General features: G+C 39.1%; 2 protein-coding genes, 2 long non-coding RNA genes and 2 other non-coding genes across 17 annotated transcripts in view; 1 reads left to right on the top strand and 5 right to left on the bottom strand.

The window, feature by feature from the left end:
• The window catches only part of tnnt2e (troponin T2e, cardiac), a 9,736-nt gene extending 5,205 nt beyond the window's left edge, over positions 1–4,531 (bottom strand). Inside the window, exons 1-8 of one of the 2 annotated variants that reach the window (XM_055006369.1) lie at positions 4,419–4,531; positions 4,252–4,312; positions 3,576–3,692; positions 3,407–3,484; positions 2,675–2,788; positions 2,431–2,543; positions 2,206–2,296; positions 1,687–1,727 (exon numbers count right to left, since the gene is read on the bottom strand). In XM_055006369.1, coding sequence (XP_054862344.1) covers positions 1,687–1,727; positions 2,206–2,296; positions 2,431–2,543; positions 2,675–2,788; positions 3,407–3,484; positions 3,576–3,692; positions 4,252–4,312; positions 4,419–4,516 — 713 coding nt within the window. In that variant the 5' untranslated portion in view covers positions 4,517–4,531. The remainder of the gene's footprint in view (positions 1–1,686; positions 1,728–2,205; positions 2,297–2,430; positions 2,544–2,674; positions 2,789–3,406; positions 3,485–3,575; positions 3,693–4,251; positions 4,313–4,418) is intronic. The other variant, XM_055006370.1, reaches the window with a different exon arrangement.
• A 1,124-nt stretch (positions 4,532–5,655) lies between these two features.
• LOC129347868 (uncharacterized) lies at positions 5,656–21,190 on the bottom strand. Of its 2 annotated transcripts, XR_008600178.1 has the most exons (4): positions 21,042–21,190; positions 17,102–17,152; positions 6,289–9,065; positions 5,656–5,679 (listed from the first exon to the last, which is right to left on the bottom strand). It is a non-coding gene; the product is annotated as an uncharacterized LOC129347868 (long non-coding RNA). The 2 variants fall into 2 exon arrangements; XR_008600177.1 differs by lacking the exon at positions 5,656–5,679 and having other exon boundaries at positions 5,687–9,065.
• A 6,239-nt stretch (positions 21,191–27,429) lies between these two features.
• Positions 27,430–124,112, bottom strand: cald1a (caldesmon 1a). Of its 9 annotated transcripts, XR_008600201.1 has the most exons (17): positions 88,168–88,324; positions 85,678–85,763; positions 75,584–75,721; positions 70,663–71,071; positions 70,535–70,567; positions 70,225–70,449; positions 67,517–67,620; positions 65,464–65,731; positions 61,179–61,316; positions 43,559–43,602; positions 43,239–43,314; positions 42,424–42,567; positions 42,072–42,167; positions 39,018–39,086; positions 38,669–38,721; positions 37,455–37,491; positions 27,430–29,049 (listed from the first exon to the last, which is right to left on the bottom strand). XR_008600201.1 is itself a non-coding variant. In XM_055006475.1 (16 exons), the coding sequence occupies exons 2-16, from the start codon at positions 85,752–85,754 to the stop codon at positions 29,036–29,038; spliced, it is 1,872 nt and encodes a 623-aa protein (XP_054862450.1). In that variant the 5' UTR covers positions 85,755–85,763; positions 123,958–124,112; the 3' UTR covers positions 27,430–29,035. The 9 variants fall into 9 exon arrangements, 8 of the variants coding, with proteins under 8 accessions (XP_054862450.1, XP_054862449.1, XP_054862451.1 ...); XM_055006475.1 differs by lacking the exons at positions 38,669–38,721; positions 88,168–88,324 and adding an exon at positions 123,958–124,112; XM_055006474.1 differs by lacking the exon at positions 38,669–38,721.
• Positions 42,447–50,563, top strand: LOC129347881 (uncharacterized). 2 transcript variants are annotated; one of them, XR_008600203.1, is made up of 3 exons: positions 42,458–48,473; positions 48,997–49,155; positions 50,077–50,563. It is a non-coding gene; the product is annotated as an uncharacterized LOC129347881 (long non-coding RNA). The 2 variants fall into 2 exon arrangements; XR_008600202.1 differs by having other exon boundaries at positions 42,447–49,155.
• trnak-cuu (transfer RNA lysine (anticodon CUU)) lies at positions 58,615–58,687 on the bottom strand. The gene has a single exon. It is a non-coding gene; the product is annotated as a tRNA-Lys (tRNA).
• On the bottom strand, positions 59,448–59,520 carry trnak-cuu (transfer RNA lysine (anticodon CUU)). The gene has a single exon. It is a non-coding gene; the product is annotated as a tRNA-Lys (tRNA).
• Positions 124,113–144,179: the final 20,067 nt, after the last annotated feature.

Genomic DNA, 144,179 nt, shown 5'->3' with positions numbered 1-144,179 from the left:
GAAACAGAGGAAACTAATGTAGTGTTCAGATTTTAAGAAAACAAGTTGGAAAAAAAAAAGATTTCCTCACAAATTTCTGACTGCTAATGTATGCACTTGGTGAAAAGAACTATAGGAAATGTCCAGAAACAGCTGCTGATAGTTGGTTTCTATATCTAGTTCTACATATTAAGAAATCCCTTAATAAAAAAAGACTGCAAAGATGCAACATCAACAAGATAAATATATTTAGTCAAGACAATGTTTTTTAGATACAAAAGTATACTACGACTAAATATTGCAGTGAAGACGCTGTAGTGTGATTTAAGGTGTAACTATACCTGAGTGATTTAAATATTTCAATACAAAAATGATAATTTTTAATTATAATATATACTATGGGTGAGAACCCACAGAGTTATGTCATAGTTTAGTATGTCGTCCAAAATGTGGTGAAAACGTCATAGTTTAGTATGGTGTCCAAAGTGTCAAAAAAATGTCATAGTTTAGTATGTCGTCCAAAATGTGGAAAAAACGTCATAGTTTAGTATGTCGTCCAAAATGTGGAAAAAAAAGGTCATGGTTTAGTATGTCATCCAAAATGTAACAAAAAATCGTCATAGTTTAGTGTGTCGTCCAAAATGTCATTAAAACATCAAAATTTAGTATGTCGTCCAAAATGTGACAAGAATGCATATTATACAGAGTAATTATATCTCATGACTCAGGAGAATAACCAGCAGTGATATAGCGAAACACTACAGGATTATAAATTAGTAAGAACTCATCCTAAGTAATATAAACATTGTAGCTAAAACCCTACGGTGTTCTTAATTATGGGGATTAACCTGACTGACTTATAGCTTTTTTCTGTTATTGTCATATTTATGCATGAACGTTCTTTAGTTGAAAAAATAAAGGTTTTTCTGTTTGTTCTATTGTCAAAATTGTGAGACATGAAATGCTGCATATAGACGTTAAATTAATGTGCATTTTGTTACATTTTCAGACTTTATGCTAAGAGGCACCTAATTCTCTACATGAAAGGACTATGAATGGTGTATAGCTAGACACTACTACTACTAAATTATTGAACTTAATCTAATTAATATAAATATTGTGGCTAGAACACTACAATTATAATGCTTATGGAGACTAACCTGAGAGATTTAGTGCTTTTTTTTAAATTAGAAAATGTATACTTTTTAAAAGATGCGCTAAAGTTGAAATAATAATGTTTTTCTGTTCTTTCTATTGCATAAAAATAATGAGAAATGAAACGCCGGATACACATGTTGGTTTCTTATGGATTTTGTTCCCTCTGTTGCTAATTTCCAGCCTTTATGCTAAGCTAACAGGCACCTAACTCTCTACATAACAGCAAATCAGTTCCCAAAACACTGAGCTATTCCTTTGCTTCATGTTTCCAGGTTCTTTAAATGAGACATCAAATACTGAGTAAGTATAGGAACATAATGCCTGACTGTTGAGATGTCGCTCGAGTTCCTGGATTAAACAACCACATGCCTGCTTCTGCATGGGGAGACGCACCACCTGTTTCACCTCCTGTCTTCACCTCACTCCTCTCAGCAGCGATCCGGCTTCGGTCCAACGCTCCGAGACTCGCTTTGTGACCCATCGACACACGGACAGAAAAAACTACACAACAACCCAAGAGGCTCACGCTCCTCTTTAACAGTTACTCACAACTTCTGCTGCTCATTGATTCGAGTCTGGAGTACATTTATCTGGAAGTCAAGCCACATTCATTTAAATAGGTGCTTTCAGGACAGCCTTGCATTAGAAACAGTACATTAGAAGAAGCTTATCCTGCGGCTGTGAGCCATCAACCTGCATCATTGGTGCATAAATCAGCTTCAGGAGTGTATCTAGTATAACACAGTTAGAAACACTTAAGATAACAACAAACCACAAATCTACTGTAGTGTAAGCAAAGGCTGTAAAGGACATTTGACATTTGGGAGATATATTCTTCTCCTTGTTTACAGTTCAACGATATGAACACTTTATCAGCACAGCTTTGTAATAACATCTTCTCTCTACTCTGGGCATGAAGACATATAAACAAACTTGCCAAAACGTCAAACTATTTCATTAAAAACATTTCCTAAGTTTCATAATTAGCTTGAATGAACTTTTACACTGACAATGTTGCACTACAGGTGCGTATAAAGTCTGTGATAATTCAGAGTAATAAGTACTTACATCATATTTCTGTCTCTTCAGTCTCTCGCTGAGGTCGAACTTCTCAGCCTCCAGCGTCATCAGCCACTGCCACAGCTCGTTGGCCTTCTCCCTTTAAAGCAAAAACAAGAAGGAGTTTAGAAACCATAAAATTCTCTGGCATAGGAGGCAGATTTGCATAAACTAAATGCTCCAGACTAGAAATGTGGATGCTGGTACGCCTGCAGAACTGTTAACAGTCCTTACTTGACTTTGTCCTCGCCCAGGTGGTCGATGTTGAGAGGTTTCCTCCTCTCCGCCAGGATCTTCTTTTTCTTCTCTCTCTCCGTCTGCTTCTTCGCTCCTCGCTTTCCATCTTGCTGTATAGCAGAATTAAAACATGAGGGAACAACGGCGTAGAACAAAAAGAGACGGAAAGAAACCGCACTCACGTTATAAACAGACAAACCAACAAATACGTGACCAAATGTGTGTGTGTGTGATGTCTGACCCTCTGCTGGACGCCACAATACTGCTGAGTCATGTTTGTGAGAGCCTTCTTCTTCTTGGCGTCCTCATCCTGCTTCTTACGCGCCTCCTCCTGCTCCTTCCTCTCCTTTTCTTCCTGTAACGCGGATTGTAAAACACACATCTTTACACCTTGTGAACCAACACCGAAGGCTTCTAAAGATGGAGAAGTAAGAACAATAAAGTCACAAAAACCAAAACAATGAGCTGAAAGGTGCTATAACGCTCCGCAGAACTGCACAGTCAGGAGGTTTTGTCTTTAGGTTCATCACTACCAGTTGCTGCTCTTATTCTACACAGCCATATGACGGATTGTTATTATAAAATACAGAGGACACCTTTACAGTAATAAAAAAAATGCTTACACAGCACACCTATTAGACTGAATAATGTGCGACGGATAACGTAAAGACAGCAAACCTCCAAGTTCATCGCCATCTATGTCGTCTGATTTAAGATTAAAGCTACGGGGGAAAATAAGCAGTGTCATATTTTAAAGACTGGCCTTTTACAGTACATCAAAGCAGAAATAATAAAGACAGAACAGCTAAAGGATGGAGAGTTTGTATTCATTACAGCCTGCAGCCAGAGATTCTCCCACATTATTTTTAATCGTATTTGGGTGTCAGTTATTAGGGATAGGACACTCTTTATTTATCGAATCCGGGGTCACGTCCTGGAAAGGTTGAGACAACTGCAATTAGAAGGAACTCACAGCGAGACGAGCCTGCCTCTCCTTCTCCTGCTCAGTTCGGATCCTCTGCTGTTCAGCCCTCTCAGCACGACGCTTCTCCTAATCATCCGCACACACACAAACACAGTGTAATTGTTTGCTGGGTGGTGCATCACTCTGGCGATCTGGCAGGCCTTCCTGGAAGACTTACAATCCTGTTAACGAGAGCGATGAGCTCCTCCTCGTCCTTCTTTCTCTGAATGAAGTGGGCCTCAATCAGGGCTTGCAGCTCAGACAGATCTTTCTCGTGACGCTTCCTGTTGATGTCCTGCAGTCACAGACGCACCGTAGTTGTACAATAACATCCATCCCAAAAATCCTGAATCAAAACCTAGGCTTAGACATCAATAGCACCAAAGAAAAAAATAGCACCAAAAATCTAAAAGCACACAAGAAAAGCAGCTGTAGATACATTCCAAACACAGAAAAAACTGCACATATTCTCAAGGAAATTTAGAGCACTGAAACGCAGAATTATTCACACATACAATTAAAACATGTGCACTCACTGTTTGCTGCTGCACCTTTGTTAAGAAGCTCAAATAGGCTAAAATGAAGCCTATTAGATTAACTTAGTATAAAGATTGGAAATAGGGAACAAGCTATAACAAAAATCCTCCAATCAGCATCCCAAAAGCTCATAACTTACATGTTATATTTACTTTGTTCAATTTTTTACAAAATTAAAGCCTATAAATGTAAATGTATGGTTTTTGCTGATGCTCACTTCATGTTTACCTGTATGGGATTTATCTTCTCACCTAACTGTTACTAAGAAATGTTGGAAAATATAAATCTTTTTCTTTAAAATGGCATCAACCACTTACATCAAAGTCAACTTTATCTCCCTCGGGTATCTTTGGCACTGTCATCGGTGCAGCAAATGACCTGAAATACAACATTTCTGGTTTAGAAAAAAAGAACTTTAATCATTTTATTATCAGCTGAATGACGTGAATTGATTTCAATTCAAATGACAAAGAAACAAACTTACTTTGGTTTGGGTTTGGATTCATCTGTCACAAAGAAAAGAGCACAAAAGCACAATTTTAGATGAATAGCTTCATTCTGATTTATATTTTTCATCTTCATTACAATTTAATGCCTACTTTATCTATTTATACTAAAGTATGAAACTTGAAAACACATTTCTACTTCATAAATTACAATTTATATGTCAAACTGGGCGGCCGCGCACTCTCACAACTGAATAATATACCATACAAGAACACTCTGCTGGATTCTGTACAACAGACTCAGTGTTTTCTGCCAGTAAAACCCTATCTGGCACTTTCTGCAGCCATTTTAACATGATTACAGCCATTACAGTCATTTTAAAATAAGCAGAATGTGTACCAGCATGCTGAAATTCAGTGCACCCGACATAAAAGGGGGATTTCTTCACAGTCTCCTCAAAGCTGTTTTTGAAATACAACATAGCCTTTATTTTGGCAGCAGTTTGGAACGTGTGTACAGCATTTAATTGTTGTTTTTTTTTGAGTTGTTGTTTGCAATTTGGACAGTTGAAGACACCAGATGTGCATGTTAATCTACATCAGAGATCTCGAAGTGTTTTCATGAGGCCTCATCAGCATGTTGGAGCACCTTCATCTGCAGCTGGAAATGTTAATGCATCCGCATGCAGACTACAAAATGAATTCCTTTATCATTTCCAAAACCATTGTTCCCTCAGGTCTGATATTTACTTTATATATTTTAATATGAAAACCTTTCTTGCATGTCAGAAGGAGAAATAAAAAGTCTAAACAGCTTGCGTGTATTCTGTCATACTGCGATGGTCTCAGTACACTGAAGGTTTCAAACCATGAAATCTTGGTTTACCTTCACACAGTTGAGGCATTTCTTTTATTAAAGTGTGTTATCAGAATAAATATTAAGCCAAGAGGCAAAAATTAATTCATCCACAAGGAACTGAAGCCATTTCTGACAAATATCCCAGCACTAATGTCCTCCTGTCCCATCTAAATGACAGTAAAATAGAGCAGGGTGAACAAACCAGACTGATATAGTCTTATTTAGTCACACCGTGCACACAAGCTTTAAAAGACAAACTGTACATTACCGTCTTCTGCAGTTTTTATGTGAAGGTAATGCGACGAGGCAGATGAACAGAGCAAGAAAAGAACAACAGCTCATTAGTAAATGTTGCTCGTAGTAACAAAACAGTTGGGCTGAACATGGTGAAATTAAAGCAAAATAAAAGTCATTACCTTCAGCCATGGAGGCAGGAGTTTCTGAGGGGGTGAGAAAGAATGAAAATATGATTAGATTTCATGCTACAGGATAACAATCTCTCTTTTAAAATAAGAAATGCATATTTGCAGTCAAATAAACATGAAATAATAATGAAAAATGGTCAGACAGATTACAAAATATCTCACATGTCGATATTTTCTCAGCAAAAGGTGAAACTAAATCTCAACAATTATCAGTACTGAGTTTTTTATGGTGCATAAACAGTAATTTTTGTCTGAATAGATGGTCCTATTTTCACAAAATAGATCTCTCATTCTGGCATAAATTCATCCAACTCTAACTCAGCAGGCGGCTCCTTGGCAGCCAACCACAGCAGTGATTAGCAAATACTGAACATGAGAAAGCTAATAATGATTTAATTTCACTGTAACATGCAGGTGGAGACTGTGTTTGAAAAGCATTTTCACTGAATCTGTGTTACTAATATATAACAGGTGTTCATGTAACATTTGTAATGGCATTGACAACGACTACACATGAAACTATTTTAATAACAAATACATTTGTGTATAAATATTATCATGTTCTATAAAAACACAGATGGAATTATAATGGCACATGGAAATATGTTCAAACAGGACAATTACCGTCTACTTCAGGTGCAGCGTCTTCTATTTCTAACGAGAATTAAAGAAGCCAAGTTGTGTTACTGTTTGCCAAAAACACGACAAAAGAAGAACACACATGCACACAACAATATGCCACAGGAGTGTAAGTAAAACAACAAAAAAAAACACAAGAAGAAAGGGGTATTATTTACAGACAAAAAAAGTCATACAAACCTTTTCTCTTTCAGTGTTTCCATGACTGAGTGAACAAAATATGGATTAGTGGATCAATGCGACTCTGGCAAACAGCTTGCAGGAGGGATTTGGTCACACTCTGAGCACTGTGATATTGTCTCTTGGGATGCACTGAAAAACAGCGCTGGTGTTTGACATTCATTCTGAACAAAGCTACAAACGGGGAATGATCTTGGATGACAAACTGAGCCTGTGAGCGGTTTGTAGCATGTCAGATATCAAAGCAGCGTCTCGGCACAAAGGAGAAAAGTTGGGGGAAAATAATCGTGTTTATTGTGTGTGTTTGTCCTATATGTGACTTTTTAATCAGTCTTTAAGTACAGTGTAACAATATGCCATTGCAACTGAAATCCTGCAATTAAAATCCTATTAAAGTGTAAAATTAGGAGGACAAATTCTGGAGAAAAATGTACAATATGACCAATGTTCCCTCTAAATTTTCATGAGTCTGAACAAACACACAAACTCCCTGAGCGTCCCTTGGACCACTGTGAGCAACATAAGACGTGTGCACTGTGGTCACACCAGCATCACATCCATTCAAGTTACATGGTTCATTAAAAGAATCAAATTACAGCATTTACATTTCTGTTAAAACACTTTGTCAACAGGAGCCAGTTGAAGGCTGCAGTGATTTTAGTGACACTACAATGTATAAGAGTGAAGTTATTGAATATTTGTCTCTCTTTACTGTTGCAGCGGTTTTGCTAATTGCAGACGGACCCTGTTCACTCCATAGACACCAATGTTATTCCTGTAGCTTGAAAGACAGCTACTTTTGATAAAACTGGGCTTGTAGCACATTGTCTGCCTTGCAACAATGGGAAAGAGGCACCGTTTATGTTTTGACAACCTATATCTAATGAGTTATTGATGCTGGAAGTCCGAATCTGTGAATATCTTTCCAACTTTACTGAACTTGGGGCCACTACCACCTAAGGAGTGATATATTTAATTTTGAAAAAAGCATTTAGCCATACTTAAAGCTTTAAGTGCTTTATTAACACGGAACTAAAAATTTTGTATTGCTTTATTATCACAGGTTCTGTCTGAAAAGAGGTGGCATCATTTTAAACAGTGAAATCAAACTAACAAAATGTAATGACCAACCAGTGAGTAATACTGGATTCTGCAAAAACATAAACAACTTTTTTTTAAAAATCTAAATCTTATCTTAACACAGTTAATGTATTAACTTATTTCTGTGTGTATGCATGTATTTATTGATTTATTTAGTACTGTTAATATATCAGAGTTCTGAGTGAATTTTTCTTAAGATAGGCAAAGGCCATTTATTGATCACATATAGGCCCTTAAATGTTGATTAAAAACTAAAAAGCATTTTTAAAAAAACAACTTAGGCATTTATTGAGTCACTAAAATACTGTAGAGTACAGACCACATCAGCATGATTATAAGCATCCTCTGGTAAATTAACAACCAGATACTGATGTCTCTCACCATATGGACTTCGGGAGATGACTGGGGGATGATAAACTGTGACCTACTGGTTGGGTTCTCTCTGTTCTCATGTTTCTTACATGTTTGTCCCCTGACAGCCGGGTCCTAATGTTTTTTGAGCAACACACCATACTATGACGTTTTTACAATGATGGTTCTACTATGGAACCAGTTTGACATGTTCAGGTGTTCTTTGTGTGAAAACTCAGAGATTTCAGGTATCAGAAGGTGGTTTTCAACTTTCTTTGTTAACTTTCTGCTTCAACTTTAAATTAAATTTCCTTCACTAAGCCAGCCCTCTGGACTTCCAGTAAGCTGTGTTCCTATTGGCTGTCCAGGTGGCTGATTGGTGTTATCAGGAACACCTGAGCAGCTCAGTGTCTTCCTGCTTTATTTAGCTGCAGACAAACATTTCCTCTGCTTCTCTTCACCACTGAACTGGGTTTGGCTCCATTGCGTTAGTTTGTTCTTTAGGCGTTGGCTTGCAGCTTCCAGCAGTAAAATCATCTTTAATGTGTTTCTTGGTGTGTTTTAGGGCTTTGTACTGGATAGTTGTCTTGGTAAATGTGGTTCTTTAGCCACAGTTAGCACATGGTGCTAATGTATGCAGTGATTAGTGGATTTGGTGCAGCTGAGTTGTGTCTTTATCTTGGCTGTAGTGAGTCTTCAGAGGTTTTTGGTCAGACACATTCTGTATTCTTGTTTGAGAACTAACGTTGGTTGTCCAGAAGGTAAGAGTTCCTGTCCTGATTCTCTGTTCTCAGAGGTTCTCTGGTAGGCTGCAGGAGACTTTAGTGTTTGGGTTGTGCTAGTTTGGTTTTTGTACAGTTTCATTTGGACGACTATCTTGAGGCCTTTCCATGTAGTTTAGTGAGGTTTTCTGGAACAGTTCTACAAAGCAACCTGCAGCAGAAGAGACTTTGAGAGTTTTTAGGAAGTTCTGGAGACCAGACTTTAGAGCAGCAGAAACATTTGTCAGCAGTTTGAGCAGGAGAAGGTGAGCTTCAGAGTAGAAATGAGACGGAAACCTTCTTGACCCGTGTGGTGAGGTCCTGTACCAAGAGTTTGAGCAGGTTGTGAAGAGTCTGTAGTTCTTTGGTCTGAAAGCACAAGAAGAGTCGACTCATTAAAGGAGAAAACAGGAGATTTTGTTGGTTCTTCTGTCGCTCTGCAGTTTCCTTAGACTGAATATCAAGTTTATATTTTAAATGATTTCCCATGTGAGCCCAAGAAGACTTCAATAAACTCCCTCCATCCCCTGGACACAACATATTTTATTACCATGTTAAATCTTTTTTTAAAAAATATGTTTTTGAGTTTTAATCATAGTTTTAGTGTAGTTTTTTCTCTTTGCTTGTTTAGTTTTGTCATCTGTGTGAAAGATGCAAAACAAATAAAGTTGAATTGATAAAGTGAATAATTGACTAACTCATGATTGTGACAACAGAAGTATTTTCATTGTGATTTAAGGGTTTATTTCATTTTTAAGGTCGGGGTTAAAATCTTGACAAAAAAAGATTAAAGATATAAATTGCATTTAAAAAAGCAATTAAATCAAAAGAAAAAACATTTAATACAATAAAACTTTTAACAAGAAAATTAAACATTAAATACAATTAAATTATATTAAAGAGACAAACTATGTAATTAGATAATTAAATGGAAGATACAAAACATGTTATTATGAAATTAAATGTTTTGAAACAAAAATATTAAACATTAAAGATGAAATATTATAGATCATGAAACATTTAAAAAATACAATTAAACAAGAAGAATATTAAACATTTTTTAAAAATATGAAACATTTAATTAAATTATTAAACCTTTAAAAAGACAAAACATTTAATAAAAAAATTAAATGTTTAATTTGAAAATTAAATCTTAAAGATGATAAAACTTTAAATAGGAATTAAACAGAAAATACAAAGAAGCATTTAAAAAGAAAATTAAACATTAAAAGGTGGTAAAACATTTAAAAAGAAAAACCTTACAGATTTAATCAGAAAATTAAACATTGGGAAAGAAAAAGGAATTTTTCAAACAAGCCAATAAAACATTTGAAAAAACAACAAACTTTAGAAGATCAAATTAAGCAGAAGAGACAATAAAAGGATGAAAAAGAGAAATAACAGATAAAGGTCTTAAAGCGTTTTCTAGTCTGAAATGAAAACATCAAGTTGTTTCTTCAAACATTTCCTTTTTCTATGTTCTTGGTTTGATTGTGGACAGATTTACTAAGAACTCATTTAAGAAAACTGCTTTCCAGATAAAGTCTACTAGTAGTTGAAGGCATTTATCAAACTAATGTTACCTTCTGATCTCCACAAACTTTACTGTTCAGTGAAGAGAATCAAAGTTTGTTAAGGATTTCTAAAAAACCCACAGGTGAAGGTCTGAGAAGAACTCAGATGGATGGTCTAAATGTGAAATCAAGACTCATGGTCACAAGTTTTAAGGCTTCTATTAACCAGAAAGTTCAAACTAACAGAGAAGTACTGAGAAACTTTTAAAACTTCAGTCCTCAGACTGTCTGAAGGTTCAAACTAACAGAGAAGTACTGAGAAACTTTTAAGATTTCAGTCCTTGGACTGTCTAAAGGTTCAAACTAACAGAGAACTACTCAGGAACTTAGAGGATTTCAGTCCTTGGACTGTCTGAAGGTTCAAACTAACAGAGAACTACTGTGGGACTTAGAAAATTTCAGTCCTCATGCTGTCTGAAGGTTCAAACTAACAGAACTACTGTGGGACTGAGAAAATTTCAGTCCTCAGACTGTCTGAAGGTTCAAACTAACAGAGAACTACTGTGGGACTTAGAAAATTTCAGCCCTCAGACTGTGTGAAAGCTCAGGTCCTGAGGACTCGGGAGGTGTGGAGGCTTTGGAAAGTCTTGGAACTGAGGGTTCCACCCTCCAGCACAAAGGCTGAAGTCCAACCTCCTGAGAAAAACGGTCGAGTCGAGACTCGACTTAAAAAAAAACTCGAAAACGACAAAAAATAGATGATAAATGCGCAAAAAAAAGAAGAATTAGTATCTGAGCGGATAGCTCAGGGAGTAAGAAGACAGACTCCCAAGTGGAAGGTCGCAGGTTCAAGTCCCACCACCGGCCTTTTTCTTTCTTTGTCTTTGTCAGGATTTTCAATAAATTTAAGAAGGGACTGGTCTTGAACCAGCGACCTGCAGCTCCACAGGCAAGTCCTTAACTCACTGAGCTACAGATCAGATGAAAAGAAATAAATTCGTCGTCCCTTTGGCATCGTAGTTCCTGAAGTGACCACATGGGCGGAGCCAAGGCGGAGTCTGGGTGGAGTCAGGGCGGAGAGTAGGCGGGGGGGTGGGTGGGGAGTAGAGGGGCGAGGCCACCACCCACCTCCCCGCCTACTCTCCGCCCTGACTCCTCCCACCGCCCACCACACCTTCCCCCGCCCGACGAGTTTTTCGAGTCTCCACGAGTTCTTCGAGTCTCCACGGGTTTTCCCGAGTTTCTGGAGTTTCCACCAGGTCGGAGGCAGAACAAGTTGTCATGAAGAGGTGTTGAAGTCGGCCAGGATGGACTGACTTTTTACAGCGACTAGAAGGAAGACCACGAGAAGAGCAGGTCTTTAACCACCATCCATAAAATCCATGGAGTCGCTCCAGAGAAGTGAAGGGAGGTCAACTTTTATCAACCTCCATCCACATGTTCAACTTCATATCTTTACTTGGACATTTTTAGCACCACAAACCTTTAGCATCACACTTTATTATCATTTATTCGGACTTTAATGGAATCCACCAGCAGATTTACTTTTTGTTGACAAACTTTATTCTTGTCGTCGTGGGACTGCAGTATTTAAAACTCTTCCTTCTATTTGACCTCATGTTTATTAGTTTTAGTGGAGAAAGTTATTTTAATTGTCAATTAATCTCTTAAAAACCAAACAATAAATTGGGTTAGTCAAGAGCTTTAAATTTCTCACTTTGTCATATTTTAAGTATGAAAAAAAAATATAAAAATAAAGTGTCTTGAGACAATTTGACCTGTAACTGGTGTTATATGAATAAAATAGAATTTAAACTGTATGTATCTTGTAATGTTGGAGTAATTCAGCCATGTATGTTGGAAAACACATTTTCTTTGTCCATTAATCTGTCGTTTTCTCCAGTAATTCATTTCTTGTTTTGGTTTATAAAATGTCAAACCCAAATATATTCAGTTTACTGTCATAAAAACCAAAAAGATTTACATTCATGATGCAGGAATCAGGCAGCTTTTCACTTTTTATCTTAGTTTAGTCAGAAAGATAGTTGATAATATGTGAATTGTTGCAGCTTGTGAGCCGTAGAAGGTTTTAATCTTTGGGGCTGAGTGTCAAAAAACATTTAGAAACCAACATCAACAAAGCACTCAACAAAGGGAAATCCAACTTTTGCATGACAATGTCTAATTAAAGGACATTTATTTCCAATGTAAATGTGTGATATTCATCCTCTGGAGCTTTCTCTTCACATCGTCTTCCACCTGGACTGGTTTGGTCGGGAGCATGTGCAACAAACATTTGAAAAACTGCACTTTAACATCAATGATTGACACTGAAGTTTAATCTCTACATAAATGAGACTGAATCTGGATGTGCTGCTCTGTCATTAACTCCTAAGTTTAGGGAAAGTTAAAACAAAAGAGGACAGTTCAGAGAAGACTTGAGAATGAGCTTATTTTGAACAAATATCTCAGACTTTCTGAGCTTCAGCACCTCTAGCAAGATATTTTAACAACAAGCAACTCAAGAGATCCAGAAGTTGGAGAGAGTTAGCTTTAGCTGAGCCAAAGAACATGTGGGACGCTAACCTAGCAAACATTTCAGACTTTTCTCTGTGAATTCTGACAAATAATTTACTATTTAATGACAGAGCTACACATCTTAACTCAGTCTCATTAAAACAGACTCTAATTCAGTGTCATCCATCCATATTAAAGTGCAGTTACCCAAAATGTTTGTTGCATGAGCTCCAACAAAACCTGTCCAGGTAGAAGGCCACTTTGACAAACAGGAAGTGGAAGATTCCAAGCAGATTTATAGAAGGGGGAACCGGACTGTACTAAGTGTGGTCGAGTATAGAGGGGTGTTTTGTGGGTTTTTAAGGCTGATAATGATTATTAGTGAGACATTTGGAGTAGATATTCATTTGCAGTAAATGAGAGAATTTAAAATCCAGGAGTTAAACTTAGAAGAACACAAACTCTAACAAAAAATTTTGTTGATACGTTTTTGTTTTGTTTACAGATGTTAAGTTAAAGGAGTTTTATTCATTACGTATAACCAACCAAATCACTCCAGAAGACAGAGCGACCACAGGTAGATAAAGGTTCAGAGTCAAAGTAGCACCATTTTTAAATGTATTCCAAGCAGATTTATAGAAGGGGGAACCACACTGTACTAAGTGTTGTCACGTATAGAGGGATGTTTTGTGGGATTTTAAACCTTAAAAATGAAATAAACCCTTAAATCACAATGAAAACACTTCTGTTGTCACAATCATGAGTTAGTCAATTATTCACTTTATCAATTCAACTTTATTTGTTTAGCATCTTTCACACAGATGACAAAACTAAACAAGCAAAGAGAAAAAAAAAACTATGCTAAAACTATGATTAAAACTCAAAAACATATTTTTAAAAAAAAAAAGATTTAACATGGTAATAAAATATGTTGTGTCCAGGCAATGGAGGGAGATTATTGAAGTCTTCTTGGGCTCACATGGGAAATCATTTAAAATATAAACTTGATATTCAGTCTCAGGAAACTGCAGAGCGACAGAAGAACCAACAATATCTCCTGTTTTCTCCTTTAATGAGTCGACTCTTCTTGTGCTTTTAGACCAAAGAAGTACAGACTCTTCACAACCTGCTCAAACTCTTGGTACAGGACCTCACCACACGGGTCAAGAAGGTTTCCGTCTCATTTCTACTCTGAAGCTCACCTTCTCCTGCTCAAACTGCTGACAAATGTTTCTGCTGCTCTAAAGTCTGGTCTCCAGAACTTCCTAAAAACTCTCAAAGTCTCTTCTGCTGCAGGTTGCTTTGTAGAACTGTTCCAGAAAACCTCACTAAACCACATGGAGGGGCCTCAAGATAGTCGTCCAAATGAAACTGTACAAAAACCAAACTAGCACAACCCAAACACTAAAGTCTCCTGCAGCCTACCAGAGAACCTCTGAGAACAGAGAATCAGGACAGGAACTCTTACCTTCTGGACAACCAACATTGGTTCACAAACAAGAATACAGAATGTGTCTGACCAAAAACCTCTGAAGACTCACTACAGCCAAGATAAAGACACAACTCAGCTGTACCAAATCCACTAATCACTGCACACATTAGCACCATGTGCTAACTGTGACTAAAGAACCACATTTACCAAGACAACTATCTGGTACAAAGCCCTAAACACACCAAGAAACACATTAAAGATGATTTTACTGCTGGAAGCTGCAAGCCAACGCCTAAAGAACAAACTAAAGCAATGGAGCCAAACCCGGTTCAGTGGTGAAGAGAAGCAGAGGAAACGTTTGTCTGCAGCTAAATAAAGCAGGAAGACACTGAGCTGCTCAGGTGTTCCTGATAACACCAAGCAGCCACCTGGACAGCCAATAGGAACACAGCTTACTGGAAGTCCAGAGGGCTGGCTTAGTCAAGTAAATTTAATTTAAAGTTGAAGCAGAAAGTTAACAAAGAAAGTTGAAAACCACCTTCTGATACCTGAAATCTCTGAGTTTTCACACAAAGAACACCTGAACATGTCAAACTGGTTTCATAGTAGAACCATCATTGTAAAAACGTCATAGTATGGTGTGTTGCTCAAAAAACATTAGGACCTGGCTGTCAGGGGACAAACATGTAAGAAACATGAGAACAGAGAGAACCCAACCAGTAGGTCACAGTTTATCATCCCCCAGTCATCTCCTGAAGTCCATATGGTGAGAGACATCAGTATCTGGTTGTTAATTTACCAGAGGATGCTTATAATCATGCTGATGTGGTCTGTACTCTACAGTATTTTAGTGACTCAATAAATGCCTAAGTTGTTTTTTTAAAAATGCTTTTTAGTTTTTAATCAACATTTAAGAGCCTATATGTAATCAATAAATGGCCTTTGCCTATCTTAAGAAAAATTCACTCAGAACTCTGATATGTTAACAGTACTAAATAAATCAATAAATACATGCATACACACATAAATAAGTTAATACATTAACTGTGTTAAGATTTAGATTTTTTTTTAAAAGTTGTTTATGTTTTTGTAGAATCCAGTATTGCTCACTGGTTGGTCATTACATTTTGTTAGTTTGATTTCACTGTTTAAAATGATGCCACCTCTTTTCAGACAGAACCTGTGATAATAAAACAATACAAAATTTTTAGTTCTGTGTTAATAAAGCACTTAAAGCTTTAAGTATGGCTAAATGCTTTTTTCAAAATTAAATATATCACTCCTTAGGTGGTAGTGGCCCCAAGTTCAGTAAAGTTGGAAAGATATTCACAGATTCGGACTTCCAGCATCAATAACTCATTAGATATAGGTTGTCAAAACATAAACGGTGCCTCTTTCCCATTGTTGCAAGGCAGACAATGTGCTACAAGCCCAGTTTTATCAAAAGTAGCTGTCTTTCAAGCTACAGGAATAACATTGGTGTCTATGGAGTGAACAGGGTCCGTCTGCAATTTGCAAAACCGCTGCAACAGTAAAGAGAGACAAATATTCAATAACTTCACTCTTATACATTGTAGTGTCACTAAAATCACTGCAGCCTTCAACTGGCTCCTGTTGACAAAGTGTTTTAACAGAAATGTAAATGCTGTAATTTGATTCTTTTAATAAACCATGTAACTTGAATGGATGCGATGCTGGTGTGACCACAGTGCACACGTCTGATGTTGCTCACAGTGGTCCAAGGGACGCTCAGGGAGTTTGTGTGTTTGCTCAGACTCATGAAAAATTAGAGGGAACATTGCTTGCAGCTAGTTTGAACAAAAAAAGCGTAAAAATATAATATTTTAATCTATTTGTCAAGCATTTAATCCTACTTTTTTGCTTCTGTGCTTTGTCTTTTTAATGTATTTTACCTTACACTTTGCCGTCTTTATCTACTTTACCAATTCTTTGTTCTCTCTTATTATCAGTCATCTCTATAGGACTTCAAACTGCACTGACCTCCGTGAAAAGGGATATACAAATCAAGTTTGGTTGTTTGACTGGTCTTTAGGGGACTGCACAGTACTCATTTAAGTAACAAACTAGCAAAAACAAAAGTTAGTTCCCTTTTTGACATTTCTTCAGCTAAATTATTAGATTTTGAAGCCATCTTATCTGAGAGGTTCACAGCAGAAATGCCTCTTAGGTGGAGTATTAAATTACAAATTCACAAAAAAAGACTAGAGGATATTTAAAGTAGTTATATGATTGACTAAGGCCCAACGTAACTCCACCAAATGCTATATGCTAGCACCATAAAAGGTAGAAAACTGCTTAAGTTACATACGCATATACTATAGTACCTGTTCTACCAAACCCACTCAAACTCTACAATATACATTCTTTTCCACAGAGCCAACTGAGTCAAATTTGATCATAAACAAATCAAATCTTCAGAGCATGACAGGATCTTGAGGAAAACCTAACCTTCTGTCAGAACAGGCTCTGCAGTGCTAAAAATGGTACCGAGATAATTCCAATAAAACCTGACAGTTAAACATGAGCTGACAGATCAGTGCTGACAAATGAAGTGTTAACACTCAAAAGGAAAACACGCTGCTAGCTTGCTACGGCTTTTTTATCATTGACAGCAGACACTGTAACGGCGGCAGACACGCCGGAAACAAGACGGCGAAGCACACGTGAAGCCAAGCAGAAGCCTTTACCTTCCTCTGGCTGCGTTTCTGCCTCTGAGCAGACATAATCAGGTCAGCTACATCCAGCAAACGGAAGCCAGAAGTGACATTTTGCTTTCGAAAAAACATCGAATGATCAGAAAGTCTTTACTTACCTTCCTCCCTGAAAAGAAAAGAAGTGAAACATGTGAACTTTTAGAGGCATCAGTCAAAAGTGGCTCTGCTTTACAAACAACGCTTCAAAGATGTAGTGACAGTACTCACTGTTCCACCTCCACGACTTCTTCTTCATCAGCCATCTTGGATTTCAGTTACCTGCATCACAGATGGAAGAAGCAAAAATCACCACTTCGATTCAGCACATGATGCATTTTAATCAATTTCTTATTTATCTGGGACAATAAAGCAACTGTTTATATGACAAACTCACACACTTAACCAAACTCCTTTCTCTCAAGCTCAACAGGATTGTTCACTTTCATTTTTATATTTTAATGCTTTTCTTGTGATTGTTTGTCTTCCTTTTTATCTTATTGACTGTAATGTTTGTACAAGCCCCTGAGATTACTTCTCTTCAGACAGATGGTTTGTATCTCCATTCTTTCAGTGCTTTTATTATTTGTGCAAACAACTAAAAAAAAAAAACCCACAAAGAAACTTGGCTACATGCTGTGAGATTGGGGGAATTGCAGAATCTGAAATGATTCCACCATGGGCACTGCAGGCGGAGGCCCAGGGCTTTAAACAGCTCCAGGCCTAATCCTCAGCCATTTCCTCTTGGCACTGATCAAGGCTGCAGGCAGCCGACTGGAGTCGGAACAGCAGTGAAACCACCCCGCTCCGCTCGAATTCTTTACGGATGCGCTGATGCATCTGAAGCCACGCATGTCGTATTGGCTTTGATATGTACACTCGTAAACAATTTTCCAGGTGCTGAGGAGGCTCTGAAGTGGTTCGCTGCAAGAAATATCCGTCATAACAAATCTGATTTACTCTGATGTTCATGCTTAACTTTTCATGTTTTCTTTTAAAGGCAGTTCCATTTAATTTCAGTGCAATCTCATCAAGTGTTTACTTGATTCGCTAAAGGGACATTCATGTTTGTTTTTGCACTGTCGTCACAAGAAGTACTTCATTTATTGTCCTCTAAAGCTCTCTAAAGTCTGAGAAAATAAACCTGATGAAGTCATGCTGATGCTGTCAGTGTCATCTCTGATGCAACACTTTTTTTTCAGTCTTATTTTCATAGGCGCCGTGAGAGAGAGACACAAAACAGGGGAGAAGAGTTGGGAGAAGACATGCAGCAAATGGCCGCGAGCGGGAATCGAACCCGGGCCACTGCATCAGAGACCAGCCCCTCTAGATGGGTCACCCTCTTAAAGCATTGAGCTATACGGGCGCCCTGATGTAACACTTTTAACAGAAAGACTTCTTTTTTTTTTTAACTGGACTTAAGAGTTGAAAACAAAGTGTGTGTTTACCAGGCAGGGAAAGTCTAGGGATGCATTATGGGAAATGCCAGATGCAGTGTTTTGAAGTTTGATGCGATCAAAAGTCAAGACATCGCTGGATCTGCTCTTGCAATTTTCATCATTCCTTCCTCAAACAAAGAGCCCTTCTGTTACACTTAGTTCCTTTCTTGCTTAAAGTTAAATGAGGATACCTCCGTTATATCTGAAGTCAAGGCCAAGAAATATTTCCTTACAACTACTGATACTTTCTCATTCTTGCATTGATTAACCCAAAATTACAGCATTTATTAGAAACAGAAACCATAAAAAAAGAAAGAATTGCTGGATTTCCAACTTTCTGACACCGGTTGAACAAATCATCTGTGACACGATGTTGTATTGACAAAATGATAGTAATCTAAGCTTAATATTGTGATATTTCATCTCAGTCACATTATTCTACATGTCTCAATTAAAAAAATGTTTGTTGTAACCACATACAAGCTTGGCCCTAATAGAGAGCTTTCAAAATAACATGGACCTTTTTAGAAATAGATGAATGTTTAACTCTTAGATGCAAATTCAGGAAAGCTATTGATAATTTACGCTCATTGTGGTATTGAAAATGTCTCTCTGTTGCATTGAATTAGAGTAATGTTATTGTGCACAGTTATGCTTTAATTCTCTGAACCCTCACAAAACATGTACGCCATCTTTAAAAAACTGCCAAAATGACACCATTTATCAGAGCAAGAACTTGAAAATTTAACCGAATCTAATCTTAAAATCCAGAGTTTTCATCAAAATAATTTTACTTCACTTGATACATTTAAAAATTTCTCAAAAAAATCCTTGCTTTAACCAAAATCTGTAAAAAATAAAACCATTTTTACACTCCTCAGCACAACAATGCAGCCATTAGTGACTCATCTGCAACCAAAGAGTCATGTGCGTGTTTACGGAAACTAAATAAAAATGTACAGTATGTAGAGTAACCAGTATTGGTAACACCTGCAGGCAACTGTTGATTAGTTTTCTCTATACTTGCAAAAAAAGATTTTCTTATGATTTATGGCATTAGAACTATGTTCTACCGCAAAGACGACATTTTTGAGTTCTCTCTACCTCTAGTCATGATTCTTCTTTTTCCATAGAGGTTATTGCTGTGAAAAATGAGCTCACAATGAGCTCAGGCGGCCAGAAACTGGTTCAGAGGGTTAAACAAATTAGATAGGAAGAGTTAATTAGTGAGCATCAAAGGCTAAGTGTCCTCCTTGTGTTTCACCTTTATGCTCAGCTAAGCTAATGGCGGCGCTATAATTCATTTCATCTAACTGAAGAAAATGAATTAAGCACATTTCCAAAAACATCTGTTCCAACATCCTGTCCTCACTTGTCCTCAACTCTATATCATTCGAGTACACTTTTATGATCAGAAAGAGATAAAAGAAGCAAAAAATGAACTATTACGGTAGAGATGCTGGTTTAGTTTTTTGTCTTTTTGGGTCAAGGTCACGCTTAGAGGAGAGGCTTCGACAAAGGAGTGGCGTCATTAGGTTTCTTAGATATATATATCTGCTCCGTGTCAGGATGTGATTGTGCACAACAGTTCCTCCGACCACGTTTTTTTCCACAGGCTTGTAAATCACCGCACCATAAAAACCAGTGTCAGTAGGTTCTGAGCAGTGGGAGGGAGGGCGAGGGCCTATTTTTAAGAATAATATAAGCGTGCTTTTGAACAGGTGTGGAGCGACTCCTCCAAACAATGGGTTTGTCTCACTTTGCCCGGACTCACTGTAAATCAACGAGCCAGTTTCAGATGAGCTATTTTGGCCGTTGCAGCTTGGTTCGCGGCTGGTTTAGGGATCATTTTTACAACAATAACTTTCAGGAGAACATATACTCCTCATCAAAGTTTACTCCCGGTGTTTATAATAAGTTAATAAGAGGAGTTTTAGTTGGATATTCGCGCTGAATGGATGATGACATAAAATTAGAGTTCCACTTCTTTCCAAGCTGTTTTAAAAGACTCCAGCTGCACATTAAATCCCTGCATTCCATATTTACACCTTCCCCATATGTGGTTACTGCCCCAAATTCATGCTCCTGTTCAAACTCTGCTACATATCGCGGTGCGGTCGTTACCCCCGTGCCATCAGATTCTGATGTCAAAAAAGGCGAACGCGAGGAAGTAGAAAGTGAGCAAGATGGAGTGAGATAGGAAAGCAGAAATAAAAGAATTCCATCTGGTTGAAGGAAAAGCACTGAGTGGAAAACCCAGAAAGAATTCAGGGCGTATGAGGCGGGGGCTGTCATGGCTCGGGTATTAAATGTGTATTTGCTTTAATGAATGCGGTCAGTCCCCGTCTGGCTGAAGCTGTGGAACAACACACAGTCTTGACAGTGGCAGGAATGTTGCGGGTGCTGGTTTCGGCATTAGGCGGCATTAAGTCAAAGCCCAAAGCATGCTACCAACACGACAGTCTCAGGGGCGAGCTTAGCACCTTCATCACCAGCATATGCACCCATCAGAACGCATAAAACACCCGGCGTAAAAGCTTTAAGGGTCCACCGTGCAGCCTCGGCATTTCTGACTTTGTGTGAGCTGGTTATTGGAGCATGCTGATGGGTTTTATGCATTAAATTCAGCAAAGCATCTCATAAACTGGCATTAATTTTCAGTCAAAGTTGATCATTTTGCTAATGATAATGGTGTTTTTTACGCTTTCATGCACCCTCGGGTCAACTCTTACCTCCTATATATGCCCTGAAGAGGAGACGGGATTAGCAGCGAGTGTCGGTCTTATTCTTCGACATCCACCCAAAGACAAGTTCAATCATCCCCCCTACTCAACCAAAACGCTCACTTAATACAGCCCTGTCCGTCATGTGACCGCATATCTTTCCCATGACTGGTCAGGACGGTCGCTTCTATTGTTGGAGGCACAGAGATGAGTTATACCTGCAGAGAAATGCCGCCTTCAAGTGCTCATCATTATCGGGCAACACGTGAGGCCAGAAGTTGGAAATATGACTTCTTACATATCAAAGTACTTGCAAAGATAGTTGGTTGGTGTTATGTCTTTAGAGAGAGAACACATTTTGCTGCAATGGGAGTATGTATATTAGAAAAGGCAAAAATATTAGCTTAAGCACAGCTGTTACCACAAAACTGTTGTATACTCAACAATACTATCGAGAAGCAACATTTTGACCTGTTGATTAGGACAAAATCCTTATCTTAACATCACATAGCTCATAATTGGATCAGTCCGTGTCAATTTAACTAGAATTCAGGAAATAAGTTGCTCCACCGTCTCAGATTTAGTTAACTGAGATTCAAAACTTAGTTCTGTAAAAATATTTAGGCTGAATTTGGAGGATTTCATCTGTTTGCTGATCTGGATTTTTTTTGTTTTTTCACCCTCAGAAAGACATCATACCTGGGAAACCAACTTAAGGGTTCAGTATCCCCAGAAATATGACTCCAGCAGCCATGAGATGCAGTGAGGACACACACAAAATCGTTTACAGCAGCTCCAAGGTCAGGTGTGCTGATGTGGACGAACATGCAAACAATATCAAGTCTAAAATAACTTAGGAAATTCTCAAAATTCAACTTAAATATTTCGCAGAAATTTAGTTTTGGGTCCCAAATAACCAATAGGTAAACTCAGTGAACCAACAATACACATGAAAGCCTGTTAAGACAGCAGAGGACAACTGGGATGTTAAGACCTAATTAAATATCTTTCTATATTCAATTGACACTTACAATACAGAATATCAACATGTTTGACTATTTGCTCAAAAATGACCTATTGTCTATCAATTTTATGGAGCTTTAAACCATATTTAACTAATTTTAGTTGAACGTTTCAAGAAGAACAAAACATGCATCAATTAATATTAATGGAATTGAATATGTAGTTAAAATAGAAGGTAAAGCAGAAAATGTAATGTAATGTTTTATACTTTTCTTTTTACCTTACAGTTAGCTGATAAAAAACTAATTCTAACAGCCATTAAAGGGGAAAACAACAGTGATTCTAACAGCGTAAAGAGCACCATTTCAATTGTAGCGCTGTAAAAAGCATCATTTGATTGATTTCTGATGGCATAAAAAGCTGCATTTTACACTATGTTGCCAAATTACAGCATTTTGGCAACGTTTGATGGCATGACAAGTGGCATTTTAATTAGAGTGCCGTAACAAGCGCCGTTATAGAAGCTTATGATGGCGTACAAAATGGTGTTTTACTATAAATCACTAAAGCACCATAAAAAACAGCATATTATTGGATTTTGATGGTATAAAAAGCTGTGTATTACAGTAAGTCACTGGAACACTGTAAAAATGGCATTTTTGTAGTTATTGGTGTAAAACATATTTTATTCATTTGGTTTTCTCTAGACACAAAAATAACACCATTTAAATCAGCTCCACAAAACTTTCCTTTTTCTCGATGACATAAAAAGCTGCTTTTCATATTAAGTCACAAGAGCACTGTAAAAAAACAACATTTTGGCTACTTTTGGTGGCATAAAAAGTGGTGTTTTAATTATAGCACAATAAAATCCATGTTGTTTTGGCTTTTAACAAGATAAAAAGCACCGTTTTAATTAGCGCACCATGAAAATAATTTTTTTGGGGGTTTGACGGTTTAGTGCTTTTATGAGTTTTGACAACATTAAACTACACTTGTAATTCGAGTGCCATAAAATGCAGTTTTTAAAGGCTTTTGGCAATGTAGAATTCACTTTTATAATTACAGTGCTGTTGAAAAAAAATATATTTTTACATCCTTAGCAAAAAATTTCAATTTAGAGCATTTTCCAACTTATCACAGCGAAAAAAGAGGTGTGTCAATGGCACAAAGTGTCATTTTTGGATTTTTAAGTGGTAAAAAACTGCTTTTTACTGAAAGACACCACCATAAAAAGCAGTATTTTATCAAGTTCTGACAAGCCTTAAAGTGGCATTGTTTAAGTCTAACTATACAAAGCAATGTTTTTGCAACTTTTGACAGTGTATAAAGTAGAAATATTAACTAAGGCTCAGTCAGAAGGTGCATTGTGGCACATTTTGACAGCGTGAAAAGCACTGCGTTCATTTTACTGAGAAGCTGACAGGTGACTTATGGCACTTTGGATTTCCCATAGACCAACACAGAAACAACCTGACCGCTCCGTGTCACCCTCTGTCAGTATTAATTCAATTTCAATTCAATTCAATTCAATTTTATTTATATAGTGCCAATTACAGTCAAATTGTCTCGAGACGCTTTACAGAACCCATATGCCTGACCCCCAGAGCAAGCCAAAAGGCGACAGTGGCAAGGAAAACACCCTTTTAACAGGGAAAAAAACCTCGAGCAGAACCCGGCTCTAATGTGGGGGGACCCATCTGCCTGCTGGCCGGGCGGGTTGAGAGGGACAGAAGAGGTAGAAAGGTAGAGATAGAGGGGTAGAGGTAGAGATAGAGGGATACAGATAGAGGGGTAGAGATAGAGAGGTGGGGGGTGGGACACAAGGACCATAAAACACAGCCACACATCTGAAGCATCCAGCATCCAGCTCTGGGACCAGGGACACTCGGAGAAAGGACACAGAAAGAAACAGAGTGAATGTAATGCAATAATGGTATATATAGTAAATACATAGGTAGTTAGAGAAGGGCTCAGTGTATCAAGAGAGGTTCCCCAGCAGCCTAGGCCTATAGCAGCATAACTAGGGGCAGACTAAAGGGACGTCAAGAGGGGAAGTCAGTTTTGCAAATGAAAACACCAGCTCACACCGTCAGGGTCCCCCAGTCAGCCCTAACTATAAGCTTTGTCAAAAAGGAAGGTTTTAAGCCTGGTCTTAAAAATAGAGAGGGTGTCCGCCTCCCGAACCCAAACTGGGAGCTGGTTCCACAGGAGAGGTGCCTGAAAACTGAAGGCTCTGCCTCCCATTCTACTTTTAGAGATTCTAGGAACAACAAGTAAGCCTGCCGTCTGAGAGCGAAGAGTTCTGCTAGGATAATATGGTACTATCAGGTCTTTAAGATATGATGGAGATTGGTTGTTAAGAGCTTTATATGTCAGAAGAAGGATTTTGAATTCTATTCTAGATTTAACAGGAAGCCAGTGAAGAGAAACCAATATAGGAGAAATATGATCTCTCTTGCTAACTCCCGTCAGTACTCTGGCTGCAGCATTTTGGATCAGCTGTAGATGTTTCAGAGAGCTACTGGGACAACCTGATAATAAGGAATTACAGTAGTCAAGCCTAGAAGTAACAAATGCATGGACTAGTTTTTCTGCATCACTCTGAGATAGGATGTTCCTGATTTTCACAATATTTCTCAGGTGGAAAAAGGAAGTCCTACAGATTTGTTTTATGTGCGAGTTAAAGGACATGTCCTGGTCAAAGATAACACCGAGGTTCCTCACAGTAGTACTGGAGGCCAATGTAATGCCATCCAGAGTAACTATATGCTTTGAAAGCAATTCTCTAAGATGTTTGGGGCCAAATACAATGACTTCAGTCTTGTCTGAATTTAGTAGTAAGAAATTATAGGTCATCCAGGTCTTTATGTCCTTAAGACAATCTTGCAGTCTAGCTAGCTGATTAGTTTCATTTGGCTTCATAGATAAATACAATTGAGTGCCGTCAGCATAACAATGGAAATGAATACAGTGCTTTCTAATAATATTGCCCAAGGGAAGCATGTATAATGTGAACAGTATTGGTCCTAAGACAGAACCCTGAGGAACTCCATGATTAATCCTAGTATGCTCAGAAGAGTCATTGTTGACATGCACAAACTGGAACCTGTCTGATAAGTAGGATTTAAACCAGTCCAGTGCTGTCCCTTTAATGCCAATAGAATGTTCTAGTCGCTGTAATAAAAGTTTGTGGTCGATTGTATCGAATGCTGCACTAAGGTCCAATAAAATAAGTATAGAGACCAGTCCATTATCTGACGCTATGAGAAGGTCATTAGTAACTTTCACCAGAGCTGTTTCTGTGCTATGATGCACTCTGAAGCCTGACTGAAACTCTTCAAACAAGCTATTCCTTTGTAAATGTTCACATAATTGATTTGCAACTGTTCTTTCCAGAATTTTGGAGAGAAATGGGAGGTTGGAAATTGGTCTATAGTTGGCTAAAACATCTGGATCTAGAGTGGGCTTTTTAAGTAAAGGTTTGATTCCAGCAACCTTAAAAGCCTGTGGTACATAGCATGTTACTAGAGAGAGATTAATCAGATCTAACATTGAGGAATTAATTAAAGGTAAAGCCTCCTTGAACAGTCTAGTTGGGATAGGATCTAAAAGACATGTTGATGGTTTGGATGTAGAAACTATTGAAATTAGTTCAGAGAGATGTATGGGAGTGAAAAATTCTAAATATCCATCTGGTCTTATAGCCAATTCTAAAGCATCCATACTCGATGATACATCTGTGACATTTGCAGGAAGGGCCAGATTAATTTTTTCTCTAATCGTAATAATTTTATTTGTAAAGAAGCTCATGAAGTTGTACTGCTCAAAGCTAAAGGAATACAAGGTTCAACAGAGCTCTGACTCTTTGTCAGCCTGGCTACAGTGCTGAAGAGAAACCTGGGGTTGTTCTTGTTTTCCTCTATTAAAGATGAATAATATGTTGTCCTGGCATTACGAAGAGCTTTTTTATAAATTACTAGACTATTTTTCCAAGCTACATAAACTTCCTCTAAATTAGTGGAGTACCACTTCCTTTCCAGCTTTCGAGACGCCTGCTTTAAAGTCCACAGCTGGGAATTATACCAAGGAGCAGGTCCTCTCTGAGATAGAACTTTCTTTTTTACAGGTGCAACACTATCAAGTGTTGTACGCAGTGAGGCTGCAGCATTATTAACAATATAGTCCACTTCTGTGGGGGTAAAATTATAATATTTCCCTTCCATTATATCAGTAAGTGGTGCTGGACTAAATAGAGAGGGTATTATTTCCTTAAATTTAGTCACCGAATTGTGAGACAGACATCTACTGTAATGATATTTATTCTTAACTCCTATACAATCTATTGTTGTAAATTGAAATGTTATCATAAAATGGTCAGAAAGAAGAGGGTTCCGGGGAAATACTGTACTACTTAAAACACCTTAACCGTGATTTCCAGAATCGGGGAACACATTTGAGTTGTCTGCCACGAAAACCAACATACAGAATTTCACATTTTCCCACAAAGTCCCCTCAGAAAACTGTAGGCTATACAGGCAGCTTAAGCTAACTACCGAGCTAGCTTAGCCAGCTACGTCAGCAACACAACTGACACACCTTTACTCAACATTATTTATCACTGATATTAATAATAATTATGAACTGCTAAAGGTAGCAGAATTAATCCATCTTACCTCACGTTAGACCGACTCTTCGTCTCCTCTGCTCCTTCAGTTTCTCCTCGAATCTCTAAATTAATCTCCAAATGTTTAATAGCTTGTAGCTACCGTTAGCTAGCTAACTGTGCTAATGTTTGCTCTTCGCCACGTTAATAGCTTTGTACATTAGTGTTTTAGCTGACTTGCAGTGAAATAACTGACATTATTAACCGTAATTGTGCTTGTTGTGGCACGTTAATAAACAAAGAATAACCAAAGAAACTGCTCAGTGTGTTTAACTACCTGCATGTTCGCTCAGGTAAATATTTATACGTTTATCGTGACAGCACCGCCTACCGACGTGGATAAATTAACCTGACAGTTAAAAAAAAAAAAAAAAAGGTTATTTATGATGTTGAATCCAACCCTTCAAAATAAATAAAATATAAATTCACCCCATTAATCAAACGTATAAAATTGCCTTAATATTAATTATCAATATTTACATGACTAATTGGAAAAAAAGAGACAAATCGACCAACACGCAACAGTAAATAAATGATTAAAACAATGTAATATTGTGGGTGGAAAAAACCTTTAAAACTCTAACCTCATGGACTAAGTGCTTGTAAAGTGTCGCATTTTGGTCCATTTTAATAACTTAGCTAACATAATTCTGCTATTTTGCCTTAATCTTACAACCTTTTACAACTTTCAGAGCATGAACTCGTGCATACAGTACATAATGTGGTCAATAATAGAGTAGCAGAGGTACAAAAGGAAACTTTGCGACATGGAATACCTCAATGTCTTTATTGCTGTTGTTGAATCAAAGGTATAATGTTCAAAACATTCATCCACTTGGAAACTGCCCACTTGTTTGACATTGGGAGAGAGAGAGAGACTAAAGAAAATGTGTTTTGCATAGGCTTAGCGCTACACAAATGACAAGTGTCTGGTTAAACATGGAAATAAAAGAATTTTTAAAAAACATAAAATGGACACAAAGTTGTAAAAAAAAAAAAACAATACAGCATTATGAAACCACTGTATTAGGAAAAAAAACCCATATATAAATGTCACATTAAATCACGCGTAGAAATGTTTTGGTCCAGCTCCCCTGCTCATTTTTCAGGAGCCATGGAATGTGATTGTCAGACTCTTGAGCAGTTGCATCGATCAATTTAATGCCCTGACAAACGGTTCATCATCTTATCGAAGGGAATGTGCTACTTAAGAACAAGTCAGTGAAAAATAAACATGAAAATCACAAGTCTCAAAAAAAAGAAACTGAGTCGCGATGAGGCGTTCAAGTACTGTACCTCAGCTGTCGTAAATGTTGTCATTGCAATCATAAGGCCAGAAGTTTTACATAGTGGTAAATATCCTTGTACTACTATCTTGTTATATGCGTAGGCACCCTGATTTTAATTTGCCCTCAGTTAGAAAAGCATTGCTGAGCGTAAGAGTGTGCATAGAGGCAATAAAGAAGTTAAAGGTAGATTAAAAACAAAATGAAAAAGATCCTACATTATAAAACCTACAGCTTTTAAGCAGCGAAGGCACCACGTGCGGCTGCTTTTAGGAGGAATGTCTGAAGATTTTAAATTGATCGAACAGGTACAAAAGCTAGAAAAAGAAAAAAAACACATTAAAATATAAATAAAAAGATAATAAAATGGCCTTCTGGATATTCAACACTCCGAATTAACTAACTGCCTGTTGGTGAATAGTTTTTGGATACGAAAAAGAAGCAAAAATACCTTTTTGTTATGATTATACAGATGTTATAAGTGATACAGTATGATATTCAAAACATCACATGTGCTAACATATATTACTCAGACCGTTGCTGCACTATTGGTAAGACATAATAAAAGTGAAATCCGCTAAATTCTAGAAGTGCTTATATTTCTATCCTGAACAGGTGAACGTTGAATAAAATAGCAAATGTGTGAAGCTTTTGCTTTAAATATAAATAAAAAAAGAGATGGAAAATAATCGGTAGGAGTGAGATTTCACCCATCTCTTTGGAATGTGGAAACTACTCTGTCTCGAGTACAAAAGATACATCTAAATTTAATTAGTTTTGTTTTCCTGGCAGGATTTTTAGATAAAGAAATAACAAATGTCCAAATTTCACAGCATTTTTTGTTGTTTTTCTCTTCTTTTTTTTTTCAGAAAGCAAAAATCATTGTGCAAAGGCACTATACGTGGCAACCTTACAAAATTACGCTGATGTTGTTTCGGTACAGTGCTCGGACAGCGTCTCTCCTGTCCCTCCATGGTCTTAAGGGTCCCCTCTCGGGATGTGTGGTCACTATTTGGTTCTTAAGAAAAAGTCAAAAGGAAGAGTCTTGGATTGTCGTGGTCCCCAGCTTTAGTGGCTCCTTCGAGACATTAGTGTCCCATACCTGGTGAAAGACACAGAACGAGTCTATTAGCGGTTTATATACAAGTCTGCAGACAGGTGTGGGTTAATGAGGCTGATCTCCTGACACAGAAGGTCAAACTAAGCAGCAAACACCTCAGTGAAGTTTCGAACTAGTGCAAGTTAACTGCAGTCAGTTTAAAGGCTACTTGATGCTGGCGCCGTAAAAACTCTATTGAACTTACTTCTAACACAAAAGTTACCCCACTAACTTTTATAAAGCCTATTTTTGATCAGTCCCTTAAGTTTTCATCAGAAATGTTGGCATGGTGTCTTAGCATTTAGCTCAAAAGGTTAAGTATAGCCTCACAAAGCCCCAAGTGAAGACATTTAGGATATATTTCATTTTCCAAACACACACATAAAAGCAGGCCACTAAATATTATTGTCAAGAAGGGATGAACAATTTGGGGATATTTCTGATGGATATTGATGATTCAGTTCAATGTTCACGGTTTAACAGATTAAAAACTGGTGATAAAGCACTAACTCCATGAGATGCTATAATATATGTGGCTGTCGATAGTTTAAACTCTTTAAAATTTCAATTTTAACTCCTTTAGTCCTTCAGTTTTGTTAGCAAATGTTCTAAAAATATTCAGAATACTTGATTGGTTCTTCTAATTTAATACAAAAGTAGAATAACACAGTTACAGTTATTCTCTGACATTTTTGCATTTTTACCATGTTAAGTGGGGCAAGCTTGGGGCAGATTAACCCTCTGAATCCACTGAAGTTTCTGGCCGTTTTTTGCTCCAGTCACATTTTTACTCACTATGGTTTTATTTTTCACTGCAATGTAAAGTCCTGCACCTCTATCAAAACAGTACAACTGTTGCTACAAGTAAAGACAATTCAATACTGTCCTCTGTCCAATTCAACGAAAAATAGGGGAAAAAAATCAATTGAACTGATTATTTATTACACAGAAATTGAAAAATCGGTGTATCAAGAGGTACATGTGGCCACAGATGTTACTAATACTGTAAAAAAGCTGATTTTACATGTTATAAATATTTTCTGAAACACATTTAGTCTTTTGTCTACTTGTCTCCTATCTGCTCTGTATAAAACATTACCTGCAGTTCAGCCAAAAAGCCTATTTTAATTTTTGTCATGTGACTATTGCTCATAGCTAAATCAGTAATGACTTCACAGTTGTGCCAAAGAGGGCAGAATATTTTGATTTCTACAGAACCATTTTAGTGCAAAAGTTGTGTTGTTGGCAAATTTTTAAATGAGACATGTGGAATAAAGTGTTTTTAATGAATTATCACAGTTTTAAGCTTAGATTTGGTTCCATTTTCTGACAGAACAGCTCAGACGTAGACAATCTGTACAGATTCTTGCTCTGATAAGTGGTGTATTTTTGGCATTTTTTTGAAACATAACATGCCTTTCAAACCCACAAGACAGGCTTGAAGTTCAGAAGGTTAAAGTTTAATTGAACACAACAACATTACTCTATTGCATCCTGCAGAGAAACATTGTCTGATGAGCATAAATTGTCAGTAGTTTTCCAAAAAGCTAAAATTGACTTTAAAACCATAAAGTTCCAGGTACAGTACAGTGTCTGCGAGTTAAATATAAGCCTACTGCATTTCCAAAATGGCCTGTGTTATTTTGGAAGCTCTCTATTAGAGTCAGGCATGTGGACAGTGTGTGGCTGCTACTTGTATTCGGCCCACTGTAGTGTCAAATGTCTATAAGGTCTTGCAGCCAACTCCTAGCCAGAAATCCAAAATGTGTAGAAATCCTCTGTCATCCCCTGAGTCACACTGCGATGGTGTGCTAATCTCCAACATACCAGCTATTAATGCGACAAACCAGCCTGGCAGGACGGCCGCTTGCTAGACCCCCCCAGCTCTGAGCAGCACAAGTGGAAGGGTTTGAGTGGCGTCGAGATGGCTGTTGAGAGCACGTTTATAGAGGTGAAATTGGTGTGTGATCCTGAGCACTGAACAAGGAACATATTACACCGGCATGTACAGAATCCCTCAAGGCCGAAACCCCTCTTCTGACCCGCTGGCGAGGGCGGAGGGGGATTTTCAAAATAGCACACAATGTTTAAGTGGCATCCTGAAATGCCGTGGAGCCAAACAAAAGGCCAGACAGCGAACTGGAAAAGGCTGAAGGGGAGGCTGCTGTAGGGCCGGTTACTGGTTTTGAAACACATGGCGCTGTATAAATCAAAGACAACTGACAACATGGCACACTTAACGAGAAGGTCACACCTCCAATCTGTGAAAAAACTGCCGTCCTGTTAAAGGGCCTGGACATTTGTCCAAATAAACACGATTGGAGTGAAGAATCACGTGCACGACCTTCATGACCTACTTCTACTGGATGGATGTTGGTGTGAATTTGAACTTCTGTGCTCTCTGTTTGCCCTCCAACAGACTCCTGGTTGTACACAATGAGACAACCTCTGTCCTTGTTGTTTTCTAAACTGTCTAGTGGGTATTGGCCATAAAATGGTAGTTCAGAAAATTGTTCAATAAGGTGTTTAATAGTTTCTCTGAAATGCATTTGATGTAAAGCTCCATGAAGACATATAAAGAAACTAGCTGGCCGATTATTTAGCCTAATATCCGACATTTTTCCCATTATCGGTACTGTTATTTTTATTCACAGATTACCTATAAAATTAATTAAATGCACTACTTTAGCTCTCTCGGTTTGTAATCGCTCTGTGGTCTGAACAATGTCCAGCCCACAGCTCTATCAAGCTACTGTTTACATACAGGTAGGCTTGCCACCTTTCAGAAATGAAAATAAAGGATGCCCACCACGGTCCTCGGGGCCACAGTTCAGTAAAGTTGCAAAGATATTCACAGATTCAGACTTCCAGCATCAATAACTCATTAGATATAGGTTGTCAAAACATAAACAATGCCTCTTTTCCATCATTGTAAGGTACACAATGTGCTACAAGCCCAGTTTTATCAACAGTAGATAAGATAAGATAAGATAAAGTTCTCTATTTCTCCCCACTCCAGGGGAAATTTACATTGTTACAGCAGCTTTATTTACAATATATACACGGGTGGCAAAATTTTTTAACAGAAAAAATAAAAATAAAGTTTAAAAGTGCAGAGATGTGCAGTGCAAGAATGTCAGTGCAAATTTTATGGTTTGGGGTGGTAATGATATAGTCCAGTTTATGTTAACATCAGCCAGTGATGCTGATGTTGTAAAGTCTTATAGCAGATGGGATGAAGGACCTGCGATAGCGCTCTTTCTTGCAGGGTGGATGTCGTAGCTGTCTTTCAAGCTGCAGGAATAACATTGGTGTCAACAGGAGCCAGTTGAAGGCTGCAGTGATTTTGGTGACACTACAGAGTACAAGATTTAGGTTATTGAATTTTTGTGTCTCTCTTCGCTGTTGCAGCGGTTTTGCAGACAGTGCATTCGTCACACAGCCGGCTGCATATAGACATCAATGCTATTTCTGCAGCTTGAAAGACAGCTACTTTTGATAAAACTGGGCTTGTAGCACATTGTCTGCCTTGCAACAATGGGAAAGAGGCATCGTTTATGTTTTGACAACCTATATCTAATGAGTTATTGATGCTGGAAGTCTGAATCTGTGAATATCTTTCCAACTTTACTGAACTCGGGGCCACTACCACCTAAGGAGTGATATATTTAATTTTGAAAAAAGCATTTAGCCATACTTAAAGCTTTAAGTGCTTTATTAACATGGAACTAAGAGTTTTGTATTGTTTTATGATCACAGGTTCTGTCTGAACAGACGTGGCATCATTTTAAACTGTGAAACCAGACTAATGAAATAAAATGTAATGACCAACCAGTGAGCAATACTGGATTCTGCAAAAACATAAACAACTGAATGCAGAATACTGGACAAAGAAATTCTCTACAGACATTTTTTTCATCTAAATGTAAATCTTAAAACAGTTAATGTATTAACTTATTTTTGTGTGTATGCATGTATTTATTGATTTATTTAGTGCTGTTAGCATATCAGAGTTCTGAGTTTTTCTTTAGATAGGCAAAGGCCATCTATTGATTACATATAGGCTATTATATAAATGTTTATTAAAAACTAAAAGGCATTAAAAAATACTAAACAACTTAGGCATTTATTGAGTCACTAAAATACTGTAGAGTCTAAGACCACATCAGCATGATTATAAGCATCCTCTGGTAAATTAACAACCAGATACTGATGTCTCTCACCATATGGACTTCAGGAGATGATTAGATGATGATAAACTGTGACCTGCTGGTTGGGTTCTCTCTGTTCTCATGTTTCTTACATGTTGGTCTCCTGATGCTGCCTTACTTCAGCTAATCCTTGAGCAACACAGAACACAGTTTGCCTTTTACCCATTGCCAGGGGTTCGAGTCTTCCCACTCACGTCTGTACATTTGCAAACGTTTTTGCTTCTGTGGACGTGGTGGAGTTTCGGGTGTAAACATTTTTAAACACGCGGGTGCAGCGTGATCTGCTGGACCTGGCATCGGGTCCTCGCTACGTGGGTCCTACGATGTTTAAATTGGCTGCCCTTAATATTTCCTGTGTTTTATTTTGTTCCTTATGCAGTTTTGATGAGTGTCTGACAGACGTATACGGGGCGTTTATGAAAATACGGAACAGTTTGCGTCCCGTATTGATTCAGCACCCTACTTGGGTTGCCACCCGTCCCTTAAAATACGGAATCGTCCTTTATTTGACAATTAATTGTTGCGTCCTGTATTGAATCAATACGGGACGCAAATTGTTCCGTATTTTCATAAACGCCCCGTACACGTCTGTCACACACTCATCCAAAATGCATAAGGAACAAAATAAAACACAGGAAATATTAAGGGCAGCCAATTTAAACATCGTAGGACCCACGTAGCGAGGACCCGATGCCAGGTCCAGCAGATCACGCTGCACCTGCGTGTTTAAAAATGTTTACACCCGAAACTCCACCACGTCCACAGAAGCAAAAACGTTTGCAAATGTACAGACGTGAGTGGGAAGACTCGAACCCCTGGCAGTGGGTACAAGGCAAACTGTGTTTTCTGTTGCTCATGGACTGGCTGAAGTAAGGCAGCATCAGGAGACCAACATGTAAGAAACACGGGAACAGAGAGAACCCAACCAGCAGGTCACAGTTTATCATCCTCTAATCCAGGGGTCCCCAACCACCGGGCCCCGGACCGGTACCGGGCCGCAAAGAATGAATAATCGTGATTAAAAAATATATATAAAAATATGTTTTTGCTTCCGGGTGTCTTATTTTGAAAGACAACCACTTCCGCCCACGCCTAACTTCCGCGCTTGACTCTGGCGCGTATTTATCCTGCGTCAGCAATGCAAGCTAGCCCTCGCAAAATGAGCCAGAAACAGAGTTCACTGGAGAGTTTCTTTGGAAAGAGTAAACGAGACAACGATGAGACAGCAGAAGGGTCACAGACTGCCTGCAAAAAGAAAGCTGCATTTAAAAGAAAATACCAAGATTCCTACCTGAGTTACGGGTTCATCGCAACAGGTGATTCACAAGCCCCACACCCACTCTGTGTAATATGCGGTGACAGACTTGCTAATGAAGCCATGAAACCATCAAAACTACGCCGCCACATGGAGACAAAACACCCAGCATTGAAAGAAAAGCCCTTAGAATATTTTGAAAGAAAAAAAACGGGAACATGAAGGACAGAAACAGTTATTGAAGGCCACTACTTCAACAAATGTGTCCGCGCTAAAAGCATCATTCCTGGTCGCGGACCGCATTGCTAAAGCTAAGACGCCTTTTACTATTGGGGAAGAATTGATTTGGCCTGCTACAAAGGACATTTGCTGCGAACTTTTCGGAGAGGCTGCAGTAAAAAAGGTCGAAAACATACCCCTTTCGGCGAGCATCGTAATGCACCGTGTTTGCACGGACGGAGAGGCTGCGATGACTGGGCGGCTTTCAGGTTTCAAGAGATGGATGCAGAACATAGACGCCTTCTCTTGTACACAGAAGTGAGATGGCTTTCAAGAGGTAAATCGCTGGCAAGAGTTTTTGAGTTGAGAGTCACTGCAGAGATTTTTCTTGGAAAAACAGTCACCACTGGCAGCATACTTCAGTGACGCTGATTAGATCTCGAAACTTGCTTACCTGTGTGGCATTTTTAACCTGCTCAATGAACTCAATCTCTCACTTCAGGGGAAAATGACAACCATTTTCAGGTTGGCAGATAAGGTTGCAGCATTCAAAGCCAAACTGGAGTTATGGAGACGGAGAGTGAACACAGGGATATTTGACGTTTCACATATAGCAGGGATTATGGAAGAGACTGAGTTTGGACCTTCATTCACCCAGTTAGTGCATGATCACCTGTTGCAGCTTTCAAAAGAGTTTGAGCATTATTTCCCCATCGCAAAAGACCCCAGGCTGGGGAAGGAATGGATCCAGAACCCATTTGTGAACAAGCCAGGGGAATCAACTTTAACCCTACAAGAAGAGGAACAACTAGTTGAGGTTGCAAATGATGGTGGCCTTCAATCCATGTTTGAAACAACTTCAAATCTCTTTGCATTCTGGAGTAAAGTCAAAGCAGAACATCCTGACATTGCCACAAAAGCACTGAAAGTCCTGCTTCCATTTTCAACCTCTTTGTGAGGCGGGGTTTTCTCCAGTGACAGCAACAAAAACAAGACTACGGAGTAGACTGGATATAAGGAATACAATTCGAGTGTCATTGTCTCCCATCACCCCCAGATGGGACCGTCCAGTTGCAGGAAAACAAGCCCAGAGCTCCCACTGATTCTACATTTTGGTGAGTTGATATTATAGTGTAATAGTTCGTGAAAGTGCCTAATATAAAATGTAATTGTTGCATTCAGATTACATACTAAATATAATGATTAAGGTTTTTGTTATTGGAACCTTCACGCCCCTACCTGGTCCTTGAAAAAGTGTTTCTGCGTGAAACTGGTCCCTGGTACAAAAAAGGTTGGGGACCCCTGATCTAATCATCTCCTGAAGTCCATATGGTGAGAGACATCAGTATCTGGTTGTTAATTTACCAGAGGATGCTTATAATCATGCTGATGTGGTCTTAGACTCTACAGTATTTTAGTGACTCAATAAATGGCTAAGTTGTTTTTTTTTAAAAATGCATTTTAGTTTTTAATAAACATTTATATAATAGCCTATATGTAATCAAAAGATGGCCTTTGTCTATCTAAAGAAAAACTCACTCAACTCTGATATGCTAACAGCACTAAATAAAACAATAAATACATGCATACACACATAAATAAGCTAATACATTAACTGTTTTAAGATAAGATTTAGATGGGAAAAAATGTCTGTAGAGAATTTCTTTGTCCAGTATTCTACATTCAGTTGTTTATGTTTTTGCAGAATCCAGTATTGCTCATTACATTTTATTTCATTAGTCTAGTTTCACTGTTTAAAATGATGCCACGTCTGTTCAGGCAGAACCTGTGATCATAAAACAATACAAAACTCTTAGTTTCGTGTTAATAAAGCACTTAAAGCTTTAAGTATGGCAAAATGTTTTTTTCAAAATTAAATATATCACTCCTTAGGTGGTAGTGGCCCCAAGTTCAGTAAAGTTGGAAAGATATTCACAGATTCAGACTTCCAGCATCAATAACTCATTAGATATAGGTTGTCAAAACATAAACAATGCCTCTTTCCCATCGTTGTAAGGTAGACAATGTGCTACAAGCCCAGTTTTATCAACAGTAGCTGTCTTTCAAGCTACAGGAATAACATTGATGTCTATGTGCAGCTGGCTGTGTGACGAATGCACAGGAACTGTCTGCAAAACCACTGCAACAGTAAAGAGAGACACAAATATTCAATAACTTCAGTCTTGTTCTCTGTAGGTACACAATATGCTACAAGCCCAGTTTTATCAAGTAGCACATTGTGTACCTTATAATGATGGAAAAGAGGCATCGTTTATGTTTTGACAACCTATATCTAATGAGTTATTGATGCTGGAAGTCTGAATCTGTGAATATCTTTCCAACTTAACTGAACTGTGGTCCCGAGGAGCCGTGGTGGGCGTCCTTTATTTTCATTTCTGGAAGGTGGCAACCCTACCTGCAACTGTCACTGCAACTCATTTTGGTCATTACAATGCTTCTAACTGAAGGATTTAAGGCACCTCTGCAGACTGAGAAAACCACCACTCTCATGGTTTCTGAAACTAATTAGAAAAATGAAAAAAAACAACAAAACAAAACAACAAAAACACTGTGGCCAAGCTAAGAACAAGGCAGTATTTAAGAGGTTGTGAAACGCTGACATTCTGTAAGCCACGAGTTAATTCAACAACTGCAGCACGCACGCCCACATGACTGGCTGCACATTTGTCAGTTTTCACATGCGGTGTCTCGTAAAAACTCACCGTTGGCGACTGATTTGGTCTCCCCTCTGCCTGCCACCTGGAAGACATGGAAACAGGAAAGTAAAACAGCAGCAGAGATGTGGAGATTTGGCAAAAACACGCGCAAAACATCAGCTCAAACACCTATGCAGACTGCTGAACCTATCCAGATCTCATCATCCTGCTCATTCTGTTCCTCCCTGACATCACAGCATAGCACGGTTAGCTAATGACAAGGTGGCTAACCGCTATCTTTCCTGTCCAGGGCCCTTTTTACGTCAGCTGCAGACCACCACTCACTGGCGGACCACAGCCTCCGGCCTGCACAGCAGCTGTTGGCTGCAGAAAAATGCTGCTACCAGACTAGGAAGGAATGAAGGAAGGAAGGTAAGTTTATATAAAATGAGTGACTAAGTAGGATATCCTCATCATGCTGTTCCTTTAACTCACTCAGCTCTGTATATACACAGTTTTATTTATCTAAATAAATTAAGATAAGACAGCTCATTCGTGTCAGACTTGTTTGAAAATGGGAGGCGATAACGGTGATTTGAAGCCGTCAAAGTGCCGCTGCAGAACCCAGCAAGGCGTCCTCCCTGTAAAAAACGCTGTAAACAGTTTCTCCATTAGGGCAATAAAAAGTTAAGTGAAGTTGGACGGCGAGCAGTGATTTGTGGTTGTCAGAAGAAGGAGCGGTGATGTGATACAGCCATTTGTGAAAAGCGTTCAGCCTGCAGTTGGACAACAGGCGCGCTGTTAAAACGTTTTTTTTTACGATGCAGAATTTATACTGAACTGTAATCTTCTGGATTCTGTTGAGTCGGCTTTAACAAGTTATGGGTGTTAATGGAGTCAACAGCTTAACCCTTCTTTAAATCGCCTTTACTGGGGCTTTATTGATATGTTCACTTTGTGCCGTTTTATTTTACGGCACTTTAAAATATTTGGCAAAAATCTTCAATTCCAAAAGCTCTGTGCGTTTTTTGGGAGGCAACTGATGTTTATTGCTCGTAATCTACACAATCAAAGCCTCGTAAAGGAGCTATGAGAGTTGATACGTTTAACAATGCGAAAGGTGACGCAGTTGTCAAAGCATAAATGTCCACTTTTAGACAATTCTGATCATTAGAGCTAAAAGAAGCAGCGGTGTCCAACCACAGCAGAACAGAGAACAGCTAAAACAGCGTGACAGCATAGTGAGGCCATTCTGTGCACTGAAACAATTATTCTTTTACCTCTCCAGGCTTTTTTCCAGATTTAGCGGTGAGGTCAACTAGCTATGAGAGTTCTTTAAAACAAAAGCAAACAGAAGTTATTGGTACTCCACTCAGACATATTGTGAGATTATTCCCAATATCTCCCCTCCATGTCTTTAACACAACGTTCTCTTGATTGACAACAACTGGAAAACCACGGAAGGCCTTCCAAGACCACAAACCAGCTTGGCACAGTTAAAATTTCATCTGGATTCGCTCCAGGATGCGTAATGCTCGCTTGAATTTTCCCCCCGATGGGTAAAAGACTCCTGCAAATCTTTCTTCATGCGACCAAGAGAGTGAACACGCTGAATTTAAGAATAGCTACCTTGGTTGGAGAGGCGCCTTTGTTTTCCCATAGACTCCTCTTGTTGGTGACGTCAACCGGCTTCAGGTCCTGTCAGAGAAAATCAGAAAACAGGAGGCGTTTTATCGGCAGTCCTCTGCGTTTTGGAGGTCTATTTGAAAACAGTCATCGTGTGGAGGCAATAGCAGAGATGGAGAAGGAAAGGAGTGACAGAGGAGGACTGACAGACGCTATCAGGCTGAGAGTGTTTGCCTGGATGAAGTGGAAAATAACACTGAGAGTCTGAGGCAATCCACTTTCAAGAGATGCCATCGGAGAGCAAAGCAGAACTCAGGGAAGATGTATTAATAGAACAACGGGTAACAGCATTTTAGTGCAAATAAGCTTGAACTCTACTCCCTTGTTGTTGCATTTAAAGTTTCCTCCAGCTCCACTGCTCAGTGTTTCCTATTTTAGCACGAGCCATAATCTACCACATGGAGAGCTCCAGCATAAATATTTAGGTAAAATACAGGCATAATACTCAAGAGCAGGAGAGGAAAGAAAAAGTTTGCTCTCAGGCTGCTAGCAAAGATTACAATAAGCTTAAGATAAAATGCTTGAGTGACACTTTATTCCAAACTACTGCCAAGTCTACAATATCCACATGCACTGTATCTGGATACTATTACAGCTACAGGAGGAGACTGGAACAAGTTCATCTCTATTTGCGGCCACCAGGTGGTGCCAGACAGATAATGTGTCAGTGAGTCGCTTCACTGCATTATTTGAAAATGACCAGAAAACATGTCCTGGATAGAGCAGAGCCAGCAGTGATTATGACATAATGATAACAACAATAACACTATATTGAGGCTGTTGTAACAGTCAGGAAATGAATCTTTTTTTTTTATAAATCAGACCAGTGTGGAGTGAATACAGCGTAGGATCACTACTGAATCCTTAACACAAATATTCATGAAAGTGGACGTTTGAAAAGAGTCAGACTAAAGCAAATGTTGATTTAACCCTCCTAATCTCAACACGTCGGTGGGTTCGAAAAGCATGTTATCTTTATCTCAATTTATAATAACTACAAACGACAAAAACATGCCCTGAAACTACTCCTCAGTGATGTGTTGTTCTGTCAGGCTTAAAATTGGGATATTTCATCAAAATCACTTTGTTCCGCATGCTTAAACGAAATCTTCACCAAATTTGCAATAACCACATTCTGTAAAATCAAAATGAAATAACACTCCTTGACACAACTGTGAAGCCATTAGTGATTCAGCTGTGACCAATAGTATGGATAGAAATATTCTGAAGCTTTTGGGCTGAACTGCAGGCTGTATGTAGGAAGAGCAAAATGGAAACGAATTTAAACAGAAATACTGAAGTATCTACATATGTAGAGTCACCAACTTGCTTCTATTCATTTCTTTATATTGTATGATTTATTGCATTATAACTATATCATACTGCACATAACACATTTTCCCTTCTATTTCTGGCCACGGTTGTGCTGTTTCAATAGAGATGCAGGATTTTCTATTGCAGGGGGAAAAATTATCTTACAACTTTCATTCATTTGCTCATTTTTCACTGCAACATAGTGGAATACTATGGAAACAGCACAACCATGGCTAGAAGCAGAGACAACTGTGTGCAGGATGAGGCAGTTATCCCACAAATCTTTTAAAAAGAAAAAAAGGAAATTAAATTTATTTGATTATTTATTTTTACAAAAATGGAAAAGACCTCAAATTGACCGTAGAATATTTTCCAACTGCCCACAGGAGTTGCCAATACTGGAAAAAAAAAGATGGCGCAACTCTATATGGATATTTTAGTAACTACAGTTTTAATTTGTTTCCATACTTTTCTACTACCTGCTTGGTTTAAACACAGCCTGTAGTTCAACCGAATAATCCATGACCTACACCTCACACCAGCTGCTTTGGCTTCAAACAAAAAAAAAGAAGAATTTTTAAAAATTGAATGTTAGTGAATCTGCATTTCTGTATTTTTGTGTTCTTGCATTGTGCATAATAAATGTATCCATTGGCTTTCATCAGTGCAGGTTTAGAACAAAGGTTAGGTGCTGTACATGATCCAGATCTGGAATGAAGGTAGGGTTGTAAATGCTCACCGGGTCTAAGAATCAGACTAATTCCTGGGTAGGTTTTCTCTGGGTCAGACAAGGAAGAATCTGGGTTGCCAATGAAATCACTTTGTGAGGGATAACCTCCATAAACAACATAAATTTTTGACAGTTTGGTCAATATTTGTACAATACTTCTGTCACGGAAATACTCTTAATCTCAGGGTCGTGGGTTCGAGCCCCACGTTGGGCGAACAGTTTTAGACTGTGGCCACATTACCTAACACTATATCACGTTCCATGAAAGCTGTTAAACTGCACAGTCTAAAGTTCACAGGCAATAACTGTAGCAGAAAAGGAGCTCAAACCTGACAGAGATGCTACATTTGCTATTAGTTGTTAGACAGGTCGGATCGCTTCGCTTCCTAAAATTAGATACTGGATGGTTGTGCGACTCGGCAGTGTATAATACAGCTTCTCTTCAACAGAAATAAACACAGAATACACCCCCTACTGGACAACAATCCACACACAGACCGCCCTCTTCTTGGTTGCGACAGGAAACTCAGAATTTTGGATTTTTTACAGAATCTGATTCATGCAAAAGGGCCATTTTTTTGGGCAGATTTCTAAAAGAGACGTAGAATAAAGTGATTTTGCTGAATAATAAATTCTGGCTGAAACAACACATCACACATGTTTAGTTCAAGGACCATTGGAAACTTGAAAATGTGCCCATTCTGACTGTTTTTAGTTCATGAGTTCAATAAGTTTTACAATTTTGGTGATTTTTGAAGATAGCGAGACTTTTAAACCTGCTGGCAAGTTGTAGGGATCATAAGGTTAAGAAAAAAGTAAATAACTAGATCCAGAGATTTAAAGAAGAAACGGTTGAAGAGGATGCCAGCGGTTTTTAAGCATCTCTCTGAGCTGTGCAGTAAATGTGTGTTTCCTAGCAGCAGCAGCGACAGGTTGCCACGGCGGCGACCTACCGCTGGCCTTCCTCCTGGAGTCTTGCCGCTCTCTGGGGTTTTATTCAGCCAGTCGTTGATGCGGCCCGCCACGCCTGTCTTCATCACAGCTGCTTCCTGTGTGGACAGGGTCAAAGGTCAGTCAAGCGTGGTCGTCACCGGCAACGGGACCAAGCAGGAAGCACCAGTGAATTGGGCTCTTTCCTCTTTCTCTCTCTGTTCTGACTTTCCTACATTCTCCACTGCATCATTTTTATATATATATATATATATATATATATATATATATATATATATATATATATATATATATATATATATATAAAAAAATAAATAATTTATTATTATTATTTTTTATTTATTTTTTTTTTACCTTGAATGGGCTTCCGCCGCTTCCAGGCGAGCTGAACACATTGCCTTTCTCCCACATGCTCTTGATGTTTCGTATGCTGTCGGTGACCATGGGCAGATCCACGGCTCCGGAGCGAGGGGATCGAGACTCCTTGTTCTCTCTCTGCTGGGACAAAACAGTGGGTTTGAACTGCCGAATAGTTCTTTCAAGCTTCTTTTAAAAAAAAAAAAAAAAAAAAAAACCTCATGAGCTTGCTAATGCTTTGGTCTGCCTTCAAAGTGGAATGAGAACTATTACCGATGAAGCCCTGGGTGTTCAAATCAACAGAGAAACATGTTGGACGTGACTTTAAAAAAAAGTATAAGCATGAGGGAGCAAAGTGCTGTTTCCAACTGGGCAACTTATAGACCCAAAGTGACAAGAAGATTGGAATCAGATCTGGAAGTTCTTTATGTGGCCTAATTAAAGTTATTCTCTGGCTTTGGTCCTGCTATCTGATTAGTCGGACCAAAACAAATAAATGTGCAAAGGCATTTAAGTTAATCAGTAACTCTGAAAAAAGCCCGATAAAGGGACAGAAAAGCTCTTTATCAGGGTAAACTTTATACATGTAGCCTTCTTTATTCCTTGTAGTTGACCATTAGCACATAAATGCATGTTATTTTAAAGCATGTCGAGGTAGATAGAGGTAAAAACAGCATCTTCTTTTGTTTTTTATGTGTTACGGCCAGGGTTTTTTAAATACTGCACAGCATTGGGCCAAATGCTTAAATATAAACTAATTACAAACCACTTTATTGCTTATATTGTGCCACAGATGTTGATCTTTTGCTAACCTGAGCAGCTGAGGTGTACTGCTCCAGCCTGTTGTCTATCTTGGACACCACCGGAGAATGAGACGTCTTCACTGTGCTGCTGGGCAGAAGCAAGTAATTAGCAAACAGTACATGAAAAATGAGACCGCTTTGAATATTATACTGCACATACATTATATACAATTTGGTCTTTAGTTCCTAGACTGCAGACGCTCAAGAGGGAATTAAAGCTTCGGCTCTGGATTAACTTTCTTCCTATTCAGCAAAACAGCAGTGCTGAAAAAGCTTTGTTAGTGGGACACAAAATGACTAAAATGATGATGCTTAAGTTGTATTTTTACCTTTTCTGCGCCGATTTGTTCAGGAACTCTGCTCTCTCTCCAATCTGTGGAGAAAAGGTTCGAAAGGCAGCGGGTTATAAATATTGCAGCAGCGTTCCACTAGCGCATAAATCACTGCAACACTTTTAACAGATGTTAAATGCAGCTTTTCTTTTGATTTCTGTACATCTATTTCTTTGTTATTGTGCGCACGAACCCATCTCTGACTTCAGCCACTATTCAGACACACATATGATTCAAAGTAATTACTGGGTTTTCATGATTTATAGCTGAAATAGCAATTATGCTCTAACTCTCTGTGCAATAATCCATTTGACCAAACAAAACTGAATTTTTATAATAGTCAATATGTCATTTTGTCTCATTTTTTTAATATGCTTAACAATTTCTCTTTACCACAACTGTGTTCACAATGCTATGAAAGACATGCACACACACATAGAAAGAGGAAAAAAAACACAGCAAGCTTTTTCCTATCTCTGCCTTTGGACTGTGGGAATCTCAGAGGATTGTTTATGATATACGACTTAAAGGCTAAAAGAGGGGGCAGCACATGCGTTCCTTATATGCACACGCACACACAAATAAAACCTTTAAATGGACTAACTAAAGAAGAAGCGGAAGAAAAAAGCTCCCTGTGAAAAAAGGACCATGTGTTCAGCTGCTACCGAATGTGGGAGTTCCCAAAAATACTCCTCGACAGGAAATTCCCCATTCTCAGACGCGTTTTAAAGAGCTGTAGCCATCCGAACGCAGTTACAGTAATCCTGTTAACCCTAATCGCTTTCCTGCATATCCCTGCCGCCTGTCCTTCATTTCGTCCCTCTGTCCTCCTCTGCCAGACAACACAGCGCTTTATCTACACCACAGAGCCGGGTTATGCTGGTATAGTGCTGATAACATGAAGGCGAGCTCTTGGGACCATGTGTTCCACTGGGAGCTGATTCCTGATAGCGAGGCATATCTTTCTGTGTTTTAGTGTAACCGGAGCCACAAAATGGCAGTTTTCAGTAGTAAAAAAAAAACAAAAACATAACACACAACGGCAAAAAGGAAAGAGCGAAGAAAAAATGTTCTCAAATGGCGTGCATGTAATTTTGAAATCTGAAATAGGCTTTTGACAGGTTGAAGGGGCATGAAATTCACTCAGCACATAAATTGAGCAAGAAATTGTTCAATTTATGTGAGAAGTACAAGAAAACACATCTATTTGCTCTTGTGCAGTTTTTATGTGTAGCTACAAGAAACAGATTTGAGTCGCTTGTTATATGTTCTTTACACTTAGGAGATTATTACACCCCTACTGCGTGCTACAATTGAAAAAACGGTGATATTTAAACTTTTTAGAGCTGCAGTAGTCAATATTTTAGATTAACATTTAAAATTACTTTGTGTAATGTGAAACTCACTGCTCTGTGAAGCATTTTAGGTTATTTTTAGTCTACTGTTTTGGTTTTAACAGCTCTTATCTTTATTGTTTTGGTTCTTTCCTGCTGCTCTCACACAGCAGGGACTTGTTTTCAGTCTAAGAGGCATGTCAAACCCATGATATGCTACCTAAGTATTCTATCACCAAACAGACTAGCTTGGAAACGTATTTAGCAGCTGCATATTTGTCCTAAGAGGTGATGGAGACCAAAAACTGAGCCAAAACAAGGATGAATATAGGATTGCATTCAACAAGTGGCAAAAAACACCACCATAAGTGAATGCTAATGTTGCTACGTGTCTGCTGGATGTGCAAATTAGCAAACATTTGGGACCACATATCAACGATATGAGGAGAATATTACAGCTCAACTGACATTAAAGCTTATTTCTAAAAAAACAGAATGCAGGAAAAGAGACATGGGATAAGTTAACTGCTCCAACGCAAGTAGCGTAAACAGTCAGTGGTACGGAGTAAAGGTTTGTTAAATACTTTTAATTGCTGGAAAGTTAGTAAACGATTCCATCAGAGTATTTTTTTCCGAAAAAACCTGCTAACTTTCATGTCACTCTTGTTTAAATGACGTGTTTGCTATGTTAGCGAGGTAGCTAGCCGCCTACAGTTTGTCAGTAAAGCACGTAGCAGATTGAAATGTTAGCTTCAGAGCATCTTTTCTCTTCTGCTGTTCAACAGAAACTTGTGCTTATCAAACTCCTAAACCACTTAGCACCTGTCACAGCTTGTAAAGTGGAGGCTAATTTGTTAGCATCAAGCCTATGCTCACTTTACATGATAGCATTAATATGACTCTATCTAATGCTAACGTTGCATGTATAAACTGTTCAGAGCTTACAGATTATTATGCTGTTTTTATGTATTTAAATATATTGATAAATTCATCATCAGTGAACATTAAGCTATTCAGAATAGAACATGCAAGGCAAACAAGTTTGGTTCTAGCTCAGATGTACAGGTCAGTTAATGTGCCACAGATTACTTATTTATATGCGTAACATCTGTGTTTTCTTTTACAGCATTCCAATTTCTTTACTTTATGACATCAATATCAGCATCAGCCAAAAACAGCTCAAGTAAATATGCTAATATTGCATTTTACAGCTTCTCCTGCTGCCACTACATGAATGGAAAAACTATACAACTGTGAAACAGAGCAGAATAGATCAGGTTGGATAACACACACCCCGGACAATGTCTTTTTGACACCCTCCCCTCTGGCAGGCTCAGGGTCATGAGGGCACGGACAGAAAGACTGAAAAACAGCTTTTCCCCCGGGGCTATAAAAGCCATATTGTAAGCCTGAGCTGGACTTGCACTTTACACCCTGCATTGTACATTACCCCTGTCCTTTATAGTCCTGTCCATTTAACTCTTTTAGAGTTTATTCCTTTTTAAAAATTTATTATTTATGAAGAGCTATTGTTTACACTATCTATCTATCTATCTATCTATCTATCTATCTATCTATCTATCTATCTATCTATCTATCTATCTATCTATCTATCTATCTATCTATCCTTTCTGTACTGTACTACAGCTGTATTATTTGTTCTATAAACACACATAAAAACTTAACCCTCATGTTGTCTTCATTTACAGGCACCCAAAAATATTGCTTCCTTGTCTGAAAAAAATCCAAAAATTCAGCAAAAAAAATCCCCAAATTTCTGAAAATTTGCAAAACCTTCAGGAAGAAAATTCCAATAATTCCTTAAAAGTTTCCCTTAAAAGTTTTATTAAAAAAAAAAAAAAAATCCCCCAAATGTGGCAAGAAAGTTCTTGTAAATATTTTCAAAAAATGAGTAAAAATCTTTAAAAAAAAAAAAAAAAAAAAGTCCTAAAAATATCTAAAATGATTACATATATATCAGTAAAACTTCTAATATTTTCTTTAAGAACATTCACATAAAAATCAACCAAAATCCAGCGAATTTTTTTGTGTGAATGTTCTTAAGAAATATTTTCAACATTTCTTTTTTGCCACCAAAAAATGTTCAACAACTTCCCAAAAATGTTGAAAATGTGGACATTAGAAGTTTCACTGTGAAAATATCTATTTTTTCCACATTTTCAAACTTTAAAATGGGTCAATTTTGACCCGCAGGACGACACGAGGGTTAACATATAGCACTGCAAAGAGTTCATACACAAATGTTTTTGCGCATGAAATGGGCGACAGACACACACACTCTCAGCTGTACGTACAGTGAACATGACGACAAAGTAAAGCTGCGTCTGTGCGGCGAGTTCAGCAGGTTGAGAGAGAATTAAAACAACATTATTCACAAAAGTGACCACAAACAAACAACGCACTGGATTCTGGTCCGATCACAGATCACACACTATTACAGCCAAAGCTCGACTCTGGAGTCTCACTGGGACGAGCCAGATGGATGTTACAGCTAACTGTCACTAATTAGATTTTCTCCACTGGCTGAAAATTCCCCTTGATTTTCAGTGTGTGGGAGTTGGCTTTTGGCAACACTGGAGACATTTATTCACATTTGAGTTGATTAAACGTTCCTTCGCCGTGACAAACATTTATCTTCGGACGAGGCCGGGAGGGGCGAGCTGGGTGGATTCTGGCTGATCTTTGGTTGTGCATTTCTTGCAGCAAACAGGTTAACATGTCGGCAAAATCACATCAATTACGATTTCCTTTCTCCAGCAGTTGACTTGTGCACATCTCTCTCAGTTCACCGAGTCGCTTTCCATTTCTGACCGCTCCTTCATCTCAGTCAGATAACACTTCATGCAGAAAGCTAAAAGAGGTGAGTGGTGCAGATGCGGGTCATCTGGCACTTAATCTCTCCAAATATTTTGAATGTTTAGCTTAAGCTTTGCTGCGCTGCCGGATGAGTGGGATTTGGAGAACTATAATATTGACTCCATTGTGCTGACAACTGTGCTGGAACCGATGCAAATACAGCAAAGGACAGCAAAAAAAGTACAACAGTCACAAGCACTGTTCCCTCGAAGCTGCGCGCGTGCGCAATTGCGCACTGCTGACGGTCTCCCCGCACAGAAAATCTGCGCTGCACAAAAAAAAAAAAAAAAAAAAAAAAATCCAACCTAAATTGTAAATAAAATAAACACGTAACAATTCATTCTGTGCTATTTTTCAGTGTGAGTCAGTGAGTGACCGGTGACTGGCTGCTGCAGCCAATGATGCGATTCACATACGTATTTACCATAGACTGTATATAATGGTATTTACGCAGCTAATCAACGTCAGGCGTCCTTATGTGCAGCCACCATTGTTGTCATAGATATGAATGAGTAGATAGGACACGCCCCTTTGAGCTGCGTGCTACTGCGAGGCTAAGCTAGTGGGGGAAAAGTTTCAGTGCATTCTGTTGATGTAGACGGCGTGAAAACGGAAACAAGTATGCCGGCTCACTGTGCTGCATACAATTACACACTACGTCGTACGATTGAGACAAGGAAACTTGGAATGACTTTTCATAGGTAAGAATAGTTTTCGGCTCTTTTTTCATTATGAAATCTTCTTGAGAGCTTCCAGTCTATGAGAGCTAACTAGTTAGCCACTAGCAAAACGCTAAGGCGAGCTAGCAGCTTGACAACCAAATACCAGACGATTAATAGTAGCTGTAGTATAGTTGTACAATCAGTAGTAGTAATACTAAAAGTACAAGCAGCAGTAGTAGTATAAACAGCTGTTAGAGTTGTAGAAGTAGTATCAGCATTTGTAATAGTACAATACTTATAAAGCCTAACTCATGTATATCCAGATTACAATCTTTCTTTCTCCAAACCCATTTTATGATTGGATTACAGGCAGTTCTTTAGGACTGCTCTCAAATAATTGAAATGTTACTAAAGAAGGTTATACTTATTAAATTAAATAGCTCTGGTCTCCAGTATATTGGCGAATTCGGTTCTTTGTACTTAATTTATTAGCATGATTTCTTTTTAATATGTTGTGTACAGACTTAATTACTTCTCTGTCTACTTTTCTTACTCCACGTAGGTTTCCCAGAGACTATGGGTTGAGGAGGAATTGGAAGTTTGTCGGCTTAGACCTGGTGTCATTCCATAAGTGTTAAACTTCCCGGCTCATCTTGGAAGAGTACGTGCCAGAAAGACCACAACCAAGCAGCCTTGAGATCTTAGGCAGCATCTCCCTGAGGTGGGTGTTGACGGTGTTCACAGTCAGGTCTGTGGTAATCCCGTCAAAAAACAAAACAGAAAAAAATCTAGATTATAAATCAACATGTAACCAAAGCACTCTGTGTATAACGCCATAGTATAGGATGTAGTTCAGAAAATGTCAAAGTATAGTATGCTTTACTCAAGAATAACATAGTATGGCCTGTAGTTCATAGTACAGCATGTTGGCAAGAAAAAAAAACAAAATAGATTATTATGTGGTTCAAAAAGCGCAAAATGATAGGATGTTGCCTAAAATTGTCATGTATGATATGTGGTTCAAAAAATGTCATAGTGCAGTATATTGTCAAAATAGTATGTAATTCAAGAAAACATCAGAGTATAATATGTCATCTAAAAAATGCCATAGAATAGTAATTTCATTGCACAAGTAAAAGTATAGCAACTTTTAAAACTGTTCCAATTCTTATATGTTGCTAAAAAAACAAAAAAAGTCACAGTAATATGTCAATTAAAAAAGCCTATAGTATAGAGTGTCGCCCAACAAACATCATAGTTTAGCATGTCGCTCTAAAAACGTCACAGTATAGCCTTTAGTCCACAGCTGTCAGTAGGTGAGGAGCAACACAAAAACAGTCCAAACGCTGGTTTCCAGAGGGTTAGATGAGAATTTATTTGAAAGAGTAAGTTTACAACAACACAACATGTGAGGGGGTTAAAAACAAATGGGTGTTAGTAAAATAAAAATAAATAAACAGAACTAAAAGTGAACTTCATGTTGACATTGATGGGCATTCCAACCAGGAACAAAGTAAAAGATAATCAATACGAAAAAAAAACTCTTCCTGTTCACCTCTTAAAACCCAAAAACACACCGCAGTAGCACCCTAAACTAAAACTACCAATGGGTTTCCTGTTTTCCTTTCTGAACAATTCAAAGGTCCCTCTCTATCTCTCCACACATCCACCAACCACTGGAACACATCTCCAAAGTTCTGCCGGGCCAGCTCAGCTTCCCCTCAGAAGAAGTGCTGCCACCTGCCAGATGAAGGAGCCTTTTGAGAGGCAGCTGGCATCGTGATTGGACTGTACTTTGGTCTGTTCCAGTCCAGCTTCAGCTCCAGAGACGGCAGGCGGGACGAGTCAACGGAGGCCAGGTGGACGAAGGCATGAAGCTGAGTACAATCCAGAAAACAACAGAGGAGGAGTGCAGTGACCCAGGGCCAGAACAAACAGAGTATGTCTCTTAGAAAACATCATAGTTTAGCCTTTGGTATGAAAAAACACCATCATATACATCATATATTGTACAAATAACAAGTCAAAGCAAAGAGACATACATTGTAGAATTGTGGTAATTGTGGGCTGACTGATTTACTGATTATTAGTATTTTATTTTTTACGGTAATAAATACATTTAAAAATGGTGTTACTTTGGCTCTGAAACTTTATCTACCTGTGGTCGCTCTGTCTTCTGGAGTGATTTGATTGGTTATACGTAACGTATAAAACTCCTTTAACTTAACATCTGTAAACAAAACAAAAATGTATCAACAAAGTTTTCTGTTAGAGTTTGTGTTCTTCTAAGTTTAACTCAAGATTTTAAATACTTTCTACTCCAAATGTCTCACTAATAATCATTATCAGCCTTAAAAACCCACAAAACACCCCTTTATACTGGACCACACTTAGTACAGTCCGGTTCCCCCTTCTATAAATCTGCTTGGAATCTTCCACTTCCTGTTTGTCAAAGTGGCCTTCTACCTGGACAGGTTTTGTTGGAGCTCATGCAACAAACATTTTGGGTAACTGCACTTTAATATGGATGGATGACACTGAATTAGAGTCTGTTTTAATGAGACTGAGTTAAGATGTGTAGCTGTCATTAAATAGTAAATTATTTCTCAGAATTCACAGAGAAAAGTCTGAAATGTTTGCTAGATTAGCGTCCCACATGTTCTTTGGCTCAGCTAAAGCTAACTCTCGCCAACTTCTGGATCTCTTGAGTTGCTTGTTAAAATATCTTGCTAGAGGTGCTGAAGCTCAGAAAGTCTGAGATGTTTGTTCAGAATAAGCTCATTCTCAAGTCTTATCTGAACTGTCCTCTTTTGTTTGAACTTTCCCTAAACTTAGGAGTTAATGACAGAGCAGCACATCCAGACTCAGTCTCATTTATGTCGAGATTAAACTTCAGTGTCATTCATTGATGTTAAAGTGCAGTTTTTCAAATGTTTGTTGCACATGCTCCCGACCAAACCAGTCCAGGTGGAAGAGGATGTGAAGAGAAAGCTCCAGAGGATGAATATCACACATTTACATTGGAAATAAATGTCCTTTAATTAGACATTGTCATGCAAATTTGGATTTCCCTTTGTTGAGTGCTTTGTTGATGTTGGTTTCTAAATGTTTTTTGACACTCGGCCCCAAAGATTAAAACCTTCTACGGCTCACAAGGTGCAACAATTCACACTTTATCAACTATCTTTCTGACTAAACTAAGATAAAAGTTGAAAAACTGCCTGATTCCTGCATCATGAATGTAAATCTTTTTGGTTTTTATGACAGTAAACTGAATATATTTGGGTTTGACATTTTATAAACCAAAACAAGAAATGAATTACTGGAGAAAACGACAGATTAATGGACAAAGAAAATGTGTTTTCCAACATACATGGCTGAATTACTGCAACATTACAAGATACATACAGTTTAAATTCTATTTTATTCATATAACACCAGTTACAGGTCAAATTGTCTCAAGACACTTTATTTTTATATTTTTTTGTCATACTTAAAATATGACAAAGTGAGAAATTTAAAGCTCTTGACTAACCCAATTTATTGTTTGGTTTTTAAGAGATTAATCGACAAAATAACTTCCTCCACTAAAACTAATAAACATGAGGTCAAATAGAAGGAAGAGTTTTAAATACTGCAGTCCCACGACGACAAGAATAAAGTTTGTCAACAAAAAGTAAATCTGCTGGTGGATTCCATTAAAGTCCGAATAAATGATAATAAAGTGTGATACTAAAGGTTTGTGGTGCTAAAAATGTCCAAGTAAAGATATGAAGTTGAACATGTGGATGGAGGTTGATAAAAGTTGACCTCCCTTCACTTCTGTGGCGCCGACTCCATGGATTTTATGGATGGTGGTTAAAGACCTGTTCTTCTAGTGGTCTTCCTTCTTGTCGCTGTAAAAAGTCAGTCCATCCTGGCCGACTTCAACACCTCTTCATGACAGCTTGTTCTGCCTCCGACCTGGTGGAAACTCCAGAAACTCGGGAAAACCCGTGGAGACTCGAAGAACTCGTGGAGACTCGAAAAACTCGTCGGGCGGGGGAAGGTGTGGTGGGCGGTGGGAGGAGTCAGGGCGGAGAGTAGGCGGGGAGGTGGGTGGTGGCCTCGCCCCTCTACTCCCCACCCACCTCCCCGCCTACTCTCCGCCCTGACTCCACCCAGACTCCGCCTTGGCTCCGCCCATGTGGTCACTTCAGGAACTACGATGCCAAAGGGACGACGAATTTATTTCTTTTCATCTGATCTGTAGCTCAGTGAGTTAAGGACTTGCCTGTGGAGCTGCAGGTCGCTGGTTCAAGACCAGTCCCTTCTTAAATTTATTGAAAATCCTGACAAAGACAAAGAAAGAAAACTGCCAGTGGCGGGTCTCGAACCTGCGACCTTCCACTTGGGAGTCTGTCTTCTTATCCCCTGAGCTATTCGCTCAGATACTAATTCTTCTTTTTTTTGCACATTTATCATCTATTTTTTGTCGTTTTCGAGTTTTTTTTTTAACTCGAGTCTCGACTCGACCGTTTTTCTCAGGAGGTTGGACTTCAGCCTTTGTGCTGGAGGGTGGAACCCTCAGTTCCAAGACTTTCCAAAGCCTCCACACCTCCCGAGTCCTCAGGACCTGAGCTTTCACACAGTCTGAGGGCTGAAATTTTCTAAGTCCCACAGTAGTTCTCTGTGAGTTTGAACCTTCAGCCAGTCTGAGGACTGAAATTTTAGAAGTCCCACAGTAGTTCTCTGTTAGTTTGAACCTTCAGACAGTCTGAGGACTGAAATTTTAGAAGTTCCTGAGTACTTCTCTGTTAGTTTGAACCTTCAGACAGTCTGAGGACTGAAATTTTAAAAGTTTCTCAGTACTTCTCTGTTAGTTTGAACCTTCAGACAGTCTGAGGACTGAAATTTTAAAAGTTCCTGAGTACTTCTCTGTTAGTTTGAACCTTCAGACAGTCTGAGGACTGAAATTTTAAAAGTTTCTCAGTACTTCTCTGTTAGTTTGAACTTTCTGGTTAACAGAAGCCTTAAAACTTGTGACCATGAGTCTTGATTTCACATTTAGACCATCCATCTGAGTTATTCTCAGACCTTCACCTGTGGGTTTTTTAGAAATCCTTAACAAACTTTGATTCTCTTCACTGAACAGTAAAGTTTGTGGAGATCAGAAGGTAACATTAGTTTGATTAATGCCTTCAACTACTAGTAGACTTTATCTGGAAAGCAGTTTTCTTAAATGAGTTCTTAGTAAATCTGTCCACAATCAAACCAAGAACATAGAAAGAGGAAATGTTTGAAGAAACAACTTGATGTTTTCATTTCAGACTAGAAAACACTTTGAGACCTTTATGTGTTTTTGCTCTTTTTGATCGTTTTATTGTCTCTTCTGTTTAATTTGATCTTCTAAAGTCTAACTGGTGTCTTTTCAAATGTTTTGTCTTTAGTTTGATTCTTCTTAAATGTTTAGTTTTGCTCTTTTCTCACCTTTTATTCTTTTCTAATGTCTGATTTGATTTTGAAATGTTTTGTCTTTTTAATGTTTAATTGTTGTTTTTTCAAATGTTTTATTGGCTTGTTTGAAAAATTCCTTTTTCTTTCCCAATGTTTAATTTTTTGATTAAATCTTTGTTAAGGTTTTTCTTTTTAAATGTTTTACCACATTTTAATATTTCATTTTCTTTTTAAATGCTTCATTGTATTTTCTGTTTAATTCCTATTTAAAGTTTTATTGTCTTTAAGATTTAATTTTCAAATTAAACATTTAATTTTTTAATTAAATGTTTTGTCTTTTTAAAGGTTTAATAATCTAACTAAATGTTTCATATTTTTAAAAAAATGTTTAATATTCTTCTTGTTTAATTGTATTTTTTAAATGTTTCATGATCTATAATATTTCATCTTTAATATTTAATATTTTTGTTTAAAAACATTTGTTTAATTTCATAATTACGTTTTGTATCTTCCATTTAATTATCTAATTACATATTTTGTCTCTTTAATATAATTTAATTGTATTTAATGTTTAATTTTCTTGTTAAAAGTTTTATTGTATTAAATGTTTTTTCCCTTGATTTAATTGCTTTTTTCAAATGCAATGTATTTCTTTAATCTTTTTTTGTCTAGATTTTAACCCCAACCCTAAAAATGAAATAAACCCTTAAATCACAATGAAAATACTTCTGTTGTCACAATCATGAGTTAGTCATTTATTCACTTTATCAATTCAACTTTATTTGTTTAGCACCTTTCACACAGATGACAAAACTAAACAAGCAAAGAGAAAAAAAACTATGCTAAAACTATGATTAAAACTCAAAAACATATTTTTAAAAAAAGATTTAACATGGTAATAAAATGTGTTGTGTCCAGGGGATGGAGGGAGTTAATTGAAGTCTTCTTGGGCTCACATGGTAAATCATTTAAAATATAAACTTGATATTCAGTCTAAGGAAACTGCAGAGCGACAGAAGAACCAACAATATCTCCTGTTTTTTCCTTTAATCAGTCGACTCTTCTTGTGCTTTCAGACCAAAGAACTACAGACTCTTCACAACCTGCTCAAACTCTTGGTACAGGACCTCACCACACGGGTCAAGAAGGTTTCCATCTCATTTCTACTCTGAAGCTCACCTTCTCCTGCTCAAACTACTGACAAATGTTCCTGCTGCTCTAAAGTCTGGTCTCCAGAACTTCCTAAAAACTCTCAAAGTCTCTTCTGCTGCAGGTTGCTATGTAGAACTGTTCCAGAAAACCTCACTAAACCACATGGAGGGGCCTCAAGATAGTCGTCCAAATGAAACTGTACAAAAACCAAACTAGCACAACCCAAACGCTAAAGTCTCCTGCAGCCTACCAGAGAACCTCTGAGAACAGAGAGTCAGGGCAGGAACTCTTACCTTCTGGACAACCAACGTTGGCTCTCAAACAAGAATACAGAATGTGTCTGACCAAAAACCTCTGAAGACTCACTACAGCCAAGATAAAGACACAACTCAGCTGCATCAAATCCACTAATCACTGCACACATTAGCACCATGTGCTAACTGTGGCTAAAGAACCACATTTACCAAGACAACTATCCAGTACAAAGCCCTAAAACACACCAAGAAACACATTAAAGACAATTTTACTGCTGGAAGCTGCAAGCTAACGCCTAAAGAACAAACTAAAGCAATGGAGCCAAACCCAGTTCAGTGGAGAGAAACAGAGGAAATGTTTGTCTGCAGCTAAATAAAGCAGGAAGACACTGAGCTGCTCAGGTGTTCCTGATAACACCAAGCAGCCACCTGGACAGCCAATAGGAACACAGCTTACTGGAAGTCCAGAGGGCTGGCTTAGTAAAGTAAATTTAGTTTAAAATTGAAGCAGAAAATTAACAAAGAAAGTTGAAAACCACCTTCTGATACCTGAAATCTCTGAGTTTTCACACAAAGAACACCTGAACATGTCAAACTGGTTTCATAGTAGAACCATCATTGTAAAAACGTCATAGTATGGTGTGTTGCTCAAAAAACATTAGGACCCGGCTGTCAGGGGACAAACATGTAAGAAACATGAGAACAGAGAGAATCCAACCAGTAGGTCACAGTTTATCATCCCCCAGTCATCTCCTGAAGTCCATATGGTGAGAGACATCAGTATCTGGTTGTTAATTTACCAGAGGATGCTTATAATCATGCTGATGTGGTCTGTACTCTACAGTATTTTAGTGACTCAATAAATGCCTAAATTGTTTTTTTTAAAATGCTTTTTAGTTTTTAATAAACATTTAAGAGCCTATATGTGATCAATAAATGGCCTTTGCCTATCTTAAGAAAAATTCACTCAGAACTCTGATATGTTAACAGTACTAAATAAATCAATAAATACATGCATACACACAGAAATAAGTTAATACATTAACTGTGTTAAGATAAGATTTAGATTTAAAAAAAAGTTGTTTATGTTTTTGCAGAATCCAGTATTGCTCACTGGTTGGTCATTACATTTTGTTAGTTTGATTTCACTGTTTAAAATGATGCCACCTTTTTTCAGACAGAACCTGTGATAATAAAACAATACAAAATTTTTAGTTCCGTGTTAATAAAGCACTTAAAGCTTTAAGTATGGCTAAATGTTTTTTTCAAAATTAAATATATCACTCCTTAGGTGGTAGTGGCCCCAAGTTCAGTAAAGTTGAAAAGATATTCACAGATTCGGACTTCCAGCATCAATAACTCGTTAGATATAGGTTGTCAAAACATAAACGGTGCCTCTTTCCCATTGTTGCAAGGCAGACAATGTGCTATAAGCCCAGTTTTATCAAAAGTAGCTGTCTTTCAAGCTACAGGAATAACATTGGTGTCTATGGAGTGAACAGGGTCCGTCTGCAATTTGCAAAACCGCTGCAACAGTAAAGAGAGACAAATATTGGATATGGATGCGATGCTGGTGTGACCACAGTGCACACATCTGATGTTGCTCACAGTGGTCCAAGGGACGCTCAGGGAGTTTGTGTGTTTGCTCAGGCTCATGAAAAATTAGAGGGAACATTGGTTACAAGTAAACTTGAGTTCTGCAGGCAAAGTGTTTTAAAATTACGGCTGCTATAACTGAATTATCTGAATTAATTAAATGGTGTGATTGGCTGCTCAAACCAAAGCTGCAATCATTAGCACTTCCAGCTAACTAGCTTAATATCTACAATAGTAACTGAATGTTGCTTGAAAGGCCAAAGAGCACATCATTAGTCAACTTACTCATTTATTTTCATTCACTGTTGTGTTTGTATGGTATGGAGATGAATTCAGGGGATGTTGTTGTGTCTTTTAATGTCCCTTATGTTTATTGTATTTTGTGGTTGTTTTAAATTCGCAGGTGTAAAGTAAAAGCTGTTAACGTATGATAAGGCATGGTTACTTCTGCCATTCTTCAAGCTCTGCTAACTTTGAAAGGAATGTTTAAGATATTGCAGTAAAAGCACAGAGAGCTGAAATCAATCTACCCTTAACCCAATAACATGGTTTAAAATGCCACCACCCAACGTAGGGCTTGAACCCACAACCCTCAGATTAAGAGTCTCATGCTTTACCGACTGAGCTAACCAGGCTACGCTTTAAGACTAAAATGTTGTGTAAAAACATTTTAAAAAATTGATAATAATGCTTCTAGTAGCTGTAACAGTGAATACAAGTCTTCATGCACCCCCAGCATCTGAGAAATGTTTGGAAAATCATTACTGTGGGCATGTTGTGTGGCTACTTCATTAGCATTAGCTTTGATCGTATGTCCGCATGTCAGAGGTCAGAGCTTGGAAATGTATTTAGAAGCCGCATATTTGTCTTAACAGGTGGTGGAGACCAAAAACTGAGCTAAAATAAGGATGACTATGGATTTACATTTGCCAAGTGGCAAAAAACACCACCATAAATGAAAACTAACGTTGCTACGTGTCTGCTGGATGTGCAAATTAGCAAACATTTGGTAACACACTTCAACTATATAAGGAGAATATTACAGCTCAACTGATATTTAAGCTTATTTCTAAAAAGGAAAAGAGACATGGGATAAGTTAAGTGTTCCAACTCCACTGCAGCACATGCAGGAATTAGCATAAAGAGACAGTGGTACAGCGTCACACTAATCTGCTAACTAGTTTGTGAAATACTTCTAATTTCTGGAAAGTTAGTAGACAATGATTTCATCAGAGTACTTTTTTAACAAAGCCTGATAACTTTCATGTCACTCTTGCTTAAATGACGTGTTTGGTATGTTAGTGAGGTAGCTAGCTGGCTACAGTTTGTCAGTAAAGTACGTAGCAGATTGAAATACTAGCTTCTGAGCATCTTCTCTCCTGCTGTTCGGCAGAAATGTATGCTTATCTAACTCTTTTGCTAGATTAGTGAGCAAACCCTCTACCATTATCACGTGAAATACTTTTAATGGCTGTAAACAATGATTTCATCAGAGCATTTTTTCAACAAAACCTGAGAGCTGTCTTGTCACTCTTGCTTAAACGACGTGTTTGCTATGTTAGCGACGTAGCTAGCCAGCTACAATTTGTCAGTAAAGTACGTAACAGATTTAAATGTTAAGCTTCAGAGAATCTTTTCCCTTCTGCTGTTCGGCAAAGACTTATGCTAATCAAACTCCTTTGCTCGATGAGCTAGCAAACTCTCTACCATTCACCCTCAACAACATTGGTTTAAAATTCCTTCGCCCAACGTGGGGCTCGAACCCACAACCCTGAGATTAAGAGTCTCATGCTCTACCGACTGAGCTAGCCGGGCTAGTCGTTAATTCAACAATGTTGTGCAAAAAATTGAATAAATAAATGATAACAATGCTTCTGCCAGCTGTTACGGTGAATACAAGAATCTTCATGCACTCCCAGCATCTGAGAAATGCATCTGAGAAATGTCAGCGCTTGGAAATGTCTTTAGAAGCCGCATATTTGTCTTAAGAGGTGGTGGAGACCAAAAACTGAGCCAAAACAAGGATGGATATTGGATTTACATTCGCAAAGTGGCAAAAAACACCACCATGAATGAAAGCTAATGTTGCTACCTGTCTGCTGGATGTGTAAATTAGCAAACATTTGGTAACACACTTCAACTATATAAGGAGAATATTACAGCTCAACTGATATTTAAGCTTATTTCTAAAAAGGAAAAAGAGACATGGGATAAGTTGCAATTCCATTGCAGCACATGCAGCAATTAGGTTAAAGAGACAGTGGTAAAGCCACACACTAACCTGCTAACTTGTTTGTGAAATACTTTTAATGGCTGTAAACAATGATTCCATCAGAGTATTTTTTCAACAAAACCTGAGAGCTGTCTTGTCACTCTTGCTTAAACAACGTGTTTGCTATGTTAGCTAGCCAGCTACAATTTGTCAGTAAAGTACGTAACAGATTGAAATGTTAAGCTTCAGAGTATCTTTTCTCTTCTGCTGTTCGGCAAAGACTTATGCTAATCAAACTCCTTTGCTAGATGAGCTAGCAAACTCTCTACCATTCACCCTCAACAGCATGGTTTAAAATTCCTTCGCCCAACGTGGGGCTCGAACCCACGACCCTGAGATTAAGAGTCTCATGCTCTACCGACTGAGCTAGCTGGGCTACTGATTAGCACACAAATGTCGTGTAAAAAAATAAATACATGATAATAATGCTTCTGCCAGCTGTAACAGTGAATACAAGTCTTCATGCACCCCCAGCATCTGAGAAATGTTTGGAAAATCATTAGCGTGGGCATGTTGTGCGGCTACTTCATTAGCATTAGCTTTGATCGTATGTCCACATGTCAGAGGTCTGATAAACTGTAATACTGACCGACATTCAGAGAGCTGAAACTTTAACACTAATTTGAAACCAATAAATGAGGACTGGGTGGGTCACTGTGTTTTCACGTGACCTTACCTTAACAGCTTTTACTTTACAGCTGCACATTTGTAACAACCACAAAACACAATAAACATGAATTTGCACAATAAGGGACATTAAAAGACACAACGACGTCCCCTGAATTCATCTCCATACCGTACAAACACAACAGCGAGCTGGAATAAACAGTGTGATCTTAAACAGGTTGTGTTTGAATGACAATAAATTAATAAGTTGGCTGGTGTTTCCATCTCTTCACTTTTCTCCTGCTCTCTGTGCTCACACATCCTGCATTTTTATATGGCTTAATCTAAATTAGACTGTTCTCACATATTTTATGAAACAGTGAGTGAAACCCAGCCTGTTATGACTACATGTCACGAACCCCTTTCCAAGCTGCAGCTTTGCACTGTTATATTACCCACTTTATAACTCAAACGTTGTCTGACAAACTCATCAAACACATTACGTAAAACCATTTCTTACAAAATAACCGCTCAAAGAGAAAATTACACACTTAATTGCATCTTGTCAGCTGTTTTGCTCTGCGGTGTCAATCAAAGACACACAGAGTCTTCTTCCTGAAGGAGGCATGGACAGCAGTATCACAGCTGCATTTAAAACTACAGACATGGAAACAGATTGTTTCGAACAGGCCTAAATCTAGGAGTTATACAGACATGGTGACCATTTTTGCAGTATTTTGAGCTGAAAAATGGAAGGACACTTTGTAAGGACACTCATTGATTTGCTGAAAAGGGCACAATATAGGACCTTTAAATTGGCAGTGGAGGTCGTCCCAGAGCCGAATTGATGTCTGAATGAAAAAACAGCATGGGGGGGACACGTCACACTAAACACTGAAGCTGTTGCGTTTCATGTAATTTCTCAAAAAAATAAAGACAAGTATACATACTCAGCAACCGAACAGGTGTAGTTTGAATGATAATAAGCATGATTGTTCATTTTTCTTCATTATACTACATAAAAACTTGAACTAGCAAGGTCTACACTGTAATACAAGCAAACTAAAGTGTGTCTTTGTAAGTGTCAGCTAACGGTTTACTATCATCTATGCAGCCATCAAGTGCATATTCAGAATCCCTTGAAAGACTGTTTTAAAACGAGACAGCTGGAAACATTTAAAAGTCAGCGAGGGACGCCGTTTTCAACCGACACACGGAGCTAATGTTTGACTAATTAGCTTGTTAGCTCCAGCTGAAAAAGAAATCTGCCAGAAACAAATTTCTATTCAGCCAGCATCAGCCCACTGTTTGAACACTAGATTTTGACTGGTGTGTCTGACCATATTATCATTACGACTGCATGAGTGCCGGTGGGACGCAGGGCCGGGTGGACGGTCAGATGTGAGAGGTTAGAAATGGTGCACTGACCTTCAGAGAGGAGCCTCGAGGGCTGACACACTTGAACGGTTTGTCCTCCCCGTCCATGGTGTCTTCCACCTTCTGTCTCTTCTCAGCTGCCTCTGCTCTCCTCCTCTCGATCTCCTCTTTCATCTTCCTTTTCTCCTCCTGAGGAAAACAGTTGACGCAGTTCAGCAGATGCACTCATGCATGCAAAACCCTCAACATTTTCTAATTTTCCAGTGTTTTTGGTGCTGACTGGTATTTGTATGTCAACACTCTGAACCTCAAAAATCCATCAGTGGGTTTGAAAGTCATGTCTTCTTTTTAAAAATCACCAAAATTACCAAAATGATCAGAGCAAGGAACAGCAAAAACAGAGAAAACTGATGGATTTCAACCATCTGACGGTCCTTAAACTAATAATTTGATTCAAGATTCAATGATATTTATTGTCATTGCATTTCTACAACCAAACTTTGTTGGCACTTTCAAAAACCAACACATTATAAAAGAGAACAACAAAAAGCTTTATAAAAACAAGTATAAAAAAAGTGTAACAGTGCATTGAGGTGCAATATCTGCTTTAAAATGTCTGATGCGAGTAAAAACTTTTTAACGACTGTTGGAAAAATGAACTAAATCTCAGGTTAAAATCATGACATTTCATCTAAAACCCTTTATTCTACATGTGCAGTTTTAAAAAATGCCACAAATGAAGCATTTACACTCAAAAGATCCTGTAAAAAAAATAAAAATTCTACATCCTTTCACACAATTGTGAAGCCATGAGCGAATCAGCTACAAAAAACTGTCTCGTGACAAAAATTCAGACACTTTTCAGCTGAACTCAGCTGAACTGCAGCAGTGTTTACACAAGGCAGAGAGGAGATTAGTAAGGAAACCAATTACGAATGAAAGTAGTATTTGTTTTTCTAATGTTGGTGACATACGTGGGCACTTTGAAAAATGCTGATTCCGGGTTTTTGCAATTTTTGTAAAAAAATGAATTATGACATAAGTATGTCATACTGCACAAAACACATTTTTTAGTTACCTCAAATTATAACCATGGTTGTGCTGTTTTCATAGCTGTGCAGGACTTTAGATTACAGTGACAAAAAGAATGCAGAGTGAGGAAAAAATGTGACATAAGAAAGAAAAAAAAAACAGCTAGAGGTTGCTTGGAGTTCAGAGTGTTTTTTTCATCAGGGCATTTGTAGGTGGCGCTGTTATTTCCCTGTCCAGCCATGCCGGATATTGCTGCTCATGCTAAGTGCCCACTTCACGTCTGTTTACTCTAAACAAACCGCTGTTGCTGCTGGAAACCGAAAACAGACTTCCTGCGCTCCGGAGGATTTTTGCCTGGGAACAAACTAATAGATGGGTGTTTTGAGGAGAACGTGCAAAATCCCTCAAGAGCCTGGTAAAAGTTGAATGATTTCCATGTGACAGGGAGGATTATTATGTGAAACAGCGTATGTCACAACAACCAGGAATGCAGCTGACCCAGACAATAGATACATGTCACCCTCTAATTGATTTACTTACTTTATCCAATGAAGCAGGTGAGGGACAAATTCAATTACACACAGCAAATTCTTATTTACAGTGATTGTCTGCCTCAGAAAAAAAAACAAAAAACTGGAAAACCCGGGACATGCAGACAAATAGTTAAAAAAGAAAACAAAAAAACAATTAATGTATGAACCATTTGTACTGTATTCAGAAGAGGGCTGATGCTTGGCAGTATATCAGCCCTCTCCAGCAGCCTTGTCTTGGTTAATTAGTCTCTCTGTATCTCTGGGCCATCTTTTAATTACAAACCAAAAGGCCTCATTAACATCACACAAGAGGAGAAGAACAGGGGCAGATAGCGAGAGACGGGCCGCCACATTCGGAGCCAAGATCAACAAAGACGACCAGTCTGGGTAATAGTGAGAATGCGGGGCCTTTAGAGTGAGCGAGCGAGTGAGCGGCTGGGAGGGAAAATGAACGACGTTTCAGCACAGACGGGATCACAAAGGAAGGGGGAGGTTATCGCGGTCGAGATACATAAGGATGAGGTCGTTATGAGAGGAAAGAGGAATAACATATGTGAGTTACAAGTGGGGACCCGAATAGGTTGAGTCATGATAACGGTGACTTACGATGAGATAACGTCACGGCGGCGCTAGCGTGAGTGTGATGCATGAGCTTCAATGCACACAGGTGCAAAGGCTAAATCAACATGAGAGTGGTGAGAAAGAATAAGAAAGCACTTGGGTTGTGTCATTTCAAAGAAATGAGAGAGGAGTAAATGAGACAAATGAGCGTTAAGTCCCCACACGGTGAAAATCCATTTTATTGTGTTTTGTAGTTGTTATAAAATTAGGCGTATGAAAGAAAAGCTGTTAAGATGTAAAGATGTTGACTTTAAGACCACCCAAAACTAGATAACCTCCCAGCTTTAAGAGCCAGTGGGAATTTTACTGAACTGCTACCTTCAAGCAGAGGAGCTAATAGTCGTCAAGCTAATATTTTGCATCATCCTGCCTCCTCACTGCTGCTTCCACATGAGCCATTTAGTACGAGCACCTGCCTCACAGTCCACCAGGTATACTTACCTTTTAGGGAAACTCTAAAATGTCTAAACTGTGAGGAAGACGCACCAAATGTTCTCCTGTTGGCTGCAAGAGTGAACACAAGAGTCTTCATGCACTCCCAGCATCGGAAGAACTGAAGATCCACTGGATTATATATATTTTTGACTGCAATGTCACGACAAAAATAGCATGTTGTGTAGCTAATGTGGCTAACCATTAACTTTGAAGATATGCCACAGGTCAGATCTTAGTGGACAATCAGCGATATTTACGCATAAAAAATATCAGTCAGATATAAAGTTACTCATTTATGTCTGTCAGCTGCTGTTCTGTCAATCACAGACTCAGAGAGAGTCTTCTTCCTGAAGCAACAGACACTGAAACAGCCTGTTTAGAAAAGGACTAAAACCAGGAGTTATACAGTCTCAGCGCAATGATCCATCTTATTACCAGCAGTATTTTGAGCTGCAAATTTGAAAGAGACGTTCTGAGGACATGAGAGACTTTAATCAACTTGCTGAAAAAAGGGTGCAATACAGGACCTTTAACATCACACTGAAATATTTTTTTTTAATGCTTAGAAATTGGTATATATACACTCCTGGTCAAAAGTTTTTTACACGCTCCACTTTTGTAGTTATGTTGAAATGTAAGCAGTTCAAGTCCAGTGAAACTGACCTGAAACTGAACAGTTATCAAAGATTCACCCAACTATACAACAAGATAATGACCTAAAACTTTGTAAAAAGTACCGCAGAAGAAAAGAAAAAATGTTCCAAATGATGGAGGGGCAGCACAGTCTTCACAATTAAACCAACATGTGCAACATATTTATATATTTTACAGTGTTGGAAGAAATGGACGTATTCTAAAACTTGCAAATTATCTAATGTCATTAATGTTCTCTGAGGGCTTTTTGGTTCTTATTGAATACTATCTGCCTTGGTCATTTGATTGGTGCGCTATCTGTGTAGGTGGACAGTAAAAAATCAGTTCCCTTCTGGTTAGCCATTGTTTTCTGCTGACAGTCATATCTGAGATGTGACTATTCCATGCAATACTCCATGCGATACTCCATGCGATACTCCATGCGATACTCCATGCGATACTCCATGCGAGTTGGCAGGACAACTCATTCATGTGAGAATTGCAGTTCAGATATTTGCCAATGCTGACTAGAATGTGTCTTTTCCATGACAACAATAACAGCAAACACAGCGGTGAGTGTGCAGCGAAACAGACTCCAGAGGATCCAAGCTTTTAAACAACTGGTTTCATACTGTAAATCACTGATTTAGGGAAATCTTTATTGTTTTTAAAAAGGAGCGGCTGAGATCCAAGTTACAGGGAAATGACAACAGCTTTATGGCTGTGCTGTGGCCTCTCATGGACCACTTGGCCAGAGATCTAAGCGTTGCAATCAAAAAGGGAAACGCTCGGTTGGATTATAATAAGAAAAAGGAACAACATGAATGGAAATCCAAACTTAACAGCGCAATGTTTCATGTTGTAGAAGGACTGATGTCTTAAATTCCTAAGATTTAACAACAGCAAATGCTGCGTGAGCTTAATGGAAACTGAAAAATATTTTTAGGCAACATGGATTTACACTTTATACCAACATTGGATTTTAGTTTTAAAAACCGGATGAGAAAGAAACAAGAAATCTAGACACAGCAGAACTGATCAAACAGCATCCGTAAAGTGAAACCTAAAAAATCGAATCCTACCTCCTCTCTGGCTTTCTTTTCCGCCTCCTCCTGCTTCTTCTGCCGCTCCTCCTCCTCCAGCACCTTCCTCCTCTCCTCCCTCTTCCTCTTCAGCTCCTCCAGCTCGACCTCGGCCTCCTGCTGCTTCTGCCTCATCTTCTCGAACTCCTCGCTCTCGGCGTCGTCGCGGCGACGTTTCAGCTCCTCCAGCTTGCGCTCTGCCTCCAGGCGGGCGGCGTCGTCCTGCTCGTCGCCCGCGGACACCTCAGGGGAACGAACGCTGCCACGACTGCAACATGAAAACACGGGTCAGGAGGCAGAGCTGGTGGAAGTCCAGGGTAAAGCTTGACATTTGATCCAGACTGAATACTCAAACGCACACGCGATGGATTTATCTCTTTCACACGGACAAGCGGACGCACATGAACACACCAAAACACGCATACAAAACGCCAACAATCACCTTTGCAGAGATAAAGTTACAGCTCGTTTCAAATTTCACACCAGTGTTTCACCCTCAGGACTTACGGTAGGTGACCCATGATAAAAAAACACACCACTGCTGAGCTGAATGCTGAAGAAAAACAACTTGTTTGCTTGTAAATCAGATTCAGATATGCTTTTCAATTATTTTGCAAGGGGCCTCAGGCAATACTTCCACGCTTTTATGGCAGCCTGAGCAACAAACAATAAATGTTACTGTAACATCGATAAGTTCCTGTCTGATAGAACTGCCCCTGTTCAGCACTACGGGTAAAATCAACATTTCTCCTCCATAGCTTTACATATAGAAAAGCATTTTATAGGAATATGTGTCTTCTTCCCCTATCAGATCACAATGATCTGTGATTGTTAGGCAGTTTGATCTTTTCTGCCAGTCTTTTGGCCAAAGAATATTAAGTTACTGCAGTACTTTTCCACAAGTGGTCGATAGTAGAGAGCACTGATATACTTACTTCATATAGTAGTACTACTTTTTCTTTGCTGTAATGTATATTTGACTGTCAATTATTGGGTGGAATTGGATTGTCTGTCATTGATTGTCCTCAAATTAACTTCAAAATAAAGATATCCTGTCTTTTGCTCTAGAATTGGTAATGACAATCAACCAGGTGCGAAATATTGACAATAAAAATGACAAAGTATTGGCAAAACTCCAAGCAGTTTCCAGCCATTTTTCTCTTGTTACAGTTTTTAATGCCATATAAAGTACTGAACCTCTATGGCAACAGAACAACCATGACTAGAAGTAGAGAGACCTAAAAAATCTACTGTGCAGTATGACAGTTATGATGCCATGAATTATTAAAAAAGAAAAAACATTAAATTTCTTTGATTTATCATTTTACAAAAAAATAGGAAAAAAACAGAATCAACCACTGCAACATTTTTCCAAGTACCTACAAATGTTAACAATCAAATCAAAAATGTGACTGCATGCTACAGACATTTTATTACTAACATTTGAATTTGTTTCCATTGTTTATGTGTAAATACTGCCTGCAGTTCAGCCCAGTTCCGCTGAGAAAGTCCATGAATTTTTGTCATTATTGGTCACAGCTGACTCACTGAAGCCTGGTTTCATGGAAAAGCACAGAATTTTTTGTATTTTACAAAACCTGGTGAGTATAAATGGTTTAATTTTGGTAAATTTCTAAATGAGACATGTAGAATGAAGTGAATTTAATGATATATCCAGGCATATGGTGTAGATTTGGTCACAGAGCAAAAGTCAGATATGATTAAGTCAAAGACTGCTTAAGGAAAGTTGAAGATCCAACACTATCCTGTTTATGCAGTTTCTGGCCCTGATAAATGGTATAATTCAGGTAATTTAGAAAAACACTGGGGTTCAAAAGGTGAAACTAGCAATATTTAGCACAACATGCTGCACAGACTAATCACATTCACCTGCAATTATTTAGATTTTCCAGACACTTATTTTTAACTGGCGCTGAACTGGGGCATGAATCCGATGAATGCCGAGTTTCCTGAATAATTTATAAGACCTGGCTATCCCCAGAGGGACTGAGAACCAGACAGTGACTCGCTGTGTGTTGTTGTTCTCGCGTACCTGAGGGTCCTCTCAGGTTTCCGGTGCTGTTTGGGAGTCGCCTCCTCGTGCAGCCCTCCGTTGTGCTTCCTCTCATCCTCCTTGGCTCCGCCCCTCTCATTCACCTGCAGCCAAACAAATGCAGTGAATACAGATGTGACGGGTGAGGAATGCCGGAAGGAGGCGAGATCGATCATGTGACATGGCGCGATGTCGCATGAGGGGAAAGAGAGCACACCCCAAATAAAATAACACAGAACGTCACATCTGACCGAATCCACTCCAGACTTACTGCTGACTGAGGATTATCTAACGTGTGATCACACCGGGAGTGTCTCCAGCTGTGTAGTTTCTACCTCTTCATCATCAAAAACATAATTCAAGTTTTCTATCTTTTAAATATTACATGGCAAAGTCCAATATGTGCACAGCCAGTCCAGTTTTGAAGACCATATATTATTATTCTTCAGACTAAGAAAAGTTCTGGTTAAAATACTGACTAGAAAATTAAAAGTTTGGTTCATCAGCTTGAGTAAGTGACTCATTACACAAGAAATCAAGGAGCGAAGTGTTCACTTGAGCTGTTAAATAAGAGTCCAGATGCTTGTTTTTACTTAAAACACAATGAACTACTGCTGATAAAAGTGGATTGATTAACCCAAGTTTTGCTTTTCCAGCAGCAATTCTCAGTTTACTTTTCACTTATTCTTATAGTAATATACTAAACACACATATAAAGGCAGCATGTAATATTTTATTAAATTCTGTCCAATGATTTTAACATAGAAGGAATAAGCATTTGTTGTTTCAAACATATCGTATCCCGACAACAGAATGGACGTCATGAAACAATCAAGTATAAACTAAATTTCAAATGATAAAGGTCAGACGGAGAGTTGAGTCACAGACTAGAAATCAGTCACGAGTCACACATCTGAGGTGTTTGTGGTTATTGAGATTGTTGATGCTGCTATGTTTCAGTTTCTACACTAGCAGAAGGGCAGCGTATATTCTGGTGACAAGAGCCAGCCTTGAGTTGTTTTTGTCAAGTGATGGCGGCAAATGGACTGGTAACCATGAGTGTGAAGATTTCATGTTGACGTTGTTGGGTGTTGAGACTGAACAACAAGATCAAGATGCAGACATGTTTTTGGTCCAGTTCTTGGAATAGAAAAAACAATGATCTTGTCTTCCATCTTTTAAACTGGGAGGAATCACTCGACCATACCATCACTCCTTCGCCTTCATGGGCCACTATCCATACAATATCTATGCAGTGTTTCCCTGTACCAAATGCTATGCAAAAGAAAATTAGGTCAGCTGAGTCAATGGTCTCACCTTAAGACTTTTTTTTTTAAATTGAGGAGCCTTTCCTTACTTTATTTGAGATTTAATTTTCTTTTTAACTGTCCTTTATTCCATTAAATAACCTTTCTACCTCTTTGACACCATGTGCTTTTATCTGTCTCTAAATTAAGATGATTTTATGTCTTGTCTGTTTTATTTTGCTCCCTTATTAAGCATTTTGTAACCTGGATTTTGAAAAGTGATCTATAAATGAATAAATAAATATTTTTATTTGCGCTGTACAATGGAAAATAAGACTCATGGATGAAATGGACCATCTATTGTCCAACAAAGAGTTGTTGCCCAGTGGAGTCCACTACAAAATAGCTCTGATGTCAAATCACGGTTTCGGTGTGGGCATCAACCAGTTTCCATTAGGCATTTCCTCACATATGGAAGTAGATGATCTCTGGTTGTGCAGACCAACAGTTTCATCAGTAGTCACCCAAGTCGATCTCAAACAATTTCGCAGATGGACAAGCTTAATGTGACGCTTCTGGGCTCCAGCGGTGGCACGATTTTCTGTCAAGTCATGTCTGAAACTATTCCTTAGACCACAAATGATGAAGTTGAGGACACTGAAGTGGCTGGCTACTGCTCTAACGAACATGCCAGCATCAAATAGCCAATAGCCAGTTCTCGTCTTTGTCTTTTCATCTGTGGCATCGTGTCATTTGAAGAAAGCTGTATTAGGGTGGACTTTTATAGCCAATGGTCAAAGGAGTCTCTGTACTGGTAACACCATCAGACCATTGTTCTTTCAAACGTCGCTTGACTTGGGTGTGGCTTATCTCAATGATCATGCTGCATTCGTATTTTTGTTCAGTGTTGATATATATATATGTATATATATATATATATATATATGTATATATATGATAACAGATAAAACGCTTAGTATGGTCAAAAACTTTTGATTGGAAGAACACAATATGATGGCTCAGGTATTTAATTATCTATCTCTGCTTCTGTTAGTTGCTGGAGTGGACTCGTGTAATGTGATGTGTTGTCACTCTCTCAGCTGAGGTGGAAGACATGCAGAAAACACACTGTGACCACGCTGTGAAGCATAGCATTAACCTCATTAAAAAAACTGGTTGCATGGCTGCAACCACACCTCGTAAAGAGCACGCTCAGTTACCACCAGTTTGCGAAAGACGCAAACCGCACTCACAAACACGAGGTGTCCGGGTAATTTCAGCATCTGGCTTTGACAAAAATCACAAAGTCAACACAATCGGCTTAATAAGAGAGTGTTTTTAACAGTTTAATCTTGAAAGACTTCTGTTGAAGTGTCCTCTCAAAGACACTGAAGTTACCCAGAGAGAGTTTCTGTGCTGTGCATCACACCTCTACTGAAATTCTTACCGCATGTATGATACCTCATTATCCTTTGACTGCAGTATCTCAGATACCTCAAAGTCCTCTTCACTGTCATTTCTTAGTAACATAGGCTTGTTCTCTGGTGAATTATCTACATTATCATCCTCAGGTACCTCTTCCGCCTCCCCTGACGCTATCGCATCCTCCTCAGCCTCTGAATTTGCTGACTTGGCCTGATTTGAACTCTCACTGACTACAGAAAGTGTTTCTTCTTCAGCGAGAGCCTATAAAAAAGGATTATAGCAGTTTTTTTGACAGAACAATCTCAGGGATGTGCATTGCAAAAAGCCAGCAAATCGATCACCATACCTTGTTTTGCATTTTAGGCTCGTCAGTTGACGCCTACAGAAACAAGCATCACATTTGCAGGAGCTGTCAGTTACTGGAGTTAAATAATCAGCAAAAATCAATGAAAAAATAACAAACAGGTGACTGACCTGTTCTCTCAAGTAAGACCTTCTCGGCTTGTCCTCCTCCACTTCAACTTTCTGCTCCTCCTCCTCCACCTCTGTGGCTTCAGGAGCAGCCTCCTCTTCCTCTCTCGGCTCCTCTCGGTCCTTCTGATCCCTCCTTGAACTGTAGGTCGCTGGCTTCTCCTCCTCATCCTCATTGTCACGGTAACGACCCCTACGCCAGGAGGAGGGTCTCTCCTCTTCTGCGTTGTTTCTCTCCGTGGCGACGCCGTCGGTGGCCTCGGTGTTGTCCAGCTGCCCCTGTCTCTCCAGCGCCTCCTTCATGCGTCTCTGCCGTCTCTCCTCTCGTTTGGCCATCCGGTCCAGCAGCGCCTGTTCTTCGTCGTCTCCGCCGCCTCCATAAGAGCTGCTCACAGTCACTGTCTCTGTCACACTAGAGAGAGAGGAGACAAACATTTCAGTGTTTTTTTCTAATGAGGAGGAAGTTCTGAGGTCAGAGCAGACGTGAGCTGTTAAGAAAACGTGGCCAGTGGAAGTAAATGCATGAAATTATCTCTTGTTACCACCACAGTGCCCTTGATCGAGGCCCATCACCCCTAAAAGGAGCTTGAACGTGCTCTGTGAGCAAAGTTTCCAGATCGTGGCTGCCAGCGGTTGTTGTCAGCTTTATAGCCTCTATGCAGGGAATGCTGACAAATGGTTTTATCGACAGGTTTTCACCACAGCTATTCTTTCAAATAAACTCAGGTCAGGCCTTAAAATGAACAGAAAATAAGCACATTCTCTTGATTTCAGGTCTGGATTTTTATATCTCACTCTGTCAGCTATGTACCTGCTGCAGTGTAATCAAGACTGAGAGTCTACAGCCATGCTAATACTTCTGTGAGCTTAGGAACAAGGTTTTTTGCAGGTAAGTTCAAACATCAGTATGCTTGCACTCCCACAATGACTATAATAATGTGCTGATTTTTAATTGAGACAACAGTTGTTGAGACAATTTGCCCAGAAGAGAAACAGAACCAAAATCAAATTAATATACAGACAACAGGAGTGGAACCAAAGTGCTACACAACTACACTAGCAGGCCATAAAACATAATATAACACAATGATTAGAAAACTAATCTAACTAGAATAAGAATAAAACATTAAAATAACAATGAAACACTACAACAGAACAAAAGATGAAGTCGGAGTGAATGAACTGAATTGAGAAAAGGGGCGACTTCAGCAGTTTGTGAAAATTAAGTAGTTCTTACATGACAAGATAAACGGTTAATTAGAATATAAAGAGCCACTGCAAAGGCTTGATCACATTCATTTTTCTGCCTTGATCTTACAACATCCAAGTGTATCTGGTTGCTCGAGCTCAGTGTTTTAACTCGTGATGATACGAGTTTTGCTTAAAAAAAAAAGGTGACAAACCTATTTAAAACCTTAAAAACAAACTATAAAATCATTTAATAAGTGCTGGACTGGGCAAGGCGGCAGTGGAAGGAGTTATAGAATACAGGTGTTACATGATGATGCTTTTCTTTTGGTAGAAGACAAGCAACCACAGTTTGTATTATGTAATGAGCCACAAACAATTTGTCTCCGAGAGAGAAAAAGGCATTCATGTTGGATAAAAGTCTTAACTGAAGAAAGCTAGTTTTAATAAGTAGATTAATACATTTGAAGAAGGCGTCAAAGATCACAAAAAAGTTTTTTGCAAAAGATTAATTGTACGAGGCAAACAAGTTCAAGAGGTCATGGTCATTAAAATAGTCTAGCTGACTAAATTATTGATATTGAGAGAGTTTGGATTCATACGGATTTTACTAACTTCAGCAGTCCAGTACGGTTTTTATTTTGTGTTTTTACAGGCATATGTATTTGTGTATCACTGGCAAAACCACCATATACATTCGGACTTTTCTTCTGGGGCTCGTGAATGGGTGTACAAAAATTCATCCAACAGTTTTTGAGATATTTCTGCCCGTATTAAAATGGTGGACCGACCAACATCTAGATTCATTTCATCCAGTTTTTCAAAATCTTAGCAGTCCTGCAAGGTCTTTACTATTTTTATTTTTAGAGGCATATAGAGTGGTATATTGTCTGCAAAACAAAGAACAATAAAAAAGAATCTTGTGCTTCTTAAAAACCACCAAAGACATTAGTATTCATCCTCTGAAGGCCATGAATGAACAAATATTTATCCAACAGGTTTTGAGATAACCAATATTTCTGTCTGAATCACATTGATAGACTGACCGACAGTCTGATTAGCCAATATAACCATTCATCAAGCCGTTCTTCTGTATGGATCAAAGTACACATCTGACACATTCCCATCAATCAATAAACATTGAAATAGCCTCTTGCATAATGGGTAAAACATCTGTAAAAGAATCTACAGGTATACTGCTCAAAAATAGGTATATCAAATACCAAATGACTATTCTTCCACCTCACTGCAAACAGCATGACTCAAACTATTCTGACCTAAAAGTCTGGCAAACATTATCCTTGCATCTGCACAATCAACAATGGCCAGCGAGCGCTAGGTCCTGCCTCAGCATCCTCCTGCACAATCCCCCTCTTGTTCGACCGGCCCAGGATGTATCTCTGAGCTCATAGAGGGGAAACATTCATGACCACAAAGCAGCGTCTGTGTTTCTAGATGTCAGAGCGACCCACCACTTCCACTGTAGCCAAGACGACTTATTTCACAGCTTTAAACTGTATAGAAATTGATAATTAGTTCCTTTGTTCCTACAGCAGTCTTTCTGGTGGATAGGTATGACATAATGCATTGTTGAGGGGGTGTGCATGGAGCTGTAGCAACAGCTAGGCTCATTTAGAGAGTTTGGAGGATGACGTGCATGTTTCACCTTTCCAAAACACAAATTACAAGAGTGGAAGTGTGAAGAATGTGTATCCGATGACTAGTCTCTTACTAACAATAGCGACAGAATGTTACCTCAAAGGTGAAGGAGCAACTACTCTAGCAAAGAGTTTAAAAAGCCCCGTTCACAACCAGCAGAACTACTGAGGAGTATGTCCAACATTTTTTGAAAATCCATGTGGGGTTACATCAGGTTTCATCAATACCATACCTTACTACAGCTATGTCACAGTTGCAGAACAATTCCATGTATGAATCATGAGCTACAAATATCTCATACATTTAGTTAAGATATACTTAGCTTAGCTCCATCTACCAGAGTTGCACTGGTGCATATATGCAGGGATAAAGCCTGTATACCTGGATATTGGATGTTGGGTTGTAGGGACAGTATGCCTTTCTACCAAAACACCACAATGCCATGTATGCAGCCAGCAAATGCAAACTGAACACCTCTTTTACAGGGTTGCATATCATGAAAAGATCTTTTTATTGTGCTTTGTGGTTCTTATAAATTTGAAGGTGTAAAATAAAATTTGCTAAGATATGAAGATGTTTATTATGTCATTACTCCAGCACCCCAATACTCAATAGCCTCCCAGCTTTGCAAGCCAGTAAGAAATCTGTTGACCTGCTACGTTCCAAATGAAGAACTAATAGTCGTCTAGCTCAAACTTTGTACAACCCTTCCCCATCACTGCTTGCTGTATTCGGGGTGAGTCACACAGAGAGAGCAGCTGCCTCAAAGTTCACTGGGTTTTATTTACCTTCCACAGCTGCTTGTGGTAAGTATAAAATGTCTCAAAAATGATCAAAGCACATCAAATGTTCTGCTGTTGGCTGCAAGAGTGAACACAAGAGTCTTCATGCACCACAAGTGTTAGCGCATTGTGCAGCTAATATAGCTAACTTTACAATTGGCTTTGATCGTATGCCCTCAGGTCAAAGCTCTGTGGAAACTGTAAAGCTGAGGGACCTGATGGGCTGTGAATTCACCAGCATTTCTATTTAAAATGATCACTCAAACCAATAGTTAGCAGTGATTGAAAGTCTTGATCTCACACACTTATTTACATCTGCAAGGCTGCCTTGTGGTCAGCTCCACACTGTCGATCACAGAAGCAGAGAGAGTCTTCTTCCTGAAGGAGGTGTGGGCAACAGTAGCTTAGCAGCACTTAAAGCTATAGACACTGAAATAGTCTGTTTAGAACAGGACTATAACCAGTGGTCATGGTGAAATGAACCATCTGTACAGTATTCTGAGATGGAATTTGAGAGACACATTCATAGGAAATGCGACTTTCATTCATTTTCTGAAAAGCAGCTGGGTTCTGCTCAAGGTTTCTTCCTGTTAAAGGGGAGTTTTTTTCTTGCGACTGTCGCCTTAGGGCTTGCTCTCGGGGTTCAGGCCTATGGGTTCTGTAAAGCATCTCTGTAAAGCGACAATTTGAATTATTTTTGGCGCTACATAAATAAAATTGAATTGAAATTGAATTGAATTGAATTGAAAAAAGAGGCATGATGGATTATTAAAGCAAGTCACCTGAATCATTAATCAGCTGGATTAAACAACTCATGGAGTAAATTTTTGTTTTAATAGGTAGTTAACAACCAATGACAAAAACCAGCAGAATTCACAGTCACTGCCAAGAAATGAAGCTTGCTTTTGTCTGTTTTTGAGCGAGATCAAGGAGCCATTGTTTAAAGAAATGAATTTCCAGTCTTAAATCTGCACCTTTATCATGGTACTAATGTGCTTGAGAGAAAGGAAAGCTTGACATGGTCACTAAGAGTAAATAAGTGAGAATAAGTCTTCAAATAATCTCCAAAACTTCAACACCAGGAGATGTAAAAAGACTTCAGAGGCACACTTCTGAGCTTATCTGACAAAGAAAAGTGACTCACTGCTTATTTATTGATGAGATGCCACCTCTAACCTCAACAGGCAGGATGACATTACACCAAAAAGTTTTCTCTCCGTCTTTCCTGGTGTCCTCAGTCGACTGCTGACTAGTATTCACCACAGAGAGACTTAGTGATGCTATATGTGCTTCACCTGTGGCTGTTGGTCATGACCAGGCTGTCTGGCTGGCTGCTGGGCTCCTCGCTCTCCCTGCTCCTCAGCCTCTCCTGCCGAGCCCGGCGCCTCCTCTCACGGGCCGCCTCCTCCTCATCATCATCATTCCTCGCCATCCTGAGGGAGACAAAGCAAGAAAGTGAGTGAGAAGACAAAGAGACACATTTTCTTTTTCTTTCTTTTTGTCTCCCAACTTTCCACCCTTCATCTCTTTCTTCCCATCCTCAATTTAGCTTCACAGTTGGAAACTTGAAAGCGAATGATTCTTTAAATTGGACTGTAATCATCACAGTGACCGAACCTGGTGGATTTGCCCCCAGTTTTTTTTTTCTTTCCTCTCTCCTATCAAGCCGACCTGTCAGCTCTGCAACAACCAATACTTCTTATCGTGGCAGCAGTTTTCACGAGCTGATAAAAAAAATGTCTGGAGACATGGCTTAGCTGAGGATAACAGAGAGTTTCTGGCCCACAGCTTGTACTGGTCTGGAACAGAGCAAACTGGAGAAACCAATAGTTTATAGTCCTTCAGAGGAATTTAATACCATGTTAAATCTAACAATTGGATTTTTCTAAAGTTAACAAACTGAAATAAAGATTTTTATCATGTCAAAACTACTTAGCAGTATTTTGTGCTGACAGAGGTAGGATGAATTTTGTTTGGCTCAATAAAATTGGAAGCAAAAGCTCAATTTTGTTGAGACACCCATTTCAACACAAACATCAACCTCCCAGTTTAACCCTCTGAACCCTAGAACCATCCAGTGGGTTTGAAAGGCATGGTGTCTTTACAAAACTGCCAAAATAATTCAATTTATTAGAGGCAGAAACTGTAAAAACAGCAAGAATCATCGGATCTTGAACTTTCCAATGGTCCTTGAACTATTCATCTGTGATGTGTTGTTCAGTTGAGAAATGAAACCAAATCTACGCTCTCAGCAAAACTAAGGGACACAGTTAGCTTGACTCTGTCCAAAGATATTCAGAAAATATCTGCCTACCAGCTCCTTTAAGTCCAAATTATTAACATTATTATTAACAGAATTTTTCATTTGTTTAATTCAGACATTTTTCTTAACATTTGGGCAGAGCTAGGCTATGTGTTATATATATTTTTACAGTGCATAAAAGTGAAAATGATCCTTGGGATAATAAATGGCGCTTTTCCACTAGCACCTACTCGGCTCGACTCTACGCGGTTTGTGAGGTTTCCATTAGGACATAGTACCTGGTAACAGGTACTATTTTAGTACCTATTTGGCCGGGGTTCCAAACGAGCTGAGTCAAGCCGATAATGTGACGTCTACAGAGTGCAGGCCACTGATTGGACAGGGAGTGACGACACACAAGAGCGACTCCTTCACGAAAACCAAACCCGCCATTTAAAAAAAAAAAAAAAAAACTGGCATCAGTGACGTGCACATTGTTTTTCGCGGAACTTGGCAAAATTTGAATATGACCGAGCAGCAGCTATACCATCACCCTGATGTCCTCCATTGTTGTGTTGCGTTTGTGTCACACATAAATGGCATTAAGGAACTTCCGGGCCGCCGTGCTATGACGACTCCACCCACAATGAGGTGGTACTCAACGTAATGGAAAACGACCTAAACCGATTCAAGCTGAGTCGAGTAGTTGCTAGTGGAAAAAGCGCCTTTAGATGGCTTGTGTTTGGATTGAAACACTATCAACACTGTCTGCAGCACATGTAGCAGAGTACATATCTGAGCTGAGCAGACGATTGTGGGGAGTCAAGCGGTGGCTTCAATGTAAGCTGCTATATAATTTATGACAAACATTGTAGATGGGGTTATTTAACAATGTGTCCAAAATTTTAATTTAAATTGACATATATATATATGTATGTATAAAAATAAAGAATATCAGGTAATATATTGGTATCTGATTATTTAACCCTTTAAAAACCCTGCACCTGGTATCAGTTAAGTGGTAATGACCTCTTCATCTAACTTCTAAAAAGAAAGAAAAACAGCCAATAACTTAGAGACATGTTCAGACTGAACCAGGAAGTGCTTTCTGACAAAACTACTCTGCAGAATTTCTTACTGAAAAGCTCAAGTAAGCAGTAAAAGCAGCTGCAGAACTATTCTAGCTACACCCTGAATTTTCTGTTCCTCCTTCTGCTCCATTGGGTGTATTTTTCTCATTACTATGCATAACCAATCAAGCATACTCTATATGCAGCAGGGTCATGGCAGGTCATGTCTAAACATCTGCTTTTCCCATTTAAGAATTTGAGAACTTCTGTCTCCACTCCACGCAGGGATGAATCATTGTAAAAATAAATAAATAAATAAAAAGGCAAAGATCTATGAACAATTCAAACCCTAATGGAACAAAATCCGAAGCAGACACGCTGTGGATGATTGTGAATATTTAGTTAATGCAGTGGGCTAAGTAAAGGGTGTGGCTGCATGCTTTTATAAACAAGACTCCACTGTTCAACAATCAAGTTGGCCAGCAAGCTACTGTATATTTATGTGCTTAAATCTGATTGAAGCAACAAGTTCAGGCTTTTTTTCTGGGGCCAGTTCAAAGTCAGTCTGGGGAATAAAGGGAATAGTACAATAGTTTTTGAGAAAAAGACTACACCCTAAAGTAAAGTACATTTGATACTGAACTATAAGTCAAGGCATCATAAAGTCAAGATAAGTAACTAAAGAGTGGCACTATCCACTTTTTTTCAAACTTATGCCTGAACTGCAGTGTTTCTGGCCACCTGACATCTATGAACTGAGCTCCATGCTTGATCTATGCTGCCCTGCCTGACCTTTCCACTCCCACTGCTAACCACATGCCCAGCTACCTAACATCACAACGCTGCCTTTGAGGTCAGCCAGCGAAGCATGCCGTTGCATGTTAATTGCAACATGTGTGGTGAGCCGAGCTAAAGCTGCACGGGTTTATGTGAGGTTTTATGGCTTGTGAACAACACTTTTTCCCCCGTCTTTTCCTTTTTCAGATGAATCCGTTAACGCCCAAGTTTGACCTGTGGGACGGTGACATCGGTGACGTCAGCACATGTGTGTCTGTTTAATTCGGATAATTCAGCACTTTTGGGTGTAGAAAATCGGCCTAATCCAGAGTGAAGCCTGTGCTGAATACTAGCCCCTGTGGCCACGAGTTAAAGCGATAATATATTCGAGGAAACGCAGGTAAAACATTTACATTTCAGCATTTTAGCACCATGAGATCATCAGATTAACTCCGAAACAACGTTATCTGAAGTTTGCTAACATTTGCCACAATGAGCTACTGGCCAATTCCACACGAAGCAAAGCTAAAGAAGAAAAATGTGCTATTCAAAAAGTAAATTCTTGCTTTAAGTAAATATTTTTTGAGTTGCATTCATATTACATCAACTAGAATGAGGGTCCCCTGCAATAGGAAGTGCATTAACCCTTATTTAAAATGCCAGCGCAACATGGTGTTTTTGTCAGAGGGGGGAAAAAAAAAATTGTGAAACAATAATTCCCGAAGGACAGATCCATCCCAGAAACGGCACCAAATGTCATGAGAAAGGGAAAACGACAGCAGCTAAAAATGGAACAAAAGAGTCCTCGGTGGCGGTGGCGACGACGACAATCTCAGGGTTAAAGATTCCTCAGTGGGAGAGAAAGAACAAACTCCTAAAAGCTGAATTAGCATTCCTGTCAATCACAGCCTTGGCTAGAGACACATACACAACCAAAGCCCTGATTTAATATCCCCTTTTCCTTACCTAGGCCCCAAACTCTATCAGCATACTGACAGAAATATGGGGAGAGGTGGAAGGGGGAGATACAGGCAGGGGAAAAAAAAAAAAGAAAAAAAAGGAAAAAGTGAGTGAAATGGAGAGTGAGGATAAAGAGAAGAAGTGGGAAATGAAAAATGAGAAAGGAAAGGGCGTGCACAATAATGGAAAAAGGAGTTATCTGCAGATTTTATCACAGTCGACACCTTTTCCTGTACAGAATGATGTGTAGCCAGAGTAATAAGCTTCAGGTATGTGTCCCTGCCGGTATAGAGTGTGCAACAGACGCAGAGAGAGCAGCACTATAATAATGCAAACTTAGTTTTACATGTGGTTAAAAAAAAAGGAAAATTAAAAGTTCAAGTTTTTGTTCTGATTTCACAAAGTCTGCACACAAAGCATCGGCATCGGCGAGCCTATTAGGGAGAAATATATCCAAATATTTTCTTTACGGCAAAATATCTCAGAAATGTCAGTGAAAATAATTTGGGAAAAGCCCATGAGAAAAGATTCTTCACCCCTCCTTGGTTAGAGAGAGAGAGAGAGGGAAGGGAAAAGGGAGAGAGCATCGAGAGAGAAAAGGCTGCTGTGAACCGAGGGGAGGGGAGAGAAGGAAGGGATGGATAAGGGAGAAGGGAACGAGGGTGGGGGCTTGGCTTGCACTGTCAGAAATGCTGACCCATTCCCACGCTGGCCTCTCTGGACTATTTCCCTTGCTAGTGCCGGCCCACAAGACCACAACCCGTCTCTTTCCCCCACCCTGCTGAGCCAGCTCCAAGAATACAGAAAGTTTACAGCGATACAATCCCCCCAGAGTGCCTTTATACCAACTTACAGAGATACTACAGCATCCACACGGAGTGAAAAAGTAAGATTAGAGTTGACTCAAAAATGGCTGCAACCTCCATCTCTCTATCTGTATCTCCCCTCTGTCTCCCTGTCAGAAGGTTTACGATGGTCATGTTTGGAACAGTCCATTCACCCAGGGCGGGGACTGTTTGGCATGGCTCATTCACGGAGGATGGGTGTTATTTCCTCGGCCCTTCCTGGTCTCTGAGGCCGAGGGCCAGCGCAGATGTAAAGAATAAAGAGGAAGAGAGGGAGAAAAAGCGGAATAAGCGTGGGAGAAGAAGAGGATGTGGAGATAGAAGGGTTAAAGATTCAAGTGGAAGAAAAAAATGGGATTAGAAGAAGCAAGGAGAGGATGAGAGGAAGATAAAGGTGATATTAGAAAAAGATAGTGAGAAAAAATGAAAGTGGGGGTTTAGGGAGAACAAGTAGCAGAAGAAGAAAGACAGTAAAACCCAGATAAGAAGGAGGAGAAGGAAGAAGGAGGATGGGATGGAAAAGGAATGAGAGGAGGAGCCAAAGGGAAAAATTACTTCCCAAAGAGACACAATGAAGTAATGCTAGCCAAAACCTTTTTAAAAATCAACATTACATTATAATACAACATTCAAGGAAGAGGTTTTGTGAAATATTTCCTACTCACATTAATGTGACTATGAAGCTACAAATGCTAACTGGTTAGCTTGGCCTGAAAACCAGCTCTGTCTCCAAAGTTTGCTGACTAATTTCTGTCCAAAAGCCAAAGTGCTGAGGTTGTACTAGGAGTTATGCTCAGGCATAAATTTCGTTTGAACATTGGAGGGACTGGATGTTCTCTCCAAGGAAATTTTAAGATAAGATAAGCACGTATTCCTCTGAAAGTGGAAAATAACGAGATTCTTCTGTGAACAGGGAATACTGAGACACATACACAACCATCAAATTTAAGCAACAAACACTGAATTTTCTGCACAGTGGTAATTTTTTTATGCATCAAGTATGGTGAAAATGTATTTATTTATGTAAAAGAAACCATAGAATTCAAGCACAATGCAAAAACACTACAGTTAGCTCTTCAAAATAAAAGTCCTCTGGTTCTTTAATGTTTTTATGGGGTGGAGAAATACACAAGTCCTAAATATTGCGCTTTCCCCCTTGAAAGCTACTCCTACGTGTGCAAGACCACTTAACTCTTGGCAAGGACACAAGTAAATATGACAAAATGTCATACTAATCCTGCCCAAATTACTCCATTTTCCAGAGTCAGAAACTGCTAAATCAGAGAGTTGCTGGATTTTCAGCTTTACGACAGTATTTGAACTACTCATCTGTGAAATGACTGTCAGAAATCTCCAGATCTAAGTTTGAAATTGTGATAGTTTATCAAAACTACTTTGTTCTTCATGTCTCATTTAACCCTCGTGTCGTCCTGCGGGTCAAAATTGACCCGTTTTAAAATTTGAAAATGTGGAAAATATGTACATATTCACAGTGAAACTTCTGATGTCCACATTTTCAGCATTTTTGGGAAATCTTTGAACATTTTTTGGTGGAAAAAAAGAAATGTTAAAAATGTTTTTTAAGAACATTCAGAATTTAAGAACATTATGTGAATGTTCTTAAAAGATTAGAAGTTTTACTGATATATATGTTATCACTTTAGATATTTTTAGGATTTTTTGGAAGATTTTTACAAATTTTTTTGAAAATATTTACAAGAATTTTCTTGCCAAATTTGGGGGTTTTTTTAGATAAAACTTTTAAGGGAAACTTTTAAGGACTTATTGGAATTTTCTTCCTGAAGTTTTTGCAAATTTTCAGAAATTTGGGGAATTTTTTTTGCTGAATTTTTGGATTTTTTTTCAGACAAGGAAACCAAATTTTTTGGTGCCCGTAAATGAGGCCAAAAGGAGGGTCAAAAACACACAGACAGTAAACGTTTTGTTCTTAATAGATTCTGTAAAAAACAAAAAATTCTGTGACCCTCCAACCAAGAACCAAGAAGCCATTTGCGACTCAGCGACAACCAACGATCAAATGACAACAAGATAAACATTTTTCGGTTGAACTGGGCTGAACTGCAGGCAGTGTTTACTCCGAGCAGATAGCAGACAAATATGGAAACACATGGCATTCTAACTGTGCTAGCTTGCACAAAATACATTTTTGAGTTCTCTCTCCTTGTGGTTGTGGTTGTGCTGTTTCCATAGAGGAGCAGGACTTTATATTACTGTTAAAAATGAGCCTGCAGCGAATGAAAAATGTGACAGGAGCAGAAACTGCTTGGCGTTTAGAGAGTTAAAACTGTGATTGTGGTCATGCAGACTATCACCTATCTGCAGTACAGCCACTGTGTGTGAGCAAATATTGTTAAAGCCAAACCGAGCACAATACGCTGCTCAGCTTCAGTTGGCAGGAAGTGACATGTGTTACAAAAGAAGACCATTTTTAGCCTGAGCAAGATACCATTTGGTCACTGAATTGACTGGGAAAATTCCACATCCGTGCGCTCTCTTCGGATACGATGAAAAAAGAGAAAAAAAGGAGAAAAAAAAGAGCAGAGACATTCCTGTCTGACTGTGTGCTCCAGTGAAAAGAAACATGCTACAGCGCTGATGAGCAGCACGGATCGGGGAATTGAAAAGCACGAGAGAGTGTGAGAAACTCTAGAACGGAGAATTATGTGTGTGGCTTCACTGAATAAAAGTAAAAGTGAATAGAAGCCCGCTGCGCGCCTCTATGTCAACAATAATTTTCTTACAACTATAACTGAGGCTGATGTAAGACAGAACAGGGAAGGCTTGGCTGTCCTCCCACCACACACACACACACACACACACACACACACACACACACACACACACACACGATTGTACACTCGGCTGTAGCTCTAAAAAGTGAATGGACCTTGTCAAGACTTCATCACCTGATGCTGATCTGAAACACATCCACTCATACCTCAGCGAACACAATGCAGCAGCGCTATTACACAAGCTGGAGGACGCACACTCTGTCTTACACAGACAATCACAGTGTCCCAGCATGTAGGAAACAGCTCATGGAGACCTGGCCAGCAAACACTTATAATAGCCAGGAATTTGGCATTCCTACAGCCATTATTATATGGCCCCACATTCCCTCTTCACTCTCCGTCTTCTCCCAGCACGCTCGGTGATGGTTGAATGGAAGCAGGCCAATGAGGCAACATGTGGTTTTGACTAGTCCAACCAAGAGGGGCATGTAAATATTGATTGTTTCAATATATTGGCAGAAATGCAAACAATGTAGAGATGTAATCTTTTATCAATAACAGGAGCGGCGCATCGCCTGCCAGCTGAAATTATTGCAGCTCGGACCAAATAAACAGTCGCGAACAAACTCCCGCCGAGACGAAAATGTAAATGTCGAAGGCGCTCGCAACTCTTTCCTCTTTTTTTGCTCCGTTACTCTTTCCTCATCTCCTCCCTGTCGCCACTTCCTCGTAATAATGATAATCGCTTAATTCTACAGGTCTCTATTAAAAATTTGCACGAGCCAGATTATGTAAAAAAACCTAAAAATTCTGTGCTCCTGAACACAACCAGAAAGTTATTACTGACTCGGCTATGACCAACAGCCACGTGTCAGAAATTCGGGAACTTTTCTCCTGCATTGGGTTGAACTGCAGGCAGTGTAGATAGGGATGGCTTGCTGTGATTAAAACAGCTATAATATTTCCCACGTTTTTTCAGTAGTACAAATCGTGATTCCAAATTTGTTTTAATTTTTGTAAAATAAGTGATCACAAAAAAATTCGTTTTTTTTTTTTTTTTAATTGCAGAAAAATTCTAATTTTGGTTTTCTTCTTTAAGAATACTGAATCAGTTAATGTAAAAAAAAAAAAAATTTAAAAAAAAAAAAAGCAAAAAAAAAAGCAGGAAGCCAGTATAGAATGAGCTTAATGCGATTAATAGCCACAAAAATTCAGGGACTCTGTGGCTGAATTGCAGTCTGTGTTCACACAGAGCAGATTGGAGAAAAGTATGGACGCAAATTAAAAAGTAGTAAGAAGTACAATATCTATCATATGTAGAGTCACTATATTTTTTTTTCCAGTATTGGTAACGTTGTAATGTTAGAAATGCTGATTCCATGTTTCTTTCTTTCTTTTTAAAACTAATAAATAACTTTTTCTTTTACATTTAATGATTTATGGATTTTGTGCTGTTTCCTCGGACTTCACAGTGAATAAACTGCACCCAGAAACTGGAATTCAGAGGGTTAAAAGACACACTTTTTCCAGCATTCACAAGCATGTATATGGCATTTTTGTACTGCACTTTTTTTGTACTGATCTACTCTTAAACATGCTTGTACCATATGTGATCTAAGATGAGCTATTAAGTGATAATATCAGAAATATACAAATGTCAGTGGGGCTCTATTCATTATATATTCTTAGCTATTCATATCATAGGTTCAGTGAGTTTGTATGGAGTACCACTCTGGCAGTAAACCATCCATACAGCATGTGCAGCCTGGTGGGCGCTCTGTTTTCTACATCTGGAAGAATAGGTTAACCCTGAAATTTATCACCCAATGCATCTCCGCTATTGTGGCCATTTTCCTATATACAAGAAAAGCTATTTTATCATCAGCAAATGGCCTTGTTCGTCTTGCGCTAAATGCTCCTCACGTATCCTTTGTGTCATAAAAAAGAATTATCAGAGCAAAATATCTATGTATTCGGCAGTGGTCAGACCTATGTCAGCTTATTTTCCATGAGTGATGGAGTAACTGGCTCTAACAAAAGGCTTCTCCGAGGCAGATGACCTTGGCCGCTATCTGCATCCACATCAACCTCATCCTTTAATTGCGGGGGCTGCAGCACAGATGAAGAGACTTTTAGTGAATACGCTCTATCAAGTACTTCCCTGGCACACTATGTATCAAATTCTCACAATAAAATCCTCCTTTTTTTACTGCTATTTTTGATGACTGCACTTGGCGGGTTACCACTCAATCAGTTTGCCGAAATGAACTTTAGTTTAATCAGTTTCTTCCATTGAATCAAAGAGGGTTCACAAGGACATAGTATATGGGAGAGAAAATTGGAAAGCGGGAGGGAGGGAGGGAACAATTGAACATTAAAGGTCATCACATTGCTTATCAGATTTCTTATCAGCCTAGTTTTTCTTCCTCCCTGCTTTGGGGAAGCCAATATTCGCTGAGTGAGGTTTTAAAGAGCTCCTTCCTCTTCCAACTTGGTGCGAGCTGAAGAGGAGGTTCGCTGTGCATCGACAACCTGAGCTTCACTACACAACACGAGCTGTACACTTTCAGCAGCCTCAGTGTTAAAATCTTAAACGACAGCAGCTCCTCTGGACCGCAGGTTCTTTAAACCACTGCTAAGGACCGACTCTTTAAACACTTTCTGCTTTACAAGAGAATTAGGTGGAAAATCCTGGAGTGCTAATCTGCGAATGTGAATCAAAGGCAAGCGAGCGAGTCTCACCGTTCGGCCTCCAGGCGCATCTCCTCCCGCTTCTGCCTCCTCAGCTCCCGGCGCCGCTCAAAGTCCATTTCCTCCATGGTTGTGCCCTGCGGGTTGACATCATCAAACACAGACATGTTTAATTTACCCAAGGAGACAGCAAAAAGGAAATGCGTTCATTTAAATGTCCTCAGAGAGCAGAACTACAGCTTCAGTAGCCTTCGTTTTCTGATCTCTGATTATCAAAATGGTGTATTATTATTTCTGTAAAGTATTATTTGGTGCCATGGCTCTTTAATGTATTTACATTCCTGAATTATCTCTCTGTGTAGCACTTTTATTGTTAGTGGCAGATTCATATTACGTTTACATACAGTGTTATCAAACCAGTGTTATCAATTCTAATCTCTTCGCCAATAACAACCTCACTGTTTACTGTTCACTCCTTTTACACCATAGGAGAGACGGCTATATTCAGTTACTGTGAATGAAAACTGCTGTTTCACATCAAAAGCATTTATCTGGCAAAACATGGGGGCAAGGAATAGCTGAGTGGCTGCTCAGGGGACATTTGCTGTCAGATTTAATCGCTGTTAAACTGACTGTTACTATGATGATAGTCTCGCACAGTCAGACCATTCTCTAGCACCGACAGAGTGCTGTGTAGAATGGTCTGACTGCACCTCAGTATCATTCTGCTACAGGGGTTTTGGGTTTCTTTACACCAATCGCAATCATCTTGGCCAGAACATTTGCACACAGGGAGGTGAGCACTGTCAATAAAATGGCAGAAAACTACCAGGGCTGCTATATTTTGTGACCTAAACCTTCAGTAAAACGTGAAATTTTCATGTGCAAGGTTGCTACCTGGAAATTGTTGCTGCTGTGGTGAACGAATGACGGGTTTTTGAAAATAGAAGTAGTAAAACTACATGAAACAGCAGGCTTATACCTAAAGTCTACATCTGAGAAGAGTCACTACCATGATGAGCACAAGTGTTGCTAAAGAGATCTAGGTCTGGACCCGAATATCCGAATATTCGGTTATTGTGGTAATATGCAAATATAAATGCTGAGATCCGAATACTCGGAATACCCCCCAGCCCCGTCGTCACCACCACCAAGTAGCTGCCTTACTGTCAACAAGCGGACCTACCAACTCTGACGTCATGTTTCACTTTGCCTGTGTTTATAAATACATGACAAAATGCCAAAGACGGCGATATCCATGCTAACGCTAATGCTGTCAGACTCCGACGATGAGCACCCTGAGGAACCCATCCCCCCGTGGATAAGCTGAATATTCGGACATTCGTCATTAATTGGCCCCGAATATCCGGAGCCCAGAAATAGCTTTTCAGACCATCCCTAAACAAAATAGGACTGAAATCCTGAGCATTACAACTTTAACCCTGAGCTCCATAACCTGCTGGACAATGCACTTTTTACCAGCACTAGAACCTGTGAAAACAGATAGAATTGTATGATTTTTAACTTTCCGCCAATTCTTGAAACAATGTAGTGTGACTTTCAGTTTAGTTGGAAAAACAACCAAGTCTTGGCGCAAAATTGAGATATCTAACCAATATTACATCATTCAACACATGTCTATTCTATATTTTCAAAAAATACGTTTGTACAACCAGATTATGTGAAAAAAAAAGATTCTGTAAAAATTCTGAACTCCTCTCTTCGGCACATGTGAAGCCATGAATGAGTGAGTTGCGACCAACAATAAAAAGACTAAAATTCAGAGACTTTTCAGATGCACTGCAGGCAGTGTTTACACTGAGCAGACAAGAGACAAGTTGTATGTAAGTAGTAAAATATCTATAGTATCATACTGGTAACACCTGTGGGCACATGGAAAAATGTTGATTCAGGGTTTATTCAATTTTGTAACATGAATTAAAGAAAATTAACATTTATTTTTTTTTATGATTTAGTGTTATAATCGTGGTACTCTGCACATAGGAAATGACAGGATATGAGGTCTCTAAGACTAGCCATAGCAGTTAGTATGAAAATGTGACGAGCAAAAAATGCCTAGAAACTCCTTGGAGTTTAGAGGATTAAAGACAATTTATCTTTCTATGTGCACTAATGACCGGAAGTGTGTGGTCATATCCCTGTGTATACAAGCCCCAGTTAGGTGACATGGCTACAGTTTTTGTTGGAATATTGGGAAGTAAGACAAAAAAAAACAACACAGAAAGACAGAGGAAGGAGAAGTCAAGATAGGATGTTAACTCCATCAGTTAAGAGCGACTCTCACTAAAAACACCCCACTAGGGAACGTGACTGGCAGCACTGTGAGACCTGAGACCACCCAGGAGCTGCTGAGCCTCCCATCGTACATCTACGATCCCCGCTAAACTGCCACCAACGTCTACTGTATGCTGGAGCAGAGCGAACACAAGCTAACTGAGCAGCACGAGTGGAAAGCAACAAGTGACAATAAGATGCTTTAAATAAAGCGCATTACGGAGAAACAAAGGATGCCTGTCATACCTTGAATTAGCCCTTCAAACAGCGTGTTTTCCTTCACACCATACCAGCTTCTCACAATAACTTCTCCCTGCAAAGCCACAATGCAACAACTTCTAGTAACACTCTCCCACAGTCCGGCCTCAGCTGACAGAAAAGGCAAATGCTTGCTTCTTCCCCTCCCTGCTAGTCGTCCCTCCCTCCATCCCTCAGTGACCTCCTTCCTTTTTTTCCCTTTAGTCTCACCCCCTTTTTACCCTCCTTCCCTCCCTCCTGCGTCCTGTCTCCCTTTCTCTCCCTATCTCTGCTGCTAAGTTTTCCTGTGTTGTTTACCCACACGGCTAAACTTTGAGCTCCGCTTCCTGCATGTCGTTAGCGTGCTCCCTGCCTGCCTTTTCTCCCCTCTGCACACACAGGTTTACATGCACGCAAACATGGAGGTAAAAGCATTGATGTGCACACACACGGGAGACTTTCTAAAAGAAACCGTGGCTCCAAGGGATCCTCTTAACTCTCACCCTCCCTCCTGCATCTTCTCACCCAGTCTCCTCCCTCCCTTGCGAGTCTGCACAGTAAACACAGCCTTGATATTATGCCATGAAAGCACCTCCGCGACTCGGACAAGATACCCTAAATACCGCAAGAATCCTCCGGCTATATTTAGATGAACGTTTATAGTGTCGTTTGTGAAACGGCGGGGAGGGAAATGGCAATTGGATGTGGGGCTATTCATACAACTGTAATTAAGACGAAATGAGAGCAATAACTAAAACCGACAAGGCCTCCAAACATCACCAGTCTAATCACATACTTCCTAGAACCAGCGACGCCAAGGGAGACAAAGTTATTAGTAACGCAAGCATGGTAGCATGTAAATTTTGCGAGTTATTGTTGCAAATAATGCATGATTTATTCAGCTGAGAGGACTGTGTTTTCATTTGGTGTTTAGATTTGCACAGAAATGAGCCACAGATCCTTTTAAAAACAAGTCATTTACTCTTACAAAATTATCACTAGGTAAATTAAAATCCAACCGGCTCTCACAGAGTGGAATACATCTTTTAGAGATTTACATGAATAATAAACCTGAGATTGTGAGATGGTTCATGATGTATGAATGGGAGAGAAACTGCAGCATTGTGTTGCCGCTACATGGGGGAACACGGTGCTGAACACCAGCAGAAAGGGCGCTCAGTAAGACGTAGAAGTTGTGTACATCACTGAAGAGACCACCCACGCTTTGCAAAAGCTAACACTGGCAGAAGAGGAGAAAGATAGCATTCCTAAAAGTTGTGCAACCTGGCGTCACAAGTTTGTGACATTTTAAGACTTTTTACAAGTTCAGCCTGCCTGTGCCTGTCCACCGTCTTCTTCCTTCACCGCATCTGTCCATTTTTTCCACCGTTAATCTCCATCTAACTATCTATCTATCCCGCCCTCCCTTCTTGCTCTGTCTGTTTTTTCTTCCCTCCTCCCCCTCTTTCTCTTTCCCTGTCTGCCCCCACCTTCTACAATGGCTATAATGACACATTTACCAGTCAAATTACTACCTGTCGAGACTGCCAGACCCTGGCACAGAACCCAGTGTCTAAGTGCCAGCCTCCAGAAAAGCCTTAAAATCCAAGTTGATATTATCCTGACAGTCACTGGGATTACACCACCTTATAATGCCTCTATCTTCTCACGAAGTCTGGAGTTAAAAGCACCAAAACAATGGGCCCCTGTCGGCCAAATGAGGCACGGAGTAGATCAAGCAAAAAGTCTGGGAGTAAAGGCTGACGAAAAGTATGGGCCGGCAGCGCAGCGTCTATTTTTGGCTCTTGTGAAATGTTCCCAACGCTGGCATTGACTTCTGTCAGACGAGAAGACTGCAGCTTTTTGGTCAGATTTGTTGCTGCGATACTCGGAGCAAACCATCCCCTCGCAACCTTTAGACAAACACATTAATCTCCACGTTATGGTTATGGAGCTATGTGAGGAATGCTCCTATTTAACCTCTGATTTTAGTCGAGGGGACTTGAAAGAGCCTCCAAATTACTCACTCACATGCCAGTTAAACTCAACTCCTCTGTTGGATCTTTGTGCGTGCAGCAACTGTTTGGGTTGCTGAATAAAGGGAATTAATGTGAAGATAAACAAGTAAAAACTAGCTCAGTTATGCTCTTGCCTGCTGTGACTTTGGCAAATAAAGGAACAATGGTGACTTGTTACAGCTGGTGGCTACAAGGCTGAAACAGTCACAAATCAAATAGAATATTGTTCTAAAAACCTTTATGGCAGTGAAATAAAACCAAAACATGCTGACTTAACTTGTTACATAAATCAAACATGTAAGAATGTGACTTAATATTGCAATAAATTTGACTTTAATCCTGCATTGATCCCACAGTTAAGTAAACTTCTGTCAAACTACTGCAGTTTATAGCAGCACCGCAGGCCATTTTTCTTGCTCTGAAAGCAGTGCTAAATGTCTGAAGTATAGCGTGATAGCATGCTAATATTTGCTAATTAGCATAAAAACTACATTACATTAAATTATGCAAACTTAAAATCTGGTTCACAGCGCTTTTGACTTGAAATGAAAAGTTAAAGGTACAGTCAGCGGTTCAAATCAGATTATCTTTATTGAGGACTCTGTGAGTATCTTCTTTTAGTTCGGTAGTATTCAGTTGTGTAGTGCCCTGAAAAAAAATCCTGTGTTTCTACTAGGGATTCAAATTCAAAACAATTTCTTTAACCAACAGATGGCCACATTAATGATCAATAAATGATTAATCACTGAAATGAATGAGTAGACATTGTTTCATTTCTGCATAAAACTGCTTTGAACCACTGACACTTGATGTTAGCTGTAAAATTAGCCTGTTTACATTAGAAATTTGAAGAACAAACTACGTAAACTAAGGTTGCTTGACTTATAAAATAAATAGAAAAAAGAATGATTCATTTAAAATTCCAATTCAACAATCAGCCCGAGAAAATTCTAGTTTAGTGTTAGCATGAGCCTCAGGTAGCGAGCCAAAATGGACTACCGTCAGACACATTTTCAACACGACCGCCACAGTTAGCCAGTTAGCAGTTCGACAGCAGGGAGATGCACTCTTTCAAGGAACCTTTTGGGGTGCGTCGGCAAACACACCTGTAACTCCATTTCATTAAACAGTAGGAAGCTCCATCTGGTGGCTCAAACAGGTACTACAGTAAATCTACAATACATTCTCTGACATGCATGTCCCTTGTCTTCTGCTTTATCAGTTAATATATTTGTATTTAATGACATTATTAACAGCAATTAAGTTATTAACAGTTAACCACTAATATCCTTAGTTTGTACTAAGCAGCAACCTTCAGGGCTGGAAAATGAAGCCTACACAACAGTGCTACAACCTGCAGTTCCTCAAATGGCCACTTGAGGCTGACTTTAAGGGTGAGTCAATCCCCACAGAGCATAATGTTAAAATGCCCAACTTTACAGGAGACATAAAGATGCCTGGTACAAAGAACAGTTTTGATAACTTTCCTGTTCATGAGTTTCTGTACATGGGGTTACTTTTTATACAACATAAAATTTTCGTTAAAATGTTATTAAGGCTTAAAGTTGCTTAATTTAGGGAACAGTCACTTTGAATTGAGTGCCATCACAGGACAGTCCACAGTCTATAGACATTTGCATGACCTCTACCTCATAGCTCTCGATGAGCTTGGGGTTAGGAGTCACAAAAGAGCTAAAACTAAAACTGATCTTCAAATACTGCTGTACAGGAAACGGTTCATCCATCTTCATATACAATGGTTAATACACAACACTAGATTAGTAAATGGGAACCAAACAAATTGACGTGGATTGATTCGCGGAATACTGTTCTAGACAGTCTTTCCTGTTTGCACTTGTGCACATGGAGAAGGATGGTAAGTCTACTGATGCTAACTACCTAGATATGCTAACTAGCTAAATAACAACAATCTTTCACTTCAACAGTGGAAACACAAACCACAGTTTCTAGTAACTCCATCAGCCTATACAAGCTAAAAGAGCAGGAAGAGTGCATTATTACTGAGGTTGAGTTTACAGAAAAGGACATAAAAGCAAATACTGACCATCTACAGATACTGCAGCGCTCCTCTGGGACTCCTGAGGAACACACTGTTCTCTGGAGGGGTGAGGAGGAGCTATAATCTAGCAGTCACAGCCGTGCAGGTGTCCAGGTGAAGGGAAGGATTCCAACCCAGTGGAATGTAAGAGAAACATGGCACAACGCCAGGCCTTTCTCATCTTTGCGTCAGTGGAAGAAACTATTTTGTCCACCTGCCACAGTGTTTGGTATGCTGGAGAGCTCCCGAGCCACTTGGCTTTTCAGAGTACCAACTAGAGGAGACCATATAAATCATAAGATGTGAAATTGTTGCACAGCGATGATGCCCACTTGTCAGATACAAAACAATGTCAACTATCACTGAGAAAGTACAGAACAGGCGATATGTAATGGGCCGTGGAAGATGCAGAAAGTTTTCAGCAGCTGCAGGATTTCATGTATTTTGACATCAGCTGTCTTCATGGATCAATACTTAGTGAGCCAGACTTAAATTTTACGGTTTCCAGACAGAAGTTGCAGAGAATGAAAATACTTTGTCTCCACATTCTGACAAATTTGAAGCTTTTATTGTGGGGATGGTCTCCATCAAATACAGTCATGGTTCTGCCAGAGTAACCTGACACGTTACTCATCTTCTCTTTAGAACAGAAATGATGACTGCACAGCCTCTCGGTCTCCTTCAGAGTCACTTTAGTTTGAAGGTAGTCAGCAGTGGTTTGTCTTTTTTTTTATTATTTAGAGGGAACATTGAGACGTAATAAATATACAGAATGTGTTTTTCTTCTCAAAGAACTTCTGAGAAGATTGTGGGCATCGTTTGAATGCTTTTCCTAGCTTGCAGTGTCCTTTTTTTGTGTTTTTCTGGCACTTTTGATATGATTTTGTTCAAAAAAGCCTCTATGAGCTTTTGGACCAACAGCTGAGCCAGTTGAGAGTGTGCACATCCAAGACTTCTGCTGGCAACGCAGACTAACTTAGTGAATACAATACAATAATTTCATAATTTCACTGGTCTGTAAAATGTCTTATATACTTAAAACATATTTTCTACCACAAACAAAGTCAGTTTTTACTTTTTGCTATATCGATTCTTAAACCACATGAAGATTACTTTCTCAGAGCACAAAAGCATCAAATTTAATGCTGTTTCAATGCTAAGTCTATGGAAAAAAATACTAATACAGTGTGATCAGGAACTTCTTTGAACAAACAACAGCCCTGATTCACAACTGAAAAGTACTGTGTTGCAGTAATGCATAGAATTAGATGCTAACTTGACAAGAGATGAACATATTCGCTGAGTTGATGCTAACATGTTAGCATAGAAGCCCATTTGCCCTATTCAGTGAAACATTAACACGAATCTAATTAATGCTAATGTTGTGGCTAACTTTCAGGAAACACAGTTTGTCACATGCACCAAACAGAACAATTCCCATCACCGCATTTACAAAAGTTAAAATCTAAAATCTACTTTTCCAGTAAATACATAGAAAGTTTCCGCTGATCATTTATAATAGAGATGCGATTCTTTAACGATTGGGAAGAAAAAAAATGTTTCTGATTGGAGCTAAATTCACTGGAATGATGGCTATGAGCTAATATGTAGCATGATATTCATAGCTAGCTTGATAGATATATAAGACATGCAAGACAGTTGTGCTTCTTTATATCCCTAAATGTATAGATAAATTCATCATTGGGGAATATTACGCTAATCAAAACAGCATAAAGGACATGAAATACAAACTAGTTTGTTTCCAGCCGAGATACATAGTTAATGGTTCACACTTTTATACACACATTTATATAAGCAAATTATATGTTAAAAAAATAAAAAAATGACGTTGTTAAATCGGCATCAACCCAAAAAATCCAGTAACAGTTCAGCACTTGTTTGTACACAGACCAAATAAAAAGCAATGAGGAGATTTGTTCAGTTGCGATGGGAGGAAAAACAGACAAAGAGAACAGCGTGGTGGTCGAGTCTAAGCAGAGATATGGTGGTAGTGAATTTTGCCAAAGTAAGAATGATCATTTTATGGTTATTTTATCACACAGATAAAGCTTCTGCAGTAAAACAAGGAGGTGCAGAGGAGATGAAGAGGGAGATACTGCATGCCTGTAGGTAGTGCACACTAACAGCTGTTTTGGGTGAGGCTCTGGGGACAGTTTGAGTTGGGTAAACCTAACGTTTTCTGCAGGGGTAAGGAGTCTCCTGAGACCAGTCTGACAGGCCTGTTAAAATACGCTCAGCCTCCGTGTGTGAGGGTGTGTGCGCATAATGATAAACAGTATTTAACAAACAAGATTTACATGTGTTTGCTGTGCGGAGAGTGTCTGCAGATGTGTACAGAGGTGGTATATGTGAGTGATTGCTTTTTTTCCTGCGTGCGCTTTCGATGAGAATCAAATGCTTTCACAACTGCGAATACACGAGGCCACCGCGAGTACGCCGAGCTGTGTGTGTTTACGGTAGGATGAATGTGTGTACATGTGTGATATCAATCACCACCTACAGTGCTGTGTTTGGAAAGCTGGCCTTGTGGTTGTGGCTTTCTGGGCTGTGTGTCTCCTCTTGCACGTCCAGGCCGAGGCAACATTAACACGTTTACAGTCCCAGGATGCAGAGCGGCTGTGGATGAGCGTTCATAAATTCAGCTGGAGGTTCGCTGGCACACGGAGGCCAGGAATTTTTCTTTCTTTCCATCTCGGCTTCATCTGTCATCTAGAGTGTCTCTTTGTCTGCCTGTCCTTCAGAGCCTGACCGATACACTGGTGAGGTGATATCACTGGCTGATAACATGTGATAGGGCTGTCGTTTGTTACTCAAAATTACACATTAAATCTGTAAAGGTCTTTTGATTGCAAAATTTAGATTGCAAAAGCACACTCCATTGAAGTAAACTGTGCTATTAACACTCTTTTTCCTGTCGCTTTTGGGTTCAAATCATAGTAAATTGTGGACAAAGATAAGACAGCTTCTTAACCCTCGTATTGTCCTGCGGGTCAAAATTGACCCGTTTTAAAGTTTGAAAATGTGGGGGAAAAAATGTATTTTCACAGTGAAACTTCTGATGTCCACATTTTCAACATTTTTGTGAAATCTTTAAGATTTTTTGGTGGAAAAAAAAGAACTGTTAAAAATGTTTTTTTTAAGAACATTCACAAAAAAATGAACCAAAATCCAGCGGAATTCGCTGGATTTTGGTTCATTCTTATGTGAATGTTCTTAAAGAAAACACTAGAAGTTTTACTGATATATATGTAATCACTTCAGATATTTTTAGGATTTTTTTGGAAGACTTTAACTAATTTTTCTGAAAATATTCAAAAGAAATTTCTTGCCAAATTTGGGGGATTTTTTTTTTTTTTTTTTTTTAAATAAAACTTCTAAGGGCAATTTTTAAGGAATTATTGGAATTTTCTTCCAGAAGGTTTTGCAAATTTTCAGAAATTTGGGGAATTATTATTTTTTTGCTTAATTTTTGGATTTTTTTTCAGACAAGGAAACAGTATTTTTTGGTGCCCGTAAATGAGGACAACTGTCAGGTGTTAGTGAGTGAGGCAGCAGAGGCACCACAAATGAACACAATTTTACAACATGGTTCAGGGTTTGGGTGTGTGTACTTACAAGAAATTATGTTTTAGCTGTACTTGCCATGAAAAAGTGACAGCCCTAATAAATATGTAACCAGAAAATACAACACAGAAATGCCAAAGATATGTAAGAAATAGTTACGCAAACAACTTTACTGGATGTTTACGACAAAGGCAAAGAGCCCAGGCTGGAACTGAACCCGAGCAGCTGCAGTAAATACATGTTGAGCTTTCAGGGGCGCTTTAGTGCGTATCTACATCTACAATAACCACATTTCAAGAACCTATGTTTGTTTATGTTAGATTATTTTGACTATTTTGTGTGATTTCATTAAACTCTCAAATGTAAACAGTCTGAGCCCCGAAGCAGTTTCTGGGCATTTTTTTACTCATTGTGGGCTCATTTTCACTACAATATAAAGTCCTGTGTCTCTATGGAAACAGCACAGCCATGACTAGGAGTAGAGAGAACTCAAATATTTCTTCTGCGCAGCATGGCACAGTTAGATTGCCGTTTGATTGTTTATTTTAACAAAAATCCCTGCTCCGCTTCGTGTAAACACAGCCTGCAGCTCAACCTAGCTCAGCCTAAAATTCCCTGAATGTTTGACATGTGATTGTTGGTCATAGCTCATTGTCTCGTGGCTTCCTAGAAGGGCTGGACCCAAATATCCGAATATTTGTTTGTTGTGGTGGCATCCGAATACTAATTTTGAGATCTGAATACTGGGTTCTCCCCCACCCCAACCCCTGCTGTATCACGTGGACCTACCAATTCTGACGTCACAATTCTCTTCGCCCGTGTTTGTAAACAGATGACAAAATGCCAGAGACGGAGATATCCATGCTAATGCTAATGCTGTCTGACTCCGACGTTGAACACCTCAGAAGCAAGATCAAAGTTTTCAAAAAATACTCTTAATTTTGGCAATATTTCGCAGCTGGAAGAAACAATTTTTAACCAGCTGCCTTGAATGGGTCTCCATAGACATGGACTTATCAAAGAGCACCCCAAGGTTTATGCTTATTGAAGCATGTGTACTATCTAGTACTGTTTTTTTCATTATTAAAAAGCTACTCCGAGTACGTTTTGTAGCAAAGAGGTTGGTTTTTTTTCAAATTTTTTTCTCTATCCTCCTTGTGTGACTGTCACTGTTTTGATGGTATCTCATGTGGAAATGCTTCATGACATGTTTGAAATCTATTAGAGTCAACACCGCAAACAAAGCTTGACTTTAAAAAATTATATCAGAAATCAAATCTCAATGCCTGTCAGAAAAATTGGAATTAGATATTTTTCCCCAAATCGTTCAGCCCTAGTATCAGCCTCAAAAATCTGGTATCTGTCAGCTGCACTGTCTTTACTGAGTTGTCTTCTTCTTCCTTCCTCTTTGGACTACAATGCAGCAGCTTCGCCAACAGCTGCAGACTATGTGTTCAGCTTTAATATGAAAAGACACAGGGTTAGTTGGCCATGAGTTACATATTCATTTTACGGGGTTTAATCATACCAAACATCCAGGCTTCTTTCCGTTATTTGTCTGTGTCTCTGCAACTGCATGCCACAGTGTGAATATCAACCACAATAGCCTCCGCTGTCAAAGCCGAGGTCTTCAGCTGTGACTATATATTCTAGGCAACATATGAGGTGGCCAACTGCATCAGGGCTCAGCTCAATCTCAATACCATCTGCTTTCCGCTCACACTCTATCTCCTCCAAAACAAATGTTTGAAAGAGCAGGGATTCTGCTCGAAATGAGGAAAAATTTAACCAAGCGAGAGCCAGCGGTATTCGTAGGCAAACTGGTGAAGCTAATGCGAAGTGAAAAGCGAAAAGCGATGACGTTTTTGAAGCCCGGGCAAGAAACGGGACCTCGGATGCTGCAGATGTATTGTCTTAGATGACTTAAGATTTGGTGATCAGACACAATCCTCCCTCAAATCGCAGCACAATCTCCTCCGTGCTGACTTTGGCTGTCGGATAGAAGACGAACCGTGCAGCGAGGGGGAAATTTCACATCAGTGTAAGGAAAAGACCTGAAGGTTAAAGATGTTAAGTTTCCATTCGGTGAAGAAAAAGGAGACTCCTGCATTCCCAGACAATGGTTCACATTCCATAACACCTCGCAGTGCCCTGTGAATCATACACACTGAGACAGACTGACTGAGGTTATCTGTTCGCACACACTCGGCCAAGAAAGTCTCAATGGAATACCTCGGATGCATAATACATTAGAGGGTGCTAGTAGGCTACAGTAAGCAGTGGTAGGATTAAACAAGGACTGAATTTATCACTGAATCCAAAGCTCAAATGCACAGCCAAACTAGCAAAGAAATGCCAAATGTTTCATGTGTCTAAAACCCGTGAAAACCTTGCATTTTCTTGTGTTCATTACTAAAAAGCGGTAATCAGATAAATAGTAAAAGTAAAAACAGAGGATGAAACATCCTTATTGTCTTTAAGGAAGTTTATCCTGCAAAACTGACTTTATATGCCAACAAGTGCTGATTCTAACGTAGGTAAACACTGATTAGTGCAGAAAAAATTGGGAGAAAAACACCAATGCAATAGCATTTTCTGTGAAAGGTTTTGCATTCACATAGGAGCTATTGCACAGAGAAGCTAACTGAGAAAAAAATGTAATCATTACAACTTATGACAATCAAATGTTGTTGTTTTTTACACTCTAAATCTCAAAACCGGTGGGCAGTTGTGAAAGTCATGTTACCTTTAAAAATTTCCAATATCACACCATTTATTGTGGGTGGCAACTACAAAAACGTTTAGCTTTCTGACCGTCTATAAACTATTCATCTGTGATGTGTCACTGTGTTCAGAAAAGAAAACTTCACTTTAAATATTTGGTTTAGAGAACTGCCATAAATAAACTGTTAACTCTAATCAGTTTCTGTAAAAAAGAAAAAAATCTACGCTTCTCAGTACAACTGAAAAGCCATTATTGACTGAGCTGGGACCAATAATCATGTGACAATAATTCAGAGACTTTTCAGCTGAACTGCAGGCCGTGTTAACACAAAGTATGGAAACTAAATGAAAATTCATTATTAATTAATTAGATATACATTATGTGAAGAGCTCCCCTAATCACCTGTGGACACTTGGAAAAATGTTGCACCTGTTGATTCCAGGTTTTTCCAATTTTTGGAGAAAAATGTAACTCCAATCTGTTTTCTTTTTTTCTCTCTACAATTTATGCAATTAAAACTGTCATAATGCACAAAAGACTTTTTTCTGGCAATGTTGCACTGTTTATTCTAGGTCTAAGACTTTATATTGCAGTGACAAAGGAGCCCACTAGTGAGCAAAAATGTGACAAGAGCAAAAAAGTTTTGAGTTTTTGAGGGCTGAGCAAGCTTTAAGCTAAGCTGCAGGTGAATTTCTGGTTAAACTTTAACCTGACTTTCAGCGGTTTCTCTCATGTTCACTCAGTTGTAGTTGAATCTTTCAAAAAAAAAGTGGTTTAGGTGGTTCGTTATTAACAGATGTGATCGTTTCCTGCTTTATCAGACCTTCCTGTATTAATGTCTCCTCTCCAGGTTCTGTTTATTAATGAGGCTAAAACTACTAAATATAAGACCCCAGTGAATTACAACTACTCTTAAAAGTACTCTAAGTCAGCTATACCCCTCCTGACACAGTCTTCCTTCCCTGTATTGCATGTTGTGATAAACTCGTGATAATAAATAACATTCGGTTATCTTTCAAACCGCCGAATCCCCTTTTGGACAGGAAGCTGCAGCTTGATACTTTCTAAATTCTTGTGTCGCCCTGATAAAAACAAATCACTCTCCATGTAGCATTCTTCAATCCTATGTTTTATTTTCCACTGTCAGCGAGATAACCTCCCTCAACCCTGAACACGCCATTATCTGCTGTATATTTAGACAATGACTCACTGCTCTTTTAATAATTTCTCCTCTCCTGGTCCAACACATGCATGGGATTTTTTGCACCGCTCATCACACTTCAGGCTGCATTAGATCTGCAGGTATTACGTCCTTTCCTTTTAGTGGAGAGACGGCTGAAAACACCTGCGCTTCAACAGAGACCGAGGGTGTGTTTATATGTCCTTAAACCTAATGCCTGGAGCAAAGTCACACTTAAATTGCAATAAAAATAGTGCCCCCACATGCCTTATCCATCATGCGAACCTCATAGCGCCATTCGAACTGCAAACACATCGTCTCTGTTCTTATTTTTTGAGGACATCCAACGAAATCCTACTTGAAGCATCTTAAATTTCACCACTGAAATGAGATGATAAATCCTTATTTGTCAGCTGCTGATCCAATTTACTAAATTAAATAACTGCCCAAGAGGAGTCAGTGCAGCAGTCGGCCAAAACAGACGGGTTATAAAACACTGTCTTTCTTTTAAATGTTGGTTTTAAGAGGGACATTTGCATTAGGAGCTGGATTCTTTCTGCCCGAATCATAAATAATACTGTAAAAAAGGCAACTTCTTTGTGAAACGGCAGCGAGAGCCAATATAATTCCTCTCTAGTCTTTGACTTTTAAAAGGCTCGTGTCCCTTTTAAAAGTGCACTTTCAGATGCTACACCCACAATCACGCAGAATTGGAGAAAAAGGCATTCCAAAAAGTACAAATCCCACACAAAATAGGGATGTTTGTACGGCATCAAAAGGCTACTGCTCACTGGCGGTGCTCCATATGACCAAATATGGAAGGAAAAAATGCTGCCTTTTCCCGTAACCAAACTGGGAAAAAGAGAAAAAAAAAAAAAAAAAGGGAAGGTTTTCTTGCATGCTGTGTGCGCAGTGAGATAGAGCTCTCACACTCACTATACAGTGGCCACAGAGTTGGCTGCCTCTCAAACAGCATGACTGATGGTGATGTTGGATCTGCCGTGACATCTCGCCCAACACCGTCGGGCAAACGCACAAACACGAACACCTGCACGACTCGGGAGTCATGAAAGAGAAGCACAGCGATCTTTTCACCGCGCTGACATTTCATTTTTTAAACACACACACACATAAGCTTTCTTCACTTTCACGTATGAGCTCTATAGCAGCTTTGAGTCTGGAAGGGAACATTCCTCTTGGTGAAAAAGCAGCCGTCTCCAAACGCCACTGCTCAAGTTAGAAACGGTTTGTTTATCTGGCCCCCACGTCGCTATGTGGAGTGACTCTGATATTCTCCTGCCACTGACTGTTGCAAAAAATTAAAAATTAAAAAAAAGTCGATGTCATTCCACAGGAAACTTATCGAATTATTTGGGAGTTATTTTTGGAACGTGTTAGTTGCCAGCGATGGACGAAAACTGCAGGAAAATGGGGGGAAAAAAAAAAAGAAACGTCTGCAGTCAGCACAGAACAAAGCCATAAATAAAGTGACTTGAGCTTTTGTTTTATGACACTGCTCAGCTCATTAAGTCAATTTAAAGGAGTAGTTTTACATTTTTAATAAGCTTTATTGTTTTGTTGCCAGGAGTTACATGAGAAGATGGATGCCACTCTCACGACTGCATGGTAAAATGAACATGAACTTCTTAAAGACTGCAAACAGGGATGCAGCTAGCTTGGCTAAGTCTGTTTGCATTAACTGTATAAAAACTAGTATGTTACATAATGGGAGGATAATGGTGAAATTAAATCTGTTACAATTAGATTATGTTCATTTGTGTTTTAGTCAAGTAAGATGAAAAGACTGGCATGACTCCCATATCGGTACGCTATGCTAAGCTGAGCTAAGCTAAAATTAATAGGCGATTTTTTTAGCATCGCATCAAGATTTGCGATTATGGCCCTTTAAACTAATTTACATAAATTTAAGTGTATTTCGAACGTATCTGTGACATCTTATTCACCTAAAATCCATCTGTTCTTACAGGCCAGAATCCCCTTTGCCCTCTAGTGGCTGTTTCAGAAATTAAACATTGCGTTATTTAAGACCACCTGCTATGATTAGCTTGAGGTCACCTGCAGTCGATCAAATACTACCTACCGAATCAAGCAAAGTTCCTTACATTGCAAAATATTTTTTATTCATTAATGTATAACTGGTGCAAATGGTAACTTGCAGTTCGCTAATGCTAACTCAAGAGATGAATATAGATCCTCTGCTGTAAACATTCTAGTGAAACTTTCTACTAAGTTTTCTATAATTTAGCTTTTGTAAAAGGAGCTGTTTGGTTTGAAGGGCATAACATATTAGCAGTAATTAGATCATTAATGTTATAATGTCGACGGGGAAGGGGTTTCAATGCTAACACATTAGCTTCCACTCAACTAGCAAACTGTGAACGTAGCAAGGTGATTTGCTAGCTAGGTAATGTAGCTAGCACTTACGATGGTTGTCACAGCAGAGGAAAAGATCTGGACATTACTTTCCAGCACTAAAAATGCATGAAATCTCTGAACATTTTTTGGTGGAAAAAGGGAACGCTAAAAATGTTTCTTAAGAACATTCACAAAAAAAAATCAACCAAATCCAGCGAATTTCGCTGGATTTTGGTTGACTTCGGTTGATTTTTTTGTGAATGTTCTTAAAGGCAATATTAGAAGTTTTACTGACATATGCGTAATCACTTTACATATTTTTAGGATTTTTTTGGAGATTTTTAGTTATTTTTTGAAAATATTTACAAGAATTTTCTTGCCAATTTTGGGGGATTTTTTTTTTTTTTTTTTAAAATAAAACTTTTAAGGGAGACTTTTCATCCTGAAGGTTTTGCAAATTTTCAGAAACTTGGGGAATTTTTTTGCTGAATTTTTGGATTTTTTTCAGACAAGAAAATATTTTTTGGTGCCTTTAAATGAGGACAACAGGAGGGTTAATAGATGACAGCAATAGCTCACTTCCAATTGCTCATCATCTTTAGCACCTACAATCCAAACTCCAACTACAGAAGTAACGAGCATACTCAGTGTAGCGCTAGGCATGTTTTGGCCTGTGCTAAAGTTTGCTAGCATATTAAATTTCTGGCATGGATTACGGGTTTGATTTTAGTTCTTTTACAGCACAGGAACAAACCCACCAGCATCCAACCTCTCTCATCTAACTTTTTTTTTTGCTTTCTACAGCTCTAAAAGCAAACAAGCAACAAGAAATCACTCAAACAGCAAGTTAGTTTGAAATATACAAAATTGAAAAGAGGTTCTACGTTGGTTGGTAATTTGTCATCCTGAGATTGATCTTGGCATTAAGCTTAGCATAAGTTTATGCCAGTGAAATGTCTCTCTCCAAGATCATAATGCTTTCTACGATGGACGTGTTTTGCTTTGCTGCCAAGCAATGAACAGGGGGGAGAAGTGTGATAAATAAGTCATTCTGGCTCTTTCCTCTCCTGTTTGCTCAGGGTCCAAGCAGTTTTAGTTTTCAGCACTGCAGGCCTCTTATGTAAGCATCTCCTTGAAAAAAAAAATTACATCAGATATTCTGGGGCAAATATCCAGAATGTCAAATAATCACAATAAATATGCACCGCTGCACTTGACATGCGATATTAACAGTCTGTTGTGTAATTCCACAAGGACATTACAGTCAGGCCTTTCATCTTTTTGTCACTCAGAATCAAATGCAATGGCAATATACATGCAACGAAGGGCCAGAACAGTATCAAAACCGGGCTGCAAGAGGATCAAACAAGGCAGGAATAAAAATGAAGAAATGCTGATTTTCCACATCATTTTCCTGTCAAAACAGAGCAGAGCTGTGATGAAGGACAACATCATGGAACCTATTAGTACCTCAGGGTGGCATTTTCAAGTCTATTTAATACGACTGTAAATAAATAATGACAGACAGATGCTGAATGAAGGCAAAGACAAAGGAGGCGACTCACTGCAATGTAAAAAAATCCCATCTTAGCAGGTCATTTACCGGTCTAGGATACCTATAGGAGTTCTTCTCTATTAAGCAAAAACACACGAGAACGTGTGACTTGTCATGAAATCCTTCCTCATCCCTCTTTCGTGTCCATTTGCAGGAGGAAAGCTGCCTCCCCTCGCTCCTTAAGGACAGCTCGTCTTGACACCTGCCTTCTGTCAGAGTAAATGAGGCCCGGGCAGGAGTCTGTGTCTCCTCAACAGGACATTAATCTGCTACTAGTGAGCTGACCAGGGAGACTAGAGGAACCAGAGTGCTGATGTATGGTGGGTTTTAGCCTCAGCGCCGCTACTGCCGACTCCACAGCTACAGTGGAGGAGGACGTTTTATCCAGCTGATGCCGACGAAGCAGTAACGAATGAAAAAAAGGGATAAAAGCAGGATGGAATAGCACAGAAATTACCTCTAGTAAGCAACTTTTCAGTTTCTGCCCACTCTGTCTGGCTGGCAAAGTTCTCAGGCGAGATCCTGAACTTGTACCATTTTAATAAGTCACTCTGGATATGCACCAAAGCTACAATATTAAAGTATACGTGATTAGCGTGAGCCACAGCAGCCCACAGTCTCTGGTGCAAGGGCAATAACATGACATGCTGGAAGAATTAAGTGGAACATAAAAATTTATTTCTCATAAAGCTTGAGAGGTTCCTTATGTGTTTCTGTAAGGATCTGCTGAACATTTGTGAGACACTTCCTATAAAAAAAAAAAAAAAAAAAAAAAAAAGCCACGGTTGGGTCACGGTGGACCATGTGGCCGGAGAGAAATTACACTTTGGTGAGAGAAGGACAGAAAATCGGAAGGATGACAAGAAAAAAAATGAGCATAAACAGCCCAAGTGATTTATGTGGCTGAGTCGGACCACGCCAGGAGAGAACGTCTTCCCATCATACCTTACATGGAAACATACATGAGGGCAGAGTGAGGCTAAAAAGCATGATGCAATGCCCCCACACACTGAGAGCCTGCTGAAAACATGACAGCTGAGCGAAAAACCCTGACACGAGTTTGCCTTTTTTGTGCATGTACCCCAGCCCTATCAGGAAAACACAAAGAAAATCACTTTAGCAGAGGACATATTTATTTAAATCACTCCAAAACGTCATAAATCTTTATCCTTCCTGCCTTGTTTTAACACACAAGTCGGTAAATCATGCGGCGGAATGGCAATCTTTTTTGAAGTGTGCTGCGAGGCTTTTCAAGGGTATTACATGACAAGGTATTTTTCAAAATAAAGGGCTGCATTCCTGGAGAGAGATAGGAGGAGATTAAGGGGCAGGCGGGGTGGCGGGCGAGCGAGATGACCTGACCGAGATCGTCTATTACTCACTCTGGATGTGGAGAGGTGGAGTGATCCCCCTGACACTGCTTTCAGCTCAGTTTTGCTGGAAAATCTGAAGGTTTCTCAACCCTCTGAACCCCCAAAAAACATGCCCGAGGGTTTGAAAGCCATCTTATCATTAAAAATCTGAGCTAGAAACTAAAAAAAAACAGATGGATAGTTGGATTTTTCCATTGGTACATGGACTACTCATCTGTGATGCACTGTTCTGACGACAAAAATAACCAAATGCACACTTTATTCTACGTCTCAGAAAAATTCACCAAAAAATTCAGCATTTGTTGTCACCAGATTGTCCAAAAAAAGAAAAATTCTGCACTTCTTGACTCAACTGTGAAGCCTGTAGTTATTTAGCTGTGGCCAACAGTCACATGACAAAAACTGAGGCATCTTTCATGTTGTGTTTACACAAATCAGATAGGAGAAGAGTATAGAAACATGTAAGTAATAAAATATCTTGGGGATATTGTGTCAACATTTTTCTTTGGCGATTTGGAAAAATGTTGCATATGCTGACTTTTTCGATTTTTGTAAAAATAAATAATCCTAAAAATTAATCCAACACTGTAAATACCCAATACTAAGCTCTGTCAATCAAGTATAATCACTTTATTCTACATGCCTCATTTAGAAATTCATTTAGAAGCCATTATTGGCTCAGCTGCGATGAAGAATCATGGGACAAAAATTCAGGAAAATTTAGGCTGAACTGGGTTGAACTGCAGGCTGTGTTTACACAGACCAGCTGTGAGACAAGTATGAAAACAAATGAAAAATGTAAGCAGTAAATTACCTCTAGCATGTAGTGCCACCATTTTTTCCAGTATTGCTAACACCTGTGGGCACTTGGAAAAAAGTCGTACATGTCGATTCTAGTTTACTCCAATTTTTCTAGGATAAAGAAATTCAACTTGAATTTTTCATGTTCTTTTCTTTTTTGTGTAGCGTTTTAACTGTTTCTATAGAGCTGCTGGACTTCATATTGCGGTGAAAAATGAGCCCACATGAGTAAAAATGTGACAAGGACCAAAAAAGAACATACTGGAAACTGCTTGGAGTTCAGAGGGACAGCACTGACAAGACACTGGGTATGACAATAGAGAATCTCACACTGGAGACAGATTGAGATGTTTTCTTTTAATTCTGTGCCTCTGGAAATTTACAAACGTATTTAGAGTGAATTGTTGTGGGGTAAAGCTGCTTAACACTGGATTCGTCCTCAGCCAGGTGTGGAGACTAAAAGATGTCTAAAGCAGAATACTCGCGAGACATTTGATAAATGGGCTCCAGTGGCCATGACAGTGACCAAGACAAGACGGCTTTCAGCAGGTTACTCTGCAAACTAATGTCTGCTTTCAAGGTGCACTTGGAAGTGGCTTAAAATGGATTTTTCTGGCCATTGGGGGACAAGCTGTAAACACATTTAACATATTCTCACCTTATCGAGCTGATGTGGCAGAGAAATAGCTTCCTGTTAACACCTCCAACAGACACACAGCAATATTAACATTCACATAAAAGACTGTTAATGTGAAATGTGACATTTTGGAGCCATGTTTTTGGCCAGCTGGTAAACTGCAAGGCTATATAATGTTAAGGATATTCTAAATCAAGCTATGATGTACGGATTATACTGTTCCTTGATACTCCCATGTAGGACGTGCGGCAATATAGCAGCAAAATTTATCATGATAAAGTCTCATTTCAGTCAAAACTAGTGATTAATGATCATTTCTTAATTACTCATTTTTAGGAAAGACCAGGGGGATAAAGGTATCATTTGATTTTAACTACCTGACTTTGACTTTAACCTTTTTATTCAAGTATATGGGAAATGATTTAGATGTTTTGTAACCAAATTTTGGGTTTTCCTTTGTGGTTTCACGTTGGTTTGTAGTTTATAATGCATTTAAGTGAAACTATTAAATACTCTATTGCACAATTTTCTTACTGCTATTTATTTAGCTTTCTTACTAATGGTTAAAGGTCAAGTTGTAGGTTTAGCCTTCAGCATTTTTATACTATTTTTATTGTATATTATGAATTTGTTGTATATGTTTAGTATTCATTTTATTGGTTACCTAAATTGTTTTTTATTACTTTACATCCAAAATAAGCCATATTGGTGGTGACATTTCCAGTATTCAATATTTGACTTTGAGCTCTATCAGTCCTGAGGTAAACATTTGTCTCTTCAGCTGCTAAATGCTGCACTGTTCAGGAGATTCATTGTCTTTCAGCTGGTTGATGCTCAGCTTTAAGACCTAACAAACACAGTGAAACAACATTTGCAAAACAGATTTGTTTTAATATTTTGAAACCTCCACAATCTGCATCAGCTTGTTGGCTTTTTGTTCCCTGTCTTTTGTGCATTGCAGCTTTACCACAAACAACTGTTAGTTGAAGAACACCATGAAACACTTGCATGTCGTGCCATGAGAATTTTAAATTCAGCAGAAAATAACAACTTTTAAGTCCATCTACGTGGCTGAATTGATTGCTAAACTTTAAGAATTTTGCAGTAATTCTTCTCTCAAAGCTGACACAATCAAGAGTGCAAGAGCACATGGAGCAGAATAGCTACAAGAACAAGAGGGATTTATAATAGAAAAACCCAGAGAACAGCTTTTAACAAAGGACTGCAGAGGTCAGCACAAAATTCAGCAAAGTAAACCAGTCCTAATCCCAGTCCACCTACACCAGCTGACAGATATGATGCCAGGAACTAGACACGTGGAGCTCTTTCATTCAGACACTGATGAAACTCCAGCAAATACGCTGCTGTGGGAAACTTGCCTCTGAGTGGTTTTCAGTGACAAACTTCCAGATATTAAAGCATTAGCATCGCTTTTGACTCAGCGGATGCACATTCTCTAAGTGACAGGGAGCTCACCTCTGCTTCCAAAGAATACATTCCTCTCCTCTCATACCTCAGATCCTTTCAGGGCTCTACAGGGCTGAAGTTCACAAGCTTCACCAGATCTCATTTTCGTGCATGGCTGTGCTGCCTGTTATTATTAGTGTGGCAGGCAGCCAGCTGGGATGGGTACATGTCTTCTGCTCCCTCCCTAAATCCCCCTTGAGGTGAAAGGCCCGAGCCCGGGTCTTAAGGCCTGGAACGTGCTCCACGCAAGTAAGCGTACGCAGAAGCCTCGAGCCACGCAAGACTAATTTCACGCGTTGCTGCGTTCCGTTGATTGTCACCAGAAAAATTCCGAAAGTGGCTGCAGCCCGAGTGTGGCGGCTAGGGTGGCTCCTAACAATTATGCCGACCAGTTTCACAAAGCTCTGCTGTAGCTTAACTTTGTCAACTGTTCATTCAGACAAGAAATCCGTGTGCATCCCCTGCGCAGAAGTCAGAGGTCGCATATCGCATCTGCTGTGTTTTCTTTTTTTACCACATTTTTCCATGGAGGCCATTTTTGTTGACAACTGCGGTCATGGAAACAATCTGATTAGCCTCAGCATGTCATTTTTCATTTGCTTTCTTACTTGTTTCGCATTTTCTGCACCTAAAGGTATACATTTACAGAAGATGAGGTATATCAACTTGTTCTGCAACTGTTTTCACCTTTTCTGTGGCCACCACTGCAAACCCAAGCAGGACAGAAGCAGACTTGAATTGCGTCCTTCAGGAGAGTTACCCCATGTCTGTCTCTGACTCCTCTCTTTCTGTGGTTATGTGACTTTGGGATCCATTGCCAGAAATTCCAGGAAACCCTAGAGCTTCATGAGACATAACAAAGCTCTCTCTCTTCCTCTGTCTTTGTCTCTTTCGTTGTCAATTACACTGTGTTTCTGTGTCTGCCCCAGCAGGGCTGGAAGCTCTGTAGCTCGTTCTCCCTGGGAGTTAAAAGCAATTTTATTCAAGTGGCTGATTGACTCATATCACACCACCATAAATGCCTGAGTTTCTTACTTATGAAGTCTGTGCTAATTCTAGACCACAGACTATTTAGACCATGGAAGACGCAATCATCATTGAATGCCATTAGCGTGATGTGGCATTTACCACTAAATTGAGGATAAAATTCAGCTTCAGAGGTTAATATATGTGCGGTATTTAAGCCTCCTAATTCCTAAATTTATTAGAATAACACATATCTCAGACAGCCATGAAATTGTAAATAATTGCGCAGTGCTCTATGGAGGCTTCTCTGGTTGCTCTGTTGAGGGTGCTGCGAGCTTTTTTTGTAGCTGATGGCAAAACTGGAAATGAGATTTGGTTCACAAAGCAGCCGCGCTAAATGGGAATAAATCTAAAACCACTGCCACCCGCGGCATTAATCTGTCCACGGGGGTTCAGCCATGCCCTCTGGTTGGAAAATCGTCTCCTCTACCTGAGATGCATGTCTGAACCCCCTCGTAGACATGCACCTACAGACATACCTATTCACCCACCACCCACCTTGTGTTTATGTTCAGAGCTTGAGTGACTGGTATTTCATTTCGGCCTGCCCGGAGCCCTTTTGCACAGTTTGGCTTGGCCGGTGTACCATTACTGGTCATTAAGTCTAACCTGAACTAATAGGGGCCCATTTTCCAAGGTGGTCTCCCAGGTGGCTGTCATAGGAGTGAGTGGCACGGCAGGGCTCTGGGCTTGACTCAGGCTTCATGAAAAATCTGTCAGGACGCAAGCCAGACTCCATCATACATGAGACTCAGACTCTTTGATAACAAGAACCCATTGTTCTACAGGGGGGCGTCTGGGTGTTTTGTTTCTCATTAAGGCAGGCTTAATGAGGCCAGCCAGAATGGGCAAACCCCACCCCATCGCTCATACACACTCCACTGCATCTGTAGCTTCTTCCACGTCTGATCCAATGAACCATCAACAATCCTCCTAAAACCATTTGCTCCCCCGTGATTAAAACCCAAGTCAGGCCAAGAAACACGATATGCTAATTTACCAATCATGACTGACACTGTCTGAATGTCAATGTGTTGACTTCAGTAAAGCTGCACCAATACTTAGTCCACATCATTACTAGAGGAAGCAGAAATATTAACTGCAGTATGGGTGTTTAACAATTAGAAAGTAGCATATACAGCACTAAAACCTGCAAAAATCTTAATTGTGTTCAATCCACCTGCAATTTTTGTTGCATATGTTAGGTTTACATTTAGAAGGGGAAATGATAGGTTCACTATTTATACCAGCAACGATTTTACAACCTAGTTCACATCTTACCATGAAGACACCACTTGGCTCCACACCACCATTGTCTTAGCTGGGATGCTACCTATGCTACATGTGCTGCATACAGTACTGAGTATTGTAAACAATGGAGTCGGAGTGACTTCTTCAACTTCTAAATTACCTAAAGTACACTTTTATTCATTACATTCTCCAAAAAAATTGCATTGAACACAAATGCTGATTTACCTGTGACAGGCCAATATCCGCCAAAAACATTGTTCCACTATAAATTGGGCTTTACTTGCAACTATTGATTATTTTATTTCTATTCATCTGTAGATAATTTTCATGGTTGATTGTTCAAAAAATCTAAAAAAGTGGTGAAAATTTGTCAATACAACTTCCTAGAACCTAAAGTAACATCTGAAAACTGCTTCATTTGTTTGGCAAACAGTCCAAAACCAAAATAATCGCTGGACACCTCCAACTGATTGCTTGCATGTGAAGACGTAATATATCTTTATATAATCTTGTCACTTTATGATTATTATTCTGTATTTAATAAGGATGCTTATAGGTGCCTTCTGTTCATGTCATGCTATTTTCCATTTAAAGACACTGAACATCTAACAGTGATTATGAAGACAAAGCGTCTCTATACGAGCGCATTTTGTCAGACTAAACACTTTACTGCTCCTGTGGCAGATATCTTATTTTAGCATTAAAGTCCTCATATGTTTTAGCTGTGCTCTGCTCCGCTGTGACACGTGTCATCATTAATCAGAAGAGAAGGAGCCATTAGTCTAAATGCGGAGGTAATTAATCCACGCTCACACTCCATTAGATGTCATGCCCAATTTGCGCAGGGAGCTGTGTACTGCACAAATAAGCAGAGACGATGGGACCCACAGCCATTGTTCATGAGTAGCATGGCATTTCAGCATTAGTTCTGGTACTGTCGAGGTGCTAACTTGTATCTCTAAGAACTGAGCAAACGCTGTGCTGCGAATGGTATTGCAGCTAAAATGAATCACCGTCTATGATAAACGATTATAATCATGTGGTTGCTTTTTCACATTGGAAATTTGCGATGTCTGATCAGAGGATAATCGCACGCATATGTATCTCAGTCATAAAAAATGTGACTGGACTTCAGCACTAAAGCCAAACCATAAGCCTCCAACAAGGTTAAACTGCAGTAGGGCATATAGTATGAATCAGCCCTTGGTTTAATAAGTACCATTTGGCTGTCACCTCGGCGGCCGTAGAGCTGCTCTATTACAGTAAAGCCCCTCCAGTACAGAGCTGGGGTTATTCAATAAAAACCTGACTGAGTGTTTCTCCCAATCACCACTGGCAGAGCTCTGATGAGGTAAAGAGCTCGCCTATGCCAGCCTCTGTCCCCACGGAGCAGTGTCTGATTAAAATGGGTTTCTGAGGCCATATTTTTGTTCTCCTTGTCCCCTTGCCAGACCCACGTTACAGAACAGTACAAATTACCTAATGCATACCGAAATGAATCCATGAAAACAGATCTAATCTATAAAGGTAGATAGAAGGGAGTGCTGGGTTTCTGCTTTTTTGATGGTATCCATATCTCAAAGACACAGGAAGAGAATGTTGAAAATGTGCCTAAACATACTCTATGTTTGGTGAGGGAGGAATGGCTTTGGAACAGCTATTCTGCTCCTTTGATCTTCAGCCTTAATCACTTTCACACACATACACCCCCCTCCAACTTATCTTTTAAAACCCCCTCGCTCGCCCCCAACAGGGCAGTGACATGTGAAGTGGAAAGAAATGGCAACATCAGAGTGGCCCACTAGCGTCGGCTTTCCTACTCTGCCGTCCTCTCGCCTCGCTTGTAATACATTCCTGAGCAATCCTCGGAGGCTCATATGTAAATGCCTGAGTATGCTTCTGATTAGGAGGCACAAAGAGTACACTCTATAAATGCACTCTTAAACAATTACCACTGCTCCCAACTGCAGCCCCGACACAGACCTCAGACTGTGCTGCTGCCTGACTGGTCTATTCAGGTGGGAAAGTTGGATGTGGACCATTTGCAACAGTGTGCCTGGTTTGAAGACACGTCTGACTTTAAGAACCAGACCAGGAAAGGTTAGCGAAATATTACACTTAGAATTGAAATCCTACTTTACCACAAGAAAACTGGTTATCAATACTTTTGATGATCAAATATTGATTAAATTCAAGTTGCAATAACCACTATATTATACTGACAATGGAGCAAATCGCTACGCAATTCAGTCATGAACCTACAGAGAATTATCACCCATCTCTACAGTTCCACTAAGCTAAAGAGAATATTTTAGCATCTTTTAGCTCACTGTTTGTGTTTTCTTGAGCACAGCATTGGTTTACTCTTGGGGATCTCATCAGTGAAATTGAGTTTTTCTGGTGAAAAAGCTCTATTGTATATCACCTGGCAAATGCAAATAGCTGACAGACAAAGCTAGCAACTAGCTAATGAACATAATGGAGCCTAAAAAGCCTGATATTTCCTTTTTGACTTGATTGTACAATTTGTACAGAAAAGATGATCGTAGCAACTATTGGTTTATGGGCCCTCATTCTGAAACCTTGAGTATAGTATGTTGGCTATTTTGGTCTTTTTAAATCCTGCAGCATACTCTGCTTTATCATCCATTTGACTCTGAATAACCACAATTTACAAAATGAACGTGATGTTTTTTTTGAAGGAGACTAGCAAACGGGACTATCAACTAGTTAGAAAAACATTGACTGAGGTAACAAATTAAGTCAGAATTATGGCCATTTTCTCATAGACTTCTCTACAATCTGACTATTTTTCCCAACAAGAGGAGTTGCCCCCTGTTGGCCATTAGAAAGAATGCAGGTTAAACTCACTTCAACATTGGTTTCACTTTTTACATTTGGCAGCTAGGCCCATCTTTAAACACAAATTGTGGTTGGTTTTAGGGATGTTAATGATTAACCAATAATCAATTTAATGCTGTTAATAAGTGTACCAAATAAAAATATACAGCAACCATGAGAAAGTGTCCTGTGACGCTTAATGGCTACCAGCCAGCGCTACTTCTTTATCGCTTCAACCTAGTGGGTAACTTGATTGTGCCACACACGATATGAGATATGCCAGCAGACCAGTATATGTTATGTGACCCCAATAAGTATTGAGATGATGTCTGTGAATTAATTTTGTGTTAATGATTTATCAAGTATTGGTTAAGGAGGCTATCGGTTAATGTAAATTTAGAAAATTTGCATCCATAGTTAGTCAAGACCAAAAACAGAGCTAAAAACAGTTAAAATTGAACTAACATTAAACAAGTTGCCATGGACACAACTCCAAATCAATGTCAAAGTTGCGTTTTGTCTGCAAAACGTGTACTTTTTGCTAACAACTGTCTAAGTATGGTCAAAAGAACAACTAATGCAGGTTTAAGCAAGTGTTAAATATTTAATGGTTCCACTTCCTCAAATGTGAGGACTTTCTCTATTTTTTCCCAGTTTTTCACTGTTGTAAAATGAATTTCACTGACTCCTGGAACTTGTCAAGAAGATTTCATGGCAAAAAATAGTTGTTAGTTGCAGCCTTAAATATCAAAAAATCTTAAAAAAAATTAAATTAACAAAAAAAGACATTTCAAAACTAATAGACGTTCACTTTGTCATGGTTGCAGTTTCTTGTTGTCTGTGTTGCACTTTCAAATCCTAAATCCAATCCACAGTTCCAGTCACTCAAAATTAAATTAAAACATCATCAACAAAAGTCAAATTTCAAAATAAATGACTCTAATTTTATAATAAAACAGATAAAATATGGATAGAAAATAAAATGGAATGAAGATCCATAATAGGTTTAGATTCTGTGCTTTCCTCTGCTGTCAGATGTCACTAAACTCAGGTTGAAATAACTCAGAGTTCCTTTAGAACAAAACTTTCAAAAAATGAACTGCTAAATGTTCATTTCCACTTTATTAACCAACATCAGTTCTGATCTTAACCGCCAAATATTCATTTCCTGGATTTTAACCTTTTAAATTCCAGTCAGTTTACATAATGCTGCTGTTAATATTTTTTATGACAAAGCACAAAAATGAATTATTTTCTGTAGAGTGAAACTGTATTTCTTTCAATAATATCAAAATCTGAGATATGCTAATAATCATCAAAAACATTAGTTCTGATTCATTATTATTCTCTTTCAGATGTGTCAGAAAAAAAACTGCGAAAATTTGTTTGAAGTGCCTCAAAATATTTTCAAAATGCCCCCAAAATGGTTCACAATTATTTAAACTTTGTGACATTAAACTTGGCAAACATATGAAAAACTAAAAATAAATGAAAACCTATCAAAATGTCTAATAATTTCCATAAAATGCCTTAAAGTTCCTCTAGAATGCTTAAAAAATGTTCAAAATGTCTCAACGTTTGCTCCAAAGCTATCAAACTTTGTTCAAAATGACTCCAAAATTACAGGTAATGCCTCAAAACTTCTTCAAAATGCCTCAAACCGTATCCCAAATGCATCAAAATGTGCTCTAAAGGATTGAAAATGAGTTTAAAGTGCCTCAAAATATTTTCAAAATGCCCTCAAAATGGTTCACAATGAATTAAGCTTCATGACATTAAAATTGGTAAACATATGAAAAACTAAAAATAAAGCTTCCCTATTCTATCCTTTTTTATTTTGTAAAAAAATTTAATTTGTCTTCGAGGACTGAAAACCTATCAAAAATGTCTAATAATTTCCACAAAATGCCTTAAAATTTGTCTGGAATGCTTAAAAAACTTGTTCAAAATGTCTCAAAATTTGCTCCAAAGCGGTCAAGATTTGTTCAAAATGCTGGGATTCACCGCTGAACCCTCTGGAGGTGTCATGGGTCTATCAGCAAAACACCGAGCAAGGAAGGCGCCCACTTGATAACCCAGAGGATGTCCTCACCCACTGGACCATCTCACAGAGTCTTCGGTGTCTCATGTATGCAACAAGGAATATAAACATCTAGTCCTACACAACAGATCTGTCCAAGAAAAAAGTTGTTTTTCCATGATCCATGTGTTGCACAGTACAACTACCACATGAGATCATGGAGATGGTACCTCTACCTGTTCTGGCAAACCCTCATGTTAGGTCTTGTCAGTGCATGGCTGATCTACCGTGATATTAAACTACTTGGTTTCCAAAACCCTCTGAAACAAAGAAACTTCCAGGCAGAAGTTACCATGAGGCTGATTCTGGTGCGTTCACAATGAGGTCGCCCAACATTTAACGCCAGATCTCGTTCACCACCACCACCAATCAAGAGAGTTCGTGTTGGAGTTCCAGATGTTCTCACTGATAGCATTGGACACTGGCCTGTGAAACATGAAATGTGATGTCCGACTTTGTGTCATTGAGGAAAGAATTAGTTTCAAATGCTACCATACAGCCTAGACTAACGGAAGAACTGAAAAGAATAGTTCAGACATGGGGTGGACAAGACAAATGTTCAGGTTCCCTTCAGTGTTTGCTTTTTGCACTATGTCTTAGGTTTGCTGTATATATGTGTTCTTCAGTTTTCACAGCAACAGCATATTATTGACAAGACCTCTAATATAGGGCTGTTCTACTGTTTTATTGTTCAGTTTGCACATTTTTGTGTTGTAAAACAAATTTGAATAATAATTTGTTGCTACACCTTATTAACAAAGAGGCCATTTTGATTTATATTGTGGAAATGCAAATGAAAAAGCAACTCTGTAATTCTAAAGAAAAAACTGTCGAGTGGATTTATTTTCAAATAACATATATAATCTATATAAATTTCCTGTAAATGCCCATATATGTAACATTACCGATCTTTGACACTAGGGGGTATTTTTTTCAAGATACGATCAAGAATGTGTTTTATGCGGTCCATCTGGTCTGTTACATATCTCACATAATTTTCCCTTGAAGAAAAATGGGTCAAAAAAATAAATCTTCCCGATTTGATCCTTATTTATTCTGTAAAAAAGTTTTAAAATTGTCATCAAGAACTGGAAGCCTATCAAAAACATCTAATAATTTCCACAAAATGCCTTAAAGTTTGTCTATAAAAACTTGTTCAAAATGCCTGAACATGTGCTCCACATTACTAAGAAATTAAGAATAATTGAAAAAAATCCAAAATTCCTCAAAGTTTGTTTAAAATTACTCAAAAAAATCTGCAAAAAAGCCTCCGGCTTCCTGTGGGTGAAGCCTGTGCTGTTGGACTGTGTCATCAAGGGCAGCTGTATGATGTCATGTGATGATGTCACAATGCACATGCTCAGACCTGAGCATATGCATTGTGACATCACTTGGCCAAGTGATGTCACAGAGATACTGCAGCTTATAAATGTCGGTGTGCAGATTCCATCTCAGCTGAATTTCAAGACACCAAAGAACGATGGACCAACCACAATTACAGATGAACGACACTAGCAGTGAAGGATCATCCTCATCGATCAGGTCAGACGTCTTCATGGACGACACCGTCTCCATGTCCCAACCAGACGTCATAACCATCGTGTGGAAGCATCTGGACAAGTTCTCAGACCAGCAGTGGGACCTGATCCAAGCAGGGATCATTGACTCCGACACACTAGCTGTACTGTCTGACGTGCTGACCGCCGTCACAGAAGAGCTTTCCAAGGATGTCTTTAAAACTGTCACCCTCATCATGACCAAGCGCAGCAAAGGATTGCTGCTCAACAGCAACATCTTGGACCTCCACCTGGGAGACTCCCTGACCGACAGCCTTGCCGAGTGTCTGGGCGTCCAGATAGACAAACATGTGTCCGATCCGGTGCTGACAGAGCTGGTGGAGGGAGTAATCTGTCAGAGGGTCAACTCTGCCATTTTTCAAGCAATCAACAGGGATTTCTTCCCACCAGAAGCTTCTGTTCATATGAGAAGCACTACATACAACACACAAATTCATGAGCGCATAGTGGCTCAAGCTGCAGAGTTTCTGAAGAAGAATGCAGCTATTCTGAACGAACCACACCCTGAATCCGACTACTCTGTTGCAAGCACCGACAGCACCTTATCCAATATCTCGACGTCCTCAACAACAGAGTCTGTGATTGGGGTTCTCAACAAATGGGGCTCGCAAGCATCGTCTGAAGAGGATGTGAGGGTGAACAGTCCAACTAGAAGCATTGATGAGATTCTAAAGACTCTTGGGCATAATGAGAATCCTGAAGCTGAAGATGCTGCAAAGATCTTGAGCGGACTTGAAGAAAACATCACAGAACCGGAGTTCCCTGCAGCCAAACATCCTCCAACACGCTATATAGCTTCTGAATCCATCTACAGCGATGACGACAGTTTAGAATTCAATCTACCGGCTTTACCCGTCAAGTCCTCAAAGTCTCTCAACAGCTTGGAATCAGCCGATGATCGCATCTCTGCTTCAGAATCTGAGACTGCCGGAACAACCGCAGTGTCCCAAGAACTCACTGATGCTGTGAGCACTCTGCTGCTGAAGGTGTTGACAGCAGTCCTTCATAAATCCAAAGAGTCGGTCACCATGAAGGACTTGTGGCCCATCCTGAAGCGCATGATGGACGTGCCGCTGGACAACATAAACGTCTCTGCAGACAAAATAAGAAAAAAGAAGGAGAAAATAGCCAAGTCCATGGTGAAAGACCTCCACATGGTGTTTGGATCTACAGCACACATGCTGGAATCAGCAATGAATCCAGAAGATGAATATTTTGATAATGCTGTGCTGACGATCTTGAAAATCAACCTGAAAATCGTCCCCCGTCCACATATTATGAAGTCTGCAGCTTCCAGGTTCTTCTCAGCGGTGGGAAAAGCCCTGATGAAACCCTTCAAGTGTTGCATCAAACCTTCATCGTCTGTCCTTCAAGATGAATGAAGAATTAGATTAACAACGTTAACAACAGATGAATAATTAGTTTAACAACATCAACATGTTGTCTTGAGAAATGTCTCCACTTTAAAACAGACGTCAAACCAAAACTTTAAAAACAAAGAAAACACAAATGTAAATTTATAAAACTAAAAACTGTAAAAAATTTAATAAAGAGTAAGAAGCACAAATTAAAAAAAAAACAAAAGAAAATTAAAAAGGCTGATAAGCTGTGAGACCATGTGACAACTCAGCATTCTCTTCAGATTTTACACTAAGTCTTAAAGTACACGTTTAAATACTTAAAACTTGGTTGGAATTAGAAACAGCTATGAAGTCAGTCCAAAGACTGACAGGACTACAGTAGAAGTCTGACTCATGTGAATACCCATGTAAGGACAGAGTGATTGTTTTATATGTATGAGGTAATTCCTCACTTCCATTATTACCACATATGCTGATCTTGCCAGTTCTCACTCCCAGGATGGCAGCCATCCAACGTGGACTCTCCAAGCTGTCCCTCACATTCGCCATACACACTTCAGCACATAAAGCACCTCCATAGCCACGAGTATAAATCCAGCAGGCCTATAACTGACCTGCACACTGCCCTGTCTGTTTCCCCCCATGCGATTCATAGAGCGGTTAACCTTGCTAACTGTGTAAACACATGACCTCACTGGTCATGTGTTCGCGCTGAATGGTATTTTTCACACACTCCTCCGGGATTTACATCACCTTATTACCTCCACATTCCCTTAATTCCCGATTACCCTAAAATATGGGACAGGCTCTTGATTACCTATGTTTGTTTAGTTCTCTTTGGGAGGAAGAGCTGCGAGCAGAAGGGAGAAAAGAGGAGGAGGAGGAGGATTGGGGAGGTGAAGAGAGGACAGAGGGGGAAAAGAATGGAAAGTTGGCAAAGGAGAAGAAGTTGGGCGAAGTGACAATGAACGTTATAGTAATCATTTCTGTTCGGGAGAAAAGCGCTGAGGTCGAATAGATTGGTGTCGGAGGAAAGAAAAGAGGCGAAGGGGAAAGTTAATGTAGCTGTTAGGAGGGAGACATGTAAGGTGGTTTTCTCTGCCACAGGGACACACTGAGCACGTCTGAGGTCCCAGTGGGAGGACGCCGAAGGAAAACACAAGGCCAATCAGCTAACAGAGACATTTCCTGTGCTTGTTTTATCAGATGAGAAGAAGTCCAAAGGCTAAATGTCCCCTCTCAACAAGGTTGTACACTTCTCAGAATAACCCGCTTTGGGGAACGAAGGGGAGAACATGCATCTTTGTAGGATGACATCAGAAGCGCTGCTTAGGAGCACTGACCTCACTCTCACACAATCAATCATCCACAAAAACCCCATGAAATGTGGACCACGTGAGCAAGAGGGGAGGTTTTACCTTTTAAGATATAAACCAAAGCTGCCTCGTGAATTAAATCATCTCCTACTAAAAAAAAAAAAAAAAAAAGAAGATTTAGTAAGAACGAAAGGAATACAATGTGCTTTTTTTTTTTTATATAACTATGAAACTTCTGGCAGAGCTAGGCATCTGGCAACTAGCAGATGGCGGACCAACGTGCCAATTACCAACACTGTCATGTCATGCCGCCTATTAGGCAACCTGGCCTTGAGTGATCACACTTTAAAGTCAGAAAGCGATACGAGGGAGAGGTTGATCTAACAAACCCTCTTCATCAGAGTGTGACTAAAGCCTAGAGGAATTCAAACACAGGTCTTTTGTGCCCACATGACTGCTTCAGACAGGAGAATCAAAGTTTGGAAAGAAAGGAAGGAAAGATCCTGGGAGGGAGGGGTCATTATGAAATTCTTCATACACGTATTGAATCTGTGGCTTGAAAATAACTATGTTGGTGCAGTTTGATTGAATAAGGCTTAATTTGGTGGTGAATCTATTATAGGCCAGGGAGGGGGAAAAAAAGAGGAGAGCAAGCATTCTCCATCACCCAAGAGAATACCAGAGTCTAATTGTGCAGAGAACCAACGCCAGAACATCCAAGTACACCGTGCTCCCCCTAAATAACTGTTCCATGTCTTCTTGGCTGCAGAATGAGGAACAACAAACAGAATATAAAGCTAAATTAGACAGGGACATTTCATGCTATGAGAGGGTTTCCTTTCCAGCCTGTTGAATTTATATATCACAAATATCTTCTGCATAAATAAACTTCCGCTAAGATTTCATGCCCCCGTGTGGCTTCATAAACAATTAAGCAGCTCGACTAGTTTTTGCCCACCACTTGCTGACTGTCGATACTCAGTGAAAGAGTTAAGAATTCTCCTCCAGCCCGACATCTGCCCGTCCGTCCAAGCTCACCATATTATACAACTTAGTGTGCGGTTCTGGATGCAGCGCATTCAAATTACATGCTATCAAATTCAAAGGCAAAGGGGGGAACAGAACTAGTACGATGTGGGGCTCGAGTCCAGGGCCAAAGTCCCATGAGCCTTAGCTGCACGTCAATCACAATCACTTCAAATGAGCTGAACCCTGTCCTACTCCTGCTGTTGTCCAGAAGACACAAACCTAAAACCCAAACGGACTTTATTCCAAGTGAGTGGTGCACACTGATGACAAGGACACCATTGATGAAACAGAAAGCACTCATTTGGCCTGTGGTTCTTGCAGGCATGGTGGGGCTGCGTCTCTATCTCCAACCATATTCTTACAACAAACAAATCTGCATGAAATTAAACCAGCGGGCAAAGAGACTTGAGCACAGGAAACATGCTTGACATAGTTTCAGTGGTCCGTTATGAGAAGAAACCAGAAAATAGCCCTGGCACCTGCTGTGCAGAAACAATGTATGTTTGGACTGACATGGCGGCTTGTGATCACTGGAAACTGAACCACATTTGGAAAACCTTAGCGCCGAACACAGCATAGGTAAACATCTATTCAAAAAAGAACAGAATGGCCTGATCATTTGTGTTAGAAAATTCCCTCTGCCAGTTTTCCATTCTATTCAAGTTCAATTCGCCACTTGGTTGGCTGCCTTCGCTCAGTGGTGGTAAGAAACTATTGCCTTGCAAGGAAACTCTGGATTCTTGCTTTGGAACTTGATACTGTGGTGGAATATGAGTATCTAGCATCAAACTATAACAAAGCACCCACATACACTACATTGCATGCGTATAAACACATAGCTGTACGTGCTTCATGCTTTAGCAATTGTTGATTGTGATGAGAGTGAGGCACAATAACCACCCAATCCAAAATCTAACTTTAATCAGTGAGAGAAAAGAGAGATGGGATGGAAAAGGAGATGGAGAGAAGAGGAGGGAGCCAGCATACAGTAACTAGAGGCCTTCACCGCACTGTGCAGCCCAGAGCCAGACTCCGGAAATGCATGGCAATGTTCCCTACATCCTGCCCGCCCAGCCCTAACCCTGGCCCTGGCTCTCGCCCCACACTGCCAAACCCCTGTTATCACTGTGTGCAATTACCTCCAGATTCCTCTGCACCCATATCATATCATGCCAATTATAAAATCCCCTTCTAAATACAAAGCACTACATGCATTTTAGTGTAAAGCCTGCAGTTTTATGCCCATTACAGCCAAGAAAGAACAGTGTGAGAGTTTACTTCTGTGTGAATATGCATGCAAAACCAGAGCAGGGGGTACTTGTGCAGTTGCCAGTGAGCTCCTGTAAAAACAGAGCAGCTCCACTAATTTAAAAAAAATAGAAATTATTTTTATTATACACAAATATTGAGTCAAATGCAGTGGACACTACACTACACTGCCAATGTTTAGTAACAGCTAGAGAGCAGAGGAGTTTAAACTTCAAATTCATAAGTTGTTAAAGTACTGGCAAAGTCAAAAGTCAAAGACAAATGGTTAAAATACTTAACTAAAAACGATGTGTAAATATTTGAACAGTGAGCTTATGAGTCATGGATAAATTGTTTAGGCTGTTTGTATAAAGTAACAGATAATAATAACAATATGTAAACGTTTGTCTTTTTACAAAGCATAATGCACAAACACATGCTTGGGGTAATTTATAAATGGTGTCATCCCAGAGTTTTCCCACCAGAGCTGCCAGTGGCCATTGTTTGCCATACTCTCACCGTCTGCAGCACATGTAGCAGAGTGCATGTGACTCCATATCACAGCTGAATCAGCAGTGATATGGAGTCAAGCAGTGTTTTTCCCATTAGTTGCTAACCAGTTTGAAAAATACATTATTGGAAAGCCAGTAAACCACAAACCTATCATTTTCTCTTTTAAATACACCTCTAACACATACAAAGTATATCGGCAAACACTGATACCATCATTTTTTAGTCCCCTTTAAATCAGGATTTTCATTTGCCCCAAAGATCAGTCTCAAATGGTTAGCTAAAGGTATTGGAGAAATAGTCTGCTAAAAATAAAGAATAAATAGTTGAAACTGTTAGCTGAAAACAATGGATACCTAGCTGACATATGAAGTTAAATGGATAAACAGTTGGAATAGTTACCTAAAAGTAATGGATAAATTGCTGAAATAGGCAAGTAAAAGTAATGGATAAACAACGCAAATTTGTAGCTGAAACTATCAGATAGTTAGCTACAAGTATTGAATGAATAGTTTAAATTGCTAAATAAATAAGATAAATCCCTTGAACAAACTTATCAACTGTATAAAGAAATACTCCACTTACATAATGAATTCTGTTAAATCTCATCTGTTTTAGAAACAAATAAGAAGAGCACAATGGGAACATGAACCACAAATGAACTAGTACTCAGGGTACTGTGACTGGACTGTGGGGGTACAAAACCCTGGAAACCACAGTACTGGGAGACTGTTATTCACTGCATTCCAGAGGCTATTCCAATCATCTGTCACCAGGTCGGGCCTGCACCTTAAAAGGAGCGGATGGCATTCTCCACGTGTTTTCCAAACACTGCACATCTTATCAGATACAGTTTCATGGACAATTACTGCGCTGTCTCCGGCCTGAAAGCATTCAAAAAGAAAACCTACACATCTGCTGCTAGCCTCCACCCTCCTCCATTGGCCATGCTTCCATTTCACAGATACCACCATGTAATAAAGATCAAAAGAATTTATGCCCAACTCAAGCACAATGAGACATGAAGAGAGGCTCTTTTTTTTTTTTTGCCTCAGGGGTGGTGGGATTGCGAAGAATGGGATACCTTGAAAGGATGAGATTCATCAGGCCTCTGTTAAGACTGCCCTGTGGCTTTGTCTGCAGGAGATGCTGGATGTGTTTAAGGTTCATACACCAAAAAACACAATCGCCTTCTGTATCCCAGCATGATCATGTGGTCAGATTTGATCTTTGAGGGGCATGTGGTGTGCTGGCAACCATATGGGGCTCATCCTTACCTAGATGGCTGCACACTTTCCACTAAATCAACAGGTTTGGGCACATTCTGCAAGTATGGGCACGTTTTTCTTTCTTTTTTTAGAATTTGGAAGAATCTGCTGATAGAAAATTAGATGAAAAAAAACCCCAAATGCTCCTGAGGTTAGAGTCTTGGAGACATCCCCTCCTCCTCCTCCTCCTCCTATGTGCCTTCATACTTTGTGCGATAAGAATCAGCGCGCATTAGAAAGATGGATTTTTACTTTACGCACGGTTTAAAAAGAAAACAACAAAAAAAGAGCACAAGATAAAGTGTAAAGTCCTGCAATCTCGACTTTCTTTTGCTTTAAACTCTTGCACAAAAGAGGGAGCGGCTTGCAGCCAAGACACTCCGGAAAAAAAGTCGGATCTGCAGCCCATGCGCACAGCCGCGATCCAGTCAAATTACGCACCGTGGTTCGCAGCATCCTGAAACTTTTCACCCGCAAAAACAGGTTTGAGTTAAGTTTTTTTTTCTCTGCGCTTACCTGTGGATCTCAAAGTAGAGCTCTAGAGTCGAGTAGAGAACAGAGGAGAGGAGAGGGAGCCAGTCTGCAGTCGGTCCTCCACTACACTCAATGATAAAACCAAAGTGAATACCCCGTTCAAGCCCCTCCCTTTAAGACACAATCTCACATCTACTCTTTGGCTCTCGGCTTGTCCTCTCCAGTCTGCTGCTCTGTAGCGCCAAGCCGCCGCAGACACAAAGTCCAGAATAAAATCTGTCAGCTCTGAGCAGGATTTGTGCAAAACTACAAATATCCATCCATTATAAGGTACACAATGTGCTACTTGATAAAACTGGGCTTGTAGCACATTGTCTACCTTACAACGATGGGAAAGAGGCACCGTTTATGTTTTGACAACCTATATCTGATGAGTTATTGATGCTGGAAGCCCGAATCTGTGAATATCTTTCCAACTTTACTGAACTTGGGGCCACTACCACCTAAGGAGTGATATATTTAATTTTGAAAAAAACATTTAGCCATACTTAAAGCTTTAAGTGCTTTATTAACACGGAACTAAGAATTTTGTATTGTTTTATTATCACAGGTTCTGTCTGAAAGGAGGTGGCATCATTTTAAACAGTGAAATCAAACTAACAAAATGTAATGACCAACCAGTGAGTAATACTGGATTCTGCAAAAACATAAACAACTTTTTTAAAAATCTAAATCTTATCTTAACACAGTTAATGTATTAACTTATTTATGTGTATATGCATGTATTTATTGATTTATTTAGTACTGTTAGCATATCAGAGTTCTGAGTTTTTCTTTAGATAGGCAAAGGCCATCTATTGATTACATATAGGCTATTATATAAATGTTTATTAAAAACTAAAAGGCATTAAAAAATACTAAACAACTTAGGCATTTATTGAGTCACTAAAATACTGTAGAGTCTAAGACCACATCAGCATGATTATAAGCATCCTCTGGTAAATTAACAACCAGATACTGATGTCTCTCACCATATGGACTTCAGGAGATGATTAGATGATGATAAACTGTGACCTGCTGGTTGGGTTCTCTCTGTTCTCATGTTTCTTACATGTTGGTCTCCTGATGCTGCCTTACTTCAGTTAATCCATGAGCAACAGAAAACACAGTTTGCCTTTTACCCACTGCCAGGGGTTCGAGTCTTCCCACTCACGTCTGTACATTTGCAAACGTTTTTGCTTCTGTGGACGTGGTGGAGTTTCGGGTGTAAACATTTTTAAACACGCAGGTGCAGCGTGATCTGCTGGACCTGGCATCGGGTCCTCGCTACGTGGGTCCTACGATGTTTAAATTGGCTGCCCTTAATATTTCCTGTGTTTTATTTTGTTCCTTATGCAGTTTTGATGAGTATCTGACAGACGTATACGGGGCGTTTATGAAAATACGGAACAATTTGCGTCCCGTATTGATTCAATACAGGACGCGACAATTAATTGTCAAATAAAGGACGATTCCGTATTTTGAGGGACGGGTGGCAACCCTATTAACAAGTGACATTTCAGCAGATAGAGGGACTTGTTTTCAGACAATGCATCTTTAATATCTTGTTAAGTCAAACAATCTTGAAATTATCTTGTTTTGAGTTGAATTTTACAAGAAAACTCAATTTTGACCCGCAGGACGACAAAAGTTTGAAAAGTTTGAAAATGTGGAGAAAAAAAAATTCACTGTGAAATTTCTGATGTCCACATTTTCAACATTGTTGGGAAATCTTTGCACATTTTTTGCTGGAAAGAAAGAAATGTTAAAAATGCTTTTTAAGAACATTTACACAAAAAAAAATCAACCAAAATCCAACAAATTTCGCTGGATTTTGGTTGATTTTTCTGTGAATGTTCTTAAAGAAAATATTAGAAGTTTTACTGATATATATGTAATCACTCTAGATATTTTTAGGATTTTTTTGGAAGATTTTTACTCGTTTTTTGAAAATATTTACAAGAATTTTCTTGCCAAATTTGTTTTGAGGGAGACTTTTAAGGAATTGTTGGAATTTTCTTCCTGAAGGTTTTGCAAATTTTCAGAAATTTGTGGAATTTTTTTGCTGATTTTTTGGATTTTTTTCAGACAAGGAAACAATATTTTTTGGTGCCTGTAAATGAGGACAGCAGAAGGGTTAATACATCTCAAATTAGGAGGTTATATGAAAGCGAAATTCTATTTTTGAATGAAAAACTGCTTCTGTATTTTTTAGTATATCTGCCCTATTGTTTATTTTCTAAGCTTGACAATCCGGTAAAATATAGCTTAAAATAAGTTTCCCAAGCTAATTTTAAGATCTCTCCCCTACTGAGGGGCAATGCGACTATCTGCATAGCAACTGGCTAACCATTCAATAGTTGTTGAGACCAGAAATGCAGCTAGCATGGACACAGAGAGGAAGGACAAATGTAATTTCTTGCTACCCTGATGGTACGAAACTGTCCTGTGATGTAGCCCACCTGTCACTAAAAGTGGCCAATTATGCATAATTTCAAGCTTGAATACAATTTAAACAGTAGAGTTACATAAAAATTCACCTCGTGTACAGTTGTCATGAATGGGAAAGTTAGCTACAGAGAGACAAACTGCTGTTTGCCGCAGGCTGTAAACATGGTTATTTCTGTTGTAAAGCTGGACATTGTAGCTGAGTCACAGAATTTTGTGTTTTTGTTTTTTACGAAATAAAGTTAAAACAAATGCTTTTTTAAGGCCTAAATTTTAAATGAGACGTAAAACAATTTGGTTATGTTTTCAGAGGGAACAGGATGCCACACATGACTCGTTCAATAACCACTGGAAAGTTGAAAATCTTCTGTTTTGATTGTTTCTGACACTGATAAATGGTGTAATTTAAAATTCATAAAGCATCTTGCAAACCTGCCGGCAGATTTTGGGATTTAGATGGTTGAACACGCATCTAGGTTTTTCCATGATATGGATATTTAGTATTTGGGCAAACATGTGCTTAGCTCTGTCATAAAGTGGATCTACCTCATGTATGACACACTGTGGCTTCTGTACATCACATGCTTGTGTTTCACTACAGCAGGGCCATTCTAGACATCCCAAGGTCAAACCAAGCAACCCAACATCACTTACACAACAACAGCAAAGAACTAACTTGATTTATTCAGATAACCCATCGATCTGATGTGGCGAGAAAATAGTCATATTTTTGTATTTAAGGCGTAAAATTTAAATAAACACTGAAATCTTTGTGAAGGTTATTGTTTTTTTAACAACAGAATCCCCTAACGTTGCTAAGTCCCTGAAATCTAGAAAAAAACAACAATACACTACCAGAGTGTCCTCAATAAAAAACTACAGCTATGGCTTTATTTCCAGCATCATTTCTTCTCCAACACGTTGATCATGCATCAAACAGCAATTGCTTTGAGAGTTTACAGTATTTTAAGATGAAGGATATTGATCAAAGTGTAGTTTCATGATTGATTCCATCCACCCAAAGCACCTCTGCTATTTGCGACCTTCTGTCAGCAATTTTGCTAAAGGGTACAGGGAGTTAGGAGGTGACAAAAACAATAGCTGCAGTGTTCTACTTTCTACTGTGAAACAGCAGCATGCACACAGTGGCCTGCTTTGTCTTCCCCTTTTAAAACAATGATGCTCAGAACAAAGAACGAACTTAAGAGCATTAGGCCACTGGTGCAGAAATGAGCACCATATGCGCTGGTGCTCTTTTGCATGTGTTTTTTTATGATAAAGAGGAATAAATGCGGTCTGTTGATTGTGTGCACGTGAAAATGCAATTGTATGCAAGTGTGTTGTGTTTGCCGTAAGTGTGTCTGACATAATGACATGTGCATGAGGAGAGACAAAGACGGGGAGGCGGGAGTTCGAACGCCGTCCCGCTCAACAAATCTCAAAAGCTGTTTATCTTCATTCCTTTGAAAAATAATGTATTTTGAGATAAACCTGTCATTCTTCATCTTGCATGTTTCTTTTAGACTTTTATTCCAGTTTTCACTCAACATCTTGGCCTCAGAAACCCCCATTACCCCCATGCAGAATCACTTCATGGCAGGATTTGATTGCCAAAAATGATGCTGAGGCTGGCGCATGTTTGTAGTTAGTACAATGCCCTTCCACTCAGGGCCGACGCTCTCCTGCTATATTTACATCATGAGCTCAGGTGTTTACCTCAGACACACACTGCAGTTTATGGTCAGCCTCCTCAGGGCTCCGGCCTTGTATGAGTGTATGTGGGATTTAGCAGCGAGCCTTTGTGATTGAAAAGAGGAGCCTTACTGCAAATAAATTACATGACCCACAATGTAAAACAATAATAATTTAGCAGAAGTTTTCTCTTCTATTTTACATGTTTTTTTGCCATAAGTTTGACATCTACATTTTTTATTTTTATTTATATATATATATATATATATATATATATATATATATATATATATATATATATATATATATATATATATATATATATATATATATATAGGAAATAGTTTTTTGTTTTTTTTACATGAACATGCTCAAAATAAAAGAGACAAAATACATTTTTTGGGGGCTGATTTATATTAATACCAATACAAATTTACGAATATTTCCTTTAAAAAAACATAGATCAAACTGTTCAATTCCAGTTTTAAAAAGATACTTTCTATTTAAATTAAGATACAATTAGTGACAACAGAAAACTAAGCACTGCTTCTGGAATTTTACATAGATTTGTTGGTTAAACAAACAATTTTTTTGTGTATATTTTCCACAAATTTCACAATAAAAATGTAGAAATGGAAATTTATTTCTGTAAATATATGTAAATTTATAATATATATTAGCTGGTGCTTATTATATTAGCACCAGCTGAGGTTGCATTGAACATATAGTTACTGATGAAGAAGGAAAACATTACGGCTTTCGGCTGTTTTGCTTTCTGTGAGCAGTTTGTAGCTGCTGTCAGGGATTCACAGATCTTTGCAGCCTCAGGCCAGAGAGCCTCACATTGGCTAATTTATCTGACATATATACCTTCAAAATGTTACATCAGGTGAAACACCTCAGAAGTAATTATGAAGGTTTTACCACCACATTGCTTGAAACGAAACTTTGACATCTTCCCCATTTCATCATGTTGTTCTAAATGAGATGAAAGAGTGTGTTGCCATGTTGCATAAAACTGACTTTATAGGTGAAGATGGGGTTTGCCTTTAGAGCTACATTCGGTTGTAGAAAAGTGCTATTGTTAATGATAGGCAATCAGGATCACCCTGTGTAAGAATAAAGACATGGCATCAATGTCTGACATCAACTTGAAATGGATTAACTTCTACTGCAGCCCTCCTCTGACTCTGTATACATGATGGATGATTGGTATCTCTGATGTCTCTGTGGCTAAGCTGGTCGATGTGCATACCAAATACCTGTGGTATCCTGGGTAAAAGTCCAGCACTTTTATCATTCCAATCGCTCCGCTTTTCCTTCCTGTGTCTCTCTGCTGTGTACTATCAAAAAAATGCAAACAAAGGATGGACTCCTGCAGTGGCAAGCATCTGGATTATTTCCCTGGTGCATGGTTCATGTTTGATTTAATACTGACTTCAGGTCTGCAATATTCTGCGGACAAACACAAAGATTATCATGACAATATCACATTAAAGGCTCCATCTGTGGTGCAAACTCACAACCAAAAGACCTGGTTTGGGTCTGTTAAAATCTATAAAATGTTTCTGCACAGGTCATAGTAAATTAAATGGATCCGGCCAATGAAATGTATAGAGATTATCTGCCTTGCTGATGATTAAGAATCTGTAAAGCTATTTATCAGTTTTATTGTTTGTTTCCTAATTAGCACTAAGCTAAAGCCGACTGAGTTTTTGAAGTATTCTGTCATTAAACGAATTGATAGGCAAGTTTAAACTTTAAAGTTGAGTCATACAAAGAGTTAAAGGTCCCATATGGTGAAAATCCATTTTTAATTTTGCTGATATTTCCATATTAATGCATTACTTAGAGAGAATGTAAGAAATAGTAGAAAGTTTACACTTATTCTGGTTTGTCAGATGCCATTTGGTCATCTGTTTTACCCTGTGCTGTCAATCACTGAGACTGAGGGTCTTCTTCCTGAAGGGGGCGGGGCCAGCAGCAGCTGAGCTAAATTTAAAATGAAACAGAGTCTTTAGAACAGGCATGAAACTACATGTTTTACAGTCATGGTGAAATTAACTATCATTGCTGTATTTTGAGCTGAAAATTTTGGAAAACACATTCTGAGGACATGTCATACTTTCATTAATTTGTATAATATGGGGCTTTTAAATTATCACTAAGATTATAATGAATTCTAAGATGGACGTTAGGATCTGTACCAAAATGAATAACTATCAGTCAAATGGTTGCTGAGATACCTCACTTAAAACCATTTTAAACCTCAACAATCCACATACTAGATAGATCCACTGAGGATCATGATGAGAGGATTTCTCAGGTCATTAGAATTCAACCTCGGATGATCACAGCTGTTGATATAAGATCTAATTTAATTACGGTTGTTGAGAAAACTTTCTCAAAATCTCAACAAACCACATAGTCGATAGATCCTTCAAGAATTTATCCTTTGAGGACCACAAATTTCACTGCGATCCATCCAATTGTTTTCAGACTAATACACACACATGAAAAGAGCAAAAGGAAAAGTCAGTGCATCCTCTAGGGACAGCGAATGTGTTTATCGAAATTCACCCAACAGATATCACAAAGCAGGACTGCCAGTCTAATAATGTACATCATTTTACTATACGGCAACATTAGATGGTTTGGATTATAAACATGAATCACTGCAAGAATAACTGTTGCATTTGTGTGCGTGATGAGCACAGCTTTAAATCCTCTTCCTGCTGTAAGCGCCCTGATCTCCTTCCAAGGCTAATTTCTATTGTGTAAAATGATTTATAATGATAAATTACTCGTAGCGTGCAGGAGGCTCAGGGAGGGATTAAAAGCCTCGCTGTGACCCACCTGGCTCGAGTTCTAACTGTTTCACATGTTCAGGGGCCCCCGGACGGGTCCCTGGGGGCCTCCGTCACACCAGCTATAAGTCCAATGAAAGCAAACACAGAATCCGCTGTTTGTTGACGTTTTTACACAATGTTGGATCCAGGCAGGAGGATATGTGGGTTCAATACATTTAAGTGAAGAACGAGGCTCAAAGGTAAAAAGTCTTTCATGACATCAAAGCCACTCTGAACCGAATTCCCACCAAGAGAAATGTTTTTACATTCTTTCATCATTACTGTAAAATATAAAATTTTGTTTTTAACTAAAAAAAAGTCACATCATTGTGAAATATTGTCACTGGGTTGATTAAACTTATTATCAGGTGGGTCAATATATAATTGAGGGACTTTTGAAGTCCATGGGATATATTTTGCATACATTTTTATTAAAAGTATAAAAACAGAACGTTTTTATGTTCATTATGATCATGTCTTTACAAATTCCTTAATTATTTATTATGGAAACAATCACATAAATAAAAAAAATGACTGGATATCACTAAATAACTACATAACTGTCCAAATTTAACAACAACCACCTTTTAATTACCTAACAATAATAAAATGAGCTGATTCAAAAAAATTTTGATTGTGTTCTTTTTATTAAGTTGAGATAAGCAAGACAGATATTTCTTTTTTGGCAATATGTCAAATTTTATATGGAAAATAATCAATTGTATATATAATATTTAGAAGAATCTTTCTCTAAAAATGCCATGTTGTGTTTGGTTATAGGTGATTTTAGGCCTGAAAACAGTAAAAATGTCAACTAGGATACCTGTCAACTATGTTAGAAAAAGTCCTGCAATTATATATTGACCCAGGTGCTTTTCAAACACACAAAGAAATCCCCCCAAAAATAGGAATTGCTCCACTTTTTTCCTTTCTAGTTAAATGCCCAGACCTCTCATAACCAAAAATCAACCACTAGCCTCCACCTGATGTCGAAAAAACTAACTTTTTGCCAGATCAAATACTATTTCCCCATTGAAACTCAACACTCAAGCAGTTGTTGTTGTCATCTGTGAGCAACATTCGACTCCAGTTTCACCATTTTTTATACTGATGGCAACCAGTCCACCACTAGATTCTAGGACATGATATATGACACCATGTGAAAAAGTAAGAATTGAGGAACCAGGCTCTGAGAGTGAGTAACCAAGAGGATGTCACCAGTTATTAAGTGGGCACCTCCCATCACAGATGTTTAACTGAATCACTCCCATGACACCTCTGTGAAGCTCCTCCGAATCCCAGCACCGCCACATCAGCAAACACAAAAAAGATATATCACTGTATCTGGATGGACCTCAGCAGTTTATGGCGAAAAAAAAGAGTTCTCTTATGGATTATTTCTTGCTTGTTTCAGTCTAAGCGGCAATGACACACATAAGGCAGCAGCAGAAAATAAAGCTTTGAAATAATTTCTGCTCCAGAGTCAGAGCCGGGGCAAATGTAACGTTGTGTGGGATGTTTGATATTACCACGGAAACCCCATCTGTGTCCAATCACAACAAGGCCATCTGTTCAGCATAGAAAAAAAGACACAAAATGACACAAGGAAGAGTATGGGAGATCAGGGAAATGTGCTCTATTTTTACAGCTATTTTATAGATGCTGTAGGTAAACTGCGCGTGTGGACATGCAGTTCAGCCACCTGCAATCTTAACATACTGAAATTGCACCCGTATGCTCATTTTAAGCTGCTACAGTAAAGAAAATCACGCACAAACTGAAGTATTATTAAACACATACACTATAGAGAGCGTGTGAACCAGTTAACTGTAATTACTCCATGGACTAAGAGGATATTTAGTGTTTTTTCCACCAACCTCCTGCAGCCTCCTTTCATGCATCAGTAAAGAATGAATGGATGAATGCAGGGTGATGCTTGGACAGCCCCTGGTGGAGATTATGATAAAGTGAACGCTGGAAGTATGAGTCAGATGCCTTATTTGTTACGGTGTCAGCATCCTGACCTATACTGCCACCAGCAGTTCAGAATGCAAAGCAGATGGAACAAAACAAATGTAAAGTGCAGTTGTGAGTGGAAAAAAAACACAACAAAAAACGTTATGATTCATGTGTCATTGTGTGTATATGGCAGCTTGTCAAGATGACCTGGGAAAGCTTTTTGCAAACCAGAAAACCTGCAGACTTCCACAGTGAAACAAGTCAGCAGTTCAAAAACAAGCAACAAAGGAAGCTTTACTGCATATATTCAACCAATCAAAGTGCTTTTAACCCTCTGAACCCTGAACAGTTTCTGTATATATTGTGCTCCTGCCACATTTTTGCTAATTGTTTTTGCTAAAATATAAAGTCCTGCTCATTTAAAGAAACAGATCAGCCATTTCTAGATGCTCTGTGCAGTGTGACACAGTTATAATATTTAACTATTCATTTTTACATTTAAAAAAATCTGGAATGAACATTTAAAACACCTATTCAAGGCATCATCAACACTGAAAATAAAAATGGTGACTCTACATATGTAGAGTGTATCTTAATTTAAACAGAAAATGTCTTTCTTAAACTGGAATTGAACAATTTCATCTATGTCTTTTCAAGGAAATATTGGTAAATTAGTATTAGTATAAATTAGCAAATTGCCATGGATATGCACAACAAAAATTTTGTGCATATCCATGTAAAAAAATCTATTTCTACTCTTAAAAAATGAAATGTTATGGTTATGGTTACAGTTACAGCCTTTCAATGTTGTCTTACATCAGACGTGAATTCAGTCTATTTTTTGTAAAAATAAATAAATAAATAAATAAAATGTGGATGTCAAACTTATGGCAAAAAAAATTGTAAAATAGAAGAGAAAATGTCTGCTAAATTATTATTATTATTATTATTATTATTATTATTATTGCATTGTGTACATTGTTATTACATACTTTGCTACTTAGAATTTTTGCTTCCATTCCTGTGTAAACACTGCGTGCTGTTCAGCCAAAAAGTCTCTGAATTATTGTAATGTGAATGTAGGTCATAGATGAGTCACTAATGGCTTCACGGTTGAGCCAAATAGTGCAGAATTTTATTTTATTTTTTCCAGAATCTTGCTAGTTAACACCATTTATGCTGGTTGGTTTTGGGGTTGAGAGGGTTAGCATGTATACTACTAACAAAAGCAAAGACAAACAAGGTTTTGAAAGCACCGGATCACTTGTGCATCATTGTAGTTACATGTATTTTGAGTTTCTTCAATCCAGAAGGCATCACTTCTGTCTTCTTAAAATACCAAGCAAGAAACTAAAATCCCCCCCAAAAAACATGTGCTTCTATGAGAAAAAGAATCGTTATAAAGCCAAGTGAGTTACTGCCTGCAGCCTTACTTCCACTCTTTTTGTGGTGTTTTTCACTTTGGTTTCCAGACTTCTTCACTCGCATCAGGTTTGGCCTCTCATGAACCTCCTGTTCCAACATCTTCCAAACTCATGAGCTGGAACTCACGGTCAGTAATAGAAAATAAGTGAGGCAGGGTGTTATTTTTTTTTTTCTCCTATTTCTGCTATTCCTCTGTGCAATCCGGGATATGTTGCAGGCAAATACAGCACAAACACATGACGCCTCTCTTTCTGTATCCTGTTGTGGATTAGAGCAGATCACAAAAGCTGCAGAATACGATTTGACATGACGCATGGTTTTTATACAGATCTCTGCAGTGCCCCGTGAGTTCAGGCAGCGCATGCAAGATTCTAATTTCACTTTGGTGTGGCTGGAGATGTAAATAGATATAATCTTAGAAGGAGGATTAAGATGAGAGTGTAGCATTTTGATCTTCAAAGAGCTGGAGGTTATCTCGGGTAAAGTACAGGTGCGGTTAGCTTCCATAAAAATTCTGACACACAGTTAAACTTCTGTTCATTTCCATTACAAAGACGAACACCTCTTTCTCATTCTCGGCCACCTTCACCTCGATATCGTAGCGCTCATCATCAACTGTGTCAATCTTTCAGCGTAAATCCTTACAGAGCTTCTGTGAAAACTTCTTTATACCGCTTCGGGAGAGGGAGAAAAAAGGGAAATTAAAAGGAAGAAAGGAACGATTCATGATCGAATTGAACGTAAAATCCACGGCTGTCAACTGGAGACGAGTGACAGGGTGCTTTTTTTCTTAAAAGTGGATTTTCAAAAAGTAAAGAATCCAACAGTGGGAGATGCTGTTTATGTGAGAAACACAGGAGGCTAAATGCAGTAAAAAACATGCTCGATATTACAGGAGGGGTTTATCCACATCTAAGGCTATTGTAAAACCTTCTGGACATGAGGACTGAGGAATACGCTGCAACCAGGGACCAGAGTGGAGCTGTAAACCGTTCGGCTTTTCAGTATCTGTCAGTGGCTGCTGGCTGTGTGAAATAATATTTGACAGCTGAGTGGCAGTGATGACAAAGACACAAGATAGACTGAGTTCTATTTTCTGAGTCTGTGAGCAGCATCCAGATCTCTGCTGAATGCATCTTCTGGGGTCGTTGTTTTGGCAAATAACTATTTGTAGAAATCTAACAAACACTGAGCATCGTTAGCATTAATTTGGTCCTCATCAACTTTAGTCCAAAATATCTTTTCCTGTTGATCCATCAGCTAGTTGCTCAGTTTGTCTTCAAGCTTGGTTCAGAACAGGAAACATACAAAGGATTTATCTAAGCTTTTCATAATAAAGACAGTGTCTTAGAACTGATGACACTAATAAGACTGAACAAAAACAGTAAAGTTGTGCACAAACTCAGTCCACACGTGAAAAACCTGAACCAGTAAATGTTTAGATAGATAGATAGATAGATAGATAGATAGATAGATAGATAGATAGATAGATAGATAGATAGATAGATAGATAGATAGATAGATAGATAGATAGATAGATAGATAGATAGATAGATAGATAGATACTTTACTAATCCCGAGGGAAATTCAAATGTTCAGCAGCTTGCATACAACAACATAAAAAACCAAAAAGGCAAGTTAGTAACATTAACATTAAAGGTTAGTATATACTCTGAAAAATCTTGCTGTACAATACTATACTATAAAAACTATTTTGAAATCTACTAAAAATTAGAAAATTTAAAGCTTCATACGACTAAAACATGCATTATCTCTTCTTTTGGCCACTTTAAAGAGAAACTAAAAACACTGACTGTGACATATGTTCACTATTTAAGTCATATTGGACATGTTAGCAAACATCCTGCACATAGTACAGATAGGAGACAAGCAAAACACATAGCATAGGCAACAAGAGAAGCATATAAAAGTAATTAAATATCTACAACATGTAGAGTCACTACATGTTTTCCAGTGCTGGCAACACTTAAAATACACTTAAAATATGTAAAATATTGTACATGCTGATTGCAGATTTTTCAACTTTTGAAAGAATTTCCGCTTATGTTTTCGTTTTTTATTATTTGTGTCATTATAACTGGGTCAGATTGCATAAAATACATTTTCCGTTCTCTCTACTTCTTGCCAGTGACAAAAGTGACAGAAGCAAAGAAACAGTTTGAGGACCAGATTGTAAAAGCTCCATGCTCTATGCTCATTAGCTACTTGCTAGCTTTTAATGCTGTGTGGTGCTGGACAGGTAGCTTAGAATTAATTCATCAAAGATTTTTGTGGGGAAAAAAACAACAGTTTCAACACACTGCTGCTTTGGACAAGGCTGATGAGAGGAGAGAAACTGGATCTGACGAAAAACTAAATAATTACAAAAATAATGAGCTTGAAGATGTTGAAATGCACCATGGAGCTTTAGAGTACTGCAGTACAAATGTACCCATACCCAGTATCCATCCACCCAATATCCATCCATCCATTATCTAAACATTGCTTAATCCTCATTAGGGTCATGGGGGGCTGGAGTCTATCCCAGCTGACTTAGGGTGAAGGCAGGAGACACCTTGGACACGTTGCCAGTCACGTTCACACCTACGGACAATTTAGAATCATCCATTAACCTGAGCATGTTTTTGGACTGTGGGAGGAAGCCAGAGTACCCAGAGAAAACACACACATGCACAGGGAGAACATGCAAACTCCATGCAGAAAGATCACAGGAAGGCGGGGACACGAACCGGGGATTTTCAAAAGTGAAAGTGCTAACAACCAAGCCACTGTGCATACCCAATATTCTAATAATAATTAAAGCAGCCTTAAGATATTGCATTGTCTGAATAACAGCTGAAACACAAAGCTAAGGGGACACAAAACTCTTGAAGAAAAGGTTATGACTAAAAAGATGTGAAGCTTTCAGCCATATCTCATGACGTTCCTCAGCAGAAATTTAATATACACGGCAATCATCTTCATGCTGCTAAAAAAAGTCCAGAAACTGTAGATGAAAGTCACAGAAACACCAAGTGAAAGGATGTTGAGTTGAGATTTTTTAGCCACACAAACTCCGTGAATAAGAAAAAAAGCTGCACTGTGGCTACAATGTTTTTGTTTCAGTTAAGACATTTTGTACAAGTACAGCGAGCTTTATTCATTCAAGGTTTTCAACTGTGTCTTTCAGGGTGGTTCACCTTCAAACACAGCTGTGCAATGTGCTTTAATTTTCCATCTACTGAACTTCATGCTGGCCTGAACCTCTCTGCGTGTGCTTTCTCAAAGTCTCAAACTGCCATTTGTGCAGACAGTAATGTTTTCCCCCTGTACATTCGATGCAGCTGTTCTGTACCTGCAGTCCCTGAGCAGACTCTGAGAGCACTACACTCCCCTTCATCACTGTCTCACAGTCTTGACTCCACAGCCAGTGAGGCTTCAGCCCCTCTTAACAGCTTGCCACGCCGATTAGCAGTGTATTAAGTTTATAGTGCATAGTGGAGACAGTGAACACCACTCAGCACACAGGCCTTGGCACTTTGATTCCAATGCACAAACGGCCATTAGACTCATGATATCGGTAGCTGCAGAGTGGATTACCCTTCAGTGATAGCCTGTAGGGATGTAACCCAGCACAGATAGGTTATTTGGATATAAACAGATAATGCACTCGGAAGAGGCAAATGGAGCAGTAATATTTTTTTTATTTTTCTGGCAGCACAGAACTGTCACAACACTGCAGACAATTGCGAGCGAGAATCCTTCCAGACTAAAGTTGCTGTAAGGACCATTTTTATTCCCAAAACGCCAAACAGTCGGCAGCGTGTCAGAGTCTATTGCCAGACCTGCTGGCAGGAGGATGCGAACACACACACACACACACACACACACACACACACACACACACACACACACACACACACACACACACACACACACACACACATTTAAGCACACACACCATGCAGCTCTGAAAACTCCGAGCTTTACTTTTCTTCAGCTCTTTAAACTGGAAACTACACCAAACAAATGACTGTCACATAATTAGCCTTTTTGGGGTGTCATATTTTAGTTTGACATCATGTCATGGTAATGTAATTACAAGGTTATTAAAAGTACATAATTAGTTCATAGTTAAAGGGATATTTAATATAGGTGTCAGATGGTTGACACAATAATCTACACATAGTATATAAACAGTATAGACAGCAGTAGAAATGAACATATTGCAACCTCAGAAAGAATATGTAACAGAATAAAGTATAATTATTAGCTCTGGTTTGCTTTTTAGCCATGCTAGCAAAACAGCAACATTAGGGTGAATAGTTGTGATTCTGGATGATTTTTTTTTTTTTTACCTGTTTCCATCAAAATATCCACATTTGGTTTGCTGTTTTGGTCGATTCCATCTGTACTAAATGCTAAGTGAAAGGTGTTAGCATGCTAACATGTTAAACAACATGGTGGACATGCAATGTTTTTTGTGACGAATATAGTAAATATTATTTCTGATAAGCATAAGCATGTTAGCATTGTCATTGGGAGCATGCTAGTATGCTGGCATTATATTATATATGACAATATAACTGCATGTTGCTTTATAAATTAAGTTTATTCGATTAGATTTTGCTCAAAACACTGCTATGCCTAAGTGCAGCATGCTATAGTTAACTCTCCGAATCAAAATCAAAATCACTGACAGGTTTGAGACGTATGTTTTATTTGAAGAATGACCAAAATTACATATTTAATATAGGAAGAAACTGCAAAAACAAAAAGACGAATGTTTGACTTTTAGTGGCTCTTGAGCTAATCAAGTGTGACATTGGATTCTGTCAGGAAAATTAACCAAATCTAAGCTTAAAAACATGATATTGTATTTAAATTACTTCATTCTGCATGTGTCATTGACAACTTGGCCATACAGAACCTGTTTGCACTAAACGAATCCAGTAAAAAAACGGAATAATTCTGCCTTCCTCAACCCCACTAAAGAACTATGACAGACGTAGCTGTGGCTAAGAGGCATGTGGCGAAAAATCTGGAGCTTTTCTGCTGAACTGCAGGCTGTGTTGACACAACGCAGAGAGGAGATAAGGGAACAAATTACAGATACAATAAAACATGGAAGATGATGAAATATTTTTGCAGAGCTGTGCAAAAAATGGCGAGTTTTTTGACCTAAAAATTTAAATTTTTGTGAACTAAATCAAATAAACTCTACTCTATGATTTATGGCATTTGGAGTTCTCTCTACCTCACAGCTTCCAGTGAAAATGGGTCCATAGTGAGTAAAAATGCAGCCGCAAGTGTCTAAAAACTCTCCATTTTACTTTATTTTCCCATAAGGACAAAGCATTTTATCTTATTTTTTAAAACTGAGAACTAACCACAGTGACGAACAGCAAGATTGAAAATGAAGACAAAACGACACACCACTGATAAAATTACTCCTGATTTGAGGTGCTCAGGAATTTAATGGCCTCAACAACACGATCGACAAAAGAAGCATCACCCGACAGCAAAAGTAACAAATCAAGAGCAATAATTGTTCCTGCATGGTCGGTGTCAAGGCGGAGGACAACAAAGAAAAACATCAGGAGCAAGCGAATCATTTCCCAACTGTGATCAATAACAAGGACATTATTAAGGAGATGACTGATTGAAATGCAGGACAGTGTGACAGGCAGACAATCAGCCCTCGTGGTTGTCCTTGTTTAGGTTTCCTGACGGAGGATAAGCAATTGACTGTCCTACATTCGCAGCTGTGGCGTGTCACACCGGGCACCATATGGCCAACATTACAAAATCATGAGTTTTGATTACGTCTTATTAGATTACATGTTGTAGGTTAGCTGCTTTGTGATGCATGATTAAAGTTGCACGGTGTCATTTATGAAACAAAGGCCACAATATCAAAATGTAAAATTAATGACCGGTCCCATGCGCTCACATAATGTTAATAGGCTATTTTTTCTTTCAGTAGCACTTTTATAACATGAAGCATTGATCTTCACACGTGCTCAGTCAATATCAATACATGTTCGCCCCTTAAACGGTTACGAGCGGCTCTAATTCAGCATTCATCACGCTGATTGAAGGAGCCGTCGGCTGAAGCGGCGCTGATTATCAGGCTGTAATTGCGTTAGAGTCCCATGGCCACAGCGGACTCCTCCCCTACACGTTGACCCCGGCCCCGGCTGTATCTTGTCCTATGATTTCTACAGAAAAATGCTATTATAGCCACCTCTCCTGGGACCGGATCGACAAGGTCCTTCCAGTCTGAGTGCGGGATAAAAACAGCTGACCCCGTCTCCCTCATCACACGCACAGATGAGGGCACCTGAGCGGGGGACGAAAGTTCATCCGGGGGGTTAATAGGGTCCTTGGATGAAATCATGTGTGCGATACAAACTAAGAAAAGTGAAGAAGTTTTAGAATAGACCCTTTGATTTCCGCCGCTCCTTGATTTCCTCCTCTCTGTCTTCCCTCCACTTGTGTGGCCGATTGCCCTTCAGATGTTTTGAAGGAGAACATTAACTTGTAGGAGATAAGATTTCATGCTGTAATTGAGGCTTAGGGAGCATAATAGTGTTCCAGCCGTGGTACCAAAGACTGGCACAAGGCAGCTGAGTTAAGAGGCCATCTGCTTTAATGTCACCAGTGTGACATGACACACAGGGATTGAACCTGTGACCTTCATTGTGACACATTGTTCTGCTGGTTCTAGCGGCCTTATTAGCTCCCCTGAGTTAAAACACATCCACACTCACACATATAGGCGGTGTACTCTATGTCACAATGTCACCAACCAGGATGCGGCTATCTTGTTAGAAGGTTACAATACGTTACATAGGGCCTCCTGACAGGACCTCATTTTTCTCTCTTTTTTTCCCCACACAAATACAGAAACACACACACACACACAACCACGGAGGCATCTCGGGTTGCAAATGAATAAGAATCAGAAAGACGGGAGGGGAATGAAGTCAATGCACCATTTTACAGGCAAGCGATCTGACACCAATAAAATGCAGCTTTATTGGGAGAATTATGCGCTTAAAATATGGAGGAGGATATCAGCTGTGACCTCTGGAAAGACCGACAGAGGTGCTGCTGCAGCACTGTGCAACACTCACACACACATATATGAAAGCAATCAGGCAATGAAGCCTTGACCTATTTGTATTCATCATCAGTCATACGTCTCGTTGGGAGAGGTACCCGCGAGACAATTAAGTCAGAACAATATCAACTGAATTATATTCAGCTTTGATTAATACCGAACCACCAGCGCCGCAAAACCAAACTCTCAAAGAGTAATTGTATCTGGTTTAATAACGCATCATTACCTCATAACTTACTTTAGAGAGGCAGCTCTGTTCAAGGGGGAAGTGCTAAACTGTAAAACCAACTACAGAGAAAAAGAAAATTATAAATGTGTGTGACTGATTCAAGGGCACTTAAAAGCAGCTTCACGAGTGTCACATTATTCTGGAGAAACAAGGATTTTGTGCTGATTCTTACTGGAGCTCTTCATGGGAAACTGATAGGTGATACATCATATATGGTTTGTGTTATATCAGAAAATTTGTCCTATGTTCTTAGCAACCACTAGCTAAGTCGTGATTTGCGGTCTTATCCGTTAGAGTCTAGTCTTAGCCTGTGAATACAATAAAATGCAACATAACTTTCCAAGGTGACGGTTTTCAGGGAAAAAACGTTTCAAACCTAATAATAGAATAGAATATCTTTATTGTCATTGTACTGTACAACGAAACCTATTGAAAGTGCAAAGCAGGAAAGTGCATCAGGTCTGAGGTATACAAATAAAATAAATAGATGAGTAAAGGAAAAATGCTTCGAAACTAACTAGAAAAAGATTATTTAAAAAGAGAAGGAAAGATTCTTTCAGTCCTTTGGGAATGTAGACACCTAATATTGTGCTGTTTGCAAAATGTCCAGATATGCTAACCTAACCATCGTCACAGCACTGGTGTCATGTTTTTGTACTGTATTAGACTGTATCTCCATCCATCAGTTCATTTTCTTATGTTTGTGCAGCCAGGTCAAGCACCAACCCTCTGCTCAGCATCGTTTTCCAGCTTTTTGACACAAAGGAGCAGAAATTGTACTCCGAGCACCCTCTGGACATCTGAGTTCCCACTCCATTTTTAAGGCTAAACCAAACCACCCACAGAGGAAAACCATTTTGTCTGACTGTATCTGCGACTTCATTCTTTCTGTCATTACCCAGAGCTCATGACCACAGATCAGGTTTGGAACACAGACCTAGTGGTAAATCAGCAGCTTTGCATACAGTCTGCTTTCACCACGATGGTCTGGTACAACGCCCAAATTACTGCTGACGCTGCACCAATCTGTCTGTCAATCTGACGCTAAATTTTCCCATCACTTAAGAACAGGATGCCATGATACTTAAACTTCTTTGCCTGGGGCAGCAACTTACCCCTAACCCAGAGGGAACAATCCAGTGGTTTCCAGCAGAACTAGACTTCTGGGTTGCTGCTCGTGTGGTTGACCAGTTGACTCATAGCTTCATGAAGCTGACAGAACCACATCATCTGCAAAAAAACAGAGATGCAACTCTGGGGTTTCCCAAACCAGACACCCTCCTCACCCTGGTGAATCCTTGAGATCCTGTCCATGGCTATCAAGAACAACAACAAGAGGCAACCCTGGTGGAGACCAACATGTTGCTCTTATATTGGTTGTACAAAGACCAGATGACTTGTTGCAATGACCCTGGTACTCCCACATTATCCCTGACAGGGTTCTCTGCGGAACACAGTCAAAAGCCTTCTCCAAGTCTACAAAACACACTGGATGATCAAACTCCCATGAGCCACAACTCGACAAGGGTAAAGAGCTGGTCCACTGGTCCACGGCCAGGACAGAATCCACATTACTCCTCCTGAACTGAGAATCAGTCAGAGCCTCATCTGGTGGTAAGGAGAGGTGCCACCGAGGTGTACTGATCCCTAGTTTACAAGATTTGACTGTTTTTAATTAAGTGACCTGTAAAACACTTTGAACTTCTGCTGGAGGAACCTGACAACTGGTGATCTGACTTTGGCAAAAAGCTACTGGCTATAATGCTAGTGTTGCTAACAGCAGCTGGACTATTGCTGAGAAAAACCTGAAAGCTGCAGCTGAATTCTTATTTCTTATATTTAGCCCAGTGAATGTTTTTAGTTTAACCACAATATGATGCAATCATGATTTATTATCTTTATTGTGCAGCTATTTTCAGAAACACACTGGCACCACCGTTTATTGTTCATCTTCAATCTAGGCAGCATCACTCAGTCATTGGTTTGATTCATAAAGGTCAGAGCAGCAGGGTCAGAGTTCGAATGATTTGAACTTTCTGTGCAATAAGGCTGCAGACAGCAAACTGCACACGTCAGCACAAGAAGAGAGAGCAATATTCCCAATAACAGAGAAGGCTAAATATATTTTTTCTTTCTTATACCTGTCATATGTAAGGCTTGTTGCAGTGGCTGGTCTCCTTTTTAAGGCAGCTCCAACTGTTAGAACTCCTTTATCTTTGTAAAATGTCTTTCAGTCTTGTACAGAATTTAATAAACAAGGGCGTTCCTTTGTGTATTATTCATTATAACATGTACTACTTCTCCTAACTATGCAAGCTGTTCTTATTTGGACACCTTCCAGCGCCTTCAGTGTTTCACTGTTACCACATAAAAACAGGTCTGGGAACCAGAGAGATTAAGGGTCAATAATTTCGGGCCGTAATCAGCCCATGCACATCCCCTATCTGAAGCCCACCCACCCCCCTTCACCCACCTCCAAAGACAACACTGGCTGTCG

This window comes from Amphiprion ocellaris, chromosome 21, assembly GCF_022539595.1.
Source record: "Amphiprion ocellaris isolate individual 3 ecotype Okinawa chromosome 21, ASM2253959v1, whole genome shotgun sequence".
Classification (NCBI taxonomy): Eukaryota; Metazoa; Chordata; class Actinopteri; family Pomacentridae; genus Amphiprion; species Amphiprion ocellaris.
The sequence above is the reverse complement of the archived record's forward strand: the minus strand, read 5'-3'. Positions and strand labels throughout refer to the sequence as shown.

Bases quoted from the DNA above. Each gene is read 5' to 3' on its own strand.
- cald1a (XM_055006475.1), bottom strand. From the start codon at position 85,754: ATGGAGGAAATGGACTTTGAGCGGCGCCGGGAGCTGAGGAGGCAGAAG. The intron at 75,722-85,677 runs GTGAGACTCGCT...TGTCTCCCTCAG, and splicing joins ATGCGCCTGGAGGCCGAACG to GATGGCGAGGAATGATGATG. The intron at 70,568-70,662 runs GTCAGTCACCTG...TTGTTTCTGTAG, and splicing joins GGTCTTACTTGAGAGAACAG to GCGTCAACTGACGAGCCTAA.